Source organism: Rhinichthys klamathensis, unplaced genomic scaffold (assembly GCF_029890125.1).
Source record: "Rhinichthys klamathensis goyatoka isolate OS25496 unplaced genomic scaffold, OSU_Roscu_1.1 h1tg000554l_1, whole genome shotgun sequence".
NCBI classification, from domain to species: Eukaryota; Metazoa; Chordata; class Actinopteri; order Cypriniformes; family Leuciscidae; genus Rhinichthys; species Rhinichthys klamathensis.
In genome coordinates, this window is record NW_026607023.1 from 2,468,679 (window position 1) to 2,612,857 (window position 144,179).

The following is a 144,179-nucleotide window of genomic DNA, read 5'->3' on the forward strand; positions in this document are numbered from 1 at the left end:
TATTTGGCACACAAAACAACAGGGTCTAACTCGGTTCAGTTTCGAAAACAAGATTCACTTGAACAAACTTGAAATAACTCCTATTCAATTACACTCGGACACGCGCAGTGTTTGCACGATAAATAATTGAACAGACAAGGGAAAAGCATTAACTGTCTATCACGGAGATCAAAGTGGAACACGCACTGCGATCAGATAAATAACTTTAAGGCTTTTATGACTAGACGAGGAACACGCTCGTCGCTCTATCAGGAGAATATTTCATCTAAAAAGACTCTGGAACACGCAGACGTCGATCAGCTATAACGAGGTATTTCTGGAAATGAGGAACACGCTCAATTCTTACCTTATCGTAGTGTGAGGTTTCATATCTTATTTACTGCATGTAACAAGAAAACAAATAGGGCGGCAGACTAGACTTTTCAGCTTTCTCTGGGAGCTTCACTCACAGACAACAGCAGCAGCATTCATTCAAACGGCGCGCGCTGCCTACGTCACACACAGACTTTCAGAGGTTCGGATCTCGCATCCGAAACAAAATGAAAAGATAAATCTTGATATATGTTTACAATTTAGGTTGAACTGCCCGCATCCTCCACCAATTATGTAACGAATCACACAATAATAATATACATAAAATGTATTTAAGGGGGGCCGGAAGGCCAATTTAGCTCAAAAGGAATGATTCATCGATTTGCAATGAATCTTGACCGAATCACTATGGAACCGAGCAAATGACTCGTTTAGAGTTCATTTGAACGGGCCGTAATTATAACCTTGGCAACAGATATAAATATCCAATCTATAGTGAAACACTATGTATTAGCAAGGTAACTTTAGATCGACAGTACAAGACATTAAATGTGCAAGCACAACACAAGGCAAATATCTTTTCAAATATATTGACGACTTTATTAACTATTCTAAACACATAAAACTAAGGTCTAAACACAATCACACACACACATTCATACAAGGCGCAGAGGAAGAGAGAGAAAGAGTGAGTTTTCAGAGTGAGATGCACTTTGTAAGACATGACCTGAACGAACCACCAAACATTAATTTAAACCTTCGTTTCTTAGACAGGTTATTCAATTTACATTAACGCACCAGTTCAGTTAGAGTCTGGAGTAGCTACTTGCTTGTCTTTGCGTTGCTTAGGGAATTCCCTTTTTGCGGTGCTTCGTCAAAGGGGTTTCCCGGCCGGGTCCGTGTGGCTGGTTGTCTTTGAAGTGCCTGGATGGAAGTTTCTGAACTGCCGGTCACGTGTGATTGGCAGGCGAATAAGAGTCTTTACAGTTCGAAGCGCGTTGCAGGAGAGACGTTTAAACGAACTTCGCAGCAACTTAACTTTGAACCGAGACTTTTACGAAAAAAGAAAATAAAGGAAGAAATGAAAGTAAGACGAGTTAGATGGCTTGAATGAGCTGTTTTAACCCCGATCTCGATGGGTTATTTGTCTGCTGGCCTAATTTGGTCTGGTCGATGTAGAAGCGTGCGAACACGCTCTTTGTTGTTTTCAGAGAGAAGCACGAACAGGAACGCTCTCTTGCTGTTGCTAGAGAGAGGCGCAAACTTAATTCAACACCGAACCGAACTCAAAACCGAACGGCAACCCCGAACTGCTCTCTGAACCGAACTTCTTTCTTTTCTAACTCCTTTGTTCGGGTCTTTAACTTAAAAGTTAGTCCAACCTCTTTTGGAGAATTCTGACCAATGAGACAATGGCATCATTTTAGGAGGTGGATCGAGTTCCTACTTATCGTTATCTGGGATCTGCTTGGGTTCCAGCACTTAGCAGAGAACAAGAGACCCTAGTTTAAACATTATAGATTATTATAATCATACAAAACATTTTACACAGATTTCAAACAAGCCACCTTTTGAATTAAGGGCATACGATTCTTTTGATTGGAAGCATGATACTCTTTCATCCATACACACAGTTATATCACAATTACATGATTTATATGTGATCTAAGCATAATACAAACATGAATTGTAGGAACAACAAGAATTGTGATGTTTGATTATAAGTCCACTGAGCATTGTTCTGCGTGAGTTTTAATGGGTTTGATATGTAAAGTCTGTGTAAGTCTCTCACGTTCCATGAAAGCATGGTCTGTTTTACATCGCTGTCCTGCTCAGCAGTGGTGATGCTGAGGGAGGTCAAAGGTGGTCAGGCCCCTTGGTGGTCAGGCCTCGTCTCACCATTTCTGAGCAGCTTTGTCTTGCTTAAGATGAAACAGTGACAACGTTCTTCCTGTTTTGGCGTATCTCTGGGCCCTGCGGGGCCATAAACGTCTTCTCTGGGGGGTTTTCTAGACAATTTGGAGCCGTCTTTTGGCTTTGGAATGTGGTGTTCAGATCCGAAATGCTGAATCACATTTGAATGAATCCCATGAGAGATTAGAAAGATTAATTTGTGTTTGGTTCATCCTTAAAGTCTCTACAGTAGGGCCTCATAAACCTTCCTCCGCCATGCTGAGAAGAACTCCTCGATGGGGTTTAGGAAGGGGGAGTATGGTGGAAGGTATTGAACTGTAAATTGTGGGTGTTGATGAAACCAGTTTTGGGCCTGAGCAGAACGATGGAAAGCTACATTGTCCCAGACGACAATGTATTGCTTCTGGTCCCTTTGGTTTGCTGCTGTGATAATATTGTGTAATCTGTCTAAAAATGTAAGAATGAGGTCAGTGTTGTAAAGACCTAAGTTGGCATGGTGGTGGAGGACCCCATTCTGTGTAATGGGAGCACAAAGGGTAATGTTACCCCCATGTTGCCCTGGTACATTGACAATAGCCCTGTGGCCAATGATGTTTCTTCCCCTTCTTCTTGCTGTTGTCAGGTTAAATCCAGCCTCATCAATGTATATAAACTCATGCGGGACTTCCTCCACATCCATTTGCAAAACTCTCTGAAATACAGCAAAATATCACATTGTGTAGATAAATATATACTGTAGGTCTGCTATACAGTAAAATTACACATACAGTAAAAAGGTTATGTGTGCAGTACACTGTAAAAAATTATTTTATGGCAAAGTAAACAAAACAGGAAAAATCATGCATATTTTACTAAGAATAATTTTGTAAAAATGAAAACTTTAGAATATTAAGTAAATCTGTCACAATTAGCCACGCACTTCCTGGTTTTACTTGGACTACATTTCCCATCATACACCTCCCTAGACTGATTACAACAAACACCATATACCTGCACTGCACTGATTGCACACACACCTGCACTTCATTTACACACACATAAAAGCCACTTCCACACACCACTTCTCTGTGAAGTATTGCCCTGCCCCGGCTTTCAATTGTCCTGATCTCGTCTGCCTGTTTCCTGTGTTACTTACCTCTGCCTGGATACCGACTCCCGTCTGCTCGGCGCCTGCCTCGTCCATCGCCTGCTGACTATCCCTGGATTTCCTCTGATACTGCTGTTTGCCTGATATTGATCTTTGCCTGTTCGACTCTGCTTCCTAATAAACACGCTGCATTTGGATCCCCCAGACTCACGTGATTCATAATAAAATCCCAAATATATACACAATTTTTACTTGTAAATATTAGACATCCAACAAACAAATAAATTTGACTTCTGACTCTCTGGCATATTTACACGAATTAATTAGGTACTTGAAGCAAATTTTTAAAAATCATGTAAAATTTAAGTCCTTGAAGAAAGGAATCTGCGATCATTGAGGAATTTCCAATCTCCACTCCATCTGCTCTCGAGAGGTAAGCAACAGTAAAAACTGCATTATATTACGGATTTTTAGATGTAATTTATTCAGTAAATGTAACTTAATTCAACGATTGTGTTGCCATCACTTATTTCTATACATTTGAAAAGTTTAACGTTAGTGTTCTTAATGACGAGTTAGCTTCGTAAGACGTTAGCCATATAGCCTATTTTTTCTCCGTTTTAAACTTTGTTTTACACAAGTTACGCCTAAAAAACATGAATATGTTAATTAAATCATGATCTTTTTGTTTAATATTTGTGAATTAACAATAAGTGAGCAGGTTTTCGCTCCCTCATCGTGCACCATATAATTAATTCCCTCATTCATTTACTAAATCGTGCATACTATCTATTAAATGGTCCCTGCTTTTACTAAATTGTGACCACGTTGTAAATTACAATAATTCGTGGCCTTATAAATCAAAACGAGTGAAAAGTTAGTACTCTAAAATTCTTAATTCGTAGCCATGATATTTATCTGCATCCTGTGTAACATGTTAGCATTAATGTGAGGAAATGGCTAGGATCATACAGGATGTTTTTGATATGATTAGGTATGAGTGAAATGAATAATGTGAATGCAAATTAATTATTTTGTAATTTAAAAGTATTTGCTATTTACTGATTATTGGGTTTTTTGTCTCTTTTTCTTAATTTCAAAAAGACAATCAGAGAGTCATTGCAGAGAAAATGTCTAAAACATTCTCATACAGACAACATGAAGTTGTCAATCTCAGCCCACCAATTAATCACCAGGAGAAATGGCCTGCTTTATTCACAGAAGAACAGGTAAGTTACATTAGTGTAGGTGTTATATTTTGATTACTTGATGCTAATATAAGGATTTTTTTGGTGTATGAATTATTTAACTCTTTACAGATTAAGGAGGAATTCCGAAGAATTACTGCTGTGCTCCTGGAGCAAACCTTTATGTACAAACTAGATGGCTACACGCAAAAGATTTTGGTCTTGGTATTGAAGATCTTGGAGATTTTGAAAGCTAAGGGAGGTATTGCAGGAGTCAAGATACAGCCACGACTCAGTGCATTGATTCAGGTATGCAACAAAGTAGCAAAGTAGTAGAGGTGTAAAGTCCAGGTTCAGAAAGTAAAAGTCCTCCCTAGTATTTTGTTCCAGTCACCTGGATTTGCTAATTAGCACAGTTTTTCAGCCATGAGATAGAACTAATTGGTGAAATCTACTATCTGAACTCTTGCTGAACTCTTCTATCTGTCCCTCCATCTGTCTTTCTGTCTATTTTACTTACTGAAACCCTTCAAACAACTTTTAAAATGTTAACTTTCTAAATCTCAAAAATTGAAAAAGGTTGTCAAATGACAGTTCTTTAGTGCTGATTATTAGAAATAAATCTCTTCCCAGGGCCACACCATTGAGAAGACGAGATGTCGTGATCCGTAGTCTCATTGAATATCTTGGTGAGGTGGTGGAGAAATTTTTCAAAGACGGCAATGTAAGTCCCAGACATGTTATGCTATTCATTTATATCTAATCTAATCTAAGATATTCAAAGTGTTAGAAATGAAAGATTCATATTTCTAGAGATAGTACACCCAAAAATGAAAATGCAGTAAATATGTTTAGTTAAAATGTTAGTTCAGATTGTTACCTCGGATGTCATAAAAATATCTTAATTTGTGTTCCGAAGATCTGCGAAGGTCTTGTGGGTTTGGAATGACATGAGGTTGAGTAAATGATGACAGATTTTTTTTATTTTTGGGTGAACTAACCCTTTGAAACCATTCTCCTCAAGTGTGTGTTACAAGTGAGGGGTAGATGCTGACTCCACACAACACACACTGAATATTGGATGTGTATTGGATTGGATGTTCAAACAATACAAGGGAGGGTGAATTAAGTACTGAATTTATATTTTCAGATGAAATATGTGATGGCTTCTTTAAGTAAAAATGACTAATTTCCCAATCAATGCAGCCCAGCCATTCTCATATTGGTGACACAAGACCGCAAAGCCTGGTAGGCTGCTCCAACCTGTCATGTGGAAAGATGTAAAATTGTCCTAAACTTTTTTTCTTTAATGTTTATACAACATTATAGCTTATGAGGGTATTAACCTTTTACATTTGCTTTTTCCCCTCATCCTCCTGGATTGCATAAGGATGGCAATCAAGAAAACTTCACGGAAGATGTCCTGATAATTCTTGTCCATGGAAACGGAGACGGAGAGGCAGTGGTGTCCATTGTGCTTGAAGGAAGCAATGTCCAAACTAAATGTGGAAATACTGTGAAAGCTTGTGCTCTCCTGATGGGACTGATGTATGCCTTAAATCTTCAGCATCCCTCAAAGCTGAAGTACACTTTGAGGTTTTCCAGAAACTTGGGCAAGGACTTTCTGAGCTTCCTTTTTAAGGGTAGGGGGTTGGGGCCTGGTTTGCAGGTTTTATTTCTAACAGCAGTTTTTTAATGTCATGTTTTGATCCTGAAATGTAGAATTAACTTGACTTAATTTAAATGTTTTTGTACTGTGGATGTTCATAGGAATGTATCTGCTTTGTTGACTCACTCATTTTGTGACTGCAGAACTGTACCCTTGAGAAAAACCTGTTCTACGATGCATAGAACTGCTAATTTTAACAATTCTAATGAGCAACGATAAACATCTAAATTGATCTTAAGCATTATAGGTTTCTGTAGAATAGATGCTTGTTATTTCTTAATAAATTACTCTTAACTGCACATTGTCACAGTATTATTTTGTCACATTATAAGAGTAACATTTAATTTAAGATAATTACCAGCACTGCATAAAACAAGTAAAATGTATTTAAAATAGCAAATAAAAGTCACTTTATACAGTTGTTTCATCAGAACTTGATGTTCCAGGATGGTGCACGTGATTTCACCAAGTACCACATGTTCCTGGATCAACATCTTTGTTGATCCTGGATCAACTTTCCAATCAACCAATCAGATTTGAGGGACAAGTTTATGTCAAGTTTAGGCTTAGAACCAGGATGAAGTACTTAAACATCAGTGTTATTCACCTTTCATTACCCTCTGATTTTAGGGGAAAGTTATGGGTAGGGTTAGGGATTGGATAAGGACTACATTTTGGGACAGGAATGTTGATTCAGGATCAACAAAATATGTTGATCCAGGACCATGTCTTCCTTGGCAAAATCACGGTGACCGTTTAGGGATACGGGCTATTGTTGACAGAGAGACCTGTTGGACATTATTGAAAATTGGGTGATCATTGACAATATAGGCTTGAATTTCTCTAAGTCTGATTGCATTATTGGCCAAAATGAGGTTTATGATCTCGCTCTCTTGCTCCTGTGTGAATATGGGGCCCCTCCCTCCTTGGTGTTCTCGACGTTCAATCCTATGTTGGCCAAACAAAATACATGTAGATTACTGTAAAATGATACAGGAATAGATACCAAAACTGTTGAAACAGTACATGCAGTAAGCCATTTCTGTTGACAGAAGATAAGTTTCTCACCCGTGCTCTTGACGAAATGTCTGAACTATTGATGCCACCGTGTACCTGCTTAGGTTAGGCTGTACTCTCAGTCCAGCCTCCCTCATTGTAGCACGAATTGCGTTACACATATTTGGTGTTCTTCTTCTTTGTGAATGTCCTACCCCTCCTCCAGGTCTTCCTCTCCCTCTCACTCTCCCTTGTTCTCTCCGGATTCCCCCTCTCATCTGCACTCTCCCTCTTCCTCTGACACCGTCCATTTTTGTTGAAGACAGGTGAACTTACCTGTTGCTTTTTTATAGTGCTTAAACCTGATTGGTGTGTCTATAATTAAGCACCAGTGTGTGTGCACACCTGGTGGCTGTGTTTAACCAATTGGTTCATGGGTGTGTTCATTTGAAAGCCTTTGCTTTGAAATAGCAAGGAAATGGCATCATGATAAATTTCTGTGTCAAATGGAAAGAAGTGTTTAGTGTTTTGCAAATCACTGTGTGTAATGTTCTGCAAAAAAAGTGTGAAGCTGACAACGTGCTTACAGTTGTGCAAATCTATGCCGGTGTTTTGTTCCTTGAGTGTAAGGTTTTGCTAATTGTGTGAAAGTTTTAATTTTAGTGTGTAAGCAAATGAAAATAACTGTAATGTAAATTTTACGATTCTCCATGACCTAATCTAATGCATAAAAAAAAACATTTTCTAATTCTTTACATATGAGCTAATTAAACAATAACAATTTAGTTAATTACAGTGATAATGAATTAAGAACTTACTATATAAACTATTAATATATTAACAATGTAGAGGAATGTAGAGGAACTCTACAAAGTGATGCAACTGTTTTAGTTTCTCATCAATGCAAGTTAGACTGCTCTTTAAGGCAGAGGGGAGCCCTAATGTATTTCTTTTCTTTTGATTCTCTTGCAGAATTTTGGTAAATATGAGAATCCAGACCAATGTTGTTATTGGGCAAAGATTACACTCTTCCAGCTGGGGTTCTGATGGTACTTTATTCAAGACCAAGGGTTTTGGCGCGAGGTGTATCTTTAGTAATGTATTTACGATTTTGATCAAATTTAAAGTGATTATATAAGACATTACTATGGTCTTCACTATATATATATATATATATATATATATATATATATATATATATATATATATATATATATAATATTCTCCTCTGCAGCCCTTAGAAAAAAACAAAAAACAGAAAGGAATGACAATGTGAAGACCTGCAGTACTTTTGTTAAAATACTTTGAATATCTCTACTTACATCATGTTCTAAAAACATACATGATTTACCATTTGGGGACTAATAAGTTTAAACCAACAGCCAAAAGAAAAGAAATGCAACCGTTAGTCCACAAATGGCAAATTAAAAAGACTTCTGCGTTGTCGTTATTTACTGTATAAGCCTTTATTTGTAAAAAGTCAGTTGGTTACTTATAACCCTTTTTTGTACCACATACTGTAACATCTTGTATTAGTAAAAAACACATTTTGCTCAAACACCTAGAAAAGCTGACCGACACCATTACATTAATTGGCACTGACAAAAAGAAAAGAAAGAAAAGGGAAAAAAAGTAAAGAAGAAAATACAACCTTTTACTTTACAAATGTTGATTTCATGAAGACAAATCATACCCCCAAATGGATCGTCATAAATCATCACACCTCAATAGTTCAACAGAATCAAACCAAGAGCTTAATGAGAACAAAACCAGTACAACACAAAAACAGAATGCATTTTACTTTTTAGGGCAGGATGTAAAGTAGAAATATATTTCCTTTCTATGAGAAAACATCAACAATAAGAGTTAACCATTCATTTAAAGAATACAACAAATACAGGCAACTAGAAATGAAACAAAACAGTATAAATAGCGACTGAACTCTCAAATTAGGTATGAAGTGGTTGCCCTAGATATTTGCCAATTTGTTTTTATTTTTATTTTTTGAGGATTTTCACTTTAGGTTAATACTTAACTTGTGTGTGCTGTGTTTGTGTTATAATTCGCTTTATCGGTAACGCTATCCTGGTGCAAAGAAAATCAGCACAGCAAAGTTACTGGCCCATACATTTTAACAAACTCCGAGTTTGCTTTGCCAGTCGTGCATTCTCATGGCATGAGACTTTAACTTGCTGTTTTGTTCAACAAGATGTAAGCAGGTCTAGTCTACTTTGAACTAATGGCTTAATAGGTGTGTCTATCTACTCTCAACTCTATGTGATATATATATATAAAAAAAAAAAGCAAGAGAGGATGAAAATGTGCATATTCTTCGCATATTTTTTTATGATGAATTCCATGAATCATTTTCTCCGTAATTCTCCTTTTCTAATATAGATAGTATTTGTCTTTTTTTATTTTCTATATTTAATTTAAGATTTACAGTGTTTGGTTCGATCTCTGTGTAAGAAGAAGCAAAAAGCTTCCTTCCCTTGTATGTGAGGGTGATATGAATCGCCAATTTTAAAATAGAAAAGAAATTATGAAAATAAACCTTTCTGAAAACGTTAGACATGCAAAACAAAACCGGTATCTTTTTGTGAGTTTTTCTCCTCTTCTTTTTCTTTGTTCTTTTTGTTTTTCAGAGATAGGTTTTGTTTGCAGAAGTTATGCCGGTGCTGCAAAAGCTGTCCATGCCAGTAGCATTGAGGCTAGCTGTTATTACCAACTGCCCTGTTTTGTTCATGCATTAAGAAATATAAGTGAAAGATATCATATTTACAATACAATTCACATGTAATTACACATATACACAAGAGGCAAGAAAAATTCACATTAAAATCAGTTCAACAGTTTTTGTACTTCCTTTTCTCCTGCTTCATGGGTGGATGCAGCAAAAGACAAAAACAATGTACTCGAGTAAAAGCTATTCGATGATTTGTTGAGTTATGTTAATGGTATGAAAATGTAGAAGTGAGCATATGGGGTGATTTGTGTGAAGTGCGTAGATAATTATGTCCTCCATTGTCATCAGAACACATTAGCACCCCCCCACCCACTAAGTTGTGCAAAGCTCTTTTAAAAAAGAACAATAAACAATAACAGACAACATATTTATCTAAAACTGAAGCAAAGTGCAAGGCAAAAGGAAAATGCGTCTCCTGTCCCCTAACCAGATATCAAATTACACCGAAGAAATTGTTAGTACTACGATGAGTCACATTCTCCAAAAAAGGCCAACAATCCCATCCGTGCTCAAGAGTATGCTACCTTTACACAATTCTCATCTAAAATCTCTTGGTTGTCCTAAATTTCCATTATATAATGTCCATCTTAATAGATGGAGTCTTGTCGTTTTTGTGTGTCATAACAGTGTATCTATGTCTGAGCCACTATTCTTCAGAGAGTGTGTTACAAATATAGACATGAAGGGCCCATTTCTTTTCAAACACAGTTTTAAGGTGGCAAATAATGGCCAAATGCTATAAATTATGCATGCATCTTAAAATGGCCCCAACTGAACCCTGTTTTGCTCTTCACTCGCTAAAAGAGGTAATTAGCAGCAGTTTCTGTCACAAATTTAAACCCATTCGACACATTCTTCGATAGACCAATTAATATCTTACAAAACAAATACACAACAAAAACACAGCAAAAGTTGTATGAATAAAAAATAACTACCCATGCAGATTCAGTCTGCATGTGATTTTAAAATTGAGTTTACAAAACCTAAATTATTTTAATAAGAAAAAAAAAAAGAAAAAGAGCAAATTCAACATGGACTGCCATGAATACCATCACCCTCTCTACCCTAGTGCTGCTACATTTATCTGAGTATTTTCGCCAAATAAACCTTGTAAACTGGCAAATTGGTTTTTAACAACAATTAATCTATCCTAGCACTATGATGAAACAATAAACTTTCAAATAAAATCTAAAATGCTAGAATGATTTGTTGCATGCACCATCTACCTCAGATAGTGAAATATGTGAGATTTACCCTAATAGCTAAGAATGTATTTTCAGAACAGCAACTTGTGCCATTATAAATATATATATTTTTTTCCGATACAGCTGTCAGTGTGTTTATACAGCAGTAGGTTGCAGACTTAGCAAACTGGTCAAGCAGGCTAACTACAAATAAATTAGCAGTTAGGCTGTGTCCAGTTTATAGGAACATTTTGTTCTGCTACTGGCCATTCTGATGTGAACTACTACACTAGCCATGTTTCCACTCACAAAACACAGAACCACATTTCTTGGATAAAATGCTAAAATAACTTGTGTGTGTGTGAGAGAGACATTGAGATGCAATTACAAGAAATAAACTTTGCAAACATGGAAAATAGTCTGTATTATGAAATATAAAGTCGCAACTGGGAGATTACCCAGTTAGGCTACAATAAGTAATATCATAATTTTGAGACATAGTTGAAATTATGAGAACTAAAGACACAATTACAGAAAATAAAGTTGAAATTGTAAGATAAAAGTTGCAATTACGCTTAATTATAAATTATGTTAGATATAAATGTGCAATTAACAGAATAAAAAGATTTATATCTAGGCGTAAATTTAAAAGTGAGAAATAAAGATGCAATTACGAGGAATTAAGCCACAATTACCTTAACTTGTTTTATTACTATGAGGTCTGACAAATGAAAAGACAATGTAATCCTAAACCAGGAAATATTTGGTTCTACACTTTGTGGTTCTGAGGTTAAGCAGTGGAAATATAGCCAAAGTACCTGGGTGAGACATTTGAGGGATCTAATTTGTCACTATATTATCCTTTAAGGTTCTAGAACTGATAACTGAATCTTACCCCAAATGTCCAATGATCAAATTATAATGATCTGTAACCATGTTTAAGGCTTGAATTGAGTTGAAAGAGAATCACTCTCTCATGAACTTTGTTGTAGTTGCATTGTATTGCTCATAAATATTTCATGAAAATGCTTAGTGATCTTGTTAAGGCAAATCTTGCAGGGACAAATGCCCACAATCCAGAATCTTTCCAAAAAGCTGTTCTAGCCGTAAGCTCACTGTGAATAAACAGAGTGCTGGTGCTACAAGAACATGTTGATGATCAACACAATATCCACTTTAACAAATTCAACATCCAGCATGTCTCAGTGGCACAGTATGGCTGCATTAGCATGTTGCTAATCCCCTCTCTATTGAAATATTCAACCCTTGCCTATCGTGATTGGTCAGGACGCATGGACCAATAGTGATTCAGGTTACCCATGTTTAACAATAAACTGATCATTAGTGAGAAAGACTGCATAGGGCCAACAAGTCTACTAAAAATTTATGAAGCTATGTAGTAAATGGGCGCTAACTCATGTGCATTGTACTAACTACTTCTAAGAATTTCTAATTATTCTCATGAATAAAATACCTAATCACAGGTTATGATTATGATATACTGTATGCATTTTTTTGCTCTATTATTAGACGCTCAGAGGGAAAAATTAGAGCGCCTATTAACACCGATTGATAACTTAGAGCAGTAATATCTAATACAAAAATATATCAACATCATTTTAATTGTACAGTTCTACCAGTTAATAGTGGTTGGCGCTCAAATGAATCAATGTACTGTATATCCCACCTTTTCCAATGTGTCAAAGGCAGCGCAAAAATCTTCCTTCTAACTGATCTGGTTCCCTTGAATACAAGAAGAGAAATGTTGGCTAATGGTGGAGCTGGCATTTTCAACGTATCGCTAAACTTGTCTATAACACTGCACTAGTAACGGTGGATTTATATTGTAGCTTAAATGGTCTGGTCTACATTGTAAATTCATATCTAAACAGTATAGATTAAATTAGTATACTAACGATACCAAATCAGTAACTAAATACTCTGCCTTTGAACCTTCATTTGGCAAAGCATTGCAGCATCTTGAATGCCAACTGAGAGTTGTAATTGGCCAAGGCACCCCCATAACACTCATAGTAACTAGAGTTACTCATGAAAAGCACTCTGACCTTCATCCTCTTTTAGTGCAGATTTGCGCTTAACTTAATTGCTACACTGTGCATGCATCTGTGCATGTCTCGCTTTGCACTTGAGAGTACTGGCTCCCTTGCACAGGTGTTATGGTCGTGCTCACAAAATAACAAATAAGTGGAAATCCCTCAAACATGCTTCTACGTAACATAGGACTTTGGAAGTACATTGAGGTACAGCCTCCTATTCCTTCAGTTTCCCCTTATTCCATAGTTTCTTTATTTCCATAGGTGATTTGGTGGTTGGTTCACACCTATAAGACTGTTGAGAGGTCTGGTGTGGGGATCGAGAGCCAAGGGACTTTGTTAAGCCCTGAGGTCTGAGGCCTGCTCAGAATATCCTCATCAAGAAACTCAAGCAAGTCTAGGGCTCTCGTGTTCCCAAGGCACCACCGGACCCTCCTCGCTTTCAAATGTCCCCTTGCCCAGTTGTTCAGCAGTTCAGTTCTCATCCACATCTTCAAGAACTGATCCAACATTGCTTTGAGAAGCATTTGTTGGGATGCTTCAACTCACCGATCTCCTCTGAGCATTGAGACATCTAGAGACTACCAGAAATAAGATTTGAATGAATATGGATGGTAGATGAATTGACATATGAATTTGAGTTTGTGGTCACCTGGAGATAGAGAAAGATCAATGAAGCTGAGGTGAATCATAATGAGGCAAAGCCCAAAAGAACTGGTGGTGGGTGAATCAGAGGTAAATGGTATAAAAGATAAATGGATTATAGGCCTTTTTGGTTGTCACTTCAGTTCATGGCTTTTATCGTACATGTCATTTTGCCCCGAAAAGACTCAGAAGCATTTTTTTTTTTCCTGATTATGCTGATGTCATTCATCTTTGAGATTCAATCCCAAGATGCAAAACGTCAGAGCTGTGGGTGGGTCTGCAGTGCTTAAAGTGAAAGGTCAAAGATCAAGGGTCATCTGGCCCTCTTTCACTGATTGATGAACTGAGGACACATCCTTCAGGTTTCAGACAGGCACATTTAGAGAAACTAAAAACATCAGAGTATATCATTCTTGGGATGGATCACTACAATGACTGAATATATACAATATCAGGTAACACTATGGTCAGAGTGGTTGACTTAAACATGAAACAGATAAAAACATGGTCACATCCCCTGTTGAATACACAATAATCTTTTCTTTTCTTTCCTTATTTTTTTACATTTTTCACATAGTTGATGGACTAACTTCAAATCCAAGTGCTAAAGAAACGTCACAGCTCACTAAGGGTTTCCCTCCATTCCAAACAACACAAAGCTCTACAAGATGTTCATGAATACTGTATCAATAGAACAGATGAAATGCACTAGGAACAAGAGTAAAGAAAGAACACCAATACTACCTGACCATGGCAATAAGGCTACTGAATGAATGAATGTACTCTCTCTCTTTTTTAATTTTCTTAAATTCTTGATGAATGAAGCATACTAGTGGCTTATTATCTATTAATGAACTACCTCTAGAACATGTTTAGGTGTTGCCCTCCAAAATTATGATTATAGCCCAAAAATGAAAGAAAAGATAATCAGCAAAAAAGAGAAGAGAGAAAATGAAATGTACTGACACTGGGCAGGATGCACTGGTTAAAACTCAAGATGGCCGTCCAGTGTAAACCATTGACCAGAGCTGAGGTCCGATAAAGAGAATGCTTGTCACTTGCAAAATCAAGGAATGACACATAATTGCAAAAGAGGTTGCTGTACAGTGTAGAAACGGACAATTCCGTGAGGATGGGGAAAGCAGTGGATCGGGTCTGGGGTCCTGCTCGGTTGACTCTCCCCGAAATGCTCAAGCCACTTCTGATTTCATGAGCTGCGGTTACGAGAGGCTGATTACAGTATCAATAAAAAGCCGATGAGTCGTTCAGATGTGTCCTTTTTCTCTTGCGATCTTTTCTTTTAGCGAAAATATCATGCAGTCTTTAGTTCCGTACCCTCGAACAAGGGACTGATGCTTGTTATTTGTTTGTTTCAGAAGGAAAAGAAATTCAAATACTTGAAATGTTTCTCTTGTAATATTCTTAAACATTCAAGTCATTCTATATAATAGGGTTTTTTTTACACCAGAAAAGTCCTTTCGATTTTACACACGCATGTGTATATAGAAATATAATATATAGAAATATGCATATACATATGTATCAACTTTATATGTGTACACATATTTTCCAATTGTATCAAAGCCAATTCAATGTGCTCTCAAAATATGGCCCATGTTTCCTAGGGGAACGCATATCAATTCACATAATACAACCAATAGATAAGGTTGAAGAATCCAAAAGTGATAGGAAAAATGACCCGGGACCACTTGTCAATGGTGCTAACATCCGTCAAGTTGGGGATTTTGAGCTTAAGCTTGGACGAGCGCCTCCTTAGCCGGCAGTTGGCACGACTGCGCATGGCGCTGCGGTCCAACGAGTGGTGGCTGAACCCGTCCCGCGAAGCCATGGGCTTGCGGAACTGCACTCCGGAGCTGTCAAAGGACATGACGGAGTTCCGTGAGTCACTGACGCTGCTGCCTACGTCGGATGGCATCACTTCATTGTTCATCTCCAAAGTGGTGAGAAGAATGTTTCCGTAAGCATCCACCTTGAGGCAATAAAAGACAGAGAGGGGTGGTCATGAGCAGCCACAGGAAGCGGATAGCCCTAAACTGTCTCAAATAGCATTTACTTCCATTCAACCTTTCATGCAGATGCAATGATGATGTGATGTGACAGTTATAACACACTTCACTTGGGAAGATTACAAGACGTCATTCAAAATGTGATGGTTGACACACACGCACACGCACGCACACACACAGTAGTTAATGACAATATTTAATCAACTTCTCATTCTAAATTTCCACTGTTTCAGCTGATATTATTTCTAAATGCATGTACCCCGACTTTTCTTTGTTCCTCGAGATACAGATTTCTTCGTTGTGTATATGACCTGAGGGTGTTGCTTTGAAACGGCGCTGAAATGGAGTCCTTGCAATGTGAAAGAAAAAAAAAATGAAGAGAACGTTAAAACGCCCATATAAACTCTGGCAATCAAAGCAACAATTTTTCGAAGAATACAAAAGTGCATAAATATAAGGGTGAACAAGAAAGAGCCTGCATAAAAGACACAGACACAAATGCCTTAATTCAGTAAAACTATTTTAGTAACTGAGCTTAGAACACAGTTGTTAAGTATGAAAATGGCTTACACATTTTGAGGAGGAAAAACTAATCAGTCTATCTCTTGATACATCACGGTACTTCGATTGAAAGAGAAGTCTGTGGCAATAAAGCAGACTAGAATCTGATAACATAATGACAATGTAATTTGTAACTTTCCAAGCAAGAGGAACCTCTCTTAATAATGAAATGCAACTTCAATCAAATGAAATACGTCACGTTTTGTGATTAAGTAAAGTGATGGTTAATGGGCTATTGAATGTTCGTTTTTAGCGGTGATGTGAAGCGATTCATTCAGGCAATAGTTATACTGATGAGTAAAGTTGTTCTGCTTACAAACTAAGTGAATCCGTATTTATTCAGACATGCATGAACATTGTCAACGCTTATTAAATTCAATTAAATTAGGTTTTAATTAGAACAAAAATGAACTGTGCAACCGTTAGAAATGGTTTACAAGAGATCCTGCATACCTGTTCCCTTAGACGCTTCTCCTCATAGCGGGGACGCTCGTTGTTGGCTTTGTTCAGCTTTTCGTTGATCTTTTTCTGCTGCTGGGGTCCCCGTCCAAAGAACACATAGTTTACAAAGGCATATTCGAGCAGGGCCAGGAAAACAAAGACGAAGCAGCCCATGAGGTAGACATCGATGGCTTTCACATAGGGGATCTTTGGGAGGGTCTCCCTCAGGTGGGTGTTGATGGTTGTCATAGTGAGCACCGTAGTTACACCTGCAAGAAAGCATGTTAGTAATTTGAATAAACAGTGTCATGTTCACATGACTTGCGTCAGGGCTTCAATGGACCATGGACATCATGCCCCTACTTTTTTTGGTCACACTTTAGATTAGGGTCCAATTCTCCCTATTAACTAACTAAACTACGACTATTCCTAATTACTGCTTACTAATAGTTAAAAAGGTAATTATTAAGTTATGGTATTGGGTAGGATTAAGGAATGTAGAATATGGTCATGCAGACTAAGGCATTAATATATGCTTTATAAGTGCTAATAAATAGCCATCCTAGTAATATGCATGCTAATAAGCAACTAGTTAATAGTTAGAATTGGACCCTAAACTAAAGTGTTACACTTTTTTTTTCTTTTTTGTAAAAAAGACATGCCAGAATTATTATCATTTTTATTTACATAATTATGAGACGTGGCAGTATACTGTTATGGTTTATTTTAGAACGCAAAGTGAAACTTGTTTTTGTTTGTTTGTGTTTTAATAAGACAACTAAAGACTTAACCTTTTTAGCCTTAGAAAAAAGAAATGGACAAAGTTTTACAAAGATTTATGTCCTAAAAAGAATAGTCCAGTACTCTGTACTAAAAAATATATATATACTGTATATATATATATATATATATATATATATATATATATATATATATATATATATATATCAAAAGGGTTCTTTGCCAGCTAAGCAATTGTCAGTGAGATGAATAGGAATGCAAAAAGTGACAGTTCTCTCATTTTAGAAATACTTGATCTGCATACATATAAGATCAGTCTATCCATCGTGTTTTAATTTCTTTACCTGCATCACCCATACAATGAAACTAATGGATTTTTTTGTGTGAAATGGAGTCAAAGTTGAACTTTGAGCATCACGCAAGCTTAAAGCTTTGTTCAAGTTTATTGCATTGGGGAACCCATATGAAAGGGTATTTCCTTTAATCATGGTCGAACGTAAGTTGTATACACTCACCTAAAGGATTATTAGGAACACCATACTAATACTGTGTTTGACCCCCTTTCGCCTTCAGAACTGCCTTAATTCTACGTGGCATTGATTCAACAAGGTGCTGAAAGCATTCTTTAGAAATGTTGGCCCATATTGATAGGAAAGCATCTTGCAGTTGATGGAGATTTGTGGGATGCACATCCAGGGCACGAAGCTCCTGTTCCACCACATCCCAAAGATGCTCTATTGGGTTGAGATCCGGTGACTGCGGGGGCCATTTTAGTACAGTGAACTCATTGTCATGTTCAAGAAACCAATTTGAAATAATTCGAGCTTTGTGACATGGTGCATTATCCTGCTGGAAGTAGCCATCAGAGGATGGGTACATGGTGGCCATAAAGGAATGGACATGGTCAGAAACAATGCTCAGGTAGGCCGTGGCATTTAAACGATGCCCAAATGGCACTAAGGGGCCTAAAGTGTGCCAAGAAAACATCCCCCACACCATTACACCACTACCACCAGCCTGCACAGTGGTAACAAGGCATGATGGATCCATGTTCTCATTCTGTTTACGCCAAATTCTGACTCTACCATCTGAATGTCTCAACAGAAATCGAGACTCATCAGACCAGGCAACATTTCTCCAGTCTTCAACTGTCCAATTTTGGTGAGCTCTTGCAAAATGTAGCCTCTTTTTCCAATTTGTAGTGGAGATGAGTCGTACCCGGTGGGTTCTTCTGCTGTTGTAGCCCATCCGCCTCAAGGTTGTGCGTGTTGTGGCTTCACAAATGCTTTGCTGCATACCTCGGTTGTAACGAGTGGTTATTTCAATCAAAGTTGCTCTTCTCTCAGCTTGAATCAGTCGGCCCATTCTCCTCTGACCTCTAGCATCAACAAGGCATTTTCGCCCACAGGACTGCCGCATACTGGATGTTTTTCCCGTTTCACACCATTCTTTGTAAACCCTAGAAATGGTTGTGCATGAAAATCCCAGTAACTGAGCAGATTGTGAAATACTCAGACCGGCCCGTCTGGCACCAACAACCATGCCACGCTCAAAATTGCTTAAATCACCTTTCTTTCCCATTCTGACATTCAGTTTGGAGTTCAGGAGATTGTCTTGACCAGGACCACACCCCTAAATGTATTGAAGCAACTGCCATGTGATTTGGTTGATTAGATAATTGCATTAATGATAAATTGAACAGGTGTTCCTAATAATCCTTTAGGTGAGTGTATTTGGAGTAAACAAAATTTAAAATGATTGATATGGTTTTATAAAGAAAAGAGAAATTCTATGGGATTCCCATCCTGAATAAACACGATGCTTTTTAAACAAAATCTGAAGGTTACCCAGGGCCACACGAGCAGCAGAGGCATCATAGTTAATCCAGAAGGAGACCCAGGACAAGATTGTAATCAGGATGGAGGGCATGTAAGTCTGCAGGATAAAATAGCCAATGTTTCTTTTGATGCGGAAACTCAACGACAGCCGAGGGTATGAACCTGGGGAGACACAAGTACATAGCAGAAGCCGAAAAAAGAGATGTCAACATGTAAGCGGGAACACAAAAGAGCAAGCACAGGAAAAATAGATCTACAATTTGCAATTGTCAAAGTCTGCACTTTGACAACAGATAATCATTTTCCCATTTGTTCAGATGGAGCATTTAATTTCCCCAAAGCAATGGATTCCTTCCCAGGGACTAGTTCCATTCCAATTAAACATGGCAGAAAGTCGCAAACATGGCAGATTTTTCTGAAACCCCTTTTCTCAGCAGGCAACGTCTACGTCCCTTTGAGAATTGTCACAAAACCTGCAGTGTCTTTTTTTTTTCCATTTAGCCCTGTAATACAGGGAACTTGATAAAAAAAAGGGGGAAAACAATACGTAACTGAAGAGCTTGTCCTGTAAATGTGTAAAATTTGGTGAGCGGTTTAGGAAAACTGTTAGCAGCATGTTTCAAGACGCCTTTCCAAGATTAGCCTGTATGTGCTCGTTTAAAAACTATGCAGCTAAATGTAAGGTGTGGTATGATTTATTGACTTATTCGATGTCCTGATTATTCAAATTGTTGCAATGGCTTGTTACAGATGTGAAAGAAATATACGTGTTATTTCCCTGCGGTTCCAATCTCCCATGCAATTGGGCTTAAATTAAACATTTTCAGATAAAGATGCAATGGAACAAATTCCGTTGGAAGCCTTTCAGGTGCAATTGTATCAAAGAGAAAGGGAAATAACGTCAGGCTGTAACTTAAATAGCATTTGCATATGAGTGGGACCCGACGCCAGTCACAGCTTGCAAAAAACTGATGAATCAACGATAGCACTTTTTTTTTCACACTTGTTCGGACACCTCACCATGGATCTCTCCGTGAAATAAACAAGAGCACACAAGGGCAAATGCACTTAAAATGATTAAAATGAAACGCACTTTTTAAATTAATTTAAGCTGTGCAAGTATAACTCATTCACTGCGTTTTTGCCCAATGTGGGGTGCAACATTAAAGTAGCAAAACTCAACTACATTTTAGCCGCAGTTCATTTATTTTCAAAACTACTGTATTTTACAACAATTCGTTTTGTAAAGGTGCGGTCACAAAACTTCACGGGCAAAAAAGATCCAATATTTATTGTTAATAGCAGAGAGATGTATAAATAACAGCTCACACAGATATTTTGTGACCAACTTGAATTTGAACAAAATCCTTCTCCCTTACACGAAAATTCCCATCGCACAGATTCCTTTTGAAATGACTGATTTTGTTCGAAAAATTTTGTTCGTGAACAAAAACAACTTAATATTGACGAGAACGAAAAGAGAATGAGGGAGAACACAGGGTTTAAATACATAGAGCTAACAAAGGGAACTAATGAGATAATTGATAAAGTGACAGGTGAAAATAATGACTAATTAACCAGACAGGTAAACTAGCTCACAGAGAACACAGGACACCCATACATGTTACAAATAGTTTGATCTGATTTTATTAGTTTTATTTATTGTAAATGTAATGATCTCGCTTGAGATCCACATTGTTGAATTTTTTAAAATACATCGTATCATCTAATATGGTCTTTTCATACAGAGATTCTGAAAAAGTTCAAGTAATTGTTCTGGAATTGCATGATTTTGTTCAAACAGCCAGATCTTCCCTTGTTCTCTGCTTTCATTCACACACATTCCAAACAGTCCCATAAAGACAAATAGCATTTAATGTAATTGCCGAGAAGCCCTGCTTATTCATTTTTTTCTGTCCTTTTGTAAATGATTCAGCTAATTTTTCTGTCTGCATGGAAGATGATTGCTCTGGGGTCGCTGTATCACTCCTGTTCGCAGAAATTGTTCTTTTTTGCATCTTTGTCTGTATACAGTCTTTATCCTCCTCCTTCCCCCTTCCCCCTTCCCCCAGGCAAACAGATACATGATAAATAATGTGACATCACAATTTTTGTTCACAGATAACGCTTTCTGAGATCAATCCCGGGATTGTTACTGGGTCCTGATCCCAGGATCAAAGGCTGTGTCCGAAATAGCCCCATATACTATTTGAGGGGACAGCCATTTGTAGAGGTGTACGAAACCATAGTGGACATTATCAAGTTCACTTATTCAATCCTACAATGCACAGAAATAACGAGTGTACAACCGATCTATGCTAACCGGCTAGAGAATACCCATAATGCACTGTGAGGTTCGTGCCGAATGAATTCCCGGGTCTGACCAGAAGATGGAGCCCGCAGTGAATCATTCATCCATTCATTTTCTAAACCGCTGGTCCAATGTGGCTAAAGCATAATATCATACAGGTATAAATGTATTTTAAATTGATTAAATTGTTTAATTAAGGTTTACATGCTAGTTTCCATTACTACTGGAGCTGCCAGTTTTTCTAAGTTTCAAATGATTATTAAACATCATTAAGCTGTAGTCCTTCTGGCGCACCCAGTGTCCGAATTAACTCACTCGTTTTCATTCACTCCTTCAAGTGGACTATATTAGTGGACCAATATAGGGAATAGTGAATGAGGGTACTGTATAGGGGGCCATTTTGAACACAGCCAAATTTTTCCAGCATTCAAGCTCCAAGCTGTGTTCACATAGGAGGCTCTCAGGAGACAAAAGAAATCTCAGTGTGAACATCAGCTGAGCTAGAGAAACCCCAACTGCTAACACAGATCATTAACCTTATTGAATTCATATCATTTTCATAATTTGAAATATAGCATGACGATAACCATGCCTTTTGCCGAGACAGACATGTTCCTGGATCAACATATTTTGTTGATCCTGGAACAACATTCCTGTTAGAAAATGTTGTCTTAGCCCTATCCCTATTCCTAAACCTAACCCTACCCATAAGTTATCTCTAAAATCAAAAGGAAAGGATAGGTGAATATCACTGATTGATTGATTGATTGGAATGTTGTTCCAGGATCAACAAAGATGTTGTACATGGTGAAATCACGTTTGCAATAGCATGACACTAGCAATGGGTTAATTCACAGGTAAAAGACAGACTGATAAAAAGTGACATAAGTGAATCGTCCATACCTGTGGTAAACCTCACTTCCCTGGACACAAGACGTAGCTCCACAATGGAGAACTGAGGCAATTCCAGTTTGTCCACACCTGTTACAGCATTGTCCCCTCCTTGCCAGAAGAACACGATGTCATCTGTGGTGTACCCATCTGTAGAGATAGTAGACAGTGTAATGGATGTTTACATAGTATATCATTTATAGATACAACCATTGCACTGGAAAACAGCAATATTACATCTAGCAAACATGTCGATTTGTGAAGTGATACTGCACAACCTACCAGAAGGTGCTGAACAAATTAGTTAATTTGCTTGATCAGTGGAGACAAACACAATGTTATTTGTGTTTTAGTGATGTGTAAATAGGTCTGCGTTATGTGTCGTTATCAGCACTTTTAATTGCAAAAGTAAATGGTTCTGCTGTTTGTTATTGTAACGGTCACCAGCTGGAGGGCCCTTGAGAGCCACCAGAGGGCACTCCACATCAGACTATTGTCATTCCCTCACAAACTACATCTCCCACAACTCACTGCCCGGACTCTTCATCCATTATCAGATTCACCTGTGTCTCTTTATCTTGTTTAGCTCACCCCATGTAAGCCTGGTTTTCTCATTCATTATTTGCAAAGTCTTGTTTAGTGTTACACTGCAATTCCAAGCATTCTCCCTGGTTTCATGTCTCTTGGTTTTGGATTTCTTGCCTGTTCCGTGGATTACTCTTTTGCCCGTGTTCCCTGACTTGTTGGGTTTGTTTGTATGGACTGCCTGCCTGTGTTTGACCTTGCCTGTAGTTTGGATTACGTCTTTGGATTACCCTGTTCAATAATACTGCATTTGGATCCTCAACCTTTTTGTCTCGGAGCTGTTCGTGACATTTATCTAGTGGGTCGCTGCGCTCAGTTTCATCACACATTTGTGTTTGATGAGTGTTTAGTGTGCTAAATCGCAACTTTGGATAGAAAACATAGTTAATGAGGAGAGATTACTGCAAGAAATAGTTTGTCATAAAATAGTGAACTTCAACATTTCTAAGATAAAAATGCTAATTCCAACCTCTAATATGTACCATAATGCGGCAGCTCAGTATCATATAGAAAAAGAAAAAAAAAAAAGATTAAGTGTATATTTTTTTTGTACAAACATTCTTAAATTTAAGACAAATTGTACAGAAATTTTACACCTGGCATTTCTTCAGCTAAGTACAACATTTAGGCATTGGATGGGGGCAAACAGGTTTTCTGAACAGTATTTTTGTATTAAACGAGACAATTTACTTAAAGGCACACTGTGGAATTTTTGGCCACTAGGGTGCGCTCGACCTGTAATTTTCACGTCTAGTGCCCCTAGAGGCCACAAGCGCCGCAGCATTGTCGCAAAAGTCAACAAACAGTCAACCTCCCCTGTCTTTATATGTGTGCAGACGGCATTTGATTTGTATGTTGGAGAAAGTTAATCGATTCACTACTGACCAAAATAATAATATAAATATAAGATGAATAATATAAATCCTATAAAGAAAACAAATTGAATAAAAGTAGCATACGCAGAAAACAATGTCTGATCAGGTAAGTCGCATTGACAAGGGTTGCCCAATCCTGCTCCTGCCGATCGTCTGTCCTGCACAGTTCATCTCCAACCCTAATCAAACACACCTGAAGCAAACAATTAACGTCTTCAGGATCTCTTTGCAATGGGTTGGAGATGAAATCGAGTAGTCGGGAAATCGTGTAACAAAACTGATATAACTCACTACATATTTCCGTTATTTGTAGTCTTCAGTTTGTTTTTCCTTTTACACAAATACAAACATATATGAGCTGAAAGGAAAAAAACATTTACATTTGTATACGGCAGTATGTTGTGACTTATATCAGTTTTGTTACACTAATTCGCAGTAAATATTACATTATATATACACTTTTATGCCGATGTTTATTTTAAACTCTCCCTTTTTCTTTTTTTGGTCTCCTCTGACAAAATCTTTGCTTTCTTCGCTTTCTTCCGAGTAGCTGTTGGTTCAGCCATGACGACAACATCCAGACGCCGGCAATCAAACGCGAGTTGAGCTCTCACGTTAGAATTTGAGGAAGTTGGGGTGGTGGGGGAAGTGACGTATGCCGTAAAGCGGTCGAATTTTGTAGTTCTTTTTGTGCTCGGGTTCCTACCCGAAACCCGAAGTTACATAGTGCTAGTAAAAGCGATACAGACACCTTCAGGCTTCGGCAGACGTGTCATTCAACCTATTGTAAGTCGATGTACCATCTCAATGGGTTTTGGTAATATATTATAAAGGTTGAAAAGTTCCACAGTGTGCCTTTAAGAAAAGTTTTATGTTTAAACAATTAAAGCAACAATTTACATAAGAATGGTTTTACAAACAATTCATGCATTGACAAACACTTTCTATATTGATTGTGTCCATTTATATAGGAAAGGTATTATTAATGTTTACAAAGATGTTTCATGAATGAGGCCCAGAGTGTGGTTAGTGACACCAAAGGAATTCAGTTATTGGAAGAGCAAACTTTAATGTTCCCAAAGTCAAGAAGTGTGTATACAAGCAAATCTAAAAAAATGCTCATGCCTCAGCAGGTAGCAACTGACTGATCTGCTCAAGTGATAAACAGTAAGCATGAAACAATGTCCATGGCGTAATCACTGTAGCTCCACTGATACCCGTGATGGACAGGGCACAACATCCTGGTACGACTGACTGATCGATAGTGCAGGGCACCTCATTGATAAATCAGCAAACACTTTCAATCTTACCTACTTCTGTCAATTGTGCCATGAGCCCTCAGTGTCAAACCCCTCCAAGAGCATTTATCACTACTGACACCTAAAGACAGAGTGGGCAGGACAGCAGATTTGGATGATTGCTCTAAATGGCCTTAATGATTATGTTTGCTTACATTAGGTATCTGTGGAGTGGGACAGAGATAAGAAGCAAAAGTGAAATTGATGAGCTGGACGAGTTCACGATTTTTCTCCAAGGTGATGTGGTCAGAATGTGAGTAAGAGTTTGCATTTGTGCAGTGTAGAAGAACTTGTTACTTTTGAAGATTGGATTATTATACTAGTATTATTCATTGCTGCAAATTTATTCTTTAAACCTGTTAATCAATAGCTACAATTGGTACAAATAGGTACAAATAGCTACAAATATGAGATAATGTGCTTGCAAATGTTTGCTAATGAACTTATTGACTTACTTTATATCTACAAATGATTTTAACAAATGTCATACACTAATTAACAGCTTGTTTATTAATGTGGATTTGAATGATTACAAAGTAAGCAATAATTAACGGCGGGCTGTTGAATTATTAGACAAATAATGCACACCTGATGTGGTAATGCGGTGTGGTAATAAAATTATTTGAAGCATAATTTTTGTAATAATGCAATGAAGCATTATTTTTGTAATAATTAATATATATATATATATATATAGAGAGAGAGAGAGAGAGAGAGAGAGAGAGAGAGAGAGAGAGAGAGAGAGAGAGAGAGAGAGAGAGAGAGAGAGAGAGAGAGAGAGATTATTAAGAGTTATTAAGCGTGAATGAATTATCTGAGTCTGTGTGTCTCTCAACAGTGTTCGGCTCCAGCGTTTCTTTTAATAATAGTCTAAACTATAAACTGTAGTGAAACTGTACGTGTATCTGCTCCAAGAACAGTGCCATTATTACATTGCTAGTGAGAAATGTCATTTAGCTTTTAAGTTGTTAAACTATTTTACTGCTAAAATTGTCAGAGCAGCGCTGAGTGTGTGTCCGTACTGTATGTATGTGAGTGAGAGAGAGAGCAGGAGTAAGAGAGTAGTTGCCTTTCTATAAGAAATAATAAATACATAATAAAACTAAATTTTGTGGCAAAAAAAAATGGAAATAATTTTTTATCCTATTGTTTACTACATGTACTTGCTTGGTCAGTGTCATTGTGGGTTTTGGTTCTGTTGCTGTTGTAAGCTGTAAAGACCTTTGAAATAACAGAAATTATTTGGCAAAGTGATATGGAACTCTAATGCGGTCAAGACCTGCATGGAACAACTTTACCTGTGCAATTCCCTGAAAATAATTCGACACCTTAGAACAATTCAAGCATTCAACTGCCCTGTATTATATATGTCATACATGGATGATCATATTTGAATTGAGGTTAAGTAGGTAAGTATTATTACTGTTGTTACGTTTGTTCATGAGTTGACACAACACATTATAAGGTTGTTTATAAGGCATTATGCATGCATTATAATGCACTAAGGAATAAGAATAGCCTTACGATGCATTATAAATGCAGGCTTCATCTGGGGTTATAATTCATTGTCCTCTTAAAAGTTATAACTACAAACAGGTAGTATTATAATTAGGGCTGTCAAACGATTAATCACGATTAATCGCATCCAAAATAAAAGTTTGTGTTTACATAATATATGTGTGTGTACTGTGTATAATTATTTTGTATATAAATGCACACATGTATATATTTAAGAAAAATATGTTATTTATATATAAAATGTTTATATTTATATAAAATATACATTATATATAGGCTATATTCAGTCTATATACAGTATATACATGCAAATATTTCTTAAATACACATGCATGTGTGGGTATTTATGTATTAAAAATAATTATACACAGTACACACACACATATATTATGTAAACACAAACTTTTATTTTGGATGCGATTAATCGTTTGACAGCCCTAATTATAATGTATTGTAACTATTGTTATGATTATTTATCAGATGGTACAACATATTATGAGGTTGTTTGTAAACATTTGAAAGCATTTTAACTTAAAAGAACCAATGTTTTTTTTTTTTTTTTATCAAGGTCATCATGTTAACATTTAAAAGCACATTATCTCATACGTGTAGCTATTTGAATATATATATTTACTAATGATATGTTAAACATTATATAATGTTTGTTAATGCTTTATTACTGAAAACTATTACAAAGTGTTGTGACGCATATGACACGCATAATTCTCATTTGAAAGAAGGCACTTGGAAGTTTGTTGTCCTCCCGTCAGAATTACATGTCATAACAAAATAGCAAAGGTATTAAGGTATAAAGCTTCAATGTATTGTAAAGTTATTTGAAATTTATTTCCATTAAATGTTTCATGAAAAAAAAAAAAAAAAAAAAAGGAAATTGACCTTGATGCTGTTTAGAAACGCAATGCAGCTAAAGACACGTCTTACCATGTGGTATTTATGTCTTAGGATATCTCTAAAACTCGGAGTTTTATTTAATAATCTTGCGATTTTATTTAAAGTAACAACAGGTAACTTTTGCTCTCGGGGTGGGGTCCCCCTACAGTTGGGAAACAGTATTGTCCTCTAGACCTCTACTACTGTCGTAAACTCTGTCATCCTACATGCACGTGCAATTGTTGACAACCATGATAGCCCTGAACACTGTAGGAGGAGGTCACATGCAGGTGTTCTGCTTGCGTCGCGTGTGAAATGTCTTCATCCCAGGTACAGTGGCATATATTTCAGCATGTCATATGAATATAATTTCATGGGTTTTATTTTTTTTCTAAAGACAAATGATCGCGATGCTCACGTTTACAAGCCAGCGTCATTATAGTAGCCTAGTCTATTGGTTACCGTTTTACTGAATCTATATGATACTTCAATGCAATGTTTGAGTGGTTGATAATAACCATATATCGTCAATATTATAATATCAAGCTACCATAAATGAATCTGCAAATTTTACAAATCGATTTGCATTATAGCTTGAGGCAAGACAAATAAACAAATATCACAGACATGTTAGGTATCCTAAAATATGATTTTATTAATAATCTTCCTCCTTTCTTTGTACATGTTGAGTAGACTACACTTTTTAGGTCAAACATTTGCTATTTGCATTTCATCGATTGCAAAGTTCAAATCAGAACGAGAATACTAGCGATATCTAACCATCAAAAACTAGAATATCGTTTACTAGCTACCAGATTGATAATTCGCTACTACTCTAGCGAATTAGAGAGGTTAGAGAGAGGCATTCTTTTTTCGATGGGGGGTTCGATGCTCCCTGCACACGCAAGGTCTCTCGCTCGCTTTCTCTCTCTGCCGTCCGCGCGCGTTGGAGCACAGTCTCTGTCTCGCGTGCGCGCTCGCTCTAGATTCCGGGAGATTTGAACTAATTTGCGGTATAACTTGTCGATCACGAGTGGCTCAACAGGTAGATCTATAGATAAACTCATCTTTCAGGCATTTGACCGACCGGGTTGACAATTTAGCGTGAGAAACCGGGGGTGTGGCGTGTGAGCGTGTGAAACCAATCAAATGCGGATGTCTCACGGCCAATGCGTGAGAGTTGGCAGCTCTGCAATGTTGATCCTCGTTCTGCCTTTAAAGCGATCACTTTCTCTTTTTCTCTTTTTGCTTTGCTCCGATAAAACCTTTGCTTTCTTGTTTTTCTGTGCTGCTTCGGCCATGACTATAACATTTGGCTCGCAAGTCCGATTTTAAGGAAGTGGGGGTGGTGGTGGAAGTGACGTATATGCCGTAAAGCAGTCGAATTTTGTAGTTCTCTTTGTTCGCCGGTTACTACCCGAAACCCGAAGTTTAAAAGTACGATTAAAAACGCTATACAGACCCCGTCAGGCTATGGCAGACGTGTCATTCAACCTATTGTAAGTCGATGTACCATCACAAGAGACTTGGAAATATATTATGAAGGTTGAAAAGTTACCTGTTGTTACTTTAAAGGAGACTCTAAAACATTAGTTCAGCATTCATTCAGTCTATTATTTCTATAGTCTGTTGTCTACTACAAAACTGCCCCAATAATGTTCTGTCTCCCCCTGCACAAATTCACACCTCTCCGGCCTGGTTGTAATATTCTGGTACCTGATTTCCTTGTTTGGCATATTATATCCTCTAAAACATGCCTAAACCTTCTCTACAGGTGCAGTATGCTAGTATTGCATTTTGAACAAAGCGTGTGTGTGTGTGTGTGCGTGCATGCGTGCGTGCGTGTGTGCGTGCGTGTGTGTGTGTGTGTGTGTGTGTGTGTGTGTGTGTGTGTGTGTGTGCGTTCACATTTCCTTTCACTTACAGCTCTCAATCTCCAGGGTGCAGTTCTGTTCATCGAGGGGGTACCGTCTCAGGTCCATCATGCAGGCTGCTGTAGTGGTTATTCTGGAAAAAGGACAGCAAGAAAACAGGGAAAGGAGAGTAGAAAAAAGAGTGGAGAGAGAACGAGAGACACCGTTACCTTGGTAACCTTTAGGAAATCATAGCTTAGCCTTGACTGTGCCATGTGATTATCTGAGTCATGAGTAATGTTTGTCATCTATTCTCTTATTCTAAGAGAAAAGAAAAAAGGGGGGAAATGCAATCATTATAGGCAAATGGTGTTTGAATTCTCTTGGTTTTTTTCTTTGTTATTTCCCCCACTTTGATTCAGATATATTGCTCGTTTTTAATATGTTTTGTAATCTCCTGTAAAAATATGATAAAATAAAATTATATAAAAAAAAGAAAGATGCATGCTGCATATCTTATTATGAAATGTTAAAGACCCCCTGTAGTCAATCATTTTATCTCTTAAAACTCACCTTTGATCACAAAAATGACATATTTAAGCATTTTTTCTTTGAAAAACAAAATCTTCATGCCTAAAAATAGCTTGAATGTAACCCTAGCCTCATTTAGTATACACGGTTATATGCATATGCAAATGAGCCCCGCCTCCACTAACTCACACCAGCTCAGAAATCCACTCCTTGATGATGACACATTGACCAGGGGTGCGTTTCCCAAAAGCATCGTTAGCCAACTATGGTCGCAAGTTCCGTCGTTATCATCTTAGTTTAACAAGTCGGTGTGTCCCGAAACCATAGTTAACGAACATTCGCAAACAGCATCGCAAAGTTGTGTGGTTGGAATGACAGCTATCGAGCTGTGGTTAGAAGCATAGTTTCTAGATTGCATGACACGTGGACTCATGCTATTTTAGCTTCAACAAGTCTTTAAGCTCTTTTACCATGGCTTGCATTTCAAGTCAAGTCAAGTCATCTTCATTTATATAGCGCTTTTAACAATGGATTGTTTCAAAGCAGCTTTACAGAGATAAACATAATTTAAGGTAACAGAGATTGTTTTGGCTTTATAGCGGTTCTTGAATAATGTTATTTCCAGCTAAAGTTAAGTTTTGATTTCACAGAACTAGTAACGCTGCATTGAAGGTGCTATACTGTACCAGGTTAGCTACAGAGCAATAAGTCTTTATTCAACAATAATCTCATGTAATCATAACTTGTGTAAAAAGATGTTGCAGTTTTAATGCCTCCAGTGTTTACTTTATCTGGAAACTGCTGTGAATTGTATGTATAGCTACTTTCTTTTTTTTCTTTTTTTGGTAGGGGCATGTATTTCCAATGAGCCTGGGTTGTTGTTTTTTTAACCAACTTTTGAGAATGTAGAAGTTTGAAAAGCTAACAGTTATGACTCACATTTGTTTATGGTAGTGTCTGCATGTCTCAGGTCAATGGAAAGTGCTAATAAGTTCACCTAATAAGTGCATTTGTGATATGCAGACAATACAACCTTGCTAGCTGAAAGGGAAAATGACCTGATACATTTAATTTTGAAAATCAAGAAAGAAAATGAGAAAAATGGGGCTGCACCTTAACAACAACAAAAAGATCATGAAGACAGCAGAGAAGTAAAGTTTAAAATCATTGATGAAGAAATTGAATCAGTTCAGGATTTCATCTTCCTCTGATCAAAAATTGACTGAGATGGAAAATACACCCCCTGAAATTAAGCGTAGGGTCGCATTGGGCCACACTGCAATGGTTGATATCAATAAGATCTGGAGGAGCAAAAACAGCAACATTTCCCATAACATTGTATGGTTGCAAGAGTTGGACATTAAGACAGGTCGATAGAAGGAAAATCGAAGCATTTGAAATGTGGTGCTGGCGGAAAACGTTGCGAATACCAGGGACAGCCAGGAAAACAAATAGTACTGGACACAAAAAATACAAACCATCACAAAAAATTGTTTTTAGACAAACTTTTTATTTATTTGCTAAAAATAGGAAGAGTGCAGAAACATAACACCTCTTACACCTCAACATTACACATCAAAGTAGAACAGATCTGTGGGCAGACATCACTAAATAAAAACTCTTGTTTGCAAACTATAGCACTAACCTATCCCATGACACTCCTCTACGGGCTGTTTACACCTGGCCACTTCATGCGTTTTCTGTGATCGGATAAAAAGACCAGGTGTAAATCCCCTCCGAAACGCATTCGAGACGGATTTGAATCTGATCGCTCAAACCATATCAGGAGGAGATCTGAGACGCGTTACAGACGAAACTAGACAAGTGTAAATGCTCCTCTTTCGCTCCTTATGCTTTTACTCCTCCTAACAATGCTAAAAAATAAACGTGTGAGAGCGTGTTATAGGTTATATGTCATGTTATAGCCAGATATGACAGCGCTACTGCAACACACCAAGTATAATAGCAGAGCGCCATCAATCTCACACGCAAATAAGCACAACAATCACTTCACACTATTAAGCGGCTGTGTTATGAACATGCCAAACTGTATCGCACGCGTGCTACAGTGGTAAATTTATTCATTGCACAGACCAATTTTTTCATAGCACATGCAACATATATGTTGCACTGTACAGCCCATGGACAGATCAGCAGCAGCAATAAGTGCACAACAGCCATGTCACCCTGTAGCCAGAGACTGGTTGCCCACTGCAGCTAAGCAGGGTTGAGCCTGGTCATTACCTGGGGTGTGTTTCCCAACAGCATCGTTAGCCAACTATGTTCACAAGTTCCGGCGTTATCAGCATAGTTCAATTAGTCTGTTTCCTGAAAACTTAGTTCTAATGATTTAAAGCACCGTTTTTGAAGAGTGGACATATGCGAACGTGCTCTAGCGCGTAAGAACAAACTTATGATTGAATCTGGAAATAAACCAAAATAACTGAGAAAAGTGAGAAATAGTCCTCAGATGCCATGTCTGTTATTACTCCAAGTGCGTGAAGTCATAAACCAACGTGGTTGAACGACCACGACAAACAGTCGTGACTAGCAAGTTCATTTGTTCAATGATGCATCGTACTATGGTAGTTAAGCAGCGAGAAACGTAGTTGTACAGGAAACACATCCCATGGATGGGAGACCTCCAGTGAAAACTAGGCTGTTGCTGGAAGAGGTGTAAGTGAGACCAGTAGGGGGTGCTCACCCTGTGGTCTGTATGGGTCCTAACGCCCCAGTATAGTAACGGGGACACTATACTGAAAAAAAGCAACTCTCTTTGGTCATTAAAAATCCCATGGCACTTCTCATAAAGAGTAGGGGTGTAACCCCAGGTTCCTGGCCAAAATTACCTCCATTGGCCCATATCAATCATGGCTTCCTAATAATACCCATTCTTTTGAATTGCTCTATCACTCTCTCTCCTCTCAAACCTATAGCTGGTGTGTGGAGAGCACACTGGCGCCAATGTTATGAGGCTGCAGTTGTATCATCCAGGTGGATGCTGTACACCGGTTCTGGTTGAGGAGAGACCCTCTGATATGATTGTAAAGCGCTTTGTGTTTTCAGTAGTACATAGTAAAGTGCTATATAAAAAAATGCTTTGTTTCACTCACATTCTGTGTCCTACCTACAGTGGGTACGGAATGTATTCAGACCCCCTTAAATTTTTCACTCTTTGTTGCAGCCATTTGCTAAAATCATTTAAGTTAATTTTTGCCCCATTATTGTACACACAGCACCCCATATTGACAGAAAAACACAGAATTGTTGACATTTATTAAAAAAGGAAAACTGATCATGGTCCTAAGTATTCAGACCCTTTGCTGTGACACTCATATATTTAACTCAGGTGCTGTCCATTTCTTCTGATCATCCTTGAGATGGTTCTACACCTTCATTTGAGTCCAGCTGTGTTTGATTATACTGATTGGACTTGATTAGGAAAGCCACACACCTGTCTATATAAGACCTTACAGCTCACAGTGCATGTCAGAGCAAATGAGAATCATGAGGTCAAATGAACTGCCTGAAGAGCTCAGAGACAGAATTGTGGCAAGGCACTGATCTGGGCATGGTTACAAAAAAATTTCTGCTGCACTTTCTAAGAGCACAGTGGCCTCCATAATCCTTAAATGGAAGACGTTTGGGACGACCAGAACCCTTCCGAGAGCTGGCCGTCCGGCCAAACTGAGCTATCGGGGGAGAAGAGCCTTGGTGAGAGAGGTAAAGAAGAACCCAAAGATCACTGTGGCTGAGCTCCAGAGATGCAGTCGGGAGATAGGAGAAAGTTGTAGTAAGTCAACCATCACTGCAGCCATCCACCAGTCGGGGTTTTATGGCAGAGTGGCCCGACGGAAGCCTCTCCTCAGTGCAAGACACATGAAAGCCTGCATGGAGTTTGCTAAAAAAAACACCTGAAGGACTCCAAGATGGTGATAAATAAGATTCTCTTATTTATCATTTATAGATAGAACTTTTTGGCCTTAATTCTAAGCGGTATGTGTGGAGAAAATCAGGCACTGCTCATCACCTGTCCAATACAGTCTCAACAGTGAAGCATGGTGGTGGCAGCATCATGCTGTGGGGGTGTTTTTCAGCTGCAGGGACAGGACGACTGGTTGCAATCGCGGAAAATATTAATGCGGCCAAGTACAGGGATATCCTGGATGAAAACCTTCTCCAGAGTGCTCTGGACCTCAGACTGAGCCGAAGGTTCACCTTCCAACAAGACAATGACCCTAAGCACACCTCTAAAATAACGAAGGAGTGACTTCACAACAACTCTGTGACTGTTCTTGAATGGCCCAGCCAGAGCCCTGACTTAAACCCAATTGAGCATCTCTGGAGAGACCTAAAATGGCTGTCCACCAACGTTTACCATCCAACCTGACAGAACTGGAGAGGATCTGCAAGGAGGAATGGCAGAGGATACCCAAATCCAGATGTGAAAAACTTGTTGCATCTTTCCCAAAAAGACTCATGGGTGTATTAGATCAAAAGGGTGCTTCTACTAAATACTGAGCAAAGGGTCTGAATACTTAGGACCATGTGATATTTCAGTTTTTCTTTTTTAATAAATGTGCAAAAATGTCAACAATTCTGTGTTTTTCTGTCAATATGTGGTGATGTGTGTACAATGAGGAAAAAAAATGACCTTAAATTATTTTAGCAAATGGCTGCAATATAACAAAGAGTGAAAAATTTAAGGGGGTCTGAATACTTTCCGTGCTCACTGTATATGCAATTTGTGTGTATTTATCAAGGACCATCTGTCAGGGTATGCACAAAATTCAATTTCCATCAATCCAACGCAGTAAAATGTCTTGCGTTACAAATGATTTTTTGTGTATGTTGCTGCACATTTTCGTAATTACATTTACAATGTTAAATCTTAGCGACCTTGTGTAGATGAAATAGGGGGTGCGATGTGTGTAAGGGTAGGCCAAAAAGAAACAAGGGAGAAAATTATTGCATTTCAATGAATGAACAGAGATGCATTATTGTTTGTGCATGTACAACAGTGAGAGTGTACACATGTTGTAAGTATAATGAATGATAGAGCAGTCAACTCCCATAATGAGGCAAAAAAGAGCATTATTCGATAGTTTTCACTCAAGTCAAGTCATCTTCATTTATATAGCGCTTTTAACAATGAATTGTTTCAAAGCAGCTTTACAGAGATAAACATATAATTTAAGGTAACAGATTGTTTTGGCGTTATAGCGGTTCTTGAATAATGTTACTTCCAGCTAAAGTTAACTTTGATTGATTCACCTCCGTCGAAATGATCAGACTTTAAACGCGAACCTGTGATTAACGCTGATGGCGTTCACATGCTCATTCAGAATTCTATAGTTATGTGCTTTTTAAAATATGTGCGCAGGTTTGTAATTCATACAACCCAGCCTAAACAAACTACTTTCTTGCCTACTACTTTCACTCTATGAAATAGATTTATAAGATGATTGGAAGATGCCTTAACCACTTATTGACAAGGATAAAAGAAACATCCTTTCATTTATTCTCCAAATTGTCCATTCAGTCCAATGGTGTGACGGAACGTCAGAAGCGGGTGACATCATGAACCAGGAAACTATAAAGCTATAAGCTATACTGCAGGGGTCTCATGTACAACAGTCCAAAAGGTATCACGTTGGATGCTGCTGCCATCAGACACAACAGCCTCTGACACTATTTGACAGTGAGTAACTGGCCTAGCTTTATTTTTTTCACAGCCAAAAGGATGGACTCCATGCGTGCCGGTGACAGCAAGCATGCATCAACATTGAGTCCCAAACCACGCCTAGAAAAATTTTCAGACTCTTTTTGGCGTTTAGCAGTAACCCCAACTCTTTCATGTGGTCGAGGACGACATCTCGATGCCGAACCGCCAACTGATGCGACTGAGCCAGAATCAACCAATCGTCGATGTAGTTCATGATGCGAATACCCTGCAGGCGCAGAGGCGCCAGAGCTGCATCTATGCATTTCGTGAAAGTGCAGGGTGATAGTGCTAGGCCGAATGGAAGAACTCGATATTGGTAAGCTTTGCCCCCGAAAGTGAATCTCAGGAACTTCCTGTGATATGGAAGAATGGATATATGGAAGCATACGTCCTTGAAATCTATAGTGACAAACCAGTCCGGATCTGATCTCTGGCACGATTTGCCTCAGTGTTAACATTTTGAACTTTATTTGCATGACTGACTCGTTTAGCACTCGAAGATCAAAAATGGGACGCAACCCCCCATCCTTCTTTAGAGCTATGAAATACCGGCTGTAGAACCCGGTTTCCCTGTTGGAGGGAGGTACATATTCTATGGCCCCTTTCTCTAGCAGGGTTTTCCCTTCTTGTTCCATTATCAGAACCTGCTGGCAGTAGCTTCCACGCTGCATAAAATTCTACTAGTGGTACCAGCATCTCGAGACTGGCGTCTGGTTTTTGTTGTGGAATCAGCCCGACGCCCTGTAACGGCGAACCGGCAGACAACGACCGACCTGACTGCTCTGGAAACCTCCTTGGAGGGGGCGGGCATCCTAAGGCCACTACGTTTCCGGGTGGTCCTTGAGATTTGTGCTCGCCGTAGACCACACGAGGTGGCAGGGTTGTCAGAACGGTCCCCTGAGGGCACCAAAGGGAGATGGTCTCCGTATAATGAGGTGTTGACCGCTCCATTTCGGAGGGGACTGCCCTCACTGGCCTGAGCCCTCGGGCATCAGGACCTCTTCCCCGCAGCCTTCTTAGAGATAATGACAGTCCTCAGATCCGTCTTACCCTTCCAAGACTGCGGGTGAGAGCGCCCTCCCTGTCCCCAGCCTTTCTGTGGGGGAGCACGGGAGGCAACACTCTGGAACCTCTCGACGACTGAATTTACAGTATCGCTTAAGAGGCCAGAAGGTGACGGGGCGCATCCATAAGAAAGTTCTTGTCTTTTTCTTTTATATTACTCAGATTGAGTTAGATGCCTCTCAGTGGCCACCAGGGCTGCCATAGAGCGGTCGATGGATTTAGCCGTCTCCTTGGTGGCCAATCAGGGCCAATTCCCCCGCCCTCATCCATGTCTCCAAACAGTTCAGCAGCGGCATTGTGTGAAGGCATGCTGCAGCCTGACCAGCGGCTGAATAAGCTTTACCCACTAGTGATGATGTGGTTCTGACTGGCTTAGTGGGTAATGCCGGGGCCTTTAGGGAGATGCCGCTTCGGGGGATAGATAGCACGCAAGTGCCTCTTCCACTTTTGGCATCTCCCCACAACCGTGCTCTTTATAGTTAGATATAGAGGAATAATTAGATGTTTGTGCAATATGCACTCTATATAAAACCGGTTTCTTCCACGATCTCGACACCTCGGTGTGGAGATCGGGGAAAACGGTAGGCCCTGGCATTGAGGTTGTGACCGTGCTGGTAGGAAACGTTCATCCAGTTAACTTTTGGAACGAACATCCTTTTTATCTGCTGGCCAGTCAATACTCAGTCTTTCAACCGCTCTTGACACAACCTCAACCAGCTCATCGAATGTATGAGACTGAGGTGGTGAAACCTCAGAATCTCTTGCATCGACACTGACAAACGCCCAGTTCCTCAGAACTGCAACGCGTGCTTCCAAACCCAAATATATATAGTGAAATAAAGACAAAACAACACCAAATAGACAAGGACAGTTTCACAATGAGCACCACTGAAGACACAGAAGCTAGCGCGCTTGGGTTTTGGGCAGGCTTTATAGTTTCCTGGTTCATGACGTCACCCGCCTCTGACGTTCGCACGATTTAACTGATTTTACATGTGCTTCAAGACATCATCACACGAAGCATTCCCTTAGCGTCAATCGACGCAGCGCGAGTTCTCTTGAAAGTCGGATGACGACGAATGGGGTTTCGCTTAGAAAGCCTATCGACTTCGAGTATTACAAAACGAGCCAATGGCAAAGAAATGCCATGGGTCTGCGGAATTTGCATGGCGTAACTCCGCCCCACCGCGTGGGTATAAAAGGAGAATGCCGGCAATATGCAGATATGTTTCTTCGCTGAGAAGCCAAGACTGAACTCATCTGTTCCAGCGGTACAGCAGAAGTGGCTACTCAGGGAACGAGGGTTACATACGTAACCAAGACGTTCCCTTTTTTTTTAATCACGCTACCTTCACAGCTGTCTTCCAGTGCCCTGCGTAAATCTGAGATCCCTGTCGTGAGACTAGTACGGACGAAGGACTCCTATTTAGCACAGGAATACCAAGGTACACTGGGGAGCATATCTCAATGTCAGAGAAATATGCAATTAATGCCAACCCAGAGGGGGGGGACTTAGAGAATACACATATGACCCGAAGGAATGCAAATAGAGAACACTGGGGTGTCCAGCCGCAGGTGGAAATTTCAACCCCAGGGGTGGCAAGGTGGCTTGCCAAGGGAAGACACATCCTCAGAGAGGCTTACAGTGGAAATACACATGTGGGGGTCACTCAGAGGAGGGACCATGCACACGGGAGGCACCTAGGCAACGCGCAGCCAATAGACACTGGCGTCGACGTCAGCAGTGCTGGAGGAACTCAGGCCTTGTGAGGCTCACCTGAGGAGAATATCGCACGTATCCAGTCCGTGGAGTGGAATGGCGAGCAAGCGAAGACACCTGAGCGGGTCCTAGTACCGGCTGGTTGAAGCGAGTACACGGGAGGACACTGGCTCCACTCAGAGATTGTAGAATCTGGCGAATGTGTTGGGTGTCGCCCAGCCTGCAGCTCTGCAGATGTCTGTTAGCGAGGCACCATGCGCTAGAGCCCAAGAGGATGCCACACACCAGTGAGACAGCCTTTGCTTGGAGAGAGCCTTTCCCTTCAGCTCCCCACCATAACAGACAAAGAGCTGGTCAGAGGTCCTGAAACACTGCATTCTGTCTACATAGGCGCGGAGAGCACGTACTGGACCGAGCAGTCCCAAGGCTGGGTCTGCCTCCTCCAGGGGCAGCGCTTGCAGGTTCACCACCTGGTCCCGGAAGGGAGTGGTAGGAACCTTGGGCACATATCTCAGGATCACGTGAGAGTAAGCCGGCCCGAATTCCAGGAACGCTTCGTCAACCAAGACTGCGTGCAGGTCCCCTACCCTCTTGATGGAGGCCAATGCAACCAGGAGCGCTGTCTACATAGACAGCAACTTAAGCTCCACTGATTGCAAAGGCTCAAGGGGAGCACTCTGCAGGGCAGTTAGAACCACTGAGACGTCCCAAGAGGGGACGAGAGGAGGGCGAGGAGGATTCAGTCTCCTCGCTCCTCTCAGGAACCTGGCGATCAGGTCGTGCTTCCCTACGGACTTACCTTACTGTATCATGGTGTGCGGCAATAGCGGCAACGTATACTTTGAGGGTGGAGGGAGACAGCTTTCGCTCCAACCCAACTTGAAGGAAGGAAAGCACGACACCGATCGATCATCTCCGGGGTCTTCTCAGCGAGAAGAGCACCAGTTGACGAAGAGGTTCCACTTCAACGCGTAGGCGTGTCTCGTGGACAACGCTTAGCGGAAGTGATGGTAGCCACCACCGTTGGTCGTAGGGTACTCAAACCTGCCTCGTCCCGTCCAGGAGCCACACGTGGAGGTTCCAAAGATCGGGACGAGGGTGCCATAGGGTGCCCCGTCCCTGAGAAAGGAGGTCCTTCCTCAGAGGAATTGGCCAGGGAGGTGCTGTTGCGAGGAGTAGAGTTCGGAGAACCAGGTCCAGGTGGGCCAGTGTGGCAGGACCAAAATGACCTGCTCCTCGTCCTCCCTGACTTTGCGCAGGGTCTGCGCAAGAAGGCTCACTGGGGGAAACGCATATTTGGGGCCCCGCGGCCAGCTGTGCGCCAGTGCATCCGTGCCGAGCGTGCCCTCGGACAGGGAAAATACAGGCCGCAATGGGTTGAGTCATGAGAGGCAAACAGATCTATCTGAGCGTCCCCGAACTGGTCCCAAATCAGCTGAACCGACTGGGGATGGAGTCGCCATTCTCCGGGGAGGGGCTGAAGCCGTGAGAGCTCGTCAGCTGCACAGTTCAGGGCTCCGGGAATATAAATGGCTCGAAGCGACCTCAGATGCTTCTGACTCCATATGAGGAGGTGGCGGGCGAGTTGTGACATACGCCGGGAGCGTAGACCACCTTGATGGTAGATGTACGCTACAGTGGCGGTATTGTCTGATCAGACTAGTATGTGTTGACCCCAAGCAACGCCCGGAAGCGGTGCAGAGCAAGACGTACTGCCAGCAACTCGAGGCAATTGACATGCCATAGGCGCTGGGGTCCTGTCCAGGAGCCCCAGGCAGCATGTCCATTGCACATGGTGCCCCAAACCCGTGGTGGAGGCATCTGTTGAGACAACAACATGCCGGGAAGCTCGTTCCAGGGTCACTCCAGCCCGTAGAAACAGAGGTTCGACCACGGGGAGAAGGTCTGAGAGCAGCTCGGAGTAACTGGCACTCGGAGCACGCCGTGTTGCCATGCCCTCCTCGGGACTCGGTCGCGAAGCCAAAGCTGAAGTGGTCTCATATGAAGTAATCCGAGCGGCGTTGCCACGGCTGCAGATGCCATATGCCCCAGGAGCCTCTGAAAAAATTTCAGTGGAACCGCACTCTTGCTTGCTTTTCTCAGGCAAGTCAGCAGTGGCTGAGTGGAGAAGTCGAAACCGAGAAAAGAGATCCTCTGCACAGGGCAAAGTTTACTCTTTTCCCAGTTGACCCGAAGGCCCAGACGAGCTAGGTGCCGGAGCACTGGGTCCCAGTGTTCGCAGACCTGGTCTCGAGAGTGAGCTAGGAACGCCAGTCGCCGAGATAGTTCAGGATGCGAACCCCGTGTTCCCATGGAGGAACAAGGGCTGCCTCGACAACCTTTGTGAAGGCGCGAGGAGACAGGGCTAGCCCGAATGGGAGAACGGCGTACTGATATGCGCGCCCCCTGACAGCAAACCGTAGGTACGGTCTGAGTCGAAGAGAACGGGGACATAAGAGTAGGCGTCCTACAGGTCGATCGCTGCAAACCAATCCTGTGGCCGCACACATTCGAAAACGCGTTTGGCCAGGAGCATCTTAAACGGCAGCCTGTGAAGCGAGCGGTTCAGATGCACAGGTGCAGGATTGGTCGTAACCCACCGGCTTTCTGCGGGACAATGAAGTATGGGCTGTAAAACCCGGACCTCATTTCGGCTGGAGGGACAGTCTCGATCGTACCCTTCGCCAGTAGGGTAGCAACCTCCGCTCTCATGATAGGGGCATAGCCACTGACCATGGAGCGGACTCCCCTGAAGCGGGGAGGAGACCGTGCGAACTGAATCGCATAGCCGAGCCTGATGGTTCGTGCGACCCAGCGGGACAGGTTGGGAAGCTCTAGCCAGGCTCCCAAGGACTGTGTCAGCGGGGTCATGCGAACCACAGACGTCCCCTAGGTGGTGCAGCGAAGCGGAATGACCGCCCCGGTTTGGGGGCACGGTCATAAACCGCACCCTGACAGAGGAGGCCAGGGAAGGACCAGCGTTCCGCGGGGGCCTGCTCTGCCAGGGGTCTGGCGACAGAGGGGGATGAGAGTGGTACGGCCCGGGGGCAGCACACACTGTCATCCGAGCTCTGGGACAGAGGGGGATAAGAGTGGTGAGGCATCCGCGCCCTCCGGGGGCTCAGAGATGGGATGCAGCTCTTTGGAGAAGAGATTCTCCCCCGGCCCTCCACCGGGGGAAGGAGTGGCCCTGCAACCACTTCCTGAAAGAACCGCAACCCACGTCTGAGCTGCCCGTAACGGGAGCGCCGCATCGCCTGGTGTTCAGCGGGGCTGCGGGGCTGGTACGGGCAGGGGCGCCTTCCTGCGACCATATCCACGGCGCAGCCCGGTGTTGCTGGGGCTGGGCAGGAGGGGGCAAGCGGACTAAGGCAGCGCCGGCGAGCCGGCGAGCCGGCGGCTGGTTGGCAGCAGATGGCCGCGGGGTCAGACAAGTTTGGTAGCCACAGTCCGCTTCTGGGCGGCCGAGAACTGTTGGGCAGAGTCCTCGGCCGCGCTGCCGAAGTGCCCAGCCTGGGATATGGGGGAGTTGAGGAGGGCCGGCAAACTCACTCGGAACTCTACGCGGGTTGCTATGTGAAAGACGGAGTGTGGACCGAGGATATTTCGTCGGTTTAGTTCCAGACCTGCCGTCTTAGGTCACCCTGGCCACCAGCCGAAGTATTATCTCACATGGAGAAAAATAGATCGGGGTGTGGATGAGGGGACTCTCGCTCTATTGAGAACGTGACACATCCACGAGCGCTGTCTGAACGCGATCGAAGCCCAAACACGTCAAAACAGCGCTCGTGCCCATCAGCTGAATCTATCAGAATACCGCACTCAGAAATACACGGGCAGATCGTCTTTAAAAAGACGCGTCTTTAGAAAGATGTGCCGCGTGCACCCTCTTTTTGTGAGAGAAAAGCTCGCAGCAGTGCTGAAGCGCCCAGGGAGAAACACACACGCTTTTCAGTTCAGCAGGCAGGAATATGAAACTCGCTGGAACTCGCCATCACACCAACACTGACTGGAAGCTGCTCGTCTGGAAGATTCTCAAAGATAGTCAGAGAATAGGCTGCAGGAGTGAAGAAAACTTCTTGGCTCCGAAGCGAAAATATATCTGCATATTGCCGACATTCTCCTTTTATACCCACGTGGTGGGACGGAGTTACGCCATGCAAATTCCGCAGACCCATGGCATTTCTTTGCCATTGGCTCGTTTTGTAATACTCGAAGTCGATAGGCTTTCTAAGCGAAACCCCATTCGTCGCCATCCGACGGAACTCGGAGTGACAATGAAAGGGAACTTCTATTTCCTAATCCTGTTTAGATTAATGCAAAAACGAGTCAGATTTTAACAGCTATGCGGAACATGCTCTACACTTCCCCACAATGCTAACCCCCCAAAACACTGATATAACAGAAACTTTTAAATACCAACATAATAGAACATTAAACATTAACAAGTTTCTCCATTTTCTCATCATGGTAAAAAATGCATAAAATAACACTTTATTTCAACATTTATTCTCCCAATTCAGCCCCTTTGCAACACATGATGGGAAGTGAAAGTACTGTTTGATTGGGTTACTTGATTGAAACATGTTATTTCCAAATGAAAACAGCAAGTTTAGCCAATTTAACCTGAAGTGGGTGAACCAGAAACCCGATACAATAGTGTTAAATCCAAATGAATTGCTTAAATAAAGTGAACAGCATCATAAAATCATTTTTTAAATGTAACTGAGGTAGAGAAAGTCTTTTGTCAGAAGACCAAGAAACCGCTATAGTACTGTATACCAGTGGTGTAGTCGGGGCCATACGCACGTATACGCCACATACTTACTTTCTGCCCAGGGCTGTTTACGTATTACAACTTCTAAGGATCAATAATTTTATATACCCACTTGTTTTGTTGCTTCAAAAGACCATAATCTACTGTCATTTTAACTTCCCCTTTAAAGGTGCAGTAAGCGATTTTTGAAAAACTCTGTTGAAAGTGCATTGGACCGAACACCACAACAAACTTGTAGCCAATCAGCAGTAGGGGGTGTGTCCACCAATGATGGGGGTGAGAGAGTGAGCAAGAGGGAGATTTAGAGAAAAGCTAAGAGGAATATCACTGGAAAAAGAAGGGGATATGATCAGGCAAGGACCCGCATTCAAATTAGAAAAGCTTTCCAATGCTGGAGAGACCTCAGCAGGAAGGCGTGAAAATGGTTGCACCAGATTTAACTTTAAATCACTTTTCACAATGAATATAATTCCAAAGCAACATGTTTAAATTATAGTCATATAGAACTGTAATGTGGTCAACAGACCTGGAACTATTTCTGCCATGTAGTAGGCTATTTGAAAAATAATCTGCCAACCAATTTTAGAATGCACTGTATTTATTTGCATACCGAGTTCATATTCAATTAGTTGGTATTTCAACTTTTCTTTTCACTTTTCATCTACCTTAAGATCACTTTACAGTTATTTAATGAAAATTAATTGTCCCTAAAGCACATTGTTGTATTTTACACCCGAGTGTTTCTCATGTTCTTTTTCTGCTGTTTTCCTACATGGATGTTGTGTGTGCTCTTGTTGTTTTGTTTTAATAAAATAGTCAGTGCATTTAGATCCTCCTCTCTGTCCTTTCTAAACTGCCTCATAACAAAACCTTAGACGCTCAGTGTTAACATTCTATAAAATTCTTTCCTTTCAACACACTGCTTAAAACCCTTCAATATGAGCATTAGCATTTTCCTTCAAATCCGCATAAAGCACAAACCTCTGCATATTTGCAAATCTATGCGTTTGTGGGTCATATGGAGGATGTTTTGCATACATACTGTAGCTCGACTAAAGCTGACTAAGACACATTAATTCGAAATCCCTTTTTAGACACGACAGGGCATGATATGATAATTAAACATTAACAACAGCCTCGACTCATAAATAATTTACAGCCAGCAAAGGTCCATCTTAAGACATTATAAAAAAGTGGACGTATCGATACTGCAAACATCCAAGCTGGAGTTCACCTTATTTCAATTCTCCACAGCGGTGCAGGTTTGAGAGACCCTCTGGGGAAAAAAAGCAACCAACATGTGGCCTCACTGCTTATTCCTCGATTCCACCTGTGCCAGAGCCTCTTGGAAGAGGAAACAGTTTGTCATGTTTCATTATTGATAGTTTGATTGAGAGGAGCACGAAGAGTGTACTCTCTGCCTTGCAGGATCAGCTCTGGGTTAATGCATAGCAGAGTCAGGAGGGAGAGTGTTTATTTTTATACCCGTGCCTTTGTTTGTCCAAAAGAGGACGCCATCTGAGACAACAGTTTGTAGACGTTCCATCTTATGTGTAACCGTTTAGAGGTGATTTGGGGGTGAGTTATTATAGTTGACTATTTGCTTAGACGTCCAGCAACCAAGCTAGATTGTTTTTTTTACTTTTAGTCTCTGTAGTATTGATATTTTATCCATCACCGCTACATAGGGCTGTGAATCTTTGGGTAGGCAGTGAATCGATTCGATCCACGATTCATAGGTTTTCGATTCGATTCAAGAACGATTTTTGCAAATTCAGAAAGATTCGATTCGATGCGATTCACATTAAAATTCGATGCGATTCGATTAATTCGATTCGATTCTTAATTTTTTATATGCATTCATAGGATTATTTAAATGCTTCCCCCAATGGGTCTTAGTCAGGGTGTGAATTATACAGCTGGCTTCGGGGGTCAGAGAGTGGGAACAAAAAGAAAGAAAAAAAAAACAACGACATTTTGTCTATTGTTAACGTTAGTTCATGTTAGTTTTTAATGAATCTATTCTTATAAAAAATATTTCCAAAGCCTATAAATTAGCATTTGTAAAAATGTAAACCAAGATTTAAAAAGGCTTTAAAAGTATAGTTCATCATGCTAACTATTTTGTAGGAATGGATACACAACCTTAAAGTGTTCCTACATTAAACATCCTTCCATTGTGAGACTAAAAATACCATGAACTTTCCCAACTAAAACCTTAACTAACGTTTCCTCATGGAATAGCTATACTCTTTGTTTTCTCTTTATCCGACTGAACATTTTCCTTGTGATTCTGAAAGAAAACGCGCCGGCTGTCTACTTGTGCTATGCGCATCTGATTGATGGATAAACCACACGCTCTTATTTCAGTGTAATTAATGTTGTAGTTATTTCATCAGTTCAGTTTAACGACATTAAGTTACATTTCATTCATCATTCATGATTAATCGGTGTACATTTTAGAGACCTATTATACGTTTTCTCTTTCCATTAAAATAAATGCGCACCCTTGAATAAGTGGGGTTTTACTTTAACTGCTCAGGACGGGTATGACCCATTTCCGTAAAACTTCAGTATCTTATCTTAAAGAAAATAACGGTGACGTTTCCACGCAACGAACGCGTTGTTTCATAGCAGTGACCGCGCAATGATATGGCAGCTTTATCAATGGCTTGCTTTCTCGATAGAGAGCTGTCATCTGCTCATGTGAACACCAATGGCTGTCCTGAGGAGAGCTCAAACATGGACTGCTCAAAAATCTGTAGATGAGAGCTATATGGGACCGAGCGCGAGCGAAATCCAGTGAAAGATGGTAAAGAGTGCAGCGAGTATGTGAGAGCTGTGAGGACGCGAAATGACGCCGCACAACGCCTCATTAATTCGCGCATGTAGTCATTTAATGACTGTTTTTATGTTTTAAAGCACTGAATCGATATAGAATCGCAAATTATTCGATTCTTAGCATTTTAAATCGAATATTGACCGAAATAAACGATTCACAATTCGAAATACATGTTTCAAGATCGATGCATATGCATCATCAGGATTTGTAATCGATGCATCGAGAAAACGAATGAATCGTTACACCCCTACCGCTACAGCTTTTGGCCATTGCGTCATGTTTTGCATGATTTTTAGAGCATACAATCTAAGTGTTGCATTTTTAAGACTGTGGACCCTATCATACACCCGGTGCAATGCGGCGCCAGGTGCGACGCAAGTGTTTTTTGCTAGTTTCAGCCCGACACAGTTATCATTTTCACGTCCTGCGCCACGTTGTTTAAATAGAAAATGCATTTGCGCCCATTTGTGATGAGGTGTGTTCAGGCGCATTGTTGGCGTGTTGCTATTTTGAGGCAACTGAAATAGACTGCGCCATTAACCAATTGAAAACTGGTCTAAAGTCAATGGTGCAATATTTTTTTTTTTGTTATTTAAAGAGCACGTTAGTAATATGAGCCTATAGGCGGGTGCACAACGCGCATACACTCTGCTTATTACACACACACAGTGTGCAGTAGCACACAAAAATGCCAAATATTAAAAAAGATATGGTGGAATCCGGCTTGTCCCGTAGATAATCTGCTTGAGCGCTTTAACCTCGCGCACGATCAGATCCGTTTCCTCGCTAGAGAAGCGCTCAGTCTTTCCGCTTGCAAATTCCGTCATATAGCGAATATAAAAAATAAATAGCGAATCCTTCATGGTGCGAGCGCAACTGGCTTTTAAATGGAATGGGAGATAAGACTCGGATTGATTTACTACACATTATGCCCAAAACACACCCATTACCCCCAAAACACACCCATTACTCATTAAGAGAATAGGAACAAACCAAAAACTAGCAAAAAGGATTCGGACTCGCCCTAAGTGCACTTGCGCCGTGCGCATTGGACTATGCGCTTAGATCATTAAAATAGGGCCCCGTGTGTTGAGCTGACAATAGTCAAACCTTCAAAACTTGTCTCAGTTTGTTCCATTGTGTTCCATCTAGCTGAAAAGTTCAGAGAAATTTTTTTTTTGTTAAGTTAATAAGTTTACTGAATTTTAGATTATTACACTGCGTCCACACTGGACGTGACCAGCACAATATGGTGCATCAAAAGCAAACAGAACCCATTAAAATGCTGTCTACACTGGATGGTTAAAAAAAATACCGGCTTTGTTGTTTTGTGTAAATTAAATATAAAAATCTGACATTAATGGCGATCTTGAATCGATTAATTACCCTTTCCCCACCAGCGTTTTTTTATAAAGTTGCCAGTCACCACCAGCATTTTTGATCATTTTCACAAAAAATTGTATGGCCCCCAGAATATTTTGTTGTATGAATATCTGAACATGCAAAATGTCAAAAGAACAGTCCCTCTGCTTTTAAACAACAACAAACAAATAGGTTTCACTTTATTTTGATGTTCCCTTTAACACATTCTGTTGTCTATAAGTAACTTTGCAACTATGTCAACTAACTCTCATTACTGTACGTTCACACTGCCGCCGACTTGCAAAGAAGCTCTGGCCGCCCTGTCAAGGACGCTTGTCAAAAAGTACAGGGAAGCATGTTGACGCTTTGGACGCTTTGAACGCTCTGACGTTGCAGGGAGAATAGAAGTGTCACAACATGAAATGTAATAAACAGAAAAACACAAGCAATACATTTGAAGAAACCTTTTATAATGACAGCATTTTTATAACCGTTTTGGTCACATTTGGTCGGGAAAAAAAGAATAGTTAGCTATTCTTATTATTATTTGCGGTCAAATCGGTGTCACCGTGAGCAAATTAATTGCATTCCCGCTTTAAAACGAGCGTTCATAAATATTTCAAATAAAAGTTGCGCTCATGCGGTCCCTATAAGCAAACAACGTCATGTCATAAATGATAGGAAACCCATCAACGGCGATTATTAGCTTCTCTTCCATTTTCTCGGAACTAATGTTTTGGTAGGAACGAAAGTTTACATTGTATGTTTCTCCGGAATCAGCCAGTGCGAAGGACGTCTATATTCCGATTGGTTGCTGGCGTTTTTCCGCTGCTTGCCGCTGAACCGCGTCACAGCTCATTACCATAAAGTTGAGCTTCTTTCAACTTTCTGATTGACGCTCAAAACGCCCAAAACGTGACGCCGATGGATTTGACGCTCCTTGCAGCTGAGAAAAGCCAGCTTCCATTGAAAATGAATGACTTCCGGCCGCTTTGGAAGCTCAAGCCGGCGGCGGTGTGAACGTACAGTTAGAGTGTTAGTAGAGTATTAGTAGACTGGTAGGGTCAGGGTTAGAATAAGTTGACATGTAGTTTCAGAGTTACTTACAGTCAGTAGAATGTTTGTTGAAGGAGCATCACAATAAAGAGTTAGCAAATATTAAGCAGACAGTCTACTAATACTCTGAGAGTTAGTTGACATGTAGTTGCAACGTCACTTCTAGTTAGTAGTATGTTCAAAGGGGACATCAAAATAAAGTGTTACCAACAAATAAATCATTCATGCATTCTTTTTTAATCAAAACTTGAATGTGGGTACGTTTCATTAAAAAAGCATCATTTGGAGCAAAAAGCTGAGAAAATCACATTTTGTCAAAGACTACATCAGGATCGGATTCAGAACGATGTTAAAAACATAGATGGAGTAGATCGAGTCCATCAACACTAAGGTTGCACAGTCCCGTAGCTCGTCCTGGTTCGACATTTCATTCAGTAACATTGGGCAGTTTTGATTTATATGCTGTTTAATGTTGATGATCGCATTATTTATGCATATGATTACATATTATATTGTTTGTTTCTGCATCTTCCTTTATATGTGTTTTGTTCATGAGATTCAGTACTTTTTCAGAAGATTCCTATATTGCAAGGTGCCACCGTGTTACAGTTTCAGGAAACAGTTGTGACTAATTTGTTATATGCAGTTTTATGTTTTCTGAGAGTAAGGGACCACCTTACTTTGGCCAAATCAATAACGAAGTTTGAAGCGGGGCTGTAACTCAAAAAAGGCAAAGCTTCTTCACACTTTCCACCCAATATCATTAGCGCCTTGATTTTCAACACAGTCTGTCAGTGCTGTGAACCATTAACACATATCTTTCACACACCCCAAATAGAAGCTTTCCCATAGCTAACCTTGTCCTCAATGTGATAGCAAGTGTGACTTGAAGTTTAACTTATAAGTACAGTTAAACTAAGAACTTTGATACTGATATCAACAATAAACACAAGAATGATGTCACACAAAATGGCTGCAAAGTTCAGGCTAAATGACTGTAAATCAGGCAGTTCACCACATGACTAGTAATGTGCGCTAAGGGTCGTTTCTGATTTCCAGTGGACTTTAAGACTGTGGTTTGCAGTGTTATTGGAAAATCTGACATTATACAGCACAATACACATAGGTAGCAGTGATGTTACATAGGCAGTGGCATTTACCTCAGTCCATAAAGAACAGTGCCATCTGGGTGGAGCCTAATCATTCGGTTCTTCACTGTCACACCGTGCAGGAAAGACTTCTTGTCATTCAGGAAGTAGGTGTCTGGGAGCCATAACTGATCAGCCACACGGTTGTCCAAAGTGAGATTCAAAGCCATCTCAGCGTAGGCCAACCGTTTGTCCCTCCAGCTTTGTTGGAAATACATGGTGATGGTGTAGTCCTGCACAGAGCACAGAAATAGTATTGAGATTGAGAATTAAGGTGTATTCAAAGTATTTATTATTATTATTATTTTCAGACATAGATTTTTTCCTTTCAAAGAAAATGTACTTTAAATTTAGTCAACATTTCGTCATGTTATTGATTTTAATATAATTTACTCTGACTGTATTTACTCTTACACGATAATTATACATTTTTATTTTATAACATCACCCCTAATTGAGTATTATGTTTCAAATTAATTACAGGATAATAAATAAGAAACTTTATATTTGTTTGATCTGGTTTGACAGCATTGTAACATCTAGGACGGCAAAGTCATTATAAAACATTTTTTTATTGAATGAGAAGGCAATGCAAACATTATAAAATGGATTAAGATGTGTACCAATTTTGATATTAATTAAGCAGCAAAAATATACTGCTTTGATAGGATTAGGTCAATTTGAGCAGTGACTTTTGTATGTAGGGCAAATACGATTGGCTAAGGAGGCCACTCTAAAGATCCACTGACATGACTCATCGCTGCTTCAACACTAACTGAAAACTGGAACGGCATCTCTTATAATACAGCATTCTGCATAGAAACTAGTCTACTGTAATAAGCCTACATTTAGATGTGCTGGATGATTCAAGGAAACTATTAACAAAGAGTTTGACTTCATATTCATCCACATGGCAAGGCCCCTGTTAATAGAAGCAATAAAATATTTCATAGGGCAATTTCATATATTTTGTACAGTTGATGACTTATAAACAAATAATCATAAACAAATTATGAAACACATAACAGTTTCAATAAATAAGAAAAAGCTACCCTAAAAAGTAAAAGTATTGTATTTACTTAGAAAAGTGATACCCAACTTAATAATTTACAGCTGTGTACAACTATTTTACTTGGAACAAATATATGAATAATGCAAGCTCATAGCCATTGGCAACAATTATTTAATTTATAATTATTATATTATTATAGACTTAAATTAAAATATTCTGACAGTGAGGCTGGCTACTTACTACCACTGTCAAATGACTGCTTCTATCACGCTGCGCGGGTATATAATGAGCAGCATTTCGCTGAGGAGCCGAGCCAGGGACCCAACCGTCTGCAGCGATGGTACAACAACATGGTGACGGGACGAATGTCTCCGTTCCCTCTTTCAGGGAACGTGGGTTACCATACGTAACCGAGACGTTCCCTTTCATGTCGGTCAATCCTATGTTCGTCAGAGGTATCCGACTTGAATGGGATCCCTACCAACACGCCATGTTGTTGGCCCTTCCAGTGCCCTGCATAAGCCTCACTTCTCTCCCTTAGTTAGGGGCAGAAGCTTATGCAGGGAGTCCTGGTCACTGATGTTCCGCAAGACCCACTCAGTGAGAACATTGGATAACACTGGGAAAGCGTGCCCTTCCCACCTGAAGGAGAACGCTGTGGAAGCCACGACCTACCCAAAGGGAGGTAACCTGTGGAGAATACACATATGGACTAGCCAAGGAGGATAGTATGACATATGGAAGTATCTGGGGTGGTTTCAGCCTAATCCTAGGGGGGAAGCACACCAGCAGAGATAGTAAAGCGGGCTCTGCCAAGGCAAAAACACTGGCTAGCTGATAGGGTAGCCGTACCGTGGAAAATAATCAAATGGGGTCGCTGCAGGGACCGCTACACATGGACACCCAGCCTAGCACAGGTTCCTCAATGCATACAAGTGTTAGGCCTGGCGTCAAATGCTCCACAAAGTCTGACTGCTGTAGGGGTGACGGAGGAACTCAACAGGGTTAGCCGTCTCCGGGGAACACACTGGAGCAAATAGACGCACGTATCTGGCCGACCAGTCGAGAATGGAGTAGCAAGCCGACACTTGAGCGGGTTCCCCGCGCTACTGGCCACTTGGGGCGAGTATACGGGAGGATACCGGCTCTACACGAAGGCTTTAGAATCCAGTGAACGTGTTGGGTGTCGCCCAGCCCGCAGCTGTCAGCGAGGCGCCTTGGGCAAACACCCAGGAGGAAGCAACACTTCTAGTTGAGTGTGCTTGCAACCCGAATGGGCAAGGCTTGTCTTGGGATTGATACGCCAAGACAATTGCATCCACTATCCAGTGGGCTAACCTCTGCTTGGAGACAGCCTTTCCCTTCTTCTGGCCTCCGTAACAGACAAAGAGCTGGTCTGAGGTCCTAAAGTTTTATGTTCTGTCCACGTATAACTGCAAGGAGCGGACGGGACAGAGAAAAGCCAGGGCTGGGTCTGCCTCCTCCGAGGGCAGCGCTTGCAGGTTTACTACCTGGTCTCTATAGGGCATGGTAGGAACCTTGGGCACATATCCGGGACGGGGTCTCAGGACAACGTGAGAGTCATCTGGTCCGAATTCTAGGCAAGATTTGTCAACCGAAAATGCTTGCAGATCCCCTACACTCTTGATGGAAGCCATTGTCGTCAGGAGCACTGTCTTTAGTGAGGGTATAGAGGGTATAGAGGATCACTTTCACCAGAGTTTCCAGAGGTCTGGACGTGGGTGCCATAAGATGCCTTGTCTCTGAGAAAGCAGGTCCTTCCTCAGAGGAATGTGCCAGGGAGGGACTGTCGCAAGGAGAACGCTTACTGTAATCCTCAGATTACCAGTGCTATTAGCTAAAGTAGCCCTTTTCTGGTGGCCACCAGAAGAGGAACTAGATTGGGGAATAGGCAAAGAGACTACCTTGTGTGAGGTACTCAAGTCTCGACCGCGCATCTAGAGTGCCGCACGACGCGCTGAGTTCCCGTGACAAACCGTGCAATCAAGCGGCAGCTTGCAGTGAGAAGCTCTGTTCTTGCTTAATTTTCTCACGAGGAATAAAAATCTTGCATTTGCACGGAACGTGTTTGGCTCTTGAGGGAGTTGGAGGTACTCATGGCAATGCATTCACAGTAAGAGCCTCTGTTATTTCTCGATTCTGTCTGGAGAGATAAGAATCTAGTGTTTGACTCTCGAGGGAGCTGAATGCATTCATTGTAAGGTGTTGGCCATCCATAGGGATGATCAGTGGTTAAAACTGATGACTAGAGGTGTAAAAGTAAAACAAAAAGTAGAAGCTCCCCCGCAGCAGGCTGCACCATAAGACTCTTGTCAAATTCTGGTGAGATAAGCCTTACATAGCTGGGGCTATGTTGTGGATTTTTCCCTTAGAGCTCTGCTCTTGGGGCCATTTAGGACTGAGACCTATCCTGCAAGGAAGGGGGGCAGGTGTAACCGCCAGGACTTCCCTTGCTGTAGAGCACAGAATCTTGGGGATCTTTCCTAGTATCGGGGAGTATTGGTTTATAGCACCACTATATGAGTCACATGGGATGCACCCATGAGGTTGACATGCTTCTCCGGCTGGGTAATCCATAGTCAATTTATGTCATGCCCACTACGTTTGTGAATATTCACAGCCTAGGGAGGCAGGCATCCCCACAGCATGCCATAGTGGATATTGGTTCCCCATAGCATAAATACCAAGACACAGCATCAAAGTTCCACTTCGAAAGGAAACATCTCAGGTTTAGACTGTAACCCTGGTTGCCTGAGAAGGGGGATGATATGCTATGTCTCATTGCCATAACGCGGGCCTGCCTGCGCATCTCCCTCAGACAAAAGTGTTGATGACGTGTAACTCAGACACCCTTTTATACTCACAGGCATTACCCATGTGACGTCAAGGACTGCCATCTCCCAATGATTATTGCTGTTTGTTTACTCGTGCCTCAGACAGTGGTCACATTGATGGCGTTCCCCATAGCATCAATACCAAGATGCAGTGCCTTGTTTCCCTTCTAAGGGAACCAGGTTTACAGTAACCTGAGACGTACTTGATTATGGAAAGGAAATTCACCCTTTTTATTCATATTCTTCATACATGTTATTGTGAATAATTAATCTGTGCATATATGTACTTTTTTCAAAAGTATTTGACCTTGTGATGTTTAATCAAACTGGACATAATGCTGAAAACTTCTCTCTGGTTCCATAAAATATGCAGGGCTTCTCCAATCATTTGGTCTGCTTTCCCCTGCAAGCTCACTTTCATTTGCCTCCACTTTTTTAGAGCAACGGCCACATCTCAAAATCCAATCAAAATCAATGCATGGAACCAAGAACTCCACCCTACAAATTTTCTTTGTCAGTAATACGTTACTCTCGGATGTACATCTCATGAATGTGGAAAAAAAGTAAAGGAGAATGTGAAAAAAGTAAAGGAAAACAACCTCATACTGGAGTGAATACTTTGAACAAATAAAAATAAAAATCTTCTGCCTGGAAAAGGATGGAAATTCTCCAGTGCCCATATATGTAGGGATTGCAGTTGGAAGAAAACATAGCATCAGATCTCTGTGTCTCTCTCCACAATCTCTCTTGCTTTTTGTCTCTGATATCTATCATTTTATGACTCTCTTTTTCTAATATCTCTGTTAAATAAAATACACTTTCCACAAACAAGGTACCAAATAGAGCCTGAAAATATACTGAGCAAAAAAGATATTTGAATGAACATAAAAATATTTATCAACTGAGACACAAACTGAAGAAGTTTCAATGACATTTGACAAACAGAAATGGAATAATGATTCTGTGATTATAGTGCATCTCATTCTCATCGTCTGCACCAGATTTGCCAGTTACTGTTGTGAGATGTTACCCCACTCTTCCACCAAGGCACTTGAAAGTTCTCAAACACATCTGGGGGGACATATTTACACATGGTTTGGCACTGCAAGGACAGTCAGCTAACCATCCTGTCTTTAGCACTGTAGTCTCACATTACGAACATCGCATTGCTCTGGCCATATCTGCAGGGCTCATACCTCCTTGCAACAGGACTATTGCATGTTCACACACTTGATTAGGGACCCTGGCCATCATTCTTCTGGTGTATTTTAGAGTCAGTGGAAAGGTATATTTAATGTCCTAAGTTATTTAAACAGTGAGCTTAATTGTCTACCGCCTGTAAACTGTTAGTGTCTTGTAATCTTTTCCAATAAAGATCTGTAAAAATTATTTGGATTTTTAAAGTTATCTTTAAAATACAGTATCCTGAAAAAGGGACGTTTCTATATTTTTCTTTTCTTTGTTCTACAAATGTAGACACAATGTAAGTAAGAGATTCATTATGCAATGTAGACAGCTTCATTGATTATTTTGTACTTTGTAAAATCGCAATGAACTGAGATGAGCGACAGTTTTTAGTAATTATAATGGGAGCACTCTTTGCATGCTTACAAGGCTATATAATCTATTGAATAAAATTTAATTTGTTTATGCTGCTTAGAGGACCAAAAACCAGTTACACGCTGCGTAATGTTTCGGAAGTGAAATCCACATATGAACACTGGATTCCCTCTCGAATTTGCAATGACTGACATATTAATAACCATAGCATGGGACAAAAATATGGCATGTCAAAATAGATACACATTAAGCAATGTAAATGCAGACTAACAGATTTATAGCACAAATATTTGGTAACACTTTAGATTAGGGAACACTATTCACCTTTAACTAGTTGCTTATTAGCATGCATATTACAAGCATATTGGCTGTTTATTATTACTTATAAAGCACATATTAATGTCTTGTTCTGCATGACCATATTCTTGATCTTGGCATCTTTTTCTCTTCATTTTGATGTACTTGCGCTAAAAAAGAACTTCCTAAAGTGAAAAAAATAATATATATATATATATATGCCCAAAATCACTCAAACACATATCACAGCATACTAACGAGTTCTAGGGACTTCCTAGCCAGGAACACTTGAATAAAGCATATATTTAACCAGACAATTTTCAAATCCCCTTTGAATGTCTCATCAACCGTTTTTTCTCAGAGGCAAAACTGGACAGTGAGAAATGTCAGAGCTGTAAAATGATCTCGCTTAATACTCTTCAAAGTACCCATTTGAAAGAACCGTTTAGTAACGACTTTTTCTGGGGAAAAAATTTGAAATTGTTTCTGAAAAACAAGGAGCTAATGTATTCTGAGCACAGTGTCTTCTGTTCACACATCTGCTAGAATAGGTTTATTTTAGTCAGGTGAAGACTGCTGCCTGTGATGACTGTATGCCTCAGGGGCCTCTGGGAACTTAAGTCCCCAGAAGTGCCATAAGTTCAGTCATCTAGTTTACACAGAGGGTCTTAAGGTTGCGAACCACACACAAGTTCACCCATAGAGTTGATGTGGCCTTGGGTTTCCCTCCTAATAATTGCTACATTATGACAGAAAAATGCTATGTATGACGTATAATTTACTATATATAGTGAATTTCTCAATACTGCTGGTCTCTTAAAGGGGACATCGGATAAAATTTTCACTTTTTTAAAGCTTTGTTTGCATTTAGTTCGGTTTCTGGTATGTCAGCCAGCTCAGAAAAGCTGAAAATAAAACATGCTGCCAGTTTGTTAAAGGCTGTCTGAGTCTGAAACTGTCATCCAGCAAGCTGTTACAATTTGCATCCGGTTTTTACGTAGATAGCTAGAGAAACTCTGATGGACTCTGCCGCATAGACCCCACCCTGAGCGAGTTGTACATTGTCCGCCATTTTCTCCAGGCCAGAGCAGCTGTAGCGACAAGAATGTCTTGTAAGCAACTCCGGTGTTTTGTTGTTGGATGTACGAGTAAACATTACAGTCTTCGTGTACTCCCGACATCAGAGCCGTTGAAGACGCAGTGGATTAGTTTTATTTTTGAAGGTAATTCGATATAAAGTTTACCAGTTTATTAAGCACCCCCTGAAAAGGCATAATGTCTGTATATATTTTTTTACTGTTAGTTGTAACAAGTGTTTTTGAGTAATTCACTGTTTATGTTGATGATAATGAAAGGGAGAGAGAGAGTTTATGGATGAAACTTTAATGCGCACTTCTTGTACTGTGTTTTATTCAGCTCTTACAGTGATTTCTGGAGTGAAAACATTTGCTTCATCTTTTTTGTGATGTACAAAAAAGTTCATAAAACTCCTCAGTTAAAGTTTTGGCCATCATTCGGACGGGGTTGTCATACAACAGGCTTGTACTAATAGTGGATAAAAGCAAGATGACAACACAAGTTATAAACTAAACTATGCCTGTTCTATCTCCATGCAGCGTATATTCTTTGGCTCTGTTGGCATCATTGTCCCACTCCGGAACGAACATATAAGGCTGAACACTACTGACAGTTTCTGACATTTTCAGTGTGTGAGATTGTCCTGTTTTGTTGTTGCATGAGCTTTTGAAGCTCCACACTCTTCTGGAAAGGGGCTGGGAGCAGCAGCTCATTTGAATTTAAAGGGATACACACAAAAAAGTTGTGTTTTTTCTTATCCCCAAAAAGAGGCAATTTCAACATGCTATAAAAATGATCTGTGGGGTATTTTGAGCTAAAACTTCACATACACACTCTGGGAACATTTATATTTTGTAAAAAGTGACACAATAGGTCCCCTTTAAAAAAAAAATACGTTCGGAAAGCAGCTGGCTTTTTTTGCATCAGTGGCAGACTGTATAAAGTTCTGGTGGTAAATTCAATGGGACAAATACTTCAACAGCTCTCTGCTGAGTTGTTACATAGCTACAGTGGTAAACAGCTGCTGCTACACTGGAAAACATTTAAATCAGTGGTGCTTATGTACACATGGGCATCAGACAATCCAAACATAGACACGATTGCTTGTTCTGACAGAGGAAATGTTCACTGATGCCATCGACCCGCCTTCAGATCGCTGAGTTTCCACACAATCAGGATGTTTTTATTTTTCATTTTGTATTTTGGTGTGTTTAGTAATTCTGAATGGATCTAAATGGAGTGTATAGTACATCTATCTATGGTCTTGTTTAGTTGCCATACTTGTGCTTATTTGTTTAGCTAGTAAGTGCAGAGCAGAGTGAGTGCATTTGAGTTGTAAAAAATGTCTGCAGTGACATTTTTACGAAGTATGTTTACAAAAAAGAAGGTTCTGTCTTAAATTAATTTTGTTTGAAAAATAACATGGATTTGAAAAGTAATAACTCTACAAATGTTCTTGTGAAAAAAAAAAGGTTGCAGTATTGATTCGGAAAGGAGGGGGGCCTTGGAGTACAAAAAGGTTGAGTACCACTGGTCTAGATGATATAAAAAGTGATTTTCCACTCTTGCCTTTTTAAGGTTAATGTAGATCAATATTTATGTGTATATAGGGGCTTTTTACAACTTAATGTTTATTGTGATGTCTTTTTAAAATATGCATCATCTTTTCTGTTATGTACTAAAAAACAAAAGGTACATAAATAAACAAACAAAAAAACCCACAATAATTTCTGTAGCCAGTAACCATTATGTGTTCTACACATCAACACTGTGGTGTCGAGGAAAAATACTATTCAAACAATATTGTTTATTAGATTTTTTTCAATGGGGACTTTGCTTTCACCCAACCTGAACAAAATTTCAACTGGAAACGATCATTTGTTTGATGATAAATGCTTTATAAATGGCATGGTCGTTTTTCAGTGTAATATGGTTACCAAAGTGAAATCGTAACACGGTTCGGTTTAGTCTCAAAAGTACAATGTAAAAAAAGGGAAGGACTCAAACTCTGCTTAGGACCAAAAAGCAGTCGTTAAGACCAAGCAAGCAGTATTTTGTCTAGGTGTATTCTCAAGTTTCTCAATACGAAATCTAATCTAGGACCATATTTCCTGCTGTCAAACCATTATTATCTGACAGTAACCCGAGGAAAACGGTTCCAAGTCCAGCACTTCTTCTCTGGGGTACTTTATGGATTCAGGCCGCAGTCATTGAAGCCGAGGCACTAATAAAACCAAAGTCCCTGACTCTGCATGAAGAAATGATGAATGCAGTAAGTCTGCATGGGGACTCCACAGTAAGTATGTATAGGGAGTTGTCAGCAGAAATTTAGATGACTGCTCTTTAAGTAAACTGCTTTTTAAGGGCTCCAGGGTGGTGTTTAACTTGAGGTGATGGTCCAAAGCCAAAAGGTCTACTGGTGCTACATAATTGGTCATGACCGCAGTTATACATAATCATGCATACTGATCATTTCCTTACTGAACACCATGAAGACTCAATAGAACGGCTTTTAAACACAGTATGTTTCTCAGGAACCAAAGCTAAAATATTCATAATAGGCAAACTTAGGATGTTAAACGTGTTAATTAATTATTCAAAAAATACTATATTTACTAGAGATATGTATACTTTATAAAAACAGGAAAATGCAAGAAACAAAGTAACATGTTTTTGGTTTTTCCAAACAATATAATTAATTAGAGAACTAAATATTTAGCGCTTTACTTGTCAGCCCCGATGATTCTTTAAATTATCTTAATTTGGATGCTTTTCCTAATATACATTTCCTAAGAATTTAAAATAATTGATTGATTAGCCATACTAATTAAAATATTACTGATCAATTCATGATGTTCAGCTTTTTGAGAGTCTAACAACAATCAGCAACATTAACATTAATAATAAAAGTAATGCCAAATTAGTGTTACTAACCATGTTGACTTCAGAAATGGAGTCAATACTGGCAATATTTATACTCATGCCCACGATGACCGGAGGACCTACAGAAAAGACAAAGAGAGAGAAAAAAGTTCAGTTAATTACAACATCATTGTACCACAACATCATCAGAGGTTTATCTATGATACCTATTTGAGGAACAAAAACAAAAATTGAAATGTAAAAACTGACTTTTTCACAGACATGCACTTCTATATCTAACAAATCTTCCAACAAATTTCAGGGTACATTTGAACCTGGCGAACCTTATCAAATCCACTGATTAATTAATTATCTATTCATTGTATAAAACCGGACACTTGTAAACACAAATAATCTTTGTTTCCAGACAGACCTAATCCTGTGCCTTTACTACGGGAGGTTCTGTAAAGCTCACCAATCAGAGTAAAGCTTGGTACTGTAGATGAAAAAAAGACCCCCAAAACACTTTGTAATATGCATCAGACGGTCAGTGAACAGACTGTGGTTGTGCTGTCTGAGACTGAGACATTTATGAGAAAAACAACCTTGTAAACATTGGCGAATTTGCAAGTGAGAACGCCTTGTGTTACATAAGCTCCAAAAATTGGATAAAGCCTATACCAAATAGCTACAAAGAGGAAATACATTATTTAGCCAAAGCCTTTTCCCCCTAATAAAATCACTATTTTATATGTAAATGCCTTCCTTTAATAAGTTCATATATACATTGTGAATTGTTTATTATTAATTAGGTTTTACGTTTTAAACTTCTACTAAAAGTACAAGTGCTTGCTGACCAATTTACCAAGTATGGCTTTTGCCTTGATGGTGAGGAGTTAGTCAGATCATTTCACTTGTTTGTTGCTTTGGAAATCATTTACAATCAGTGCAAATTAAAAAAAACGATTAAATCACTTTTATGATATAATATCTTTATGCAGACTCAAGTGTGCATAATAATACTTTTCTTTTAATAAATCAACTCAAAATGTTAATGTTTAAACATTTGCAAGTAAATATGGAAAAGCATTCCAACTTAAATTTAGATAATATAGTATTTTAAAATATATATTTTCTATAGCAGAGCGAGTTGGTTTCAGTCACTGGGCTGTGATAGCTAAGATTTTCAGAGACAAACATTTACACCATGACACTCTAAATTGGCTGCTGTTGCAGTGCATGTCAATATTTCTTTAGTTCCATAAAAAATACAGAAGCGTGGTTATGGTCAAAACATACCAGGTGTGACATTTAGTATTCCAACGCATTCTCATCCTTTGGCGTCATATAGGTGACGCCATATGACATTTCGTCGAAATCTTACGCACATGGCATCCTTTAGCGTCAATATAACACGCACTGTTATGGGTAGGTTTAGGTCTGGGGTAGAGTTACGGTTATGACGCCTTGGGTTCTGCGTCTCTTATTGACGCTAAACGATGCCATGTGCCTCGGATTTAGACGAGCGTCACCTGTATGACGCCTTGGGTTCTGCGTCTCATATTGATGCTAAAGGATGCCATGTGCGTAAGATTTCAACGAAATGTCCAAAGCGTCACATGTATGACGCCAAAGGATGAGAACGGGCTGAGTATTCTTAGCCATGAGGGCCAAGAAAACTCCTGAATCAGACCTGGTAACATTATCCAAAAGTCCAGATGAACAACAAAAAAAAAGTGTCAAAATCAGCAGAAAAGAAGATTCATTTCAGAGAAAGAGCTAGTTATACAAAGTCAAAAAAGTATTTGGACCAATGAATCATGCACAATAAAACCAAGAAGATCCCAAAACAATTTGACATCCAGTTTAGTTCTCCTAGACACAGTTCTTGAGGGAAACGGGATGTCTGATTCATAAGGGAATCAGGTAATTCAGTTCTATTTACCTCAATTCATTATGACTTCAATTTTGTTCTGCTATCGTACATCTTTCTGTCCCTTAAACTATCCCTTTAAGATTACTTTACACGGTGTCTTCTGACATTTCCTTTGTTTGTCATCCATCTTCTCTGCTGTCTTAAAATATCTCTAAGATGCCATCCAGACCCCACTAAAAAAAAAAAAAAAACATCATTCTTTTGACTGCGGTTTTGAAATATTTACTAACTGAGCACTTGACTGAGAGTGCAGTCTTCCATCTCTCTGTGTATCATCTCCATCTTCTTTGTGCAGTGGTACTTTTCACCCCCATCTTTTCACTGCTGACATGTTTGCATGGCATTCCGCCTCACTCCTTAAATGCCTGCAGTTCCGTTACTCTCTCACCCCACCTCATAAAAACCGAAGAGCGAGAGAAACGCCGCTCGTGGAGAAAAGGGAAAAATGGAGCCATTTTCCTCTGCGCTTTGTGAAGGCAACCAGCAAGAATTTTCCCAGGGGATGTCAAAGTACATTCATTGGCTAGTTGTAAAACAGCGAAGCCTGAAATCACCCGCACGCTCCTGCCATTACATATTTTTAACCCGGGATTCCATGAAACTAAGGAACATTGGAGAAAGGTGCCCCGGATACGCTCTCTCTCAGCTTCAATGCCACAACTCAGAATAAAACCACTTACCTGTGTCCGAGACTCTTAGAGTGAAAGTGTATTTCGGCCTGCTCTCCTACTAGTCTGATCATTAGGAAGTGCTGTGAATGTTAGCCGTCTTCCTTATGAACACTTGTGCTCCCACAGTTTAAAAGAAAGTTCCGGTGTGGTATCAAATTCCGACTCCCCGTGAGATTCCGACTCCCCTGCATTTTCCTATGAGAGTAGGATTAGGATTAGGTATGGGCGGTGGGCTTTAGTGATAGGGACCACTCAGGGGGCAGCCTCCCCACCGAATGAACCAATCAGAAGCAGGGGAGTCAAAATTTGGGGAGTAAGTGCTCAAAGGAGGCCGGCATGCACTGGCACACAGTACCAGCCCTTCTAAACTTGAATCTGTAGCGTGCTGCAAGCCCTCACTTTCCTTACTTCTCACATGTCGCCAGTACTCTGACTGCCCCGCTCCTGGAACGCGATTTCAATCGAGGTGGATACTGGTAATACTGGTTTTGTATGCTCATGAGAGGAGTTACTGGTCATTTATAAGGTGTCGAAAGTTAAATAAAGTAAATGTAGGATATAACTTTGCATAGCTGAATTGAACTCGTTTCGTAATTGATGAACTGCAACATTGACACAGTTATTGAACTAAACTGAATCAACACTGAAACTGACAGTATTGCCTTCTGTAGAGCTGTTTTACAGCTAAAAGTGAATTTGTTTCATAATGAATTTTGCACCATCAACATGATTTTCCTGTTTATTAGTGTGAAGCTGCTTTATTGTATAAAGTGCTATATAAATAAATGTGACTTGACATGACATTGAGAAGGTTAGTAGGCAATATGTATATGGAAGCCTGTTCCTGCTTCAGAGTAAAAAAAAAACAAGAAAAAGTCATTGTAAATGTAACATCTAACGACTGGGACTTTATTTTTCAGATCTGCGTCTTTATATCTCATCTCTGTTAACTTTTTACTATAAGTTGGAAAAAGGCATTGATTGTATTACATTAGTCTTAACACATTTACCCCTGGTTTCACACAGAAGGCTTAAGCCTAGACTAATGCATGTTTGAGCTGTATTATCTGAAAGCAACTTGCACTGACATTTCTTAAAATATGTCAGTGCCATTGATTTTTCTTAAGATGCACACCAGTAATGTTTTTTCCTTAGGCACGTTTATAAAAGCTACTTAAATGCCCTAATTGAACTAAAGCTTAATCTTGCCTTAATCTAAGCCCTGTCTGTGAAACCAGGTCCTAATGTTTAAGTTGTGTGGTTACACTTTTGTAACATTGTGTTCTATGGTTTATCCTGGTAGAGTGTCTTGTCGCTGACAAGTGTATTAGTGTAAGCAAAGTCTTTGCTTGTTTTTACAAACTGACAAACGAGTTAAAATTATTGTCAGCTGTAATCCACCGCATGTCACAATATGTGCTCATAGAGCTTAAATTGTATTGAACCTTGCACAAGGTTTGAGTGACACCTGGGTTGAACTTTAAAATCTCATTGAAAGACACAAGCACATTGTGAGACTTTTGTAGAAAGCCAGCAAGCAACCAGCCAGTGTCTTGATGCGGTTTTAGACATAGCAGTCTAAAAGTCTTGCTCCGCCATAAAGAAACAACACACAGAGAATTGATGGAGTAGGCTATATTAAAAGTGTGTGAGCGTGTGCACGTGTGTGTGTGACATTTTCTGTCATGAGTAGGTTTAGTGGTTAGAATATACAGTTTGTACAGTATACAAATCATTATGTCTAAAAAAGTAATAAAAAAAAAAAGTAATAAAAAAAACACAATGTGTGTGTGTGTGTGTGTGGCCTATATACCATTAAAATATCTCCTGTTCTCTGATTTTCTCAGAGGTTAAAGACAAACTTATAATAAATAATTTTGTTTTCATGTTTAAATTGTTGATAAGTCCCACCAGCCCGATCTCACGGCAATTCGTATGAATTTTACGAGGTGGCTAATTCGTACTAATTCATACGACCTCACTCGTAAGATTTTTGCTAATTCGTACATATTTCACGAGTTACCAAATTCGTATGAATTCGTACGAATGACCTACCCCTGACCCCGCCCCTAAACCTACCCATCACGTGGGTTTAGACAAATCGTACGAATTCGTATGAGTGAGGTCGTATGAATTAGTACGAATTAGCCACCTTTTAATCACTCGTACGAATTCGTACAAATTGGTCGTGAGATAGCGTTAGTCCCACGGCACTACAAAAAAGGTCGACTAAGCGAATCAGAATTATTACAAACAGTTCATGCCATGCAAAAATGTGTTTTAAAGCTGAAGAATGCCATTTTTTCATGTTAAAATTCTTTTTGTCCTGTTTGAATCTGTTTGTCAGACAAGAAAAGTTCATGAAATGTATTTGATTCCAATCCTTGATTTTGAAATTACACTTCAGCTTTAAAGATAGACTCTGCATTGGTAGCATACTGTTTGATAAAACATTTACATTGGAAGTGAGAATGTGTAGCATAAATGTGAATCTTATTTTATAATTTTATAAAAAACACAATCATTCTTTCCTCAAAACTTGTGTATTATTTGAGCTGTAAAGTGGTTTAAACCATAATTACCATCATTTAGTTATGTTTAAGTTGTGTTAAATTCTGTTTTTAGTTGTGACAACAAAGATACAAAATTGGATGGTAGTTTTGACAGGAAATATTATTGAGCCTTTTTTCACACTGAGTATTTTAATAGCCCTTTTCACTTTTGTTGTAAGTGCCTCACTTTAACCCAGATTTAGCTTTTTTTTTTACTCTTTCCCCACCTATTACAGAAATTGTGAAAAACGAGAATTGATTTCATCTTAATCTGTTTTTGAAATCGCTGTTGTTGTTATTATTATACTATGTAAAATGTGATTAAAAAAGAAGAGCATATGTAAGCAGATGCATATGTAAATCAACATTAAACCGCATATAAATCAAAACTGCCTAATGTTACTGAATGAACTGTCGACCCAGAATGAGGTGTAGGACTGTGAATCTCTGAGGGTGATGATGGACTCGATCTTCTACATCTATGTTTTGATCATCGTTCTGAATAAGATCCAGATGTAGTCTATGACAAAAACATGTTTTTCTCAGCTTTTTTATGAAAATATTGTTTTTTATTAATGTAACTTACCCACATTCAAGTGTTGCTAAAAAAAAGAATCCATTAAGCTAGAATATATATATATATTTTTTCTAGCTTTTGTTGAAAAGCAAAGGCTCTGTTTTTTATCTTGATATATTGCATGTTCTATTCATACAGCAAAATATTCTGAGGGCCATGAAATTTTTGTGAAAATGATCAAAAATGCTGGCGGTGGCTGGCAACTTTATTTTTTATTTTGCCACACATTCTTTCGGTTTTGTACAAACTCGTACTCAACCGATTCGACAATAAAAAGAAACAAGGCCACTCATAAGGATTTTTGTTCTCCTGCATATTCTGACACAGGCGTCTTGCACAAGGCAAAGGATGCTGCTTTTCTATAGAAACACACAAAGCACAAAATGGCAGATCATTTCAATTAGTAGCTGTCAAATGTTCAATATGATAATGTGCCATTGGTCCTTTAGAATACCCTGTCATTTAGAATTAATTTGTGCTTTTCATTGAATTCATCCCCCTTCCTAAAACCCACCACAAACCACTTCAAGAATTTAGTGTGTTTCCACCCATTTTCTCCTCTCTGACTGCACTAGCAGATGGCACCATCATCTGTGTACATATTTAAATGACAAATGTAAGGCAGGTGGCATCTCTCGAGACGCTTACTCCATTCAGAGGACCACTTTGCTCCCCCGATGCCTTTGTTTTCACAAGGAGCCTGGGCCCGACACAGCAAAAAAAAAAACCCAGGTAGAAACAGCAGAAATAGCAGTTCTGACGGAACACAAGTGCCAAGGATACTGCGTCCCGGGATGAATTCTCGTGGGCCACCGCTTTTTCCCTAAGCAGGTTTTCACTGACACAGCAATGTATCTCTCCTGCAGGTAATGATGACGGTAATGCCTAGTGTTTGTGTTGAACCTCTTTCCTTAGGAGAGAGCTGAAAGTGCTTACTAGTGGGGGGTGAAGGAAACTCATAGCAGTCGATCCGGATGATGTATAGCTGCAAGTCTCCGGCATAACAGTGGATTGCCAAGGATTTATTGCCCCAATTAGCTCAGAAGTTGATGAGCTTTCACGGCATAACGGAGCATAATATAACTACATCTCAGTTTGAGCTAAACAAATACATACATACAGGTCAGGAGTCCCATACCGAAGGTGTGATTATGTGAGGTGCCCTAGAGCTCCCTCTACTGGCACTACAGGTTCCTGCAGGGCTATCTCATCTTCTGCATTTGCTGTGAAGCATTCTGTTTTATTCTAAAGACAAGACATGCAATAGGAGTGTAGTGGAATATATGTTATCTATTGATCCTTTCCTGTACAATTTTTGGGTGTTCTGGGCAAATATCAATAAATGCTATATCGATGAAGCTAAAAGCATTTGTATAAGTAAATGTATCAGAGTAAGGACAGGCCCACATGCCTTTCATCAACACAGTCACGCACAGCACCATACATGGAGAAACAGAGTGGCGAAGAAAATACCACTCTTCCTCCTGATTCAAAATTCTAATCATCAACTCATTGCTTAGCAACAGAGGGGTTCCATAGCAACAAGGCAGCATTGTCACTCTAACATCGCAACGAGAGACACGGTGCTTTTCATACATTGTATTCAATCTGCTTCATTTTTCCCTCTCATGAATGGCCAAACGTTGGCATCGTGTCCCTTTCTCAGACGAGGAACGTATACGGCGACTGTTAAATCATTTGAGATGGATGGAACACTGAGGAGTGGACAAACATATTAATAGATGTTTAAGCCACATGAAGCGTTCGCATGTGCCAGAATGAAAGGAGAATATTTATATGTCGCTCTACCTGACATTTGTAGCTATTAACACAGCGTTGACATTTAAAAAAGTCTCTGGATGTGGTGAGTCAGAACTAACAACATATTTATTAATAAGCTGAAATAGTCATTTGGAAACACCTACACTAAAAAAAGAACACTAACACTTAAAGTGGGCTGATAGAGGACACCCGGTATGATAATGTTACCAGATTAATAATCAAAAGATAATCACAATTGAGTAATACGATCGATTTAGATGATAAGACCAATTTCCATATTTATATGTAAATAATAGGCCTACCATTTTTGATCAGTTTAGAAAAATAAATAGATTCATTTATCTACTGTAGTTATTCAATACCTGACACTTTCCATGGAAAGTGAAATAGGGAAAAAAAAGTGACCCTGACAGCTTAATTTTTTTTCCCTTATTTTAAAGAATATTGGTAGGACCAAGTCACACAAATCAGGGTTTTAAACTATGGACCAATATTTTAGTAACCTTGTTAAAAATGGATGGACAATAAAACAGCTCAAATCATTTCAGACCCTATTTTTGTACCTTATTCATAGAAAGTGTCGCCTGCATCGATAAGGGTTTGAAACGGCAGTCATTAATTTATGCATCATGCAAAGATTCTGACTGTTATTTAATCATTGCTGTGACACTGTTTGTCAAGCTGTATATGGGAATAATCAAAATAGTTAAAATTATTTTCTTTAATTAATAATACTTCAGCATTAACACACATTCGGTGGGGTAAATTGTGTATCCGTGACTAACAAAAGAGCCTTGTCACACTGACAGTCTTTGATGAATTAAAGCGCTCTTCAAACTCAGAGGCCAGAAAAAAGAGATGAATGTGTACAGTTCTGCAAGTTTTAGGAAACTCAGCAAGCAGCCATATGGCACATTTGCAGAAATACACATCAGCAAGAAGAAGAAACACCTAGCCAAACTGCGTCAGCCTACAGTACATCTTCAGGACTATATATATATATATATATATAACCCAAAATAAAAAAACACTTTGTAGGATTCAGTGAAACCAGGATAAAAACTGAAAAATAATTCCAAACCTATAAGCTTTAAGGAGCAACATTTGCCCCCAATTGATTTCCAAGAGCATTTTAAGGCCAGCTTTCAAACCTTGCATCCTTGCAAAATTCTTAAATCCTTTATTTGTTTTCAATTAGAATTATAATTGTAATTGAAATCTGCACTGCAGAGGTGACACAGAAGCTGCAAGTGCAGTGGCATTTAGATGTATTTACACAGACTGTTTTATGCAGCTCAGAGATTCCATGAATGCATTTTCAGTGCAGTTACAATTGCATAAAATGTTTTAAGATTAAAGTTTTAAATATACAATATATTATATACAAAAATATAAAATGCTGGAGGGAAAAAAATACTTTACATATGAAACTAAAACCACCAGTAGGTGGCGGCAAGTCATATCTTAATGAGTGAGTAATTGGTTGATTAATTCCACCAACTGTATAAAATGGCTGATTGATTAAGGAATGAAGAAAGTGGCTCTCTTTATGAATAGCTCCGAATCAATGATATGATCAGATTTGTTCAAAACAACTGAATCATTGAGGAACGAAACACCATGATGGCTGCAATTTCCTACTCTCCAAATAGGCAATTCTTTTTTAACACAGTCTAAATGTACAATCCATATTAAGTATATAGTATGAATGTGTGTAGTATAAATAAAAAATCCGGACATACTACAGCCATCATGTGTCATAGTCATGTAACGTGTCCAGTGCTAAATTTGAGCCGAATCCTTCTGGATCCTGCTCCGGAAACTTTCAGTATTTGGATTTTTGCATTCCGCCATTTGTTTTTAAACTATTAGGCATTAACAAAGGCCATTTACAAATCTGTAATGCAAGAGTTTACAGAGGTATATAGCCACCGCGTTATGGAGGATGATCAGATATTTCTTTTAATTTTCTTATTAACTTGTGTCTACAGAGAAACTGATAGCCAGGCAATAGACAAGTGACCAATCCTGAGTGGCGACTTTACTACACGCATTGTACCAGGCAATAGAATTCCGGCCCAAGAATGGTTTGTAATCGTGTCGTGGTGAACCAAGCTCAAATGGAAATTTAAATGGAACCGTTCCTTATCGTTCTAAGTGGCTATTGATTCACCTGATTTATTTTGATGTTCCCCCAACAGACACTCTACTGACTATAAGTAACTTTGCAACTACATGTCAACTTATTCTACTTACCCGAACCCTAATAGTCTACTAACAATCTACTACAGTCTACTTATACTCTAATTACTGGTATTTGACATGTAGTTGCAAAGTTACTTATAGTTCAAGGGGACCATCGAAATAAAGTGTAACCTATTATTTATTTTTTAATCATATACCATTGGATAATGTATAAAACGGTGATGATCTTAAAAGGAGGACAAATGAGCATCCAGCTCAAGGCTGAGCTGATAGGCAAACGCTATTTCAAAACTGGACTGTCCGACCTAAAACCGGATGGATTGCCACCCTAGTGTACATTTAGTGTCATCGGTGTGTCGGCTGTTCTAAATGCACCCGGAAGGTCAATGGCTCCCAAAGGCTCTGTAGAGGTATAATAATGAAATGGGTTTTTAAACATGCTTCCTGGCCACTGAGCCTGGCGCATCCATCTCAGGCCCTGCGGTAAATGACATGTCTTTCACTGTGTATTTATCTGAAACGATCACAGGGCCGTATCCTGTCCTTGACTGATCCCTTCTGATTCCCAAGGACTAGTCTTCCCTATCCATCACCGGGGGTGCGGACAGGGTCCCGTGAGGATTAGCGTTATTGTGATGCGCCTTCACCTGCAGCGAGTCTCGTCAAACATGCAGTTTGTTGGTGAACAATGAAGTGTGCTTTCTGTGGTTACGTGCCTGCTAATAGGCCACCTTATTCTCCTTTCAAGCATAACTGCCTAACACACACACACATAGCATGTTCATCTAGTAAAAAGAGGACTGCAGCATGAGAGAAAGCAAAAGGAACAGCCTCCTCAAGCATTTTCTCTTCGACCGGCTCTTTCCCCCATAAATCAGAAGACATTCTCTGCTCATCGGGATAGAGATCATTCGCGCTCTGCTCGTCCATTTATCGCCCCGCTCTGACAATGCCGCACTTTTGTGCTGAATGCGCGCTACTTTCGCATCCAGCGCTGATGCTCTTTCAGCCCACACACTCCTAAAAAGCTCCTTTTCTTTAAAGCGTCGGCACATGGGAGAGAAGCCGTGTGGCTGCTTGCAGGAGTCAAGTTAATTAATAGGGAAACTAGCTGAAGCATTGTAGGTGTATTCATTATTAATTAAGAGACTTTATGCCAGCTGGGAAAGATGTCAGCAATTAGGGGAGATTTTGCGGTGTGCAGTTGTCCTTGGCTATGGGAGTGTGTCCCCTGTGAGGCACAGTGTGGTCGCAGAACACTTTGAGTCATGCGGGTTTATCAAACTCATAGCTTAACTGTTGGGGGGTCGTTGCATTTTATTAATTGTATCTCTTTTCCCAGGATGAGCTGACTTTCTCATGTAATATACCCGGACCACATGGGCATACTGTGGACTCAAATAATAATAATAATAATAGGGTTAATAAAACGTAATAGGGTTATTCTTACAAAAAAAAAAAAACTCTCCCAGACATATTTCTCCCCAAATTCAAAATAAATAAATACATAAAATAAATAAATATATAAATTAAAATGAATGAGACACTTGATTGCTTGGTTGGTTGGTTGATTGATTGATTGATTGTCAAATAAAAATTTCTGTCATTCACTCTATAAATTGTTTATCATTTACTTTCTACAAGACAACAGATTCTGTGAATCTGTGTCTCCTGTATGAACATTGTGAATGAGAGCACATGCCAACCACTCTTTCAAAAATAGTACAATTATTGTTTTAATAACTGGTGACTGTGTTTATCAGGTGATTGGCCACTGCAGTTTTACTGATACCACCAGAGGCAGTTGTTCAAAACAATACTGAATGACATTTAGCACAGAATTTTAAAATAATTAATCGCAGACATTAATGGCCGCTTACCAACCACCAATTTTCACATGGAAATGTTCTAACTGAGCCCCCAGAGTGTACTTTTTAAGGTGAACCTAATTTTAAAATGTATCACCTCATTATTTCCATGGCAACACAAAAAAAGCTTGTCAATAGCACTGAACGTTCTAATCACACCAGTGTGCTTGTAGGCACCAAAGGGTTAAGACTTCTACCCAGTCTTCTTTCGAAGACTTTCCATCTAAAACTGCAGCATCTCTTGCCCTCTGACTCTAGTCTGACCTCATGAAGGCAAGTGTCTGCAAGATGGCGGTGTGCAAGCTATTTCGAGAATGCGCTGGTGTCCATGACAACCTAAACCATAGGTGGGAGCGAACCCACTGCAGCAACATGATGTAATGTTCAACATATCAGAGTGTTTCAACTTTTCTCTCTGCACTGTGTTGTTTTTATGCTAGTGCTACAGTAGGTGATTGCTTAGTGGCTTAAATCAAAAAAGCCCAACCTCAAATATCAATGACATTCTGGTCTCTTGTGTCTCTCCTTCAGATTAGGTCTGTGGAATTGTTTTTGCTAGATTTAGGGTACATTTACACGACAATGGTGTACTCAAAACTGAAACGTTTTTGTCTTTGCATGTTTCGCGTAAAGGTGACAACATTGTAAAAACGATCCCCGTTCACAGGGATGCGTGGAAACGATTAAAACGCTGTATTATACATGCCAGGCCAGTAGTTGGCGATGCCACTTTGTAAAGAAACACTTCTCACCTATAGACTGAACACGTAATACCCATGTACATGATGTCACCGTTTTCACAAATTCTCGTTTTGGTAGTTTACACAGAGACAAAAGCTGTACCGTTTTCAAAAACTTGCACTTTGAACCCGTTTTCAAAAGTTTGCATTCCCTAAAACGCTGTTGTCGTGTAAATGAACGACCGAAAACATTTTTTTTAAATCAGTTTTTAGTTGAAAATGATGTTGCGTAAACGGCCCCTTATTGTCCACCAGTAGGGTTGGGTACCGAAACCGGTACTGATATGGAACCGGTACCCATGTAACCAGTATGTAACCATACCGAATCAAAATGCAGATTTTGGTGCCTCATTTCGGTGCCACTTAAATGCCTCAGCTGTCGGTTGAAATATTTGCCCTGTGGTTCTCCGAAGCGGACGTAAGAAGCATCATTACCGCATGTGATGGCTAGTTTACCCTTTTTATACACCGGTGTGATTAGAACGTTCAGTGCATTGCATGATCATCAACTGCTAAATTCAAATCTGCGTTCACTCAGCGCCGTCATATATCACAACTATTCAGTGTTTTCAACCACATAAGGTTTATTTTAGGTTTCAGACATTTAAATACACATAAGTACTAGCAAAACAATACATTTATAGTTTGTAATATACACACTGATGTCTATGGAAGCGGCAATAACAATCCTTTCAATTATAAATTGATGACGTGTTTAGATACACATTGTAGGTACTAGGTAACTATAAAATTGACTCTATTCTTCTCACATTTCACATTTCTCACATTTCAAAGCCACTTACTTTCATGTATTTCGGGAAAAGTGGATGAATTGACGTGTTGTAGGCTAAATCTGACAGATACAATACTCTGAACTGCGGTGCGTACTAACATGGCGAACATTGTGCGTTAGATCAACTAAGATGAATCATGATCATTATAACGGTTTCTTAAATGACAAAACAGATTCACTTACATGTAAGAATAAAAGATATCAGCCTAGGACTGACTGACATGTAACGCAACCAATCACAGTTCGTTTTGTTCCGCGTCATGTTTAGTGTGAAAATGTAAAGCCGATGTCCATACAATAACAGACCGGCGTACATTTAATAAATGATTCATTCAAGAATGTTGTGCAAGTTTACTGCAACAATAGAGCCGTGAACTTCACGTACTTTTGAAAATCCAGCATTCTGTTGATCCTGATGAGCATTCATTGTCACGGTTTCAAACATGACGGCTTTCTTATTTTTTTTAAGTATCGGTTCAGACACCGTTTTGGCACTGGTACCATTTTAAAAGTATCGATTTGGCACCGGTATCGAAAAAAAACAAAAAACGATACCCAACCCTATCCACCAGGCAGAAATAAGTCAGATATCCAACAAGCCGCATGGTTTGAGATATCATTCATGTGCACTCAGTCATTTTTCCCTCATTAAATCATTACTAAAAAATAATATATTTACACTCAGAAGAGACTCAAATCAGTAGCCTATTAAAGACGTTTTTATTCTACATGGAGCTGGTTGCTTATTAAAGGGATATTCATTGAATCTTCATGTCATTTCAAACCTGTAAGACTTTACAGGTTTCATCTGTGGTACACAAAAGGAGATGTTTTGAAGAATGTGTCTCAAAATATCTTCTTTTGTGTTCCATGTGAGAAAGAACTGCAACCCAGTCTCAATTGGAAAAACATGTCCATCCTTCATGACACCTTCAAAGTTAAAGTGAGTGGCACTAAATGTGTGTTCAGTTCAGTCAGAAACAGATGATCATGAATCTGGCAATGTTTTTTGTTGTTGTATAATATGTTTATGGCACATTTCTGCCAACTCAAGGACATTTCACAATACAACAATGCATAAAAAACAGCAATAAATTAGAAGAGAACAAGTGAATGATCCATCCGGCAATACGGCATTACACACAAAATCATCCACAAAATCAAGAATAGCATTTAAGGAAGAGATGAGTTTTCAGTTCTCTCTTAAAGCCTGAGATATTGCAGATGAAATGTCTGGTGAGTGGTGCCAAGTTAATTCTATTTCTAATGTACCAAATACACTAAATCCTACCTAAAGCCTAACCGAGTGTTTCAAAAATGCATAAATGAGATAAAAATGCATTTGCTGAAGCAGCCATGCCATTTTCAAGCCGATCTTACAGGTGTTACTATTTTACGCGGTGGCATTTTCGTGTGGACTCGTACGATGTGAATTCATACAAGAATGTACCTGTACGATTATTAGGAGGAAAAGTAAGCCCAGAAACAAACAGTCACTTGGGTATAAGCAGATTGTACAAAAACATATGAAAGAGATCCTACAAATTCCTACGTTTTAGCCACCAATTCACCAAAAATAGTTATGACATTACATTGTGTTGCCATTATAGCTTGCTTCTACAATTCTTTGAGCTCTTTTATTGCGAGACCGGTTTTACGCAACTTGTACCAAAGCACTCCGCAAGTGCAATGCTGTACTACACTGCTGAGCAATACTACATCAGAAAAGCCATACTTATGGAGCTGGTTATGCAAAGCAATAATCTGGAGCTGGTTATGCAAAGCAATAATTAATGCACCTTTAAGGTTTGAGGTTTATTCAGATTCCTAACCCTAAGAATGAGCAATAACAGTAGTGATGCTTGTCTTAGAAAACACTACTAAAAATGTAGTTTGCCTGCAGAGAACATAATTGCGTCTATGTGGTAACACTAGCATGGTTTAATATCAAGACACGAGGAAAAACGTCTCGGTTACGAATGTACCCCTGGTTCCCTGAGAATGTACCCCTCGTTCCCCATAGCGTATTTTTCAGATACAGTACGAATTCCCATTCGAAAGGGAACCAAAGGCCTAGGGTAGACTCAATCTTAAGGGAAAAGAGTACATGTTCGCAGCTTTACGGATGTGTCGCCACCATTTCAAGCTTTGTTAACGGTGGGATCTGAGACCATAAAACCCATCTCAGAGGGGATGACAGCCAGATTTACTGTAAAGTGTTGTCTCCAGGGTGAGGGGCTCAAACTGGATGGGTGGGAGAGAGTTGGTGGCCAGGTTTTCTCATTTGCACATCTTGTGCAAAATCCCTTCAGAGCGGCTCCCCTTCATACGGTTGGGGGAGCTCTGCTACTGGCCAGTGACTCTTTGAACCTGCCTTCCATGCCCAAATCAAACACAGCAGGCATTTGAGGTTGTTTCCTGGCATTTTAATGGAGCCCCTTGGATATGCTGTGACACATTCCTGATGCTACACCCTCTAACCTCTGTTTGACTAGCACTGCATACTCCATTTTGTTAAGCTTGTACACCTGTGAGTGATAGTAAATGGAAAAGGTAGAGAAATCTTTGTATTGCTCAGTCACCACAACTTGATAAAATTGCATCTGACATCATATCGCAGACCAGCTTTACATGGTTTTCTGAGATAAGTCCCAGAGAGCCTCAGAAAATGGTACATCACAGTAACATACTGTCCAGCGTTAAGACAGCGTACAGACACATACATCCTCCCAAGTTAAGATTTATCTAAAGTACCTTGTCCATGACAGTTGCATGTAATACACAGCAATGCATAAAGCTTGAAGGAGAAGTGTCAGCTAGAGTGAATACATATCATCAAACACACACATACACAGTGGTCTAAGGCCAGGGACAGTAAATCACACTGCTAACGAGATGGTCTGCCCTCTGGCTACTCTGCACTGCTATTTGTCTAAGACTTGGCAACCATTTGGATTATATATCGGCCCTGCGATGTAAATGTACTCATGAGATGTGGTGGCATATAGCACTTGAGTTAGGAACCCTATATGTTTGCTTTTAAAACTTGACACATTATTGAGCACTTTAACAGAATATGCCCTGTTAATCTAATCTAAATAAATGTTTGTTTGTTTTTTTATCATTTTTGTTTGAAATGGTTGTGATTCAGTTTTGGTTAAGGGGAAAGCTGGAGTTGCATAAAATGGCTATTTACTCAGCATTATGATACCGAGCAGCTATACATGCTTTTCTAGTTTATTAGTTACAACATATCTGATATATTTTCAAGACATTTCTTTAAATTCCAATGTAATTTACAAAGTGTTGATCTGAAAGCTTTTAAAACATTGCCCACAGTATTAAAGTTGAAGGAGATGCCGATAACCCAGCACAGGAAAAACACTTACTGCTACAATTTACAGGCGAGTGCTTTTTATTAGATTTCCTGCAGTCCATGGGGGCCACTTACATCTTGGGAAAAATGGTGAGCTCCTCAAAGATAATGTAATTAGTGGCCTTTTGTTCATAGTTTCGTTTCAATGGTCTCTCTCTTATACTATAGGCCTGATTCTTCGGGGAGCAGGACACCCCTCTTTTTCATACAAAGCTTTAGTACCCGGACGACAGAGAGAGGTAATCCAGCATATAGTTTGAAAAACAGTAATCTGATGTGGGTTTTATATCGTATATATACACATATTAACACTGGCGCATTGTGATCAGTCACGAGAAAAAAACACATTTGAATATACGTACATGTAAATTCAATTTGAGAGCTGCGGTAGAAGACAAGATTTTCATGATATAATTTCAGTTTTTGTCTCTTCATCAGAAAAAGATATTATATGGCTTTTGAAGACTTGGGACATAGTGTAGCACAAATCATATGGACTGCTTTTACGATACATTTATGGTGCTTGAGCATCCTTTTGAAGCCTGAAAGTCTCAAAGCAACCAGTTTACAATTCTTTAAAGATCTCTTATAGTGTTTCACGAAAAAAAAAAAAGTCACATGGTTAGAAATAAAAAATGAGAGTCAAGTCACCTTTATTTATATAGCGCTCTTTACAATACAGATTGTTTCAAAGCAGGTTTACAGAGATAATAAATAATGCAACAAAAATTGTTTCGGCTGTACAGCCGGTCTAGAAGAAAATAGTGTCATAGTCCAGCTTAAGTAAGTGGTTCATTTCTGTTGTAAGTTATTTATTAATAAGTATAATATTATTTATTATATGTAAGTTAAGTTATTAATTTAGTTAATTTATATATATATAGCAGCTCTTGAGAAAACGTCTCAGGTTACGACTGTAACCCTAGTTCCCTGAGATGGGAATGAGACGCTGCGTCGATGACGCTTTGGGAACGCCCTTGCGTGATTGCATCTGAAGCACTTGTGTCAACTAGTCCAATGGCGAGAGTGAGCGTCAAGGGTGGGTGACGTCATGACTAGGAAAGGATTAAAGCACATCCGGTCTGACCGGCGCTAGCTTCGATTTAGCTGAAGCAGGGGCGTCACTAGGCCCTTTTTAGGGGGGCTTCAGCCCCCCTAAACTTCTGCCTAGCCCCCCTAAAAATGTGAGATTAATGTAGGCTACACAAATTCGTGTTCGCTTCAGTCTTGTTATAATCAGATTCAGCGCGTTCTTCATCTTCAATCCGCAGCGGCGCCGACAGAGAGCACGTCAGAAACAGAGGACAGGGTGTGTGTGTGTGTGTGTGTGTGTGTGTGTTCATGTGTGTTCATCTGAGCCTCATTGGTCTGTCACTGCTCGTCAATGTCAGAATATTTGAGATGACCAATCAAATCAAAGTAGGCAGGCTTTATGTTCACAGACGCTGCTGAGCGCGAATTTTAACAGTGCGACTTAACGCGTACGGTCAAGTGCGAGATAAGATGTAAGTAGGTAGCTAAACTTAACATTTCATATTTTACTTTTTTTAGGTCATAAATGTTAAACGAATGACAAAAAATAATCAGGCAAACTAATATAGTTTTGTCTAATTTCGCCATTTTGAACTGAAAATAGGCTGTAACGTGACTCATGTAATGTAATAATTAGTTTACAAGAAACATTAACAAAGCCGTTTTCATAATGTTAGGCACAAGATTAATAATGAATGTGTACATATTGAGGATATAATACAAATTGTAGCCTTTAGTAAATTAAAAAAGCTCAGCTTTAGGAGGGGAAGAGAAAGGGACGAAGAGACTGAGAAAAAAAGAAAGAGTGATGGAGATGAGAAGAGAGCAGGTATTGACAAATAATCTGCCCACTGACATGGTTTTAAAGCTATTTCTTATCCTTTTTTGGTCTTCAAACGTCTTGAAATGCACATATCAGAGAAATAAAAAATTTGAACCCCCTACCAACCTCAAATTTAGGACCTCTGTGACTAAAGCCCTGTCTACGGCCCTGTATTAGGCATAAGATCAATAATAAATGTGTAGCCTACATATTGTGAATGCATTTAATAAACTTAATTACCTTTAGTAGCTTTCAGTAAATAAACGCGTCTGAGAAAATGATTCATAGGCAAAATCAACCTATCAATTGACCCTATGTTTACTTTCTTCACTGACAGACAAAAATGAAAAGCCTATATCAGTCAAAGCTCAGCTTTAGGAGGGGAAGAGACAGGGCAAGATAAAAACAAAGAGAAAAAGAGTGTGATGCTGATGAGGAGAGAAAAATAATCAGCTGCCCACTATCCAAGTTTTTTGGCCTTCAGAACATCTTAAAATGCACATATGTAGATCAGAGAAATCAAAATTTTCTCGGGGAGACCCCGAACCCCCTTATTTGCCCTACCTCACATTAGGGACCACAGTTATTATAAAACCGTGCCTTTGCATCGTAATGAAAATGGTTAATAGTGATCTTTAGATCCTAAACTAAAGTGTTACATTTTTTTATTTTTTAAAAAAAAAATCATATTGGGGGCTTAGCCCCCGTAAAATGAAAATCCTAGTGACGCCCCTGAACTGAAGCAAGTCGATCACAGGAATGCAGGGAGTATGGCAAAGTGACGCAGCATCTCGTTCCCTTCTCAGGGAACTAGGGTTACAGTCGTAACCGGAGACGTTCCCTTTCGAGGGAACTTGTGCAGCGTCGATGATGCTTTAGGAGCGAGAAAGTCCGAACGCCATACGAACCAGAGCCTGTCTGTGTGAATACTGAGAGCACAACTAACAAGAGCACCTGTGAACCTGGGGTAGCGCCCAGGTCGATGTTGTAAAACCTTACGAATGTGAGCGGAGAGGACCAGCCCGCTGCATACCTCATCCTGCAGGGATATCTACTTGTATAATAAGACTTATAATCTTATATAATCTCCATGAGATCCATTTGCAAACCCCACAATAACAGCTTCCGTGCTGCCTCGGCAACAACGGGGCCGGTACTGCGAGGAACGCGAGCCTGAACACCCTCCTCAAAGAGTGAGTCAAAAAGCAAACACGTAAGTTCAAATAATTGCATTTAATTGCAATTAACATGCAATTAAGTGTCCTGAGAACATTACATTTGGTTTGCACGCTAAGTATATTCTTTTGAAGTATATTATTTCCGTAATAAGTACTCTTTTTAAAAGTAGAATTTTCAACAAGGGATTCCTCCAGTGTTTGTTTGCAGTACAGCATTGCTGTTGGCATTAGTAGTGTCCACGTCACCAAATCAGTAGAGAGAGAAATGTGGTTAATTGATACTTTCACACACTTTCAATTAGAAGCTTTCCATACAAGCAGATTGTGATAGGAATTTCAGTCAAACCATCCTCTGATACAGACCGATAGAAGGGTGCCTGTTCTGTCAGAATGCCCTGTGTGTGTGTGTGTGGGTGTATGTATGTCTGGAGGGGTGCCGGAACACATGAACTGCTTATGTAATGTAAACACACACAGGTAAATATTTTGTTTGTGCTCACACATATGTAAGGATGAGAGAGAAGTGTGACCCTGGTATGTTAATGTAATTGTGTTTCATTTTCACACATAAATATGTGTTACAGAGCTACACAGCCAAGGGGGTTCGCCTTAAAGGGATAGTTCACCCAAAAATGAAAATGAAAATCTATCCCTTTAAACTCTCTTATGTAGTGATAGTGAATCACATTTTAGTGAATTGGTTTGTTTGGATAGTTCTTACTGTTTCAAGTTCCTTTGGTGCGTTTTTGGTCTTCTTTTAAAGTGAAATATTTAGTTAAATGCTGCTTTTTTGAACACAGTTAATACATTATGATGTTTTATGATGTAATTTATCTGTATAAGTTTAATGGTTGTCAACCTATTGGAGATTGTGAGATATTGCCACCATTGTAGCTTTTAAATTATGTAAATAATGAGTAGCTTGTATCTTGGCAAGCTACAGTTTCAAAGTATCTTTTTTTCAATGTTAATAATCACCTTAACATTATAACGAGGATTCCCTAGGAAGATGCATTTTCGAATATTGATAATAATAATTATAAATATTTTTAAAAAGAAGACTTTCTGTTGCGAGAGAAAAAAAACCCATGTAGTTGATTTATGGCCTCGGGTGTGACATGTTGCGTATCTAGGCAACTGTATTCATGTTCCATTCTGTTGATTAAACTTTCAGCATGTTTTTTTATGGGCAGCACATAAACAGGCCCCGGCAACATATCCAGACTCAACCAGACCTGGGAACATGAAGGTATCTTTTGTTAGAGAGGATGACTTGAAATGAGAAACAGCAATCTCGTAAATTCAAGGTCTTCAGAGACCTTCAGAGAATGCCCTGATTATTGAGGTTGTAAATAAGGCCAGCACAGGCTGTAATTAATCCTGTGTCTTCCTCTTCTAGACAATGGGGAATTCAGTTTCATTTGAATGGAGCAAAATGATCATTTTCCATTGTCATTTTTCCACTGGGATATTTACACTCTTAGCAGGTTTATACATAAGAGATCATGTACAGCCGGCTGGTCACGATCGCAAAATAAACCCAGACAGGGTGATCAGGATTTGCAACAGGTTCGTTATAACCCTGAAAGAGTTTCATTTGAGTTACATTCAATGACCAACTGGTTGTACATTGCTTACCTAATAAATAAATACATGTAAATACATGAAATATTGTTCTGAACTGAAAATATTTTATGTTACTAGCCTAAAGCTTTCACCAAGAAAAATAGTCCATTACTACGCAGAAAGCAGGTGGCATGGAAACAAGGTGGATGTGCAACAATGTTACAATATTAAAGGGTTAGTTCACCCAAAAATGAAAATTCTGTCAGTAATTACTCACCCTCATGTTGTTCCAACCCCGTAAGACTTTCGTTCATCATCGGAACACAAATTAAGATATTTTTGATTAAATCTGAGAGCTGGATCACTCCTCCATAGGCTTCTTAAGGGATTGAAACTGACCGGCCCAAAAGTTACGAAAGACATCGTTAAAATAGTCCGAGTGACTACAGTGGCTCAATATTAAGTTTATCAAGCGACGAGATGACTTTTTGTGCGCAAAAAACAAACAAAAATAACGACTTTATTCAACTATTCATTTCCTTCTCTGTACTGCCGTGATATTTCACGTAGTGAAACTACGCAAAGCTTCTAGGTTGTACGTCGCGCATCACACACATGACCAGCGTCAGCCAATAGTGAGCCTAGGTGTGACGTGCAACCTAGAAGCTTTGCGCAATATCACTACGTGAAATATCACGCCCACAGAGAAGGAAATGAATAGTTGAATAAAGTCGTTATTTTTGTTTGTTTTTTTGTGCACAAAAAGTAATCTCGTCGCTTGATAAACTTAAGATTGAGCCACTGTAGTCACTCGGACTATTTTAACGATGTCTTTCATAACTTTTGGGCCGGTCAGTTTCGATCCCTTAAGAAGCCTATGGAGGAGGGATCCAGCTCTCAGATTTAATCAAAAATATCTTAATTTGTGTTCCGAAGATGAACGAAAGTCTTACGGGGTTGGAACAACATAGCATCATCAAGCTTCGCCTTTGTTATTGTTGGTAACTGCGCCCTCTTGTGGCGAAAAATTCCTACATATTGTACCTTTAAATAAAAACATAAATAGCCCATCTTGTTGGCAGAGGCTATTTACACTAACTCCGCCCACCACTGTCTATTTAAGCCAGGCAAAATTACAAAAGACAAACTTTTTATGCAATGACTCGAGTTTGAATCCGCCATTTTCCGATTCAAATTCTTCTCCCTTTTCCAATTACATATGAGTTTGTGTATGAGATACATTTATTTGAAGTCTTTTCCTGCCAGCGTTTTGCCAGCCACCTCCAGCGTTTTAAAAAAAGATAATTTTCACAAAAATGTCATGGCCCCCAGAATATTTGGTTGTATGAATTCCTGAACATGCAACAAATCAAAAGAAAGAACAGACCCTCTGCTTAAAAAAAAAAAAAAAAAAAAAAAAAAAAAAAGTTTTATTCTAGCTTCATGCTTTCTTTTTTAATCAACACTTGAATGTTGGTAAGTTTCATAAAAAAGCAACATTTTAAGCAAAAAGCTGAGAAAATCACGTTTTTAACAAAGACTACGTCTGGATCATATTCAGAATGATGATCAAAATGGAGTAGATCGAATCCATCAACACCTCTAATGCATGCAGATATCTCGCTTGTTTCTGCATCTTCTTCGCATGTGTTTTGATCAGGAGATTCAGTACTCTTTCAGAAGATTCGTGATAGCGCCCCCTAGCGTATAACAGTGAAAACACAGAAAGATGGAAAATTCTGTCAATGGCGGGGAAGCGTTTTCTCACAAATTACGGAATTTTTTGTCAATGGTGAAGAAAGAGTTAAGCAAAAATTAAGAAAACATTTGAAAAGTGGATATAAAGTTAATTACAGATTTTAATAGCAATGTGTGCAACTCATATGTTACAACACTCAAAACCTGGCCCTGCGAGGACACCTTTGCCGATCAGAATTTTCAATATGCTTAGGGTTAGTAGTATATGTAGGGATAGCGATGTAAGATCCTAATAAGTCCGCATCAATTTATGATTGAATGAAATGATGAATATACAGTGAATGTTATTACATACAATTTTATAATGTACTATAACAAATGAAGAGCAAATAGTATCTGCCACTATTTCCAATAAGTATAAATAGCATCTAACTATTGTCACTTGGAAAGAAAATACTGTGAAACGAGTTGATATAAATTCAGATTATAAACAGATCAAATTAAATAGTTAAATAGTTTTTCAGTAACAAATGTACAGATTTGTTTGTGGTTGAAAGTGGACTGTGTCACACAAGATTTGTCTGCACCATGTATTATGTTTACAGTGTAAAAGAATCATGTCTTTGTTTAGCAAACATTGCTTTGGCAATATGCTAATTTTATACTGACTTCAATTGTGAGTCACAAGTCTTTTACGCTTCACTGCGTTGCTGCCTACAACGAGTTTCAAATCAAGTATTAGTATAATTTCAGTCAGGACTCAGGCTATTGCCTAAGAAACAAGGCAATAGACAGCAAAGCAGCAGGGTTTTGTATTCCACTCAAGCTGAGTCCGATTTGAGTTTTGCTCAGACAGGTTGCTTTCTCAGAACTGTACAGCACACCCATGGGCTACTTGTTGAGAGCTGGAGCCAAAGCCAATAACAGGAGGGGGGGGGATATGGGGTTTAAAGGGATAGTTCACCCAAAAATGAAAATGTTGTCATCATTTACTCATCATCATGTCGTTCCAAACCCGTATGAATTTGTTTCTTCTTTTGAACAATATATATATACATATATATTAAAGAATGTTGGTAATCAAACAGTTGACGGTAGCCATTAACTCCCATAGTAGGAAAAATAATATGGAAGTCAATAGCTATAGTCAACTGTTTGGTTACCAACTCAAACAGGTTTTTTGAGTAATTGATGAAAACATTTTCATTTTAGTGTGAACTATCCCTTTAAAGTTCAAAAGACACACTATTTTGTACTATACAGATACAGACTATACAATGTATAGTATGAGAAAATACAGTTTTTCTCAGTCGCTTTGGTTAATGCAAACCAGTCACCACACAATGGACTACCTGCAAAAGCCTGTAACAAATCCATAGTTCATCGATTCATGTCAATGAACATATCAGTGGCATCAGAATAAGTCCTTGTGTCATTGTTCACAAACAAGATAGTCAAAATGCTTAGCCATGTTGTTAATAACAGTAGCTATGTTTCCATGCACACGTTTTTATCCGAATTAAGTGATATCGAATGAAAAATGCCTTATGGAAACAGTAAAATTCGATTGAATTTCATGAATATCGACTCAAATGAAATACGTTCGGTCTCATCGGATTTTATCTTGATCGATATACGGCTTATGCGATAAACGCTGATGGAAACGTTATTTGCCGAACAAATAATGAATTGCGATTAAGTTTTAGGTCATTTTATGGTTGCAACACGTCCACAAAACATAGAAGAAGTTTTAGTTCATTTCCCCCCAGTATTTCCGCTCTGTTTGCGCACACATGGCGGGTGTCAACAAAGACAGATGTAAGTGGACAAAGCAAAAAAAATGCTTTAACCAAAGGGTTTCCGTGAGGTGTCTCTGAACCACGATCTCCCAGAACTGTTTGGAGCGCTGTCGTTCCCACACCACAGGCGCCTCCGTTGTCGTCGGACATTTACATGCATCTGCATCATCATAGCAATGTGTTGATAGCGTCGTTGTTTTCTTATTATAGCTTGTCATTATATGGCTTGGTTGAATTCTAATCTAGAATGCGGTCTGTTATTTCTTGATAACACACCGCTGCTAAGTATAACACACCGTTGCCATGAAAAACAGAGCGTTGTTATGGACGCAGTTCAGAGACGGAACGGACTATTTTCTTTAGTGGAAGCAATACAATCGTTTTTAAATCAATATTTTGTGTCAAATTATTGATTTATTTGGTAGGTAGCCATGTAATAAGCGGGATAATGTATAGCGAGGCGGTTGTTATAGCGAATACAACCCCTTCAGGCTAACAACAGCCTCGCTATACATTATCCCTTACATATGTCGCTATCAGCTGGCACATAAGCACTATTAGGCTATAATAACTTGTGCAATATTGATCATTTGTTGGTAGATGGCGCGATCCATTTTGTCTAGCAAAACTTTGTTCGCAAATGTTTGCTTGAATGTTGTGCGATTCAGTGCGAAAATGAATGGAAACACCTTAAAATGTCTCATATCAAGAAAATGTCGCCTGTCAATGAGGCAATATCCGCGCTTTCCTCGGTTTCTGCTTGTACAGCCATAGCCATGACGTAACCATGGCGACAGACATGGACAACTGTGTAGTCCGTAACGTTTAGCTGCACGCTGTTGCTGTTTCTTTCAAACATTATGGACCATGGCAAGCAGACTTTGGGACAAAAAAGGAGAACTAAAATGAGGATCAATATCGGCGTGGCGTTTTCGAGATGCCGAGAGCTCCACGTCCGTGACTAACTTTGAGCAACACCGCTCTTGCATATACTTTATTAGACAGGTGAGCAAATTTACATAAAACAAAAGGATGTATCTGTGTTTCCTTGCAACTGTCAATAATATCACTTATAAACAATGCGAGATACATAGGCCTATATGACGTGACAGATCAATCATTATGCATATGTTGATTCACCTCAAAAACTATCAAGTGATCGTTATGCTGATGAAAATTCACAGTTATATTGCTCTTTGTACTTAGGTAATGCTTTTTATCACTTGTGTTTTGACCGAGATTATGGCAGTGCAATTAAATACAATCGGATATGTTCGATATACCAATTTGATCGCAAAACAGCATGTGACGTCATTACGCACAGGTTTTTATTCGCTTTAAAGCCGTTGAATGGAAGCACACTTTCACCAGCTTTATTCGCATGAGTTTTTTTACCGAACTTCAGATAATTCGATTGACAAGTGGATGGAAACTTGGCTAGTTTATACTCTGACAGTATTTCCTCATGTAAACTATGGCGATGGTTTTGATGACTGACTGAAAATGCACAAGGCGGCACTTTTTGTGTATGGCAAAGATTAATTTCAACAGTACAAATTTATAGCGTATATAAGATATTGATAGCAAGAGACTGGTCTGTTTCGCTTTTACTGTTTCACTGACAACAAATAACAGTAAGACGTATGTATCTGTATAATATACTGTATGCGTGTATCTGTATAAGTATATTTACTACTGTAAAATGTGAGTGGACTACTGTAACATAAAGCATTACAGCATTACAGTAAGTACACAGTATTACAGAAGAGTGCACATTGTTGGATTACATACCTGTTCTGTTCTGTCTACAGAACATTTGAATGATTGAGGACACGGTTGTTCTCTCAACATTTGGCTGCCCCGCTAGACCAGCCTCTGCCATTGAAACGCCATGATTGAGAACATGGTACACAATAGTGGCCTTTATTTTATCGGAAATGTGCCTACAGTACAGTATGTCATTGGCCTCTTCTAACTCTTCAACTGTTTTGACTCTCTACCCTTCCTCCAAGCATCCTTATACTCCTCTTCTTCTTCCCGGCTGTTGACCCTGTTCATTTCTCTGTTGCTCTTCTATTACCAGAATTTGTAACAGTGTTGTTCTCTGTCTACCGAAAGGTCATTAGATGCACCTCTGAAATGGTTTATCTAATGCTTTACATTCCCCTTTATTAGTTAAATTCAAGATTCATCTGTGCAGTTCATCAATTCAGGACACATTAAAACAAATCTAATAGAAATGTTTAGAAAATATGCTTGACAGATTATGACAACTAGTTCAACCATTTTGCATTTAATGACTTACGCAATTAACTAATGTCTAGATGTTTTGAGGGATAATACTATTCGACAGAGAACCAGTATAATGTATTATGATCAACATGACATAAGGAATTGATAATGTAGGAATCAGCAAACAATTGTACATAATCAATTGCATGAACGTACCAAAGCACTGGACGTTTGTTCAAAAGTTTTATACAAGTAGTTTTGAGAATTTCAACTGTGATCTGAGCAATGCAACCAAAGAGACTGAGAAAAACGGCATTGTGTTTTTGAACTTTAAATCATGTAAATATATTCAAGCAGACCCCCCCCCCCCACAAAAAAAAAAGAAAAAAGAAAAAAAGACAAAACAACAACAACAACAACAAAAAACAAACAAAACAAATTATGGTTTTAAATGAGCTAAATATATGCACTTTAAAGGGACACTTCACCCATTTGCATTAAGCTTTGTATCTTTAGAAACCCAGTCATATTTTTGAATGGTCATGGTTTATTCCCTTATTTTCCCCTGAGATGGGAGAAATAAGGATTTAAGTGTTCCACTTCCTGCTTTTTATGACGTAAAAATCGTCATTTTGCGTCATAAAAAGCAGGAAGTCCCATTTCTTTGTATAAGGGTTGAGACTACAAACACTAGCTCATCATTTATCCAGGGTGTGGGACCCACTCACGCTACAGACCTATGATTACAGATCAGTGGGTGGGACTTCACTTGCAGATACAGAAAGCAATATCAGCCATCTTGTTTGGAAGCTAAGCTAACAAGCGCTGTGGAGATAGGAAGTTACGACAATGACGGAAGAAACTAAACATGATATGGAAGAAGAGGATTTTGAAAATCTGCTGCTCGAATCCGATGTTCGTGGCTATCTTTACGAGCCGCAATATAGTGAAGAGCAGCTGTGGCTGATGGAGGGACAGGAGGCGGACGAGGATCCCGGACTGGCTCGAGCTGGGCGGACTGCTGGTGCCTGTGCTCTCGCTGTGCGCTACGGACACAGATAGAGTCCGTCTGCTGCAGAGAATTTCAACGATGGCAATTTCTCCTGGACGAAATCTCTGAATCAGACGACCACACGGACGTTTGTGTTGTGATGTGAACCATCCTAGTGTCGGACCGCATATGTTCTGACTGAACATCTAGGTAAAATGCAATAATTCACCATATAGAAAGAAATACAAACGAGGAGTAATTCGCTAATGAGTTTGCCAATGTAACGGGATTCGTTGTTGTGGGAAGAAGGAGGCGGGAACCGGCGAACATTTAAACATTTTAATAGTAAAATAAACAAATACAAAACAAAAGTATAAGCCAGCAGCCCCTCGCGGACGACTGCTGGCCACACACAACAGAAACAAAACACAACATAAAATCAGGCCTGTTCCTCTCTCGATCTGCCTTTTATGCTTCCGCTCCTCCGTGAGAGATGCGAGACCGGTGCGTCTCACAGGTGTCGTTCATTATCACTCACGCCACCGGCCTCGCGCCGTCCTCTCACGTCCCTCGCCCTCGTCCTGCTCGCCACAGCCAACTAACTAGAAATGTTGTGTGAAATGAATTTCTAACTCTGGTGGCAGCTAACATTAGCCTTGTAGACGAAAGAGTGATTTCTCTGATGTTTGCGCTGTTCTGGATTAGTGGGAGTGGCTTGCGGAGCTGTGCAATGTGGTGCATTGTGGGAGTTGTTGTCTTACATACAAATGCGCCCTAAAGTTATTTTCTGTCTTTTCTCGGTCAAGAGGGCACCAAATTCAAAAATTATTTTACATTTCGACTACATATATGACCCACTTTCAATAAAGATTAATGTTGAAATGGGTGAAGTGCTCCTTTTAATAATAGTTTAGAGTTTTGTTTGAGGCACATGGAAGTCAACTAGATATCCAAACTGTGTAACCATTTAATAATCAGTACCTTTATGATATTTAAACAAATGAAAATTTTGAGCACCAAATTTGCACTTGCAGTGTTAATTTTGTCAGCAAATTGGAAGGTGCAATCTATAATAAGACATTTGCACTGAAAAGAATGACAATGCCTTTAAAAAACGCATTGTGCAACGCAATTTCAGTACGTTTAGAGGTTCATTTAACTTGCTTGTGGATATTTTGTTAATGGCATTTTTTTTTCTTGTCCAGCAGTACTGTTGCGCAACTGTTTTTGTGTGAATTCATGTATGTGTAAGCAGGCTTTGCCTTCATGTGTGTTGTGATGTGACTTGGGATGCGCACACACACAAATACACCACGGCCAAACCCCGCGGCTATCCCTCTAGCCGGCCAGAGAGATGAAGCTCTTTTAGGGCAGCCTGGTTTCCCGACAACCTAACTGGCCTCTTTCTTTCTCTCCATCTCTCTCCTCTCTGCCCTCTTCACCCCCCCCTCCCCCCCCCCCTCCCCCCCCCCCCTCCCTCCTCCCTCCTCCCTCCTCCCTCCTCCCCCCTCCTCCCTCCTCTCTCTCTCTCTCTCTCTCTCTCTCTCTCTCTCTCTGGCTAGCGTAGCTGCGGTCTGGGTCCAATTAAAATGCACGGTGCTCTAAAGCTGAAGTTGGTCAGCAGTTGTGTCAGGAGACTTGGGCTCTGACTGATGATAGAATTATCAGGATGTGATAGACTACAGTTCCCTGGCCTGCATCAGAGCGGATGCTGCTCCCAATACAAACGTGCAGCGCTGCATCAGTGCTCTGTGGAGGGGCCATCACTCCTGGTGAAACGATTCAAAAATCCTTTGTGTGGTGTAAAAACGGTGTTGAAGAGAATAGAGAACATGTTAATGATCTCCAATTGGTCAATGTGTCCTGAAATACAGAAAACCAGAGGAATTCTATATCGGACTTGTCATCTCTACCAGCAAATTCAAAAAGGCCAAAAAGGCAAATCTATGGTAAAAACATTAATACAGTTTGAGGGAATCTATCAAATATTGACAAAAAACATAAATAATACACATATGATATTTAAATAGTGGCAAACATTGACATACAAGAAGATAGATAGATAGATAGATAGATAGATAGATAGATAGATAGATAGATAGATAGATAGATAGATAGATAGATAGATAGATAGATAGATAGATAGATAGATAGATAGATAGATAGATAGATAGATAGATAGATAGATACTGAAATAGAAAGCAATTTGGTGAAGGGGAGCTGCAAAGTTGAATTGAAAAGTACATTCTGTAGCAAATTGATAGTCTCTTTGCAATATCAGGGGGCAAACAGAATGCTTCTGATGAATAGCCAGACAAGCCAACTTCTAGTTGTGGTGAAACAAAATTTCCCCTCCGACTTTGTGGTTCGAAAAGCATCTATATGTCCTTCAACAATGTGAATGTGTGCAGAAATATGGACCATGAGCTGCAACCTAAAACTGTGTGCTCAGCCTTTGTGAAAACTCTACCCACACAACTTTTTATAGGAAAGGAGGGGTCCGGGGGAAAAATAAATAAATACGGGATTCAAGAGTACAAAGTGCCTTTCCATCCCAAACAGCTCCTTGTTTTCTCTGCCTAACCTTGAAATTGATGCTATTAAACCATGAGATGTTTCAGCAATTTCTTGAAAATGTCTGCCTTCATACAGTCACTTTATATTCCGTCTTTACATGAGATCATGAGCAACAAACCAGCAAGTTTTGAAAACCTTCCTACACAGGAGATTTATGATCAGATGTGCAGTGCGGAAAACATAGCATTATATTTTCTATGTACATACAGTACTGCATTTGCCAATGATAATGTTTATCACTAGACTCCAGATAAGTGACTTCTCTGATAGCGCCTGACTGGTGAGAGTATAGGAATACATTTTTAAGAAAGGATCATGTGTACCTCCGAAGTCTGGCCGGAGACGGATGTCATACCCCTTCAGCAATTTGTCCACTGTCGTCTTGGCCACAGATATTCCGGTATTTCCGGTGGAGGTGCTGCAAGAGAGAGAATTGAGAGCGCTTTTTGTCAAAATGTATCTAAACCAAATATACAGCTTATAGCAATTTTGTTGATTTATATGATGTAATTGAATCATATATCCTTGATTGTTTTATAGCAATGCATTTTGTTTTCATTCAGACAGACTGAGAATGTTTGGGGTAGTTGCCAATCCGAAGAGGCTTATCTTTAGATCAATATAACCACCACATAATCATTAACATAAATCTATGTGATTGAATAATTTATTGTTTTACAGAGCATAAAGTGTTACTGAAAGCGAAATTGGATCTTAAACAGAAACATCTAATAATGACTGTGCACGAATGTGTCCTGTTGCTGAAACTATAACAAAAACACTCAAACATCATACTGTCATATGGGGGTGGTCAGTTCAACATGTAACTTTGACAACTGGCATGACTGGTTCAAACATGCAGTCTTGAGCCAGGTTTTTTTAACTCGGGGTCCTGGGGCCCCTGAGGCTCTGTCAACAGATGGGAAGTTGACGCATAACATATTCCTTTTTTTAATCAATATCAAGATTTTAGGGTAAAATGTATATGAATGTTTAAAAGACATTAAAATTTAGGTTCACATTTTTACAATTTGGGCTTCACTATGTCATTGTAGATAATGCTGTGGTATGACAGACACATTTTGAAAAGAGCGAATATTCCACAAAGTCTCAACTAATATGAGGTCATTAAGGCTGTATACGCATAATAATTTATAAATAAAATAGTTTTCGGTGTAGTATAACGTTACACGTAATGGAAAAATATGTAGTAACCTTTAAAAATAGAAGAAGAGAAAATGTATCTACATATTATGAATTGTTGTCTCAATGTGTGTAATGATGTTTGATAATGTTAATAGTATTCATGAAAATTAATATACATTGAAAGTGTTGGGAGTCCCTGGTTGAACTTGTAGGTGGGGGTTCCTGGGTCTATAAAAGTTTCAAAACCCCTGTTTACAGGCATATGTAAGTGTTTGATAACTACTAATTTGCACATGAAAATGCATATGTGGCTTCAAACTAATGCATTTGAAAATTCCATACCTCAGCCATGCACACTGCACTTGAAATGAAAATAGTAAAACGTCACAATGGAAGGCATTAGGTTTTAGGCCACCACTGTTGATTTCAGTTCGATTTAGAGAAAATCATAATAATCACGACATGCGATGAGTAAAGAGAGCAGTGTTTAACATATAATAAGGCTTGTCATTTGTCTTACAGGTGTTCCGCATGTAGTATGAGATGGAGAAAAGATATATGCGTCTTCGGCCTCAGAGGCTTCAAACCCACGTCGCATCTCAATGATCACCAGCGAACACATGCCATTAACCACTATTGACTAATAGGCGTCGTCGTTTTTATTCTTATTGGCTGAGTGATGATATATCTCTTCTAACGCCAGTGACATGGTGGTATGGGTGGGGGTGGATCAGAAGAAAAGCACTGATCATTTGTAAATGTTTATTTCACTCAGTGGATCACTGCATAGAAATATATAGTGTTACAGATGAAACCGAATGTTGCTACAACTATTTGCTAAAACGCGATTCAAAACACAGCTCTGTCATGCCCTGATTTTAATTGATGCCAGAATACTGAGATATGTCACTGTTAAATCACTGGGACAAGTGGATGGAGAATGCAGTATGAGTATTTAGCAATATATATATATATATATATATATATATATATATATATATATATATATATATATAAATTCAATATATTCAATTAGTTAATAATTAAATCATTTACTGTTTAACTGGACAGGGAAATTAATTATTTTTTGTTTGTATTGTTCAAATGAGAAAAATATGTAATCGACAATCAAAATACATAACATAGGCTATTCTAAAGAAAAATTGTTAGTTTTCAATAATAGGCCTATTTGCGCTGCATAATTTAAATAACCATGTTTCTCACACATAGCCTATATATGAATCTCTCTCTCTCTCTCTCTCTCTCTCTCTCTCTCTCTCTCTCTCTCTCTCTCTCTCTCTCTCTCTCTCTCTCTCTCTCTCTATTAGACACTGCACACACACAATTCGACAGTTTATTCAGGTAAATGGGAAATTAAACATTATGTACGCTATATCCATATTAGTGAATCATGTGTGTCTGTTGGGATTTGACCAAAAAGTGGGCTCATTTATCCAGTCCAATAGTCATCATTTCCAATATTTATCATTTTCTTACCTTTGTACAAAGCAGACAAAGGACAAAGCCGCCAGAGCAGAAACAATTCCACATAATTTGTCTTCTTGAGGACCCAACATTTCCACAAATCCGTTAATTCAGTTTCAGTAATCCAACCGCCTGTGCTCCAAACTGATGTAAAACAAACAAACAAACAAAAAAGCAAAGCAAAGCAAAACAAAAACAAACAAACAAATAACCCCCCCAAAAAAATAATAATCCAAAAGAATCCAACAGAAGGGGATGGGAGGGAAAAAAACGCCAAATGAATGAAAGAGATCAAAGCACCAATGCACACATGTGTGATGGCCCCGAAAAATAAAATAAAAAAATAAAAATAAAAAAATAAAAAAATAAATAAAATATTGAATGGGTCCCAGTTGTTGTTTTTTTCTTCAGCTATGGAAATCCGTGCAGGTCAGAGACCCCCTCGATCAAAACCAGAAGATCAGACATCTCTCTCAGCTTCGACTGGACTTCTGGGAAAGTGCTGGAAAGTCTTCTTCAACCAAAACATGGAGAAAAAATAAATAAAGATAAGATGATGAAAATAAAAAAAATAAAAAAATGGAAGAGAATCAATCTTCTTCTACACCTGTCGTCGCAATTTCCAGGTCCAAAGCTGTGGGCAAGCCATGGCTCCAGAGATGCTCCTTCAAAGAGGGGGGTGCTCCACAGTAAGTGATATTTTTATTTATTTCCCCCCTCAGCTATAAAGGTTGGAGGCGAAGAAAAAAAAATCTGCATCCCCTACTGCTGATGGTCGAGATATTCCTCTCAAAGTCACTGGGGAGAAAAGATGCACATTTAAAGAAATGCAGCAGAGAATATCTGATGCAGACGTCAGAGCTTGTAGTCCATAGTACAACCTTATATGAAGCAGAAGCAGGGTGAAAAAAACGTATGTATCTCAATAAAACGCTTGCAAATGTCCAAGCTTTGTCTAGCCTAATGGAAAACCCCCCTTATCTCTCGATTGAATCCCCGAGCATGTTCCTGCTCTTGTTCAGAGCAAATGATGACACACTTCAATTGCAATAACACCTCCAGGAATCGTAAAAAATAATCAAGACTGGAACAGAAATCTCCGTCGCACACGCTTGGATTTTAAAAGAAGAGTAAAAGACATGGTCCCTCTTTGAATGTGCTGAATAAAATGCCGGTGTTTGTTGAAAAAATAAAAGCGAAAGCGAACTAAAGAGGAAAGGCAGTCTGTCCACGCGCTTGTCTCGCGGAGGAATGATGTCTGTACTTGTCGGCTCGCGCGCTGCAACCTATTAAAATGCTGCGAGAGTATCCCGGCGCATTTTCATGCATTTCTTCCACATTCTTCAGCTCAACACACCCTCAAAAACACAAACACAAACTCAGAAACGGCAAAAAAAAAGTAAATAATGACGGACAAATACGATTTTGAAATCAGTGCCACTTTTTTGCACACGCCAACATGCAGGTTGCGATGTTATATCAAGATAAGGAACAAATTAAATTATAAATATAATTTTGCATATTGCACAAATATATAAGTGGTGTGATTTTTCCCATGTATTTTTACTCAGTAGAAGAGGGATGCAGGCATCTGCTGCTGTCTAGTTGCTAGGCAACCATGCTAGCGGTGATGCAGAGCAGTGGTGTTTCGGTGGCACATTTAAAGGAGCTTCTCTGTTGTATCTTCTGGACAGGAGGGCCCCAATGGTGATGTGGGCATCCTCATCCCCCATTTAGCGCTTTGACAGTCCCCGCTGAAATGTGAGGAACATTGATGTGAAGGGCAGAGACGGACGGCACGTCAGCACTATCTGGAGCAGTTCAGCTGTGCATTACAAGATTAGCTTAATGAGGCATTACAAGCCATATCAGAAACACCCTCTGACTTTACATCATATGTGTACTGGGTGTAATGTGGAGTGGATTCAGATGTGTGCTTGGCAGTGGTCAAGGCAGTGACTTGGGTATATGGTATCCTAATGAACTGTCTTTTCTGAGAATATTAAAACCTTACTAGTGCTCTTCCGTGTATCACAATAAATATAAATCCAACTAAGTTTATACTGCTTGTTTGACAGCTCATTATTGTCTTTGAAAGAAAGCTCCATCAGATGCACATTTGCTGAGGGCTATGACTGAAGAGTAAGTTTAGGACCATGGACAGTACCATGTTTGCTCAGCTGAGGAAGTGTGGCTTCAGGACCACGGACAAGGTCCTATGTAGCAATTTGACAGTACATGCAGCACTACAACACGGAATTGTTATTTAAATAACACGTATATGATACTTGATTCCTCATTACAGCAGAACATCATAATACTGTAGCTAAAAACTGAAAGTTAAATCTGGTTTGTTTTCATTTTGGAACAGTCCCCAGTGATCATGTAGAACAAGTAAAAGACTAAAACATATGTGCGACCTGTTCTGGACACCTTTTACAAGCTTCTTTTGTCTGTTAAAACTAGTTTTCTGCTTATGTTCCATGTCATTCACTTGGGCTGTCCATTGTTGTTGTGCTTAATGTTCTGGAGAACTTTTAATCAAATCAAGCACAATAATACAGAACTCACACGAATAACCAAGGGCAGCATAAGACAAGACATTACCTAATCAAGCTAATCAAGAGAAACTGAAACAGGTGCGTAACATGAAACCAAGAAAACTAAACTAGTGAAAACAGATGGGCCGACAGATAGGGCAAACCAAACTAAACCAAACTAAATGAACAAAAACCTGACAAACTGTTTCATTTAGTCATTTCCTATTTGATTTTATTATTTATTTATTAGCTTACTCTAATGCTATTTCACCTCTTATTTCAACTGAATTAATAATAATAATAATTCATTACATTTATATAGCGATTTTCTCAGCACTCAAAGTGCTTTACATAGAAGGGGGGAATCTCCTCAACCACCACCAATGTGCAGCATCCACCTGGATGATGCGACGGCAGCCATATTGTGCCAGAACGCCCAACACACACCAGCTCACTGGTGTAGAGGAGACAGAGTGATGAAGCCAATCAGTATATATGGGGATGATTAGGAGGCCATGATGGATTGGGGCCAATGGGCAAATTTGGCCAGGATGCCTGGGTTAAACCTCTACTCTTTTTTAATGACTCCTAGATTTTTAATGACCACAGAGAGTCAGGACCTCGGTTTGGACTGTTGCTGCAATATATCAACGAGTCCGTCATATTGGTCCGACAAAAAACACAATAACGCTTACATTTCTCAACCGATTTTAACGGTTTATCACCTGCGTGGAGTACAAAAGAAGTTCTGTCTCAAATTACTCCGAATCAAATTCAAATGTAGTACCTACTCAGACAGCACACGATTTCGGACGCACTGTAGAACTTTCCTCTCCTGCATCCTATCCTTCTGCAATCCAGAATGTCTGCACAGCTAAAAGGTTTGTTTGCCCTGTGCCCTCTACTGTACAGGACTGAATGTGTATTTCCTTCTGTCCGAGGCATATTAATTTCACTTTTAGTGTGAAAGGACCTTTATATTTGCCAAAATGAAAACCTTTTATTTTGTTTTTATTATGAACCAAACAAGCAAACCCAGCTCAGGTGAGAAAAAGTTACGCAAAAGTTACGTAAGTAGCATTACTAGTTACTTTGGTAACACTTTACCTAAAGCCTTTTATGTATAATGCATTATAAAAGTATTTTTCATACTTGAATTATGCACCTTATAATGCATTATATAGTCTCATGGATACCTGTAACTACAGGTATAATACATTATAATACTTATCTAATAATTGAATACACCTTTAGAAAGTATAATACACGTGATAAACAACTAATTTCAGAATCTGCAAATATTATAATGCATTATAATGTACATTATGAATACCTTTTATAATGCATCATAGATAAGGGCTTTAAGTAAAGTGTTACCGTTACTTTTTAGGGAGTCACACAATATTGTAACACATTACTTTTAAAAGTAACTTTAAAAGTTTTTTTTTATTTTTTTATTTAATGAAAACTAACTGCATCAGGAAAATGAATTCACTGACAACTAACTTATAGTTGTCTCTTGATTTTAAACTGAGATATAGGAACACATATTCTAACATAAAATGCTTTAAATGAGCACACATTAAATTAGCAGATTATGAAATTCTAAATTATGGCAATTACAATGTGATAATGCCATCAAAATGGTCATTTTAGGTATCATCACCCAAATGCACATGTGTTTCATGATGAATATGCATTAGTCAGTCTCTGCATTTGAAAGTTAAGGAGCAAATTTATCTTATGATTAGCTAATGGCATGTTTGTGCAAGTAAAGTCCTGCTTTTCCCATAGACCCAAGGGTCAAATGAGCCTACTCTAGTATAGGTGCTTTCTCTGGTAAAATGGTGCAAAACTTGACAGACCTCTTTCAAGTGAATGTAGAGAGTAAGAAGGTCATTGAGACAAATTTCCTAGTTACTTCTAAGCTTCACCCTCTATCCAACCTCGAGTTGGATGCAAGACATCTTTGTAGTCATCTCATTAAAGTAAGGTACTTTAGAGAGAGCTCCAGGCTGTCCGAACGCCATTAGATGCTTTAATGAATTAGAATGACAGCTATGATATTAAAGACCACTGGGATAATGACAATGGAAATGACAGTGCTCCTTTGACACCACTGTATGCGTAGTTATTTGAATCTAAATTGCTCTACAGTCAAGCAATAGAAGAAACATGGCTGCAGGCACAAGAGACCAGATTTTCTGATGGCTTCTTTTTTATTTGTAAATGCAACTGAAATCAGTTTCAGCAGACTGATGATCATCATCCCCATCATCATCTTCTCCAAATTCTTCAGCAGCATAAAGTATATAGTGTAGTTTTCTTCCCCTTTAAACGCTTTTATGTCACAGAGATTGTTAAAAAAAAAAAAAAAAAAAAAAAAATTTGTCATATATTTCACATTTTTTGGTTACACTCGATTCCAATGGTCCTCTTTAGACATTCTAAGGGTTAGTTCAACCCAAAAATGAAATTTCTGTCATTAAATACTCACCCTCATGTCGTTCTGAAACATAAGGCCATTCATTTACAAGAGAACACTGTTCAAAAGTGCATTTTTAAATAGTTTATCTAAAAAAAATGTAAATTACATTTCCACTACAGAATACTATATCAAGCATATTACATAATTTTAGATGTTGTCCACGCATTTCATAAATAAAAAAAAGGACAAAATTATCCTGTGGTGTGTGTATACCAGTTGTTGGCCATTGTTAGAAGACAAACTGTACTAGTTTTTTTTCTTCATCTAACATAAACACCCAGCTGAACTTCTCAAAATCCACTATAACCCTTCTTCACACCGTATAGTGAGGCTATTAAATGTCGGGTAGCCATAATCACCTATCATTAGTCATAGATTTTTCATGCACTTTACTTTTTGTTGCATGATGTCTCAGGGGAGGCTGGGAAAATAAAATGTGTATCTGTCTCAATTTAAATATCTCGAAACTTAAAGGCAATCATGAGGTAAATTCAAATAGCTACAGCAATTTCACCAGTGCTGACTCATTCAAAAATGCGCTTTGGAAAGCATACTTGAACGCATGCACTTTGGAAGTGCTACAACACTTGAATTTGTTTGTTGCAAATTCTCTTATTAAAAATGTCACTCAGTTGTGTTGTGGAAGGCTAATTAAGTCCCCCCCCCCCACCCCCCCACCACCACCCCCTTTCTATGGGGTTTACATCATGATGTATTGCTTTATCTGTAGGAATGCAGTCCTGAAATGGCTTAGATAGACATTCTTTCTGTTTCCGTTGCTGGATTCTAGAAATGCGCTATTGAGCACTTAATTTGTGCTTACACCAATTATTTCAAACTTTGCTTGAGTGTGACACAGTTCAGTGTGAATGTTTAAAGTCTGCAGAATGCAAAAGGACACTGCATCATTCCTTCACACTTAGAGGTGCAAAATGTGCAAATAAAAAAAATTTGATTGAAAAACAAACCAGAAATGCAGGTCATGAAACTCTGTATAATGCAGTGTTTCTCAACCTCTCCTGCAGGGACCCCCTGACAGGCCATGTTTCTGTTTTAACCCTGAAATGGCACACCTGATTCAAGTCATTAAAGGCTTAATGAGTAGTTGACTAATTGATTAATTGAACTATTCCTACTCTAATTACTCATTAAGCCTTTAATTACTTGAATCAGGTGTGCCATTTCAGAGTTAAAACAAAAACATGGCCTGTCAGGGGGTCCCTGCAGGAGAGGTTGAGAAACACTGGTATAATGTAAGGGATGTCTAAAACTTTCTTACATCAAATGTTCCTGTAATGGGACAGTAAAGACATTTACATACAACTATACTCATGTCTTAAGCAGCATGTGTGCGTGTGTGTATGTGTGTGTATAAATAAGTGCCTGTGCACATGTTGGGACTCAAATACATATTATTCTCAAATTCTAAATGCATCTACCTATATGATGTTCTTTTGATCTTTCTATTCATCAAAGACACTGAAAATACTGGAAAAAGTATCACGGTTTCCAAAACTCATGAGAAATGTTACTTGAGCACCAAATCAACATAGAATGATTTCTGAAGGATCATGTGACACAAGACTGGAGTAAAGATGCTATGCCATCAGGACTGATTCCAGTAGACAGTCCATTCCCTCTCTATGTTCGTCCAGAAACATTGGATTCCTGAGGTGCAATGTACTCTTAAGGTAAAAGCATTTAGAATTTGAGAATAATATGTATTTCCCAACATGTGCACGTATTTATACACACACATGTTGCATGAGACATGAGAGTTACTAGGTCACTCTCACTTCTTAGATATAAATAATATCACATGCTTAATGCATTGCTGCCTTCAAGCCACTTGCCTGCTCTTTTTATATACACTGTTCATTGCTCACAAAGATTTGTGTCTAAAATAAGAATACAGAAGTGCAAAAGTTCATATAAAATGTGTTTTATTGCTATTAATAAACTAGGGTTTCATGTGCTACCACACAACCAAGGTAATACCAAGTGTTGGCAGAATATACAGGTGGTTGCTGTACAAATTTATATTTCCTTAAAGATTTTACAACTGTTAAAGATCAATTAAGCTATTGATTAGAAAACCAGGTTGCCTGTAAGTCAGTTGTTTGTTAGCCATGTAAATCAGTCTTTCCTTGACTAGTTTATCAGTAAATCAATCAAATAAGACTTTTCACCGGGGCTGGGTTTTAGACTGGGCCAGTGGGACCAGTGCCCTGGAGCCTTGGACTGCCACGGGCCCCTAGAGCCTCAGGACACGCAGACTGCCAAAGGAAGCTGAAAACCAAATTACAAAAAGCTGCGAAAAATACAAAAGGTTGTGGAAGAATACCTCCAATATCAGTAACACTTCCGGTAACACTTTACAATAAGATTTACAATGCTGTAAAATATATTGTTCATAATCAGTTAATACATTAACTAATGCTAACAAATGAGACCTTACTGTAAATTAATACATTTTCTTTGGACACCACTGAACATTGGTGTTACATTGTTTAATGTTTGTTGTAGGGCAGGACCTCCCCTCATCTGGAATTGATTGGATCATTTGCTAATTGCTGTAATCTCATGTGAGTAATATTATTGCTAGGGGCGGTGGAGTTAATTTTTTTCATTACATTTCACAAAATGTAAATCATCTACAGTAAACACTGCAGTATTCCAAACAAATATGAATTGTCAATTTTGATTTCATGGTGACTAAGAGTTCTAACTTCTAACCAAATCTTATATGAACATATACAAAAATGTAACCCAAGATTTGGTTACCATTGACTTCTATAGTATGGACAAAACAAAACAAATCTTTTACTTTGCACAGAAGAAGTTGTACTGGTTTGAAACGACATGTAAATGATGACACAATTTAAATTTTAAGGGTGGATTATCCCTTTAAGACTCTATTTTTGTTGTCTATGCATACCAAAACATACACTTCTTAATGTTTTCAACAACATGTATCTTGTTGTTAAACAGAACAAGGTAGTGACTGACTAAGGACAGAATACCCCTTATTTTGTGGCTTAAACATCAGTTAAGTTAGCTGTAGGGTTCTCCAATTTTTAGCAAATTAAATCAAATCCGTAAACTCATCCTCATTCAATTTTTTTTTTTTTTTTCTGCACGCCAAACTGCTCTTAATATAAAATTTGAAATTGTCTCCCCTCTTGCCACAAGAAGCAACAGAACGTTCCAGGACCAAGTCACAAGGTTGAAAAATACATCCCGATATAAGAGTTTCACCTTGATGGGAAGCGTCACAGCAGGATAGCTTGCGGCATGTGAAAATCAATGGTTGTAAAACTGATGAATGTCCGAGACGTTACTCTCGTATCATCTCGCTGACGACTTTCTGCAAGGCTTTCATTCATCTGTTTTCTATGGCCAATCCCACAACCCCCTTCCCTTTGTACATGATGGGATACGGGTGGTCATAAGAGGAAGTGTTCCTACTGCAGTTGTCATGTTCAAATTCAGTGGCCTTGTGAATTTCATCAAGGGTCATTTTACCTCAAAATCATTTTTATTTTTTTGTCAATGATCATCACTCATGAGACACGAAAATTCCAATGTTGTTTGACTTTGAATTTCAGCCAATTCCTGACCTAAAGATTTTTGGTTCACTTCATTCTGATAGTCTAGCCCGTTCTCATCCTTTGGCGTCATACATGTGACGCTTTGTACATTTCCTTGAAATCTTACGCACATGGCATCCTTTAGCATCAATATGAGACGCACAACCCAAGGCGTCATACAGGTGACGCGCGTCTAAATCCAACGCACATGGCATCGTTTAGCGTCAATATGAGACGCAGATCCCAAGGCGTCATAACCGTAACCCTACCCCAGACCTAAACCTACCCATAACAGTGCGTGTTATATTGACGCTAAAGGATGCCATGTGCGTAAGATTTCGACGAAATGTCATATGGCGTCACCTATATGACGCCAAAGGATGAGAATGGGTTGGATAGTCCCTTTAACACATTCTGTTGACTATAAGTAACGTTGCACCTGTAGTTGACATGTAGTTGCAAAGTTACTTATAGCCAGTAGAACCTGTTGGAGGATCATCAAAATAAAGAGTTGGCAGATATTAAGTAGACAGTCTACTAATAATCTAATGAGAGTTAGCTGACATGTAGTTGCAAAGTTATAGTCAACAGAATTTTTAAAAGGGACGATCAAGATAAAGTGTTAACAAGATATTATATGGATTTAGAAGAATAAGAATATAGAGAAGTCAAACTGAATAATTTCTGTTTTAACTCATATGGCAAGATAATTAAGTCAAGTCAAGTCACCTGTATTTATATAGCGCTTTTTACAATATAGATTGTATCAAAGCAGCTTTACAGTGATAACGTGAAAATAATACAACAAAGTATTGTTTCTCATCAAAATTAGTCACTCATCTTTGAGGAAAACATAACACAGCAATCATTCATTCCCATTTGTTAGACATTGTTTTGAAGAGGTGTTGATAGTTAAGGAATTCTCTTCATGCCTTGAATAATGTAAAACAAACTGTATGAATCTCTAATCATCAACACAGCATTTTTTTCAGAACCTGTAAATCCATATGAATGAAAAAACATGCACATGTTGGCAGTCTAGTCTGTTTTTGTCTTTGTTTAATGTTATGATGTTTTATTAACAAAGTTTGGGAGGAGCACGTTCAGATAATTAAACTGATTAACACGAGAGGAGCGCATTCAGTCAGTCAACTTAATTAACGATAAGAGGTATATATACAGCAGACTTACCTCAGTTCAATGACAGTTTATTAGCATCCCTCCACCGCCCCATCTCCTCACTTTTAGTCCTAACTATTCTTATCACAACCGGGGGGAGTACACTGGGTTCGGGCCAAAATTCCGAGCTCGGAGCCCTCCCCCCAGACAGCACAACAAATACACATAACTCATACTCTACTTAATTATATGTAAGTGTGAACTCATGAATCTTTGTTTGTCTTGTGCCTGAACAAGCACATGGCTCAGTCTTTGTTTGTGTTGGCCAACTTGGCCATGTGGTCCTCTCGTCCCGCCTCCTTGTTTCCTTGCAGTGCAATGCGGTGTAGAATGAGTTCACTCGATAAAGTCCACTATGGTTTCGGACACCACTACAAATGGCTGTCCTCTCAAATAATGCTCTATTTGAGGGTATAGGGGGCGATTTCGGATTCAGCCCTTAGTTGTGTTCGACATTGCTCTGGAGAAGCTGCGCAGAATGAATCAGCCGGCTGCTCTCGAACCACTCTCGCAGTATTTTGATGGCATACGTTACAGTCACGTGGCGTTGGCGCTGTCTCAAGTCGGACACAATTTCTAACCAGCATGCACTGCTTTAAGTCCGCCGCAGATCGGTCTGCGCAGCGCTGTATGACGTCGAACAAGCCTCTTGTCTAGTCTTTGTTTGCTTGATTGTGTTCACCTGATCCTCATGTGCTCTGCTCCCCTTATATTGTGGTCCTTTCCCTCATGTCTTTGCTGGTTTGTTGTGTGCATGCGTTGCTTGCAGATCTTGTCAGTCAGTGCTAGATTTAGTTTTCCTTGTTTGATCATTTTCTTTTGATAATTCAAGTTCCCCATGTTCCTGTGTTTTTACTCGAGTCAAGTTCCAGTCTTTTTTTCCAGTTCCCCCAAACCTTATTTTTGTTTCTCTCTAGTTTTTTTTTTGTTTGTTTGTTTTTTTGTTCTTTCTACTTTCAGTTTTGTTTTTACTTTCCTTTGTTTTTAGGTCCAGAATTTCTTTCTAGAATTGCTTTTGTTTTTCTCTTGTTTGCAAGATAAGGTGTTCATTTTTTTAAATGATTATTTTTTATTTATATTTATCTTATTTCTTTTGTTTCCTTTTTAAACTCCAGTATTATGGTTAGTTTGTATTTTCTCTAGTCACACTTTTTTGCCAGTTTTTATTTTACACTTGTTTCTGTTTGCTATCTCTTGTTGTCTTGTCTCGAGTCTTGTCTTGTGTGTTGGTTCCTGCCCTGCATCCTGTTCTACCCCTGGTCATTGACTCTCCCGGCCTGGCAGCTAGTTTGGTGCTACGTCTAGTCTCATCACCAACTGTCAAGCCTCTGGTTCCCTGAGCGGCTAACTTGTCTCCATCATTGGCCGTCACATCTTTGCTGTCTCAACCCCGACCAGCCAGTTCTCCCATTGTGTCCTGCCCTATTGTTTGGGACTTTGTTCCCGCCTCACTATTCTTGTCTTTTATTGTTAATATCACCACCCGCTCATTCTGCGTCTGGGTCCTCCATTTCAGAATCAGAACACATTTCAGTATGAGTGCCTGTTTTTACAGTATCTGTTCAATGAAGACATGTGTTTATATACCCAATGTATATCATTAATCTGAATTTCTGTTGTCATGATTTTTATGTTTTTATTTATTTTTAGTTCTCAAAAAAAAAACCTTACTGGTCTGTTTTGTTTCAACAAAGTTTTGTTATTATCTGTGCAGAAAGTTCTCTTTTAAAATGTATCACTCTGTATATCTCTGACTATAAAACAATATTTGTCTACACAGTTCTTAACATGTACCATAGGTCACAATGTGGTGTGGTATGTGGTGAATTAGTGACTACTGAGAGCATGAAACCACAACAATTTTTTTTTATAAATTAGTGAATAAATAAATGTAGTAATTTTAATAATTTTGTTCATTTCTGAGCTTAAGCAGTCCATAGTAACATCAGTTCATTTTATTTTATTTTTTTGCACAACCAGTTGAGAACCACTAATCTAAATAAAGACAACATTTGACATTCTTTCTTTTATCTTTTTCAGCTAGTAGCATTACATTTTATAGCCATCTCTAATTGATTTCCTACCAACAATAAGGCTAAAAAAAAAAAAAAAAAAAAACCCCTTTTGAGCAGCAATGGCTTTCTCTCCCCCCACTCCAAATCTCCTTTTCTTCAATAACATTCAGTGTATTCAGAGTACAGTGGATATTAATAAATCAGCAACAATGGATACCCTACCACATATTTTCACACAAATGAAATGTGTCCACAAATTGTTTCATACAGAAACACATGAAGAAAACACATGAATAAGATGACATATGTGTGTCTGTAATGTAACACAGCTGTTGTAAATAGCAGCGCCCCTGCTTTGGCCATAGACAGTGTGGGCTCTCGGCGAGGAATGCCTGTGAGAGAGGGTTAACGAATCTTTCTCGCAGATAGATATTGCCATGGAAACAGCTGCGTGACTGCTTGCAGCTTGTATTCAGTACACACAGGCGAAGGCGAGGGTGGGGGGTGGGCTTGGGTTGCTGAGAATGAGGCAGAGGCAGAACAATAGCGCCAGAAGTATTGTACAATTCTGAAAGCTCTGACGTTCAAAGCACACTTAGCTTGCATTTACTGTAAGAATTAAGAAGGGTGGAATCGATTAAAAAAGAAAACAGAAGAGGAAACTCAGTACCGCCCAATCCCCCCCCTTCCTATACTCAGCGTTTCTATGCAGTGTGATTCAAAGGAAAACATAACGTGCAAGATGGTTAGCGCGGCATTGGATGCAGTCATAGTTTGACACTACACTTCCTGTTGATGCAATTCAGGAAATGCAAGACGAAACCATAAATAAAGGAATTAACTGCCAGAGTGCAATAGGCAGTGCAGCTGAGCGAATCGAGAGAGAGAAAGAGAAGAGCAAGCGAGAGAAGAAAGCAGTGATGACGTAGAAAAGGGGGCACACAGAGAATCCCCCTACCCTCCTCTTCTGTTTTCCCCTCCATCTTATTCCTCTCCTTCCCCTCTGAGTGCTGGCTGAGCAGTGCTGCGTTTGACTCAATCACTGGAGCGGCGCTCTGGAAACATTTAGAATCCCTTTTCACTGCCCGAGGCAACTGGGAGAATGCATTAAAGACCATGGAAAGGCCTTTATTGTAAACACTGTTGGTACAGCACTCTCTATCTGTCAGACGCTCTATGTGAAAGAACGGCTTTATCTAGAGAGGTTCTATATCACAACAGATCACCGAGTGTTCTAGATCCAATTCTAGAATCAGCACAACCCAGTCACTACTTTTTTTTTTTTTTTGCAACAAGCGCTGTTGCAAAAAAAAAAAAAAGAAGTAGTGACTGGGTTGTGCTGATTCTTTTTGAAGTATTGATGTTTGAAGTATTGATGTGTTTGACAAATACAACATTGGTTTTGAGCTATTGTATTATATGTTTGTTTGTCACATTGTTTCAAGCTGGTATTTCATAATGAATCATGTATGATAGTACTTTAACTCTTATGAACTCTCTAGTGTCCTTTCACCAACAGAACAAGCAATAACAAATGCCTCAAACACGTGCTTTTCTATTAATTTTAATGTAAATGATTTCATGAACAAATGAACATTGTATATGATGGAGTGACATCATGTTTTTTTTTTGTCCATATGGTTCAAACAGAGACAAGTTCTTCTTATAGTCAAGTATTTCATTTATATTGGCTCTGTCAAGTGATCCTTTTTTTTCTTAGCACAAAACAAAGATGGCTGACTATAAATAATTTTGTGTACTGCAATATTTTCTATTTAATTATGTTATTAACAATTTTGCACTGAGCTTCACCCCTTTATTTGAAATGTTCGGAAATGCTGTTCGTCTTGGTAAGTAAGAATCTGCTACAAACACAAACAAAATGTAAAATATAGATTTGTTAAATCATATAAATTTACGTGAGACTCATGTTCACACAATTTTAACAAGGACACTCTATTGCAGTGCTCATTGCTCTTTCTCATAGCCAAGATTAAGAGAAACTCACTGTCACATAATGTTGATGGATCTATCATCCAGTGGGGGTCTAACAGTTGTTGACTCACCAGTGTAAAGCTAGGGGTGTTCATATCAATCATGCATCATTGTGTGCCTCTTGACAGGGTATTTGCTCCAATGGAACTCCAATTCCACATCCGCTGCGTGTTTAAGAAATCGTTTTGGATGCACCCTGATAAGCATCCAATTGTCATGGGGTACTAAGAGAGTCAGTTGAGCGTTGAACTTTCTTTTTTCTAAGAGGTCACCCATATTGATTGCAATCAGCCAAGAAATGTCACCACTTTGCTGAGGATGAGTCCATTCACAAATCCAGAGCCTAGGAGCAAGTGGTCCGTGAAATACCTCCTCCATGTCTATTTTAAGGCCTATCAGCTGAAGCTAATTGGATAGTATGTGTGTGTGTAGTACTGACTGATCTATATGCACACTAATGTACAAGGTACAACTAGTATGATGACAGGCCTGTGGCACCTAAGGGGTTAATCATTGGCTATGCTCGCTGTGCAATTACAGTGTTCTTGGGCATATTGTTAATTAGGCAGATGTCAATTGCTTGTCTTTTTAGTGATCACATTGTATCACTCTAATGATGAGAACATAAGGATGAGACCAAAAAGATCACTCTACTGCTCATGTGTCTTTACATGCAAGGCAGATGGACTGTAATGTTTTTATTCTCTTGTGACACATGGTGAAATGACATCGAGATCTGATCATAACAAGAAAATTGGAATTTCAGGTGTAAAATTCACATGGGAAATTCCTGTGACATTTAAAGAGATGTTCTGTGTTCAGTATACTTAAGTTAAAGTTCACTCAAAAAATCATGAGTTTGCAAGTACATGTATTTAGATCATACATGATAACGTATGCATATTTGGCATGCTGTCCGAGGGGAAGGCTCAGAGCTCGGAATTTGGCCTGAACCCAGTTTGGCCTCCCCCTTCTTTGACTGAATAGGAACCAGCCAAAAGCTAAATGAACATCGGACAGCAGCCAGCACAGACAGTAATGTGTCGACATAGTGTTGGCCCAGATCAGGGCCATACCTGGTACATGTGGATTCCACGCGTACCAGATGTGGGCCAGATCTGGGCCGACACTATGTTGCTGTCTGGGAGAAAAACCCCAGCAAAATGTGAAATTAAGCATGAGACTGAGGCTGTGGACTGAAAAAAAAACTTTAGTGCTTGAAGTATTACCTCTTTCCCCGCCAGTATTTTTTTTTTTTAAGTTGCCTGCTACTGTCAGCGTTTTTGATAATTTTCACAAAAATGTCATGGCCCCCAAAATATTTTGTTGTATGAATGCAGTACATGCAATATATCAATAAAAATAACAGAGCTCTGCTTTAAAAAAACAAACAAAAATTTTATTCTAGCTTAATGCATTTTTTTTATCAACACATGAATGTGGGCAAGTTTCATTTAAAAAAAAAAAAAAAAACATTTTGAGCAAAAAGCTGAGAAAATCGCATTTTTTTGTCAAAGACTACCTCCAGATTGGATTCAGAACAATCTTCAAAACATAGATGGAGTAGATTGAGTCCATCAACACCCCCAAAGCTTGCACAGTCCTATAGCTTGTCCTGGGTCAATATTTCATTCAGTAATATTTGGCAGTTTTGATTTATATGCTGTTTAATGTTGGTGATCGCATTGTTTTACATATGCTTATGATTAAATATGCTATCGCTTTTTTCTGCATCTTCCTCGAACGTGTTTTGATCAGAAGATTCAGTACTCTTTGAGAAGATATATAATAGCGCCCCCTACAGTATAACAGTGAAAACACGGAAAGCCAGGAAAATTCTGTCAATGGAAAGGGAAGAGTTTTCTCACAAATGAGACAATTTAGCAGTCAAAAAAAATTGTCTCAGAAGAAGAGGGAATAATAATAATTATAAAAGTTTAAATAGTATAATATGTTGGCTTCTCAACCAACATAATAATCGTTTAATTTGTGGCGTCTATGGGGGAACATTGATCAAACTATTTACGGCGACAAGCGCCAGAGGCGGAGCCAGAGTACCCGAGGGCTGAGGTGGAGCCGGAGTGATGGAGGACAGGCGGGAAGATCCAAGGCGAAGCCGACAGGACGACAGGCCGAGATGGAGCGAAGAGTACAGAGGCCGGAGGTTCAAAGTCACAGGGAGTCCCCTGTAGACATCTGGCGGGGCTGGAGGACTGGCTGAATTCCGCGGAGCCACAAAACTTGACAGAACAATGGTAAGAATAACACAGTCTATGCAGATCGATCTATTTCATTTTTTTCTGTTTCTGTGTGGTTCTGTTTTCCCTGTGCCTGTTTCTCTGTGTTGCCCAGTTCCCTTTCAAGGGAATTTGAGCTGTGTCGAGACGCCGTGGGAACGCCCCGTCGTGATTGCGCACGTGTATAATCAGTCTAATGGAGAGACGAGACGTCCTAGGCGGGTGACGTCATCAACCAGGGAAATGAAAGCTTTAGCATAAGTTCTGCCATGAAGACTTAATTACCGTGTCACTTGTTACCTTCAAGTTATCCAATCACGTCCTTATTCTTATCGTATAAAAGATCAGTACTTACACATGTTTGAGTTCGCAGATACCGACGCGACAACACTCGCTCGTGTTCACTGCTAACATGTCCAACGATACGCCAATCGTTTGCGAATATTCAGACTCTGATGACGAGTTCATTCCGCCTTCTCCTCTCCCAACGCGGCGCAGCTCGCGCCTTTCAATGCCGCGACTCACCTTGGGTAACGAGGTCTACAGAGGAGTTGTACAGTACTCTGGAATCAGCCAGCATTCCCACCAACCAAGGTCTGTCAAGAGAAGATCTTCTCCTTCTAGTTCAAAATACTCTGGGAAATCCACCCGAGTCTACCACTAATCTCGCGACTCCTGCAGCATCTGGTCACTCAAAACAAGCTGGCAGAAAAAGAACAGCTAAATCATCGTCACCTCATCTCACAAAAAGAACCACGCTGCACGCACGGACACCAGCTTCTTCGGATACTACTGAGCCTGATGGATTTAACATTCAACTCCTCCAAGCGGTTCAAAGCCTCCCCCACAGCGTCAAAGGTCTGGAATCGAGGATGGCAAAATTTGAAAAACCCGCCGCTAACTTCAACGACCCTAATGCGGCTATAAACGCGGCAGTAACTTCTCAATTCAGACCTCCTACCAGTGGATTAAGCGATCTCCCGAGCTTCACTTCTACTTCTTCAGCCCGCCAACTTTTCTCCAACCAGCCCAGACACCATTCCAGGACATTTCATCTCCACCCGAAACTTCATCCTTCAACCTTTCAACAGCAGCCCCTGCCCAGTCTTTCGGTAGGCGTTTCGTATCTCCAGCCGCTGCTACGGTATCTCCCCACATTAGAACAAACATCATCCAAGGTAAGGACATAAGCCTTGCTTCACTACTGCTTCCTTCGCCTGCTATCGATAGGAAAATGGTTGACTGTGGTGACGTGGCAGTCCTGCTTAAGGCCGGATTCACCTATAGCGCCTAAAAACGCGTAGAAAACGCTGGGCGCGCCGCCTTCTCCTTTTTCCAAAGCGCTAGGGCAGTTGCGCTCCGGTTGGTTCTTGTCACGTGACCTAATGTGCGCTTATGGTGCGCTTGCGGCATTCTGAAAAGTTGAGATGTTTTTATCTCGATTCGGCTTGGACGCGCATGGAAAAAACGAGCGCGTCGCTTCCATTATGAGCGCGCATACCGCGCGCCTACATTTGAAATAATGAACTTGAGCGAGCAAAAGACGCGATATGTGAATCGGGCCTAAAACTTCCGATCCGAGATTACAACGGAATCTTTCATTCGCAGAATTCGTCATTGCATTCAGCATTTTCAGAGACATTCTGTGTCAGGTTTTCCCAGATCGAAGTAAGAGTTGGATTTATATTTAGCCATGATGGCAGACTTCAATCAGAGATACGGGGGTACACTATTCTACGAATATCATAAATCATTCTCCGCCAAATCAGCTTCCTTTATTTTGCTCTTTAACTCCAGACTAGATTGGTCTGTGACTGACACCGAAGTGCTTGTTCGTCATTTCGGCGGCGCAAAAACACTGATTTGTAACATTTGTAGTGCTCACGGACATTCGGCATCTTTTTGCCCGAAAGCTTTCGCCAGCCAAGAGCCGCATGCTGTCCATGGTGCAGATAACGTAAGTCAATACGTCAGCAAGAAACGTTACACTTCAGCTCCCAAAGGTTCCAATATTTGTAACAACTTTAATGAATCTGTCTGTTCTTTTCCCCAATGTAAATATGATCACATCTGCAGTTTCTGCAAGGATCCGCACCCGGAATCGGTCTGTCCACGCCGGTACAAACCTCCAAGCCGAGGAAAAGCCCCATATCAGAGAAAATTCTGAAAAGCCACCGTCTACTCCTATTAAAGGGGTCATATAATGGTACATGCACTTTTTCAAGTTGATTGTACTGAAATGTGTGTTGGCAGTGCCTGTACACAACCATCATATAATGATAAAAATCCATCCAGTGGTTTTGTTTTAATCTCCTTATATGTTTTCCCCTGCCTCAAATCGAGCCGTTCGACCGTGTGACGTCACACGGTCGGACGCCCCTCCCGCGATTGTTGATTGATAGGCGCGTTTCAACACAGACCCGCCCTCGCTCGTGAGAGCTGTCAATCATAGTCCGCGCGGACCGGCGCGGTCATTGTTGATATGCTGGAGCACTGTCTATGAGCAGAATGGCGTCTAAGCGATTGTGGTGTTCTGTTCTTGGGTGTAATAACGAACACAGCAGTCATTTTAATGTTCCTAAATCCGAACCGCTGAAGACGCAGTGGCTGAGTTTGTTTTCGAAGGGAATATTCCCCACGAGCAACGTCAATGCTTTCATGTTTGCGCGAATCATTTCTCAGCAGACTGCTTTATAAACGAGGGTCAGTATAAAGCTGGTTTTGCTAAGCAGCTGCTCCTGAATAAAGAATCGGTACCAGATATTCGTGTTCCTGCTGAACCTCTAGAACAACTGAAGTGAGTGTAACGTTTTATTAAACTTTATATTAATATTTATATCTTTGCAAATCGCTTCACGATGAATGAGTCTAAGGTTTACACTCAGGGTATTACTGCATGTTTTCTATGTACGACGTTCTCCATATAATTCATAATCCCACGTTTATAATGAACAACACGTTATGGTATTGTGTTACAAACGTGTACGCACAGAACAGAGGGGCGGGGTGAGCAAAGCTCATGATCATTTAAAGTCATATGCACTGAAACGGCGTGCTGAAAACAGAGCTGTTTTTGACCAGGTAAAATAAGTGTTTTCTTACAATACTAATGAGAATTTTTAATTAAAGTATATTACAAACTTTTAATTTAGACCCTAAAGAATCATATTAGCTTGTACAAAAATTGCATTATATGACCCCTTTAATGTTTCTAATCTCGCCAGCTACCTCTCCTCTCACCCCAATCCGACTTTTGTCGATTATCTAATCACCGGTCTGTCTCAAGGGTTTCGGGTGGGCATCCTTTCTAATCTCACTACCTCTTTTGTAGCAAAAAATCTGCAATCAGCTATTACTGAACCAGAAGTGGTTTCTAACTTGCTAGAAAAAGAGGTTAATAAAGGTTACGTCATTGGTCCTTTCGCTTCCCCTCCTTTTTCGCCTTTTCGCATTAATTCCATCGGCGTTGCAACACGGAAATACTCCGGTAAAAACCGTCTCATCTTCGATATGTCTTCTCCTCATTCTTCCAACACTGTGAGCGTTAACAAATGTATACCTTTATCACCTTTTTCTCTGCATTACGCCTCGGTAGACAACGCTATTCATCTAATTAAGATAGCCGGTCAAGGCGCGTGGCTAGCTAAAGCCGACATCACAGATGCTTTTAAAACTATGCCAATCCACCCCGCAGACTGTCCACTTTTCGGCGTTAAATGGCATTCTAAATTCTATTTCGCTGTAAGGCTAACATTCGGGTGCAGAAGCAGCCCTCATATATTTAATAGCCTTTCCGAAGCGCTGTGCTGGATCTTGCTGAACGTCAGCAAGCTTCCTTTCGTCCTACATTTGTTAGACGATATTCTGCTAATCGATTTCCCATCTTCCCAATCTTCAATACCCGACATACTCAAACTTATCTTTAGTGACGTTGGTGTTCCCATCTCCGCTGAGAAAACTTCGGGGCCCTCTACCTCATTAGAATTTCTGGGAATTTCCCTGGACCCAGTTCTAATGCAAGCTTCTCTTCCCTCCGAGAAACTTTCAAGAATCAGGTCTTTTCTGGAATCTTTTTCTGCCCTTCCTTCAATATCAAAGCGCGACATGCTTTCGCTTCTTGGACACCTTAATTTCGCTATGAGAATCATTCCTCAAGGCAGGGCTTTCATCTCACGTTTGTTAACTCTGGCCCATTCGGTGGAAAAACTAAGCGATCTGATCCAACTAGATGAAGGCTGTTTGTCCGACATAATATTTTGGAAAAGATTGCTCAACGATTGGAACGGTATTTCTTTCTTTTACAACGATGATTTCGAATCATCGCTTCAACTTCAATTATTCCCTTCCATCGGGTTCGGTTTTTTTTTCCAAGGGCAATGGTTCGCAGAAAAATGGCCGAATGACTTTCCTAAAACAGCATCTAACTCCGTCTCATCCGCGCTCTATGAGATATATCCTTTAGCTGTTGCCAGCGTCATCTGGGGCCCCGAGAGGTCACGCAAACGGATAATGATGTTCTGTGATAACGAAGCCACAGTTGCCATTATTAATAAAGGTCGATCATCTTGTAATACGATCATGCCTTTCTTGAGACGGTTAATCTGGCAATCTGTTATTTTTAATTTCATTATCAAAGCTGTACATATTCCTGGCCACTGCAATGTCATCGCTGATGCGCTCTCTCGATTTCGTTTTCAGACTTTCAGACAGCTGTGCCCTTCAGCCAACCCAGATCCAACCATTTGCCCTCCCTTAGCAGACATAATACTAAATTAAACGACCTGCTTACATCAGCTAGACATTACATTTCTAAAGGTGTCGCTCCCTCTACACTTAAAGCTTATACGTCAGCATGGTCCGCTTTTCTTATGTTCTGCTTCTCCTTCCAAATCCCGATTTTTCCTATTTTAATTTCAACCGTTTGCTCCTGTCTCGTATTTAATTTCGAAAACCGCAATCTTAAAATTTCTTCTATTCGCAGACTCCTCGCCGGCATTCAATTCTACGCAAAATATCACAATCACAATTTCCAAAGCCTTTTTTCTGATTCTTCTATTCGATTATTTCTTAGAGGGTTAGCTAAATCTTCCAGCAAAACAACAGATAAACGTTTGCCTATTACCCTGCCTTTATTACAGAGATTGTTTCTGTTCGCAATGGCCTCTTTTCTACGTAACTCAATATCCTCCTAGAAGCAGTGTTTTTATCTGCCTTCTACGGTTTTATGCGTCCAGGGGAATTCACTTCAGATACTAATAAATTCGATCCTGCCCGTGGCATTTCCTTTTCCGATCTACGCATCGGACATAAATCCTTCACACTCTTTCTTAAACACTCTAATTCTGATGCTCAAGGTTCTGGCGTTACCTTAACACTCTCAAAAATCAATAATAATTTTTGTCCCTTCTCAGCTATGGTTAAATTTCTCAAAATCCGGCCTAGAACTTCTAAATTCACGCTGCTGTTTTTATTATCTAACGGAGCACCCCTTTCCAAGGCTTTTTTCAAATTTCACCTAACCACCGTTATCAAAAGCTGCAGTCTATCCCCCTCTCTCTATACTGGCCATTCATTCAGAATCGGGGCAGCAACTTCAGCAGCTGAAAGAGGAATCTCTACATCAGCCATTAAGATCATGGGCAGATGGTCTTCCTCAGCTTTCGAATCATATGTCAGACTTGATTCAAAAACCATCCTCGAAGCCCAGCAAGCTCTTCCGTGATAATCAGGTAAATTCTATACAATTACTGGTGGTGGTATCAGGCAATGGCCTCGCATGGCCTTGTCTCTATGCGGCGCTGTAGCCATATATATTTTATTCATATAATAAAAATATAAAATAATAAAAAATAAAACAATTTTTTTTTAGAAATGCTTGTCTTTGTCTAGCCTATCGTGGCTATATCTGCATGGTCTAACATGTCTGTCTATGTCTGGGTATCATGGCTATATCTGTGTGGTCTATCGAGACCCGCTATGTCTGGCCTATCGCGTCTGCATCCGTGTGGTCTATCGAGACCTGTCTATGTCTGGCCTATCGTGGCTATATCTGTGTGGTCTAACATGACCTGTCTATGTCTGGCTATCATGGCTATATCTGTGTGGTCTAACGAGACCTGCCTATGTCTGGCTATCATGGCTATATCTGTGTGGTCTATCACGATCTGGTTACGTCTGACCTCACATGGCTGTATCTGTGGTCTATCGAGACCTGTCTATGTCTGGCCTATCGTGGCTATATCTGTGTGGTCTATCGAGACTTGTCTATGTCTGGCCTATTGTGGCTATATCTGTGTGGTCTATCGAGACTTGTCTATGTCTGGCCTATCGTGGCTGTATCTGCGGTCTATCGAGATCTGTCTATGTCTGGCCTATCGTGGCTATATCTGTGTGGTCTAACGAGACTTGTCTATGTCTGGCCTATCGTGGCTATATCTGTGTGGTCTATCGAGACTTGTCTATGTCTGGCCTATCGTGGCTGTATCTGCGGTCTATCGAGATCTGTCTATGTCTGGCCTATCGTGGCTATATCTGTGTGGTCTAACGAGACTTGTCTATGTCTGGCCTATCGTGGCTATATCTGTGTGGTCTAACGAGACTTGTCTATGTCTGGCCTATCGTGGCTGTATCTGTGGTCTATCGAGATCAGTCTATGTCTGGCCTATCGTGGCTATATCTGTGTGGTCTATCGAGACCTGTCTATGTCCGGCCTTCGTGGCTATATCTGTGTGGTCTAACGAGACCGGTCTGTGTCTGGCATATCGTGGCTGTATCTATGGTCTATCGAGACCTGTCTATGTCTGGCTATATCATGGCTGTATCTGGTCTATCGAGTCCCCTCTATGTCTGGCCTATCGTGGTGTATCTGTGGTCTATCGAGACTCGTGTATGTTTGCCTATCATGGCTGTATCTTCATGGTCTATCGAGACCTGTCTATGTCCGGCCTATCGTGGCTGTATCCGTGTGGTCTATCGAGACCTGTCTATGTCTGGCCTATCGTGGCTGTATCCGTGTGGTCCATCGAGACCTGTCTATGGCTGTATCTGTGGTCTATCGAGACCAATCCATGTCTGGCTTATCGTGGTTATATCCGCTTGGTCTATTGAGGCATGTCCATACACAGCTTTGTCCTGTATTAAAAAAAAAATATATAAAAAAAAAAAAATATATATATATATATATATATACAGTCCCTGACAAAAGTCTTGTCGCTTATCTATTTTGTAGAAACACCTGCTATTAACCTGACTTTTAATTAATCAATTGGTGTTAGAAATAGCTCATATGAAAAGCTAAAACCCTCCCAAATGATGTTTAATGCACTGAAATAAATTAGTTACACTGAAAAAATATTTATCATTTAAACAAGACGGAAAGGTCAAATTTAGGCAAGACAAAAGTGTTGTCGCCTATACAGAAATTGAACAAATTTACTGCAAATACAAAAATATGTCAGCAAATTAAGTAGTGGTGCTGTGAGATCCAAATTTAATATCTTGTATGACTTCCATCCATGCGGTTTGGCAAGGATTCATACAATTTATTGATGAAGTCATCAGGAATAGCAAAGAAAGCAGTCTTGCATGCCTCCCAGAGTTCATCAATATTCTTTGGTTTCGTCTTCCATGCTTCCTCTTTCATCCTACCCCACATATGCTCAATGATGTTCATGTCTGGTGACTGGGCTGGCCAATCCTGGAGCATCTTGATCTTCTTCGCCTTGAGGAACTTTGATGTGGAGATGGAAGTATGCGATGGAGCACCATCCTGCTGCAGAGTTTGGCCTCTTTTATGGTTGGGAATATAAGAGGTAGCTAAGATTTCTTGGTATTTTAGACTATTGATGTTGCCTTCCACCCTGCAGATCTCTCGCACACCCCCATACTGGATGTAACCCCAGACCATGATTTTTCCGCCACCAAACTTCACTGTTTTCTGGGTGAATCTCGGATCCATGCGGACTCCAGTAGGTCTCCTGCAATATTTGCGGCGACTGTGGTGTAATTCAACAGAAGATTCATCTGAAAAATCCACCTTCCACTTTTCCAGCATCCATCCTTTTAGCAGGCTGTGGGCCTTGGAAAATGCCACACGGTTTTTCAATTGTCTTTTGTTTAGTGCTGGCTTCTGGGCACTGATTTGACCATGGAGGCCATTTCGAGACAGAATCCGACAAACTGTTCTGGTTGACACAGGGACTTCAGGTGACCAGGTCTCGTGGAGCTCTGCTGCAGTGGAAAATGGGCTGGCCTTGGATTTTCGAGCCAACAAACGGTCCTCTCGAGCAGTTGTCTTGCGGGGTCTGCCTGACCTGGGCTTGTCAAAAATGTCTCCAGTGTCTTCAGATGTTTTTTTTATCCTCTGTACTTGACACTGAGACACATTGAAGGTGTCTGCCAAATCAGCAGTGGATCTGGTCTTCAGCCTCTTGACAATCAAAACTTTAGTCTCAGGGTGAATCTTAGGCATGTTTGGAAAGGTCTAGTTGCAGTTGATGTGAAGGCCTAGTGTACTTGGGTTGTTTTTATACACACCTGAGACCTAATTGATCCATTATTCGTCACAAGTGAAGCTCATATGACAAGGCGACAACACTTATGTCTTTCCAAAAATTGACTCAATGGGCTTTACCAAGCTGTGAATATTAGAATGCTTTTTGAAAGTTTCGTTTTGCACTGAAACATTATTACAAAAGCTGTTGGGATTAAAATGAGCCATTTCTTGTAAAAAAATCTTGATTAGAAATATATTTCAGCGGCACTTCAGGTCAATTTGTACACAAGCGACAAGACTTTTGTCAGGGACTGTATATATATATATATTATATATATGACTAACGTTCATCATGCTAATTATGGTATCTCCCTTTTCTTATTCAGGAACCACAGGATTCACGACCGGTGGGTATACATTCGTTCATCAATTTTGGGGGAAGGCTAGCCCCGTCCCTATGGAACTACAATCCACCTACTTTTGGGGGGTCGGCTGCGCCCCTGCCTTCGTCTTCAGGCAGGAGATGCTGATCCGCTACCCTCGGATTACGATCTATGGATGGGGCCTACACCAAAGAACTTTACAAATAATTTCTTGCTGGGCTGCCAATAAATGGATGCTTTGTTACATCATTTTTATCTCCCGAGTCTTTCTGGTAGAACTATAAAGCACACCTGAAAAAAGACCGCGCTATCTTCTGCGCCTTCAGCAAGCGCTGTGTGTGAATCTGTCTCTGTCTATTTATTGTGGTTTGTCCACAAGCATAAATTCTATATTTAGACAGGAGTATGGCGAGCAAACAGCTTTGGATCGTGTGTTCGGCCCTGCCCTCGCTTCATTACGAGTGGGGACACACGCGATTCATGTGTTGTTTGTTTGAGAGTGGAGCATGCACGGTCAGCTCTAGTAAAAGGGGGCTGAAAGTGTTCATTCATAAATTCCTGACGTGTAACATATGCACTATCGAGAGTTTTAGCTCTGCTCCTGTTGGCTTTCTTCTCGAGGGAAGAAAGTCAATAAAGATTCTTTGGCTCAGATCTCGTGTTTGCCGAGGCAACGTGTAGATTACGAGTCTGCAATAATGATTCTGTGACTCGATCTCGCGTGTGCCGAGGCAGCGCGTAGATTACGGGTTTGCAATAAGAAACTAGTGGCTCAGATTTCGCGTTTGCAGAGCCAGCGCGAAGATTTTGGGTCTGCATCTCTACAATAAGAATCTATTATCTCAGATCGCGCGCTTGCCGAGGCAAACAGTAGATTATGGGTCTGCATATCTGCAATAATAATCTAGTGGCTCATTTGCAGAGGCAACGTGTAGATAATGGGTCCGCAATATATAATATGCGCAGGGAACTGAGCAGACAGGAATTTCCCTTTCTCTCGTTCTCTTATGATTGTGTGCAAACTAATGTATTCTTTATTGTTTGAGATTATAATATGAAGTCTATATTAATATACTATTCAGTTTTTTCATGCAGACAGTGTTTATTTGTCTGGTTGATATTTGGCTGCATTTAATTTGAGAAAATTACATATGTACTCAACTTATCTTTGAGGATGTCTGTATTAATATACTATTCAGCTTTTTCATCCAGACCGTTTACTTGTCTGGTTGATATTTGGCTGTATTTAATTGAGAACATTAAATATGTACTCATCTGATCTTTGTGGAGTCATTTAATTCAGAGGAAATAAATGGTGAATTCCCGGGGGGAAATGGATCATACCTCATTATATGGTGCCCATCTCCCGTCTGTGCCCTCTAGCGAGTTCTAGTCTCAGTGTCTGACTCACAGAAAGAGGGTTAAAGAGGGGTCAGTTTGGTTATTTCCTGCCGGTCATCCATTTCAGGACGCTGGATTGGCTTCTCAAGCTTTACTAGAGACCAGTCTTGAGAGGCTGGTTTCTTTAGTAGTCTCAGCCATAGTCGTCTTGGGATAAGACATATCTGAGAACAGTCGTTATCTCAAAGAAGGCTTTGACTAAGAAGAAGTCCTGATGCTGAGGCCGTCAGACTTCTGAGGGCAGTCCCCTCCGGGGAGAAAAAGTTTCCACCTCATCAAAGTATGGTGCCCGTTTCTCCTCTGCGTCATCTGGGAAGCGACTCTCTGAGGAGGGTTGCAGCGCTGCCAGTTCGGTTGTTCCCTGCCGGTTCGGCGCTTCAGGGCACCGAGGTGTCAGTGTTACCGAACGATCCTCTGAGGAGGGTAGTAAAGCAGTCAGTTTGGTTGTTCCCTGCCGGTTCGCCGCTTCAGGGCGCCAAGGTGCCTGCATTTTCCAACGATCCTCCGAGGAAGGTCATAGAACAGTCAGTTCGGTTGTTCCCTGCCGGTTCTCCCAGGGCACCGAAGTGGCTGTTCGACCAATACCAGAGACCAGTCTCGAGAGACTGGCCCCCTTAGTAGATTTCCTGGCACCGTGGAAGCTACTGCCAAATATATCTCATTGGGACCTGCTCACTATAGAAAAGGTTAAAGAACTCAGTTCGGTTCTTCCGTCCATATTTCTAAGAGTCCTCCCTACGGTGGTGGACTCCGAGCAGGCTCTGGTTATGGAGCAAGAAGTACAGACTCTTCTGCCAAAGGATGCTATAGAAAGGGTTCCTCCTCCCAGTAGGGAGTCAGGGGTTTACAGCCGTTACTTCATTGTTCCAAAGAAGGGTGGAGGCTTACATTCACAGATTCAGTCCGAGGACTGGTTTGTCACGATAGATTTGAAGGACGCGTCCTTCCATGTAGCCATCCGTCCTCATCACAGGAAGTCCCTGAGGTTCACTTTCGGGGGCAAAGTGTACCAATATCGGGTTCTTCCCTTCGGCCTAGGTAAAACTAGACTAGTCACTCACTGTGAAACAGTTTCAGAGACTGGGTCTCATGGCAGCTGCGTCCAACGTAATAACTTTTGGCCTCCTGTACATGAGACCCCTGCAGTGGTGGTGCAGAACCAAGGGTTTTTCTCTGAGGGGAAATTGTTTTCACATGATCAAGGTCATGCAGCGATGCCTACATGCCTTAGTCATGTGGAAGAAATCTTGGTTCCTCGTGGAAGGCCCAGTGTTGGAGGTTTCTTGTCGTTGCATAATGTTAACGACAGATGCTTCCTTCACAGGTTGGGGGACGATCATGAGTGGTCACTCAGCGCAAGGTCTGTGGCAGGACCATCTACTTTCTTAGTACAAAGTATAGTGACGGGGACACTATACTATCAAAGAGCACCGTCCTTCGGATGAGACGTTAAACCGAGGTCCTGACTCTCTGTGGTCATTAAAAATCCCAGAATGTCTTTCGAAAGAGTAGGGGTGTAACCCCGGCATCCTGGCCAAATTTGCCCAGTGGCCTCTGTACATCATGCCCTCCTAATCATCCCCATATATATATATATACACTGATTGGCTTCATCACTCTGTCTCCTCTCCACCAGTAAGCTGGTGTGTGGTGGGCCTTCTGGCGCACTATGGCTGTCGTCGCATCATCCAGGTGGATGCTGCACATTGGTGGTGGTTGAGGAGATTCCCCCTTCCATGTGAAGCGCTTTGAGTGCCTAGAAAAGCGCTATATAAATGGGTGGTGGTGTTTCGAGCTCTCAAACACTTCCTCCCAGACCTGAGGGGCTATCATGAGCTTGTGTGAGGTCTGAGGTGACAAAGTCAAACTGACTCCAGATCCTCCTGTGGGCCCAAGGGAATTTGTTCTTTCTAAATGCAATTTACATCCCGGGGCTTTAAATCCAGGAGCAGACATCCTGTCGAAGCAGGGGCCGAGGTGGTGGAGCTCCTATGTAAAACTTTGGTCCAGCGGAAGTAGACCTGTTTGCATCTTAAGTCCACTGTGGTTCTCACTCAGTCAGCCAGCTCGTCTGGGGAGAGAGTTCGCCGGGACGGGGCCCGTCTTCTGTAACACCTGTTTAGTTCAAACGCTCACTCGCCACGGCAAGGCACTGATCATGAGTGAGATGATACGAGCAGCGTGGCGAGATCTACCTCGCGTGCGTGCCGAGTGTGCACAGCTCGGACTACTGTCATTGTCATTGCGATTCCCCACCCTGCCTCCACGTTGCCTCCTAACTGTCCTATGAATACTTCGACCTCGTCTAACATACCCAGTGGCATTAGACAAAGTCTCCCGGCAATACTGTCGCCGCGATTGCGGAGAAGCTCTGATAGCTTGCCTCCCAGTGGAGGGGAGCTCTGACCTCTGACCTCCCCTCCCAGTGGAGGGGAGGTCGAACGAAATTTGACATCCAATTTGACTAAATCGGCCGTTTTATTCAGTGCCACATCTTGTCGAGTAAACTCGACCGTGGCGCCTAGAGGGTTAATAGCCCCATTTTGGCAGGCCAGAGTACGGTTCCAGGACCTAGAGTCTCTCCTCGACGGCTCTCCTCTGGAGATTCCGCTCAAGGGGGACTTTTTCTCTCAGTCGACCCAGTTGATCCTTTACCCCCGCCGAGAATTGTGTGGAAACTTTGGGCTTGGCCTCTGAGGGGGCCCAGCTCATAAATTCAGGTCTCTCAACTGAGGTTGTTGAGACCATCCTTTACTCCAGAGCTCCCTCCACGAGAAAACTCTACACCTTGAAGTGGATATTGTTCACTTCCTGGTGCGGAGAGCACCAGCTGGACCCAGTTATCTGCCCTGTGGTTGCAGTGCTGGAGTTCCTGCAGCAACGTTTCTCCGCAGGTCTATCCCCCTCCACACTAAAGGTGTACATGGCGGCCTTAGCTGCTTACCACGTCCCTTTAAGTGGTGTATCTGTCACAGAGTGACGAAAAGGCAAGGCGGAACCTTTCTTCAAGCAAGGACTTTCCCCGTCAGAGCACTTCAGGTGAAACACCGGGCCGGTTCCGGTTTTACACGCGATGGCCGATCGCGGGATAATGGATTGAGAAATGAGTGTCAGCTGAGAAAAGTGAGGGAGGTGATCAGCAATCGGAACACGTGTCTCAATATGGGATATAAAAAGGCATTTTGGTGGAGGAGAGAGGAGAGACCGGAGAAGGGAAAGAAGAGGCCGAGATAGAGTGGGAACAGGACAGATGATTGCAGTCTTGGCGGATGCTATGAAGGAGAACATTCATGGACTGAAGAATTAATGTGCACCGATCACTCCTGGGACAGTTAAGTACCGCGATCACGCTGAAGACAATTCTGAAAGCCTTCTGATATTACCTGTGTGCCTAAGCCTGAAAGTTAACCCCAGTGTTGTTGTGATCTCTCGAGGCTCGTGTTTCTGCCGACATTTCTCTCTTATACTGCCCTTAAGTCATAGTTCCATGGGAATGGAGGAAACTGGATGAATACTGGAGTGAAGGCCTTAATTCATTGTACGTATGAAGATTGCAGTGTCTGTGGTGATGTAAGCACGTTTAAAGTCTTGAGAGTTTGATTTAAATACACGAGTGTGGGAAGAACAGTTCAGTTATTTAACCGTAACTTCGACCAGTTGACTTGTTATCCCCGTGGGATGCTGGGCCGTATTAACTGTGATGTGTGGAGCGGTATCAAGCAGGAAAGAGCCATTATTCTTCCTGACGTGATTTGAAGAGGAGTTTACATCCGTGTGGTGCTTTGCCTGTTCTGGAGAGGGCTACGCACCAGCATGTGGGACGGTGTTTGACCTGAAGAGGAGTTCCTACCCATGTGGTATGCTTTGTCTGTTCTGAGGAGGGTCTGTACCGGTACGCTGACTGCCGTCTGTCCTGCAGATTCGTTGAGAGGTTCCTCACCGGAGTGCTGTCCATCATCTGTCCTGCAGGTTCACTGGGAAGTTCCTTACCTGAGTGCTGGTCACCGTCTGTCCTGCAGATTCGTTGAGAGGTTACTCACCCGAGTGCTGTCCACTGTCTGTTCTGCAGGTCCACTGAGAAGTTCCTTACCTGAGTGCTGGTCACCGTTTGTCCTGCCGGATCGCTGTGAGGTCCTTACCTGATTGCATGTTCACCGTTGTGAAGTTCTCGACAGAGTGCTGTGCACCGTCTGTCTGGAGGACTGCTGTGGGATCCCTCACCGCTGCCCGCGTCAGAGAGTGCCTCTTACTTCTCCGCCATTGTAATCTGTCTTGAGGATCTGTTGCGAAGTTCTTACCCGAGTGCGACCTACCGCCTGTCTTTGAGATCCGTACTAGTTTAATCTAATAAAGTAAAACAACTTTGTATCTTATCACGTTGTCCTGTCTGTGGTGTTCCTCTGGTCAGGCTCCTCAGGGTGGTACACTTGAAAGGGGCGGCGTTTAAGGCCTGGTTGCCGCCCCGACCTGTGACATATCCTTGGGGAGACACCCTCTAGAAACATTTCCTTCATGGCACTGTGAGGCGTCACACCAAGATACTAGGAGTATGGCTGCTTCTAAAACATTATTGTCAGGAGTTTTCCTCCAATATGTTTGTGATGTGGCAGGATGTTGTCTCGCCACACACATTAGTGAGGTTTTTGACCTTGACCTCAGCTCTACTCCAGGGGCGCAGGTGCTTTCGTCTTGGTGTGCGCAGAGATTTCACACGGATAGGCACTTGTTACTATGGCATTGTGGGTAAAGTGTTCCCACAGCGTCTCGACGCAGCTCGAGTTCCCTTGAAAGGGAATGTCTCAGGTTACGACTGTAACCCTGGTTCCCTGAAGAGGGAACGAAACGCTGAGTCGCCCTGCCATACTCCCTGCATGCCTGTGATCGACTTGCTTCGCCATATTATTCCTGAGCCCAACAATGCATCTGAACAGGTGCGCGAGCCAGCAACAACACCTGTAACCAAAGGGAGTTCTTGTGGTATTTGAGGCCATGGAATGGAGCCCCACCCACACTCCCGCCACTGATGGTGAGCTGCCACTGGCCTCTGACTTTGATTTAGTAGAGAGTATTCCCCTAAATCTCACTTCACCACTTGTCCCGCCCAGCCCCATATAGCCTGCGCTCCCAGTGATCCCTCCCAGCCTCCCTCTCCCACGTCCTCTACCAAAGCCAGCCAGTTCCCCAGCCCTGCCAACGCTGGTTTCTGTCAGTCCTTCGTCTCATCCTCAGTTGGTTCCACATGGTGGTGTGGATCCGCCTCAGTTCCAGTCCCCAGGTTCCATTTTGGTGTGAGGATCCCGTCTCTGCCTCCAGTCACCGAGCCCCGGACTCCACCTCGGCCCTCTGACCCATCAGTTCCGCCTTGGCTCCATGCTCCCTTGTCTCCACCATGGTCCCTCATCCCACTGGATCCACTTGGCTCTGCCGTTGTACTTGGTCACACTGGCTCCACCCCGGTCTTACGGTTCCCCACCTCTACCTTGCTCCCAAGAGCCGTCAGCTCCACCTTGGCCTTCCAGACCTGCAGTGTCACCCTAGCTCCGTGTCTTCTTGGCTCACTCTGGGTCTCCACCACAGCCGGATCCGTCACAGGAGATTGCATCCCTGGTCCCTCCTCACAGGCCTCCACCATGGCTCCTCCCTCCTGGATCATCTTGCTGGCTATGGCCTGGGTCCCTGCCTGGCTACTACTGCTCCTGGCTCCCCCAAGGCTCCTCCCACCCTCCACTACCCCATGGACTATTTTACCTGTCTCTATTTGGTTACACCCCTCTCCAGCTCCACGTCATTCACCAGAGCATTCTACCTCCTTTTTCAGATGGACTCCTTGTGGCGTGAGGACACACCTTCCGGGAGGGGGAGCTACTGTAACGTGTGTGCTCTGTTTTGATTTAGTTTTCATTGCATTTTTGTTCTGTTTTCCCTGTGCCTGTTTGCCTGTGTGACCCAGTTTCCTAGTGTGTGCCAGTGTGGAAACACACACACACACACACATGTATATATATATATATATATATATATACATGTCCTTCTAAAAAAATTAGCATATTGTGATGAAGTTCATTATTTTCCATAATGTAATGATAAAAATTAAACTTTCATATATTTTAGATTCATTGCACACCAACTGAAATATTTCAGGTCTTTTATTGTTTTAATACTGATGATTTTGGCATACAGCTCATGAAAACCCAAAATTCCTGTCTCCAAAAATTAGCATATATTCTCAAAAAACTGAAGAAAACACATGCAAATAGAAAAAACACCCGCAAATTAAGAAAACATCTTCATCAGTTTCACAACACATTTGTACTCCAAATACTCACAACACAACCAAAACACAGAAATGCGCTGCAAACGTTCACAACACAACCAAATTGAGAAACACGCTGCAAAAGTTCACAACACAACCAAATACAGAAACGCGCTGCAAAAGTTCACAACACAACCAAATACAGAAACGTGCAGCAAATAACACAGACCACAACGGAAATGTTTCCAGGGGACCCCAATAAGGGACGAACCCGGCTGGGATGTGCTTATTGCTTGTGAGCAACTATGCCCTATGCCCAACTCCCTTCGAAGGGTAGACGGCAGAGCCGAACGAAAATCGTTCTTTTTCCCTTTCTCCTTCTCTTAATACCACAAAGACAGTGCACTTGTATAAAAAAAAACACATAACATCTAGAATAAAGGTATATCAATGTGCATTTCCCGCCAGTCCTGTGTAAACTACAACTGCACGCAAGTTTTTTTTAATCCAACATTATCGTGAGATGCGGAGCGGAGCACAAGAGAACAACGGAGTCTGAAGTAGCTGCTCCCTTAAAAGATCTTGCTCGCCTCTCAATCGTCCAATTTCAATAAATTTTTTTTTTAAAAAGCAATAAAAAAGAGCGCCAATCGTCCCGCTAGCAGGACATGACAGTTGATTAAACCTATTTCTCTCAAAATTCCGTTCCTGCAAATCATAGCGATCAGCCAACTTCATATAACCATAATGTTTGTTACTGACAAACGGTGAAAGAAATAAAAACAGATTTGAAAAGGGCTTGAAACCAGCTTTAATATGGTATCAAAACCTGTAATAGGTAAAATTTCACCATGTGATGGGTTTTCCCAGATTGCATCACATATATACAGTGGGGAGAACAAGTATTTGATACACTAGCTCCAGACCACTGTTCCACAATAGTGTTAGTGTCAGCCCCATCCAGCCCCACCAAATTGATAGCGCAGTGAAGGTACTAAGTCTAAGCATGTGTGAAGAGGTTCAATGTTTTGGAAGGAAGAAGACGGGTAACTGGGACTCATACTTTTATTTACTCAGAACAAAAACAAACAAAAGGCGCGCACACAGCGCATTCACCGTAGCCTCGCTACAGCAACAATAACAACTATAACCACAATAACAGTCTTTCCGCTTAATCAGCTCTCAATCTCTTTCCACTCAGACGATCACTCTTTCCACTTGCGGTGTAAGAATCCTCAGTCCTTCTCTCTCTCTTGTCTCTCAGTCGACAGCAGCTTATATCCGGTCTCGCCACGCCAATTACTGCAACAAGACACAGGTGTTCGTCATTTGCACTTGACCTACTTACGCGCGTTGGTATCCTTAATGCGGTGGAGCCACTGCAGGGGAGCATGGTCCATACAGAGGGTGAACTCCCGCCCCAAGAGATAATAGCGAAGGGTGAGAACGGCCCACCTGATGGCCAAACACTCCTTTTCAATGGTGCTGTACTTAGTCTCTCTCTTCGAGAGCTTTCGACTAATGTACAGCACCGGCCGTTCTTCACCCTCTATCTCCTGTGACAGGACCGCGCCCAGCCCCCTGTCCGACACATCAGTCTGCAACATAAAGGGGACAGAAAAGTCAGGAGGATGTAAGAGCAGTCCGCCACATAGAGCAGCCTTTATCTGGGTGAAAGCCTGCTGGCACTGCTCCGTCCACTGGACTGTATATGGTACCTCCTTTTTAGTTAAATCAGTCAGCGGGCTCGCAAGGTCCAAATAGTTAGGTTCAAACCTTCTGTAATCTCCCGCCAGCCCCAGGAACTGTCTAACCTCCTTTTTGGTCTTGGGTCTCAGACAGGTTGCAACTGCTGACATCCGCCATGATGGAAAGAAGGAGACGGGAACCGGCGAACAATCAACAGACTTTAATAACAAAATAAAACAAATACAAATTGAAAGTAAAAGACAGCAGCCCCTCACGGACGACTGCTGCATATAATAAAACAACACACAACATAAGTTCAGGCCTGTTCCTCTCTCGTTCTTCACTGTCATATCTCCTCCTTTATGCTTCCGCTCCTCTGTGAGAGATAGGGGACCGGTGCGTCGCGCAGGTATCGCTCATTATCAATCACGCCACCGGCGTTGCGCCGTTCTTCCACTGCCCTCGACCTCATCCTGCTCACCACAGCATGTTTGCGTGTATGTGCAGTCTTGGTGTGTGGTAGCTTGCTATCAAGACAATGCTACAAACAGTTCTCCCCAAAGGGACTCATCTTAAGGTCACAGGGGGCGCTGCCAAATCAAAAATCACAGATGAAGAGCTATGTAAATGTGTTTTTCCATCTGAACTAGACTGGGACACTGTAATTAGGCTGGAATAGGATATAAAGGTGCAACTTTCTGCACCATAAATTTAAATGGACTTCAAATGCCCTGTGGTTGCTATTTATGATAACGGTTGAGTTCAGGTGATCTCCAGCTAAATTTACAGACAAGCGTGGCCACCTCCATAGTAAAACACACAGAACAAGACTGAATCAATCCTATAGAGCCAGGGTTTTCCAACTGGGGTCGGCGGATTCCTTGTGATCTGTGCAGGTAGCAAACACCACTAATGGACATACATAAATGTAATATGAATATCATTACATTTTAATGGTGACAACCCATCCATCTGTATTCTTTTCAGACGGTTATGATAACCGAAGAAACTGTAACATTCAAAATCCTCATATTTACCTGACCTCTATCTTGGCGACATTTAAAGTATTGTATGAAGCTTAATGTGGATATTATCACCTGAATTTAACTCTGCAAAATCATCCCTCACATTAAGTCACTTTGGAGACCAAGTTAAACAGATGGGCTATAAATAATCCCTGTACACTTTGTGCACAGTCATGCGATTACAATTGCAGTTGTATCCACAGCTGGAGGATATCGCATCATCTGTTGACCAAGGATCCTGGACATTTCAACAGACTGCAAATACGTCACAGAGTGGAAGTGTGTTTTGTTTCTGCATTATAAATCCATGGTCAACACTTTATTTGATGTCACACAAATGAGCATGCAGGCCCTCCCATATCTGCTGCTGCATCTGTCTGTAGTGTGATCTTGGTTATATTTGGAGGCATTGCTCAGTGATGACATGTTTTTCACATTTCTCCGCAGGCGTTATGAAGCGGGGGGTGGGGGTGGTGCGAGACAGGAATGGGAGGGCATGGGCCCAGAGAGACAGATAAAAGCTGGCAATGAGGAATTATTTGGGCATCTTAGATTGCAAGTACCAATAAATAAATACAAAGCAAAGAATCACCATTATTGTTTCTTCCATATAAAACGTTTGCACATAAATAATATTGCAAATTATGTGGCTTTTTGAGGAGAGGTGTAATCTGCATAGACAGTAAAAGAAATGGACACAGCGACCCCATAGACTTCAACAGAGAAAAGTGAAGTCAATTAGAAGCACTCACTTCCTGATGCCAAGAGGAATCTGAATCATTCCCTTCCGAATCTTGCAGAGCCGGAGATTGTGAGTATTAGCTGTCCATGAGCTAGCAGCAGGAGCAACTTTATGACACTCTATGGGCTTCTCCCTTGACTTTATGCCTCCACGTCCCCCCGATTGCGCGCGAGCTTCTACTTCTGTCTATACGGTAATTTCTCTATTGTGCGACAGAGAGTCGCATCTTACGACGCAATCGTTATCCTATTTTTACAAAAACAGCTTCTACGGGGCCATAACGTAAGATACAAGGTAATGGAGCCTTTTATACATTGTCATGTTTCTTTAGAAATAAACAATGGACAAATGGAGTCTTTAAACGCCTCAGATGTAAAGTTATTCGCTGTCAAAGTGACGCAAAAATGAATGGGAGTCAATGGGATACTAACAGCAGGTGACGGCTTGTTAGCCAATGGCGGCCCCCGGGGAGACTTCAGTTTCCGGCTGGTGGATTACCCCCTCGGTAATCTGTCATTTCAAAGTGATCAGACATATGAATTATGCGTGGCAGACGAAAAATACTGTAGAGAAAATATGTCCCTAAGCCCTCACTGAAAAGCGTCATACCTAGATGGTGGACTCTTTAGACTTAGACCAGTAAGAAACCATTTATTGACTTGCACCAGTAAGAAACTAGCCTGGGAATTTCCTAACAACCTCTCAGAATACAAAACTACCACTAGCAGTGCCCTAACAACATCCAACACTATATAAACCACCTAACAAGCAATGTGCCCTCAGCCATATCTTGGCAATAGAATATCACAGAGACATAAGGGTAGGCTCTTTTGGTTGAGTATATGTATGCAGTTCAAAGACATATCTGGGCACCAGCATACAATAGAAAGTAGGCTAATTGTTATCATCAATGGTGAGCATTGACATGTCCAGGTCCCAAGCTGGGACTGATGAAACGGATGGATGGATTGATGGAACAGTGCATAAAGGAGGAGGGTACAGACACTGGAGGCCTTCTCAATCCTTAATACCTGGTGACTGATGATTCATTAATTTGACAAGCAATGCAGAGCAGGGATGGATTACACAAAGCAGTCACCGGCCGGCCGTCCCCGCAAGCATACAGATGAGGAGAGCAGAAGAGAGTGACAGATAGGAAAAAGAGGTACAGAGGACAAGACAGAATTGTTTCTGAACATATCTGTACTTGGATAGGCCTATGGTGACCAAACTGGCCACATGTTTAGTGACATTTAAGCTTGACATGGTCACAGATAGGAAGGGGAGGGTTTAACAAAGAGGATGAGATCAAGCAGGACAGATACAATACGATTACACAATGCATTTAAAAGCGCGCCCCCAGACATTGTGTGGATGTCTGTAACAGTGCAACATCGATTCACTGGGAATCTTGTTCTCTGTAATGGTCTTATACTATCTATTTTTCTAAATTAATAATACTTGGTGGGATCTCTGAACAATGATCTTGTTAACCAACCAATCATGCAGAAAAATAATACTAAGTTGCAGCACAGAGGACAGACACAAAGTGCGTGCTGTTTGGTTGTTTTCTAGTAAATGAGACGATTGCAGTCTTCCGGTCAACCGCTACTGAGTGTCGCTATAGAGTTAGAACTGGTAAATGCATATTACACGCTGTAAAAAACATCTACAGTAATTTACTGTGTTTGTGCACAGGAAATTACTGTATATAAGTTCACAGTAGAATACTGTGTATTCAGTCAAAAATTGCAGTAATGAAAGAAGTACTGTTATGAGTACGGTGAATTCGGATATACTTCTTTTGTCACTGTTTTTCGCCTACTATATAGTAGAGAAGTATGCGATTTCGGCTGCAGCCAAAGTCAACAAATAATGAGAGGGCTAATAGGAACAGAACCAAACCAAAACAGAATTTCCACGTTACAATTATATTGTATGACATTGAATGATGGTTTACTGTCATTTTATCAATTCAGGTTTTTTTTGTACAATTCAGTGTTTAACCGTAAAACGTTTTTGTTTCTTCTAATTTTGCTGTTGTAGAACATGGACAGTACCAGCCAAAAGTTTGAACCAACCCTCACTTGAATGAGAAAGTGTCCAACTTTTTACCGGTACATTATGTCTCCACTATAGTGGAGGTTATGTTTTGATTATGTTTATGAAATTCAAGAATAATTGTCTAATGATCATAGCACCATGATTTAAAGTGTCATCAAGTTAAGACTTAACACCTGTAGTGACTAGCTTCAGTATTGCTGTAAATACTGCATTGCATGAGGCAAATTGACCTGTACTTATGCAAATTGTTTGTCAAAATGAATATCCTACTGGCCAAGCAAAACTGATTCAACAGTCAGTATTTAGACCTTCTTGCCCACTCAAACCAACTCAGAACTGAGTATTATGTCTCTGGGGGAGAGCCTGTACATAGCTTGCCCTGCTGTTTATCAGGCTTGCTAATGCTGATGCTACAGCAGCTCTGTGTGAGAGGAACAAGCTGATGCTACAGTTAGCCAGCGCTCTGATATTTTTACTTGGCATGGTAACTAATATGAAATATACCAGTATTGCCTATAACTTCACAAATAGGGAGAGGCAGAAAATTTGGCTGAACTGAATTTTCAAATCCAAGCTAGCAGAATTCACTTTGGACTGCGATGCAATGATATTAGACAGTTTTTAAGTCAAGTCAAGTCAAGTCATCTTCATTTATATAGCGCTTTTAACAATGGATTGTTTCAAAGCAGCTTTACAGAGATAAACATATAATTTAAGGTAACAGATTGTTTTGGCGTTATAGCGGTTCTTGAATAATGTTACTTCCAGCTAAAGTTAACTTTGATTGATTCACCTCCGTCGAAATGATCAGACTTTAAACGCAAACCTGTGATTAACGCTGACGGCGTTCACATGCTCATTCAGTATTCTATAGTTATGTGCTTTTTAAAATATCTGCGCAGGTTTGTAATTCATACAACCCAGTTTAAACAAACTACTTTTCTTGCCTATAAATTTTGATACAGAATTTTGTTTTATTTTATCACTTCGGGGTACGCGAGCCGGAATTCACAACGCTTTATCTGTAAAGTGGGAAAGGGATCCTCCATAGGGAGAGGATAGTGGATACTTCAGCACTGCATTGTCATCGGGTCCAGGCAAAGCTCCCTCGTCAGATCTGGACACGGCCTGGATCCGGCAGGCTGCGGGAAAACCTCGGGATAAACAAAGACACTAATATTAGCGTAGATGCTATTCTTCTTATGATGTAACGAGTACATCTGGATTTAAGGGAAGTGTTCCCAGTTCCGGCTGACCTAATCTATGCAGCCTAACATTGAATTTATAGAAGTCTATAATGTATTATGTGTATGCTAGGGCAAAGAGATGTGTTTTTAGTCTAGCTTTGAACTGACAGAGTGTGTCTGCTTCCCGGACAATGGTGGGAAGACTATTCCAAAGTGTTGGTGCTAAATAGGAAAAGGATCTACCGCCTGCAGTCGATTTAGATATTCTAGGTATTATCAACTGGCCGGAATTTTGAGATCGCAATAGACGTGAAGGACTATAATGCGTTAAGAGCTCGCTCAAGTACTGCGGAGCTAAACCATTTAGTGCTTTGTAGGTAATCAACAATATTTTAAAATTTATACGATGTCTAATACGGAGACAATGCAGTGTTGACAGAACCGGGCTAATATGGTCATATTTCCTGGTTCTGGTAAGAACTCGAGCTGGGGCGTTTTGAACTAGCTGTAGTTTGTTTATTAAGCGTGCAGGGCAACCACCCAGTAGAGCACTACAATAATCTAGCCTTGAGATCATGAACGCATGGACTAATTGTTCCGCATTTCCCAATGAGAGCATATGGCGTATTTTAGATATATTTTTAAGATGGAAAAATGCAGTTTTACAGATACTAGACACGTGACTTTCAAAAGAAAGGTTGGTATCAAATAGCACACCCAGGTTCCTAACCGACGACGAAGACTTGACAGAGCAGCCATTAAGTGTTAGACAGTATTCTAGGTTATTACGTGTGGAAGTTTTTTGTCCAATAATAAGAATCTCTGTCTTTTCAGAATTTAGTAGTAGGAAATTACTAGTCATCCAATTTTTTATATCAGCTATGCATTCCGTTAATTTTGTGAATTGGTAAGTTTTGTTGGGTTTTGAAGAAATATACAGCTGAGTATCATCGGCATAACAGTGAAAGCTAACTCCATGTTTCCTAATGATATCTCCTAATGGTAGCATGTACAGAATGAACAGCAGCGGTCCTAGTACTGAGCCTTGTGGTACGCCATACTGAACTTGTGATCGATAAGACATCTCTTCATTTACTGCTACAAACTGATAACGGTCAGTTAAGTATGATTTAAACCATGCTAATGCAATTCCACTAATGCCAACATAGTTTTCTAGTCTATTTAAAAGAATGTTGTGGTCAATGGTGTCAAATGCAGCACTAAGATCAAGTAACACTAATAGGGAGAGACAACCATGATCGGATGATAAGAGCAAATCATTTGTGACTCTAATGAGAGCGGTCTCAGTGCTGTGGTACGGTCTAAATCCGGACGGAAAATCCTCGCAGATATCATTTCTTTCTAGAAAGGAACACAGTTGTGAAGATACTGCTTTTTCTAATATCTTTGACAGAAAAGGCAGATTCGAGATCGGCCTGTAATTGACTAATTCTGTAGGATCAAGTTGTGGTTTTTTAACAAGCGGTTTTATCATAGCCAGTTTAAAGATTTTTTGGTACGTATCCTAGAGACAAAGATGAATTAATGATATTAAGAAGAGGATCTATGACCTCTGGAAGCATCTCTTTCAGTAGTTTAGTCGGTATAGGATCTAACATACAAGTTGTCGATTTAGATGAATTAACGAGTTTGCAGAATTCTTCTTCTCCTATAGCAACAAATAAATCAAATTTTTCCTCAGGGAGACTACAATGCACTTCCTGATGCGATACTGTGGTAGACGGTTGCATAGTTATAATTTTGTCCCTGATATTATCAATCTTATAAGTGAAGAAGTTCATAAAGTCATCACTGCCGTGTTGCTTTGACACTTCTGAGCTTGAAGCTTTCTTTTTCGTTAGTTTAGCCACTGTTTCAAATAAATACCTAGGATTATGTTTATTTTCTTCTAATAGGTTTGAAAAATAAGCAGATCTAGCAGCTTTTAAAGCCTCTCTGTAAGCAATCGAGCTCTCTTTCCACGAAATCCGAAATACCTCTAGTTTAGTTTTCTTCCAGTTGCGCTCCATTTTTCTGGCTGCTCTCTTAAGGGCCTGGGTGTGCTCGCTGTACCACGGCGTTGGACTATTTTCTTTAATCTTCTTTAAGCGCAACGGAGCAACTGCGACTAAAGTGCTGGAAAAGAGAGAGTTAAACGTTTCTGTTGCAATATCGAGTTCTTCTAAGCTCTCCGGGATGCTGAGATGATGAAACTGATTAGGAAGATTATTGATTAAGCAATCTTTAGAAGCAGAAGTTATAGGTCTAACGTATTTATAACACGGAGTCGGCTTTGCAGCCTTGGCTAAATGTAATTTACACGAGACTAGATAATGATCTGAGATGTCATCGCTCTGCTGCAGAATTTCAACAGCATCAACATCTATTCCATGTGATAATATTAGATCTAGAGTATGATTACGACAGTAGGTCCTGACACGTGTTGTCTAACTCCAATTGAGTTTACAATGTCTTTAAATGCCAATCCCAAAGCATCTTTTTCATTATCTACATGTATATTAAAATCACCAACAATTAGTACTTTATCTGCAGCCAATACTAAATCTGATAGAAAGTCCGCAAATTCTTTGATAAAATCTTTATGGTGCCCTGGTGGCCTGTATACAGTAGCCAGCATAATTCTCAAATGTGATTTATCGTTTACACTATATATTTTTACATTAAGCACCAATACTTCAAAAGAAGTATATTTAAAGCCACTTAGTGGTTTTGAAAATATTACTATAAATTACAGCAGCAACACCCCCCCCCCCCCCCCCCCCTCCCCCTTTGCCTTTCAGACGAGGTTCATTTTTATAACTGTAATCTTGTGGGGTTGACTCATTTAAAATAATGTAATCGTTTGGTTTAGCCAGGTTTCTGTCAAACACAGCATATCAAGATTATAATCTGAAATCATATCATTAACTATGAGAGATTTTGAAGTAAGGGATCGAATATTCAGCAACCCAAGCTTTATCATTTGCTCATCTGTATTATATCTGTTTTTTATTTGTTGAACATCAATTAAATTTTTAACCTGACGTTTTTTGGATTTCCAAATTCGGGGAACAGACACAGTCTCTATATGATGATATCTAGGTGAAAGAGGCTCTATGTGATGGGATTTATCTGACCTTGGTGACGTGAGGCCGCTAGCAGACGGTCGGTTTAGCCAGTCTGTCTGCTTCCTGACCTGAGCCCCAGATTGTCATGTTTTATCTCTAAGACTATGAGCCAAATTACTAGAGAGAAGAGCAGCACCAGCCCAGGAGGGATGGATACCATCTCTTTTCAACAGATCAGGCTTGCCCCAAAAACTTTTCCAATTGTCTATGAATTTTATATTATTCTGCGGACACCACTTCGACAGCCAACCATTCAGTGAGGCCAATCGGCTAACTATCTCATCACTCCTGCGTACAGGAAGGGGGCCAGAGCAAATTACAGTGCCTGACATCGTACTTGCGAGTTCACACACCTCTTTAATATTAATTTTGGTGATCTCCGACTGGCGGAGTCGAACATCATTAGTGCCGACATGAATAATGATCTTAGAGAATTTACGATTAGCATTAGCCAGCACTTTTAAATTTGCTTTGATGTCAGGCGCTCTGGCTCCCGGCAAACATGTGACTATGGTGGCTGGTGTCTTTATTTTCACGTTCCGTGTGATCGAATCACCAATTACCAGGGCACAATCAACAGAATTCTCAGTGGGTGTTTCACTGAGTGGGGCAAATCGATTTGTTATGGGAATCGGAACGGAAGAGTGGTTCTTTGATCCGCGACTAGAGCGGTGATCTCTGACTGTCACCCATCTGCCCTGCTGCACGGGCTCTACTTCAGCCGGAACCGAATCATGTAAAGAGTTCACTATGCTAGGCGCATCCAAAACACTATCTAAAGATCTAGCATTCTTACCATCCTCAATTAAAGTTTGGATGCGTGTCTCTAGTTCTGAAATCTTCTCCGTCAGCCTGACTGTCTCCTTGCATTTATCACATAAAAATCCTATATTGCCATCGGAGAAGGCTATACTAAACATATGACATGTGACACAGGTGACAATAACAGGACAAGAATACATTACTCACCGTGTTTGTTGACTGATTTGTTACTTACCTGGACTTTATGAACTCAAAGGCGCGGGCGCGCGAGAGAAAATAAATATATAAATGAGCGCACGGGTGGCGCGTTAGCAGGCTAACGTTAGCGAGTTACTAGCGTGCTGTGTTAACAATAACGGAAGCTAGAGATGTAAGGTTAATCTGAGATGTTGGGTAAGCTGTATTTAGTAGTATAAACAACTAGATAGTAAATGATGGCTCAAAACATAAAGAAATACGAGGCTCAGGCGGAGCTTACAGCCTCGAAGCAAACAAACACACAGCAGGCAGCGAGGCAGACAGGAGCAATCGATCAGCGATCAGCGAAGTTAGATCAGCGAAGATTTTTAGTTTGAATAAACATAAGTAATCACAAATGTAACCACTAGAATGTGCCCGTTACATATGTTTAACAATGTCCTACAGCAGCAAAATAAGAAATGGTAACGGTTCTTTCATGCTCATCTGCAACACAAGGAGTTACTTTTTTTTCATAAACTTCCATAGCCTTCATAAGAAACCAAACAGTTGTTCTAACTAACACTTTTTAGTTAACTTTACTTAATGTTGAATAATTAGTTGAACTTACTTCAAACAATTTAGTAATCTGTACTGTTTGCATGCTATGGCTTCTTTACTCAGAAAACCCAAGTACACATTACTTTACTGGTTTGAGTACCATTTTGCAAAAGCAAAAAAAAAAAAAAGGGGAAAAAAAGCAGGCGGGGAAAATGGTTTTTGAGGCGGGGTAAATCTTAATAGACTTTTCACTAATTTCTTCGACTTCTGCAGTCATCATTCTTCTTAGTTGCATTTGCTTATTTTCCAGTCATCTTGAATGTTATTGTCAAAACAACTAACAATTTTGGGAGAACGTCACATAAGTTGACTTCAAAAATTCATGTTGATTTCCTAAAATTTCTCACCATTATTGTGATAAGTGTTCCCTTTAGTTGGGCACTGGGAACTTAATTTATATTATTGTAATTTTCTTCCAATTGATGCAGTGATGCAAAATGAAATCAGTTAAATGATTTCAAAGGAAGTGAAGTAATAAATATTATATATATTTATACTTAAATTATCTCCATGTTTTGAATGAATTTATTAATGATATATATGATAACTATATTTCATGTATAATAATGATATTTTAACATTTTAATGCTAACACTTTTTTTGGGCATAAACTTTTAATTGTGTTGATATAACCCCTCTACATTTGTGACAATATCTTGCAATTTTGCTTGAGTCACACACAGACTTCAACATTCAGCATGCAAACCACAACAATGGTAACACATTTTTTAAAATTAATTTAATTAATTAGATCATTACAATTTTATTTGCTGTCTCTTGTCAGTAGAACCCCAATAATGATAGCAAATACAATTGTAATGGTAAAATAAAGCCAAAAATAGTAAAACAAAGCAATTAATTTATTAATGCCGCAATGCACTCTGGGAGTATACTTCCTCTCAGATCACAGATAGAATTAAGTTGACAAAACTTAAACGGATTAAGTAAGAAAGACTTGATGCAATTAAGTTATGCTCGTTATGCCAACGAGTTACCTTAGTTTTTTTAAGTAGATTCTACTTATCCGGGTTTACAGTGTAGGTCTTGGTTGGGAGAAAACATCAATCATGAGTACTTCCACCTGATCGCCCTCCAAACGTGGAACCACCCACAGCTGTGGCCAATGATAGCCTATGGAGATCACTACAAAACCAGGAACCCTGTTGCACTCAATGTTGGTTTGTTCTGGGTACAGATTGCCTAGGACGTGGTGCTGAAGATGAGGACGGCCCAGAGTGTGACTGGCTGAAAAGAGTGAAGCCCATGTAATCCTTGCTAACTCTTCTGTAAAGTTTTACCTTTTTCCTGTCTTATCTTTACTTTTGAGGGATGCATAGTTTTGGTTTAGGCATGTGGAAGGAAGCTGCCATAGATACCCCAGACCAGGAAGAACCTCAGTTCTAGATTTACTTCCTTCTCACATCTTTTGTCTAAATTAAAGATTTTTGTAAACCATATTCCACCATCTCTAGTGGTCCTGTTAAAACACTACTACTGTAACCGAAAATACACTATTTGGAAATGACTTTTATTTTACAGTGAAAACACTAATACCGTTAAAAAGCAGTTAGTTTACTAATTAGCGTGTTTTACAATACAGTAATATGGTTTCTAGTGTAAATGACAACAAAAATAGTTATTTCTTCTATAGTAAGTTTACTTGTCACTTGCTGCCAGGTAATTGCTGTGAATTTCACAGTCAATTTCTTACAGTGCTGGTTTTGAGCCAATGTGGTTCTAAAGACGGATGTGTAACGTGTATAACGAAATAAAGGGAAACAGTTGTGACTAGCTTAATTTTTCCATCAATGCACTGTACTATGGTAATTAAGCAGTGAGTTACGTTGTTGGACAGAAAGGCACCCCAGCCTAAAATGGCAACAGTGGTTCATGCAATAACATGATTTTGTCTGACCAATGCAATACTGATAAGTGTTCTAGAATTGTGTGTGAGTGATTCTTTTTAGGGATGCTAGTGAAGAAATTACACCATTCAGCTGTACACATTCTTCCGGTAAAGTAACAAAATAAAACAAAAATAAAACTAAAGTGAAATCATTTCTCTAGTCAACTTCACTAATCTATAATTGCTTTATAGATTAAATAAACTAATTGAATAATTTATTGAATACAACAGAACTGAATCGAGCTGATTTCAGCTGAACAATGACACCACTGAACAGCTGTAATGAACTGTTTGTATCATTTAATAATTTGCCTGTTATCACTATAAAGCTGTGAGCTTGGTTATATTTAGAGACATTGCTCAGTGATGACATGTTTTTCACATTTCTTCGCAGGCGTCAAGTCATAAAAAACCTTGTAGCATTGTTATTGTGGGTCTTAGACAGCACAGAAGCTCAATATTGCTTTAAAAAAAATGCACTTCCTACTGATCACGGTGAAAAGCTAATCGGTGCAAGCTTCAGAACAACAATGGAGTCCCCAAACACTAGCATGCGCTCCAGACAATGATACACTGACAGGCTCTTCATCGTCCGACATGTAATTAAAACCAAAACAAAAGGATGGACGCAAAAGGTAATGTCAACACTGACAATGACAAAAGCTGCACGGACTGTCCCTCTGATAAGACGCCCCTGCAGTCGGGAGCTTGGGATACAGGGCCTCCAACCAGAGCAACAGGGGCAGGGACATCTACCTCCACTAAAAAGCTTGTGAGGCGAGTCCCAGCATTGCATAGACTCAGCATGCAGAGTCCTCTGAGAAACCTCCACGCCAGCCCATTGAACACTCTGCTGCATTAATCTTACTGCCGCTTTGTCCTGGGGTGCCAGTGCCCCCTGTAAGGTCAATTAAACTCTGCAAGATGAAGCACTTGTCATGGTATTAGGATATAAATAGCCACAGCAGGGGGGAGGGGGGATGGAAACAGTTATTTAGAGTCACGACTAAGTCATGCAGACATTTTGGACATGACCGTTGTCTCAACTACAATAAATAGTGTCCCTTCCGTCAATATACTGGAAGTGCTTCAGGGAAGTTCTATAGGAATGCACATTGCACATCACCCCATTTCTCAAACAGTCTGAAACGGTTTGTTTGAATATTCTGTCTCTCTACTCTCCTTTTTGCGACCCATACTCTGCTCTGATTGGTCATTGGACTATCGCTTACAATGCCTGTCAGAAACAAAACGCCCATTACCATACCTGAATTTCATCTATGGAGGCTTCTTTAATCCTCAACAATTCAACACACTGTAGGGACAGTACATTGGCGTTGATTTTGAAGTTGGACATTACTGGGTGTGTTGACAGAGAGAGAACTTGAGCAAGTTCAACTGTGAGGACAACTGTGGTCAGTGCTCGTATCTTTGCATCCAATTATGGTACTACACTCTGTTCTAACAATCAAGACTCAGAGAAAGAACACTTTGTGTTACAATTATGTGAGCAAACTGGACACACAGATAAATAGTACTTAGCCAAACAATAATGGTAAATAAGTTAGCAGCGCACAAATGTGAATGAATGATGTAACATTATAGTTTGAAAACCAAAATCTTTCTCCATCCTTTATAATTACTCAATATCCAAAGCCCACTGCTGATTAGCAGAATTATTTCAAAACAGTAATGCGAGTTAGCTGGTTAGCAGAAACCTACAGCTATGCAATGGGTGCATACTCTACACAACACAATGCATTTTAAACGTTGATAGAAAATATAAACATCAATAATTAATCTTACTTATAGGTTTTGATTCAGAAGGACAAGTTGGTTCAAATAAAAGTCTGTACTGCCTAAGCACCGACATTTGAGAAATATACAGTAAAATGAAGGTAACAACAAAATATTGGAGTTATACTGCTGTGGTATCAATGTAAAAATTAATCTTAACATCTGACTCTTCACATCCTCATTCTTTGGAAGTTTCCTTTTGGACAACAACACAAACCAACGAAAGTGTTTGAGGATGGGTCAAAGTAGCCATTGTTCGTGGGCAGCCAATGAAGTTACAAACCTATGTAGATATGTTACAGAAGTGAGACTGGAATTGCTGACAACTCATTTCAGCAGTTCATAATTGATTCTTTCTTTTAGAAGACAATAATATATTTCCGATTTGTAAAATATATATGTACAGTACAAACAATTTTTTAACTCATCTAGATAATACACTATTATCTAAATTAACGGTTTTTATTGGAGTAGAATCATTGCTAACACTTTAGTTTACAGTGTCCTTTTTCCATGTAACATGTACTTATGATTGTTATGAGGATAGCAGATGAACCCAAGCGCAGACGGTATGCAAACACACAGCATTTATTATAACAGAAAAACAGGGGAAAACAAAACCCACGAGGGGGAAAACAGTACAAGATAAAGTAAACGACTAACCACACTAGACTAAGACTTTGAAATAAAACTATACAGGAACAAGACAGGCTATTACAAGATCGCTACTTTAAGACAAAAGACTCGACAAGGTACTCACTGGCTCACATGGCACGTAAGGCAATGAACCGGCAAACAGGACAGCAAACACAAGGAGATTATAAAGGGAACACTAATGACAAGGACAGGTGAAACTGACTAGACAATAATGACAAGACGAGGGTAACAAGGGGGCGGAGTAAAATAACGAGACAACACAAGCACACGGCCCAGAAAACAGACCATGCGCTTGTACACAAAACATGGGTCTGGCATGATCCTGCCACAAGACTAGGAAAAATCAAGGACATGATGGCAGAATCATGACAATGATAGTAATAACAGTAAATTATGCATAATTATATGCATATAGAGGTGGAAAGTAACGAATTACATTTACTCGCGTTACGTAATTGAGTAGTTTTTTGTGTACTTCTACTTTTTTAAGTAGTTTTTAAAATCTGTACTTTTACTTTTACTTAAGTACGTTTTGTTTGAGGTACTTTACTTCGCTACATTTGAAATCGTATCCTTTACTGAGTAAAAAATAATACAAGGGAGAAAAAAAAAACTACTGCATTGATTGGTTGAAGGGCGGTAGAAGAAACGCGCAAGAAAGGTGACGCAGACCCAGCTGAAGCTGAAAGCGCCCTCGAATTCTTATGAAGCGAATTATGGCCAGTATGAAAAATACTTTGTGAAAAAAAGCGTGGTTGTCCTCGAGGATAGATATCCAATTTGCAAAAAATGTGGGCGCAAAGTGGCTGCAAAAGGAGGATACATAGGACACCATCCCTCCTGCAGATAAAGGTAGGCTATGTCCCGATTATAACTTAAGGCCGAATGACTTACGTTATGCAGAGGGAATCCCGGGATCCAGTCATGAAAATGGAATTTACATAACGCAGATGTCACGTAAAACATGCAAAATAATGGATGGATGAATACATGTAAAGTAGAACTGTGCAATAAGTCCAATCGCGACATGGTCTGTGATTTAACCACAAAAATACTGCTATGTAAATACCTATTTGTTCTGCTGACCTGTGCAGCTTTGTCTACTACATACTCAAGTACGCGTGACGTTCATGGTGTTTTCATCGTCTCACAAACAATTTGAGGACATGAATACATGAACATTTCCAGAGCTGCTCTGAGAGAACGCCTAATGAGCATTTTCATCATTTTATTTGAGAAAAACCATTGTCAAATACACTTTGAAACAGGTCTTCACTACAACCTGTCAAAATAAAAGTTTGGTTTTACTAGGAGATATTCTGACAGAAATATATTACTATTGTAGGCATACAATAGAACGTACTTCTCAAAATAATAATAATAATAATAATAACAACAATAATAATACATTTTATTTAAACATTATTTAAAGGAATATTTTTTTTGTCCATGGTTTAATTTAGTAAATCTGTTTTTGCAGCGCTTCCCCAAAAAATAAAAGGACACAAGTTTAAATTTACATTTGATTACCACCGTTTTTGATTATTTATTTGGATTAAATCATAAAAAGAAACATTAATTTTCTGAATAAAATACATTTCATAGGACTATATTATTCTTAATCATTTTAATAAATTATTAATGTTAAAAATAAGTTGTTCATCTAATTCATTATCAATTATTGAATTTAATTGATTAGACATGTTTTATTGAAATTTTAATAAACAAAACAAACAAATGGTTTCAAGTTTGTTATAGTAAAAGCATTTGTTTAACCAAAAAAAAAGTCATTTTAACTGATGATAATAATGTAGCGACAATGACTTGTTTGGGGAAATTATTTAACTCAAATGGGGAAGATTATTCATTAGATAATGAATATGTAATCGCATACATAAATTAAATTATCCCAAATAGGGAATGGACTAAACATTACCATATATGAATAATTAACACGATTGATCGTAGTAATTATTGATATATAGGTCAGTTAAGTCAGATTAATTTTCAGAGTAAATTTACATGTGATTCCAAATTAGTTTGTCATGCATTCCGGTTCGTCCTGCGAACCGGAGATGAAAACTTCCTTATATCACAAGATTACCTGCCTGTATACCGAGTGAATATTTGAATAAGTATCTGCTCGTATACGGCACTTTCAGATGTTTAAAATAGTTAACCGAGGTAGAGCTTTGGTAACTTTACAGACCTTTGACATATTACAGAGACTTCAATCATGGGACAATGAGACAGATTCGATTCAAAGGATTATGGAATTTAATAACACAATACTAAGGGTTATATAGACTACTAAAAATCACGCAGGAGTAAATAATATGCATATCAAAACAAACAATTAATACAGGATTGCAATATGACGTATTTAAAAAGACACAGTTAGAATGAGAGTGAGAGAGAGAGAGAGAGAGAGAGAGAGAGAGTGGGTGTGAGAGAGAGTGAGAGAGACAGAACAGTTCAAACAGTGCAACAGAGACCCAAAGGATTCCAATATTAATCTAGACAACTTTAAGCAGCACTTAATTGAGATTTGTACGTTACTTGATTTAAACACGGTCCCTTTGTGTTGAGTTGTGTTACAAAGGCAGCGTGGTTGGAGTTGTCTGGCGCGTCTTCCGGTAGGAGGCAGATGTTTGCGAGTGCTCCAGCTGCGGCCCGTACGAGAGGCGATTAATCTTAAACTTGTTTCGTTCGTGAATGAAACCGAACTATCAACTGAGGTAGATCGAAAGAAAGCAACTTAGATTTAAAACAAAGTAGAAAAACGACGAAGAAGGAAAACTCCGGCTGGAGTTTAGCAGGAAAGTTTAGGAATCTCTCTCTGGCGTAGGAAACTGCGAAGAGGAGAAGGTGACGGTCTATTTTGAAGGGGCGCGGGACACGCCTTTCTCACGTGTTTGATCCAATCGTTTTGCAGGAGGGCGGGTCGGCAGACCTTGTGATTCACGCCCTCCCGGATCATGTGCATAGGGGATAAAACTTGTTCGAAATACACTTCTAAACTAGTATTAATAAAAGCATGCATCATATTACATTCTGGGTTGATGATTCAATCTTCTTTGATTATTCTGATTACAACCATACCAAATTCGGCATTCCTAGGGCTTAGTGAAATGCAGATACATGATTTTCGTGATTAAAACGGATGTTAAATTGATCACATATCATAAAAGCTTACGGTTATACCAGTTTTGTCACCAGGGAATCATGAAAACACAACCACAAAACATTATACATTTACAAAAGGGGATTTTTGATCCCATGTGTTCCGAGTGTTCCGTGTGTGTAAAT

General features: G+C 40.1%; 1 protein-coding gene across 1 annotated transcript; it reads right to left on the reverse strand.

Annotated features, from left to right (window-relative positions):
* Window positions 1-13,718: 13,718 nt before the first annotated feature.
* On the reverse strand, window positions 13,719-92,793 carry gabrb4 (gamma-aminobutyric acid type A receptor subunit beta4). The gene is made up of 10 exons (XM_056239110.1): window positions 92,553-92,793; window positions 90,233-90,327; window positions 59,586-59,653; window positions 49,863-50,083; window positions 29,696-29,778; window positions 22,617-22,754; window positions 19,412-19,564; window positions 16,836-17,092; window positions 16,081-16,170; window positions 13,719-15,784 (listed from the first exon to the last, which is right to left on the reverse strand). The coding sequence occupies exons 1-10, from the start codon at window positions 92,630-92,632 to the stop codon at window positions 15,431-15,433; spliced, it is 1,539 nt and encodes a 512-aa protein (XP_056095085.1). The 5' UTR covers window positions 92,633-92,793; the 3' UTR covers window positions 13,719-15,430.
* Window positions 92,794-144,179: the final 51,386 nt, after the last annotated feature.

Bases quoted from the DNA above. Each gene is read 5' to 3' on its own strand.
- gabrb4 (XM_056239110.1), bottom strand. From the start codon at position 92,632: ATGTTGGGTCCTCAAGAAGACAAATTATGTGGAATTGTTTCTGCTCTG. The intron at 22,755-29,695 runs GTAAGTGAAAGG...CTATCTCTACAG, and splicing joins CACCCTGGAGATTGAGAGCT to ATGGGTACACCACAGATGAC. The intron at 17,093-19,411 runs GTAACCTTCAGA...GCTTTCTTGCAG, and splicing joins TGCTGCTCGTGTGGCCCTGG to GTGTAACTACGGTGCTCACT.